Genomic DNA, 121,896 nt, shown 5'->3' with positions numbered 1-121,896 from the left:
CTTCACTTTACACTATATAGTATAATGTCCCATAGCGTCCACATTGACTTCATACATTTTGTTTTTAATGGCTGCACAATAGCCCATTGTTTTGACTCACATCTTATTGAACCATTAGCTATTATTTATTTCTTCTAATAACTTCACTATTACAGATAATGCTGCACTGAATATCTTTATATACATCACTTTCCACTTTCTGTATTATTTCCTTAGGTTATATTTTTGAGTATGGAATTACTGATTCAAGGGATAGAAATATCTTTATAACTCTAAATACAATTTGTCCCCTTATTTTCCCCAAAGAATTACTCCAATTTATAAGGTTATTAGCAGTAGGTAGCTATAGTAATTTCTTTGCAGTCATGATAGCATTGTGAGTTCCTTTTTTAATAAAAAAAAATTGTTGTATGGAAAAGAACAGAAGGGGAACCAGAATTATGATTACCAATGTCATTGCTGTGTGTAAGTAAACAGAAAAATGGGAAATCATTTACAAACATTCTCATTTCAGCTACAAGCCAGACTAAAATTCCAAACCATTCTGTTTCTATTTTGCATACACTTGGGCTTTGGCAATAAGCCTTTGTAAATAACTTAGGAAGATAATGCATATTAATGACATAATATGTGAACTGGCATATACTTTTTATTTAAGTCTAATAAATCTGTAATTCACAAATAAAACCAAAACAGGTTTACAAAACTAGAGGAAAGATATGAAGAGAGAAAGGAGATCCAACTGAAAATATGCTTAAAATCACACTGAACATGTTTCTAAGTTACATTTAAATCTTATCATGAGTAATCTCCAAACAGAGTGGCTGCATCACTAAACTTAATGATCATTTTTTTCCCCAGGTGATAGTGCTGAGGAACAGTGGGAAGGAACTCTTAACATTGTAATTATTTTGCTGAGCACTGAAGGGACATCATCTCATTTGAGCACAAGTAACCCTGGAAGGCACATATTTCTAATCAGTAGAAGAGTAAATTGGGATTCTCTAGACGTGAAATGATTTGCCTAAGGTCACATAGTTGATAACTAGCAGAGTGGTGACTCAAACGTATGTCTTTGCTTCTTAAGCCTGTGAACTTTTCAATACGTTTAAGGATTACTTTCAACAACTGTTAATTAAAATCTTGATCTACCACAGAGTTCTTTATTAGAAAATACTAATGAAAATGATCACATTGAAGATCAAAAAAATTTTCCATAGAACTAAGCCAAGAGATTTATTATTACATGATCTAAACTGGCATAAAGTTCAGGCGATTCCATCACTTAAAGTGTTATAGAAACTCAGTAAAAACCTCTATCCTTAGGGTATATTTTTGAGTGTGGAATTACTGATTCAAAGGGTAGAGTAACAATGTCATTCATATTCAGGAGCCCTCTGGGTCATCTAAATACACTAAAACTCCTATTTTTGACATTTAAAAAGCAATACTATGAATTTATTTCATTGTAGAGGATGGAAACTATAAATTAGATTTAATTAAGCAAATTGCCTATTTGTCTTCCCCTAAAACCACATCCACATCTCAAGTCTTAACTCATAACAAATGTTAACTAATCTATTATTAGAACTGGAAATATTTTCAGCAGGTAAATCTCAGGGTAAATACCTATAAGTTGTCTTTTGAAAGTCTTTCATGCCCACAGATAATCTCTTAATTTATATCATCCTACTGTGTTAGAAAATAGTACACTTACACTTTCAGTCCTTCTCAATCATATATTATAAAACAAATCTGAATTTGAATAAAGGAAGATATGTAAGTATGTACTCAGCCATAAAAAAGAAAACAATGCCATTTGCTGCAACATGGATGGACCTGGAGATCATCATTCTAAGTGAAGTAAGCCGGGAAGAGAAACAAAAATACCTTCTGATATCATTCATATGTGGACTCTAAAAAAAAAGGAAGAAAAAGAAGCAAATGAGCTTATCTATAAAACAGAAACAGACTCACAGACATAGAAAATAAACTTCTGGTTACCGGGGGTACAACGGGTGGGTAGGGATAAATTGAGAACTGTAGATTTGCAAATACTAACTACTATATATAAAATAGGTAAACAACAAATTTCTTTTGTATAGCACAGGGGACTATATTCAGTATCGTGTAGTAACCTATAATGAAAAAGAATATGAAAATGAATATATGTATTTAATGTCTGATTGAAACACTATGCTGTACACCAGAAATGGACACAACATTGTAAACTGACTATACTTCAATTTAAAAAAAGATATATAAGTATGGATCATATCAGTCATAATTTTATCTTCCTCCAGGAAATTCATATTAATAATTTTTTAAAAACCTCATATCTAAGGTAAATCTGGTCCAAAACATGAGGTATTTTATAGAAATCTGAGGTGATGCTTACCAGTATTTAGAACCAGATAAGTCTGCCCACTCCTTGCTCCTGCTGTCTGACGTTTTAGTCCCACATGTCAGGGTAGCAAAATAGGTCCTTCCTTGTTTTTTTATGCTATCAGCTGACAGCTGTAAGCAATCAATTTGATTCAACCAGCCAAAACCAGATTTCTCCACCAGCCAACACCCCTGCCTCTAAAGTTTGTGTCTTGGAACAAAACGATGTGTTTATGTGGGGGGAAAAAAGAGTGATCTTTTATTTAATCTCCAGGAGGTGTTTGGTTACCAGACCCGAAATCTACGCAGAGCCCTCTGCCTCCTAACCTCTGTGCTGACGTGTGGAGCCCTTCTGCTGGTGTTCTACTGGAAGCCCCAGTGGAGGGTGTGGGCCTCCTGCATCCCGTGCCCCTTGCAAGAAGCAGACACTGTTTTGCTAAGGACAACGGTGCGTACCCTTCTGTGTCACATCTGTGCCACACCTTGTGACTGGCCAGCATTCCAGAGTGGATCTCCCTCTATTTGAGAGTTTCCTGGGGGGAAGGTATAGCTCAGTGGTAGAGGATGTGCTTAGCATGCATCAAGTCCTGGGTTCAATCCCCAGTACCTCCATTAAAAAATAAATATTAAAATAAATATTTAAATAAACCTAATTATCCTCCCCTCCAAAAAAAAAAAAAAAAAAAAAGAAAAAGAGTTTCCCTGTCTCCAAATAAACATGGGAAAACCATCTCTGCTATCTATTTCCCATCTCTTACTTCGACCCAGGAACGAAGGACAGTTCCTCCACGTCAGCCTGGAGAAATTTTTACCCTGACAGGCTAATTGTGAGCGCTCTTCGCCATTACCCGAGCAGGGGTGTCAGTGTTATAGCTCTTAAAGACACAACACGGGAATGTTTGTTCAAATTTTCCAAAAATATGTATTTTGAGGGAAATTACATATTTTAAACATCTAGGTGTCATTTTAAGATAGCCAGAAACTCTTCTGGTTTCAAACTTTCTCGCAAAGTGTATCTTTCTCCTTATTCCCTAGTACAGGGGTTCTCAAATTTTAGTGCAAATCAGAATTACCTGGCGGGCTCCTTAAAACACAGACTGCTGGCCCCACCCCAGAATGTGTGATTCAGTAGGTTTAGGGTGAGGCTGAGAATCTGCATTTCCAGAAAGTTCCGAGAGAATGTTGACGCTGCTTTCTTGTAGCCCAAACTTCGGGAACCACTGGTCTAGCACTTGGTAGGTACTTGGTTGACTGAGGGCTTTATTGAATAACACTGGAGAATATCATGGGCTGGACTGTCTTCTCTAGGATGAATTTCAAAGATATACAAGGAAGAAGGTAATCTGCCTCTACTTATCCATGCTGAAGTTCCCTATAAGCAAGAACCCAGAGGAACCCGTGGTGGCTGACTGCCACTCTGTCATAAACCAAGCCGTATTAAAGCCAGAATTAAAAGTAAGTGATTTTAAGAGTGCAATGTTATGGCATGTCTTTGCTAAAAATAATAATAATAATAATATTTATTAAATGGAAGTTCTGAAAATCTGGGAATTACAGCCTTGTCTCAAGGAAAGTGAGAGCCACGTGGGGACCTGGATTAAACAACCCTCACCTACCCTGATGGGCTTTACTCTGTGAGTGACATCTGTTCTATTGCATTTGTAATTGCAGCTGCGTTGTATCCAAGTGCAGAAAATCAGGTATGTTTGGGACAACTTGGAGAAGAGGTTTCAGAAAGTTGGGTAAGTCCAAGTTTTTTCTCAGTGCTCATCGGGATATAAGGGAAGAACAGCGATTGGTTGAGTAGCATGAACTGAAGTGCGGTTCCTGTCCTGACCACATCCTAGGTTGCTCGAAGATAGCAACTCCTGCCATGACATCCATCATACGTTTGGGCTGGGTCTGACTAGTGAAGAACAAGAGGTCAGGTAGGTTTTTGTGGTACCCCCCGAGAAAACTCCGCCAGCAGAACTGAAATTTCAAATAGCTTATGATCAGTGAATTGTTGACATAATGCTTCATCAACTTCAATAACCCCAGTTCATTTACCAGCGTCAGAGAGATAGTCTTAAATTATTCTCATCTTAGACAAGCTTATTAAAAAGAAAAGAGTAAAAAAATGCAATCAAATTACATTGGATATTTTCTCTCAGGACTGTAGAGCAGTATTCTCTGTGTTGTCTTTTTTCTTTCCTTAAAAAGATCTTGAGTCATTTCATAAACAGCAGCATCTTAATTCTCTAAATCCTTGGAGAGACAGAAAGACAATATAATGGCTGCATCTTACTACGGAGAACCAGCCCTGGAGATGAGAATTTTGTCTGTTCAGTTAATTGTGTTATTCACCACTGTATTTACAGCACCTAGAACAGTGCCCAATTCATGGTAGAAACTCAATAGATATTTGTGGAAGGAATGAATAAATAAATGCACTCATTGATCTGTTAACTAAACTCCTCAAATATTCCAGGCATTTTGCAAGGCGGTAGGGAGCTAAGGATAAATAAGACTTAGTCATCATCCCAGAGACATTGACTGGCTAGTGGGAAAGACAGACAAGGGTAAGTGGTACAGTTGTGAGAACTGTAGATGCACACAGATTAGGGAGTAATAGTGAAATAGTAGCACTGGAAATAGACTACTCATTAACTCACGTGATCTAGAGTCCCTGCTTCTGTCATCTATAAGTTTGAAATGATAAATCCTAGTGAGTCTGCCAAGTCAACCATCGCAAGACTTCCCAAGAATCTTATTAATCACCTTCATCTCTTGCCCAATTTTAGGACAAGAAGAAGGATCTGCCTGACCTTCTTCACAGTTAGTGAAAAATACAAATTCTCAAGCTAAGAAGCAATCTGGTACTTAAAAGACAGGCTCTTGGGTCCTATTCCATAATTCTGATTTAGTGGGTAGAAACTAGGGGGAGTGGTGAGAGAAGAAATTCTGCATTTTTAGCAAACACCCCCGTGATCTGTATTCACACCAAGCCTGAGAGTTACTGATCTGTTATTGTTTTCAAGTTTTCCCTCTGAACAGTATGAAAAATGAACCAGGCATCTAGACGATGACAGTATTACAAAATGCCTTAGAAATGGTATCATTATATAAGATTTCGGATGCAATGCTTAATACATTGAAACAGAAAAAGTTTTCAAAGTCATTAAAAACATATTGGTTTAATAACATTAAGCACAAGACATTGAAAGGATTGATTGATTTAGGAAATAGAGTTGATAAATGTATCAGAGTAGGTATACTCTGCCTAGGAAACCATTTCCACAGGAAAGATTTCCCATCAGTGTAGCCACCTCATGTTTGTTCTTATATCTCAAGTGCCAAGCTTTAATAAGCATCATACATAATTAAATTTAGATCCAGTCCACACAATAAAGAACTTGACAATCTAATAGGCAAGACAAAGGGTATAGTTTCCCAAATATGAAGAATAGAGGGGATAATCTACTTAGAAACATAAAGTCATGTTTTATTTTCTGAGTTTTTCTATTTGGAGAGTAAAGAGAGTAAGTAGAATGTGGAACATCTGCCCCCTGCACCCAGTCTTCCTCCTTGTTTTTTAGTGGAAGACTGAAGACTTTTTTCAAAAACTTAATGTGATTGATTAGTTGGTTGAGTAATATCTTACCAATTTCCTCAATGAATTTAAGCTTGCTGGCATGAAAAGCAAGGACCCAATATAAGAAATAAAGAAAGGGAAATACATAAAAAAACCTCTAATTATGAAAAGCCACAAGAGTCTAAATATATCCTCTTTTAGGCTTCCTAGCAGCCGAAGAGAAAATGCACAGACGTATGTAATTCTCATTTTTCTGTTGCAAAAAGCAAATTAAGGCATCAAGAGTGATAACTTGTCCCTTAAATCACCAGAGGGCATCAGGAAGAAAGCAGGCAAATTATTCCAGAGGTTCCCTGCCACATAATATTTGTCTTTCTCTTTCTGGCTTACTTCACTTAAAATGACAATATCCAGGATCATCCATTTCGCTGCAAATGGCATTATTTCATTCTTTTTTATGGCTGAATAGTATTCCATTGTGTGTATATGTGTGTGTGTGTGTGTGTGTATCACAACTTCTTTATCCAGTGATTTGCTGATGAACATTTAGGTTGCTTCCATGTCTGGCTACTGTATATAGTGCTACCAAGAATATTGGGGTGCATGTGTCTTTTTGAATTAGAGTTCCCTCCAGATATATGCTAAGAAGTGGGATTGCTGGATCATAAGGTAATTTTAAGTTTTTTAAGGAACCTTCATACTGTTTTCCATAATGGCTGCACTAAACTATTTTCCTACCAACATTGTAGGAGAGTTCTCTTTTCTCTACACCCTCTCCAGCATATATCATTTGTGGACTTCTGAATGATGGCCATTCTCACTGGTGTGAGGTGATACCTCAGTGTATTAGGACAGTTTTGGGATGACTCTTCATCTTCTTTCCACTCAGCCCACCCTGCTCCTGCCTCTTTTGTTTAGCTTCCTGAAAAGAGAAGGGGAACTTTCTGGCAGTACAAGTCCAGGTACCTCCTGACTGGGGGTAGGTTCCAGACCAGCCACCTTGCTGGTAACCCAGAACTCGGGAAGGAAAAAAGTGTTGATGGATATGGTTTTCCAATTTCTATGATGGGAATGATCCAACTATGGCTGATTTCAATGTGACGTCACTGACCATGGAGCTGTGAAGAGGTGCTCACAATTAGCTCAGTGATTCCACAGGACCAAACTTAATTCTCAACGCTTGTCACACCATGGGGCAAAAGTCATGTCTGTTGTTACGAGAAGACAGAAATCATCTGGGGGACAAACAGCAGAGGAGGGTGGATTTTCCATCAGTGCTAAGCTCCAAGCTGGTGGAGGCTGTTCCAGAAGAAGAGAAAAAAAGAAGTAAGAGGAAGGCAGTGTCAACTAAAATAAATGCAAAGCCTAAAAGTTAAGAGTCATGTTTTATTTGGCAGGAGGACTCGAGCCAGGATGACAGCCTCTCAGATCGCTCTGAGGGATGGCTCCCAAGAGGTAGGGGAGGAGCTAGGATATATAGGAGCTTTACAACAAAGTCCAGGTAGTTGGAACAATAAAAGATTACTTGTTATCTAAAGAAAACCAGGCATCTCAAGTTAAAGAATTTAGTGCTTTTCTTTGTATGGGAGGAAGCAAACATTTGGGCTCACTGAATTCATTCCTTTTACAAGCACTTAGCTATCTAGTACCAGTATCTTATCCTTTCTTCTTTTGAGTCCCCTCAGAGGGCACCACTGTGAGTGGCTGCAGAGGCCAGGCTGCAGGCTTGTCTTCCCTGGGGTGTGGCGGCGGCTGATGACTTGATGGCTTCAGCATTCTTTGTTTACTTATACGGTTTGCAGTATTTTTCCATTCACAGCAGGAAAGAGAGAAAGAGATTCGGACTTCTGTGAAACCCTCTTCTCTTTCTCCTCACGTCTTGTGGGGAGCAGAAGTCAGAAAAGAAGTCATGGCTATGTACTGTGACACTTATCCCCTTGGAAAGCTGCAGCCCTAGAAAATAGCCCAAATGTAGACGCTCGCCCATCAGATCAATTCTTTGGAAAAGAGTTAGGAAGGGTGGGTTGAAGTAGAGGAGTCTGGCCTCACTAATTTTTCTGGAAACCAATAAGTTTGTCTCAAATCTTAGCATTTGGTTAGAAGTCAGTAACTTACTTTAAAATATAACCCTTGGTTCTATGGCTCTGGGGCCACTGAAAGTATAAAGTCATTTAACTCCAATGCCTTGTTTCGGAGCAAAACCTTATGGCAGCACAAGTTAGCCTGAGTCCTGGGTCTCCCTGGTGAGATGCTGCCTGGGGTTTCTCCCCCTCCCCCCACCCCCACCCAGAAACCCTCCTGCTCCTCTACTTTCTGCATCCTCCTGTCTGGGAATACTCTGGGCACTTCCCCCAAAAAGATGACCAGAAGTGCCTCACTTAGCTCACATGTACAACATGAAATTCTACAAGAGTTTGATTTTCTTTGAGGCTATCTGAAAATGTGCTTTAGGGAGTGAAAGAAATGGACAGGTCACAGGTGAGGACTGATATGAAAACCTAAAATGACTTTGTCATTTGTAAATCGAGCCTTCTCTATATAAATGTTTCATCAAAGTATAGAAGCAGCTTCAAGCACTGTTAAAATAGGGATTTTTCTCCCAGAAAGCGATTTCTCAAAACATGAGAACTTTGTTATTATTATTTAATGTGAGGGCTCTAAGACCAGCATACCTGTTACATTCTGCAAACCCCAGCAACTGGATGCCATTTCCAGGCATCTGAAAATTTCTTAGGTCTCCCTTCCTTTATAAAGTGGGTGCATTAGGGGAGTGAAAGACTAACTAGCAGAATCACCTGGGGACTTTTTTCAAACTCTAATAAACCTGCTCCCTAAAAATTCCAAAATTCATGGAAGTGGGTCATGCCAGAACCCCCTGGCTTAGCATTAACTGTTTGGAAAACTATAAATCATTTTCTCTGCCAAGGACTCAATTGGTAGCTTATAAAGAATTGAAGTAGACAGAGACATACAAAACAAACTATGATTACCAAAGGGGAAAGAGGAGTTTGGGATTAACATATACACACTACTACATACAAAAGGGATAAAAAACAAGGACCTACTGTATAGCACAGGGAACTCTATTCAATATCTGGCAATAACCTATAATAGAAAAGAATCTGAAAAAGGATATATATATAATTGAATCACTTTGCTGTATACCTGAAACTAACACAACATTATGAATCAACTGTACTTCAATTTAAAAAAAAAATGGAAGCAGAGTGGTCACATGCAATTTGAAAAAGCTTATCAGTGATTCTGACATGATCCTCCTGCCTATAGTCTTCACCATCTGGAGCCTAAACGGCCTAGCATACAATATACTCTCAACAATTATTTGGTGAATAAATTGATGAATGAATGAATGAATGAATGAACAAATAATCAAATTGAAAAGAGATACAGACCATCCCCAAAGAAAACATTCCCAGTCATCCATGCCTGGTTTTTCAGGAATAAATACCTTCCAGCAGATTTACCAATATCTCATGGTTGCAAGAAACCTCAGTGCTCCTTCAAGTCTAGCTCACGGCCAGTGCAGAAATGCCCCCATAACCTTCCTGTCAAGAAATTCTTCGATCTCTTCTGGAGAGGGACCTTCTACCTCCATAGCAATGATTCCCTTAATGAATAGTTCTGATTATGAGGTAAGTCTACCTAATCTCATTCAGACTATTTAGTTTTGGAGACCACCTGGAATAATTTCAGGATCTCGTTTCTCTGCCAGCTCGTCAAATTTTTAAAGTCAGAGCATGTCCTGTCCTTCATTCCTTGAACTTTGCTCACGTGACCCAGCTTCAAGCCTCATATTCCAGTGGTTGCTCAGCCATTGGTCAATGTCCCGGACAGTCTGCTTGGCTTGCACTGAATTTGAGATGAGTACATGATCCCTCAACACACAGTACTTTTTGGCAAGACATAGTGGAAAAGATGAAGCAGCCAGGGCATGCCAGTCTGTGGTCAAACATGACCCTAAAGAGGATCATAGACAGGGAAGTATGAATCCGCGGCATCTCAGTCCTCGTGAGACCTGAGCCTCTCTCCCTTAACAATAACATCAGAAACCATCTCACCAGACAAGGAAAGGCAAAGAGCATAGGGCACTTGACTTGCTCCTTTCTTTTTTTTTGTTTTGTTTTGTTTTGTTTTTAATTTTTATTTTTTTTTTTGAAGTCTAGTTGATTTACAATGCTTCAGGTGTACAGCAAAGTGACTCAGTTATATATATATATATATATATATATATATATATATATAAATGTGTATATATATACTTTTTTTGTAAATATGCAGTCTTTTTTAGACTCTTTTCCATTATAGGTTATTACCAGAAGTTAAATATCATTTCCCATGCTTTACAGTAGGTCCTGTTGTTTATCTGTTTTACATATAGCAGTGTATATCTGTTAATCTCAAATTCCAACTCCATTCCTCCCCTCCCCCCTTTCCCCTGTGGTAACCATAAGTTTGTTTTCTGTGTCTGTGAGTCTGTTTCATGTCTGTAAATAAATTCATTTGTATTATTTTTTTAGATTCCACATATAGGTGATATCATATATTTGTCTTTCTCTGTCTAATTTACTTCACTTAGTATGGTATTCTCAAGGTTCATCCATGTTGCTGCAAATGGCATTATTTCATTCTTATGGCTCAGCAGTAGTCCATCATATATATACACCACATCTTCTTTATCCATTTGTCTGTCAATGGACATTTAGGTTGCTTCCATGTCTTGGCTATTGTAAATAGTGCTGCTGTGAACTCTGAGGTCCATGTCTCTTTGAATTAGTATTTTCTTTGGGCATATGACCAGGAGTGAGATTGCTGGATCATAGAGTAACTCTATTTTTAGTTTTTTAAGGAACCTCCAAACTGTTATTCATAGTGACTGTACCAATTTACATTCCCACCAACAGTGTAGGAGGGTTTCCTTTCCTCCACACCCTCTCCAGCATTTATTATTTGTAGATTTTTTATGATGGCATTCTGTCTAGTGTGAGGTGATACCTCATGGTGGATTTTATTTGCATTTCCATAATAATTAGCAATGTTAAACATCTTTTCATGTGCCTGTTGGCCTTTCTAAATTGCCTTTCACAGCCTGTGTGCTCCTGTAGTTCTGTACACAGGGTTTCAGCCTTGTTAGGGGAAAGGGCATTCTAGTCATGGGTCACAAAGGTCCTCATTAATTATTTCCATTATTTAGGGAACATTCTCTGTGTCAAATACTGTGCCCTTAGATGCCAGAAAAAAACAAAAGTTGAGAAAGCTCCATCTCTGCCATTAAAGAGGGTCTAGGAAATTTGAGGGGAGGGACATATGTTACAATTCAAAGAGGTACATGCTGTTATTAAGAAATGAAGGTTTTGTCCATCAATGGATGATTGAATAAAGAAGATGTGGTATATTTATATGATGGAATACTATTCAGCCATAAAACCCGACAATATAACACCATTTGCAGCAACATGGATGTTCCTGGAGAATGTCAGTCTAAGTGAAGTAAGCCAGAAAGAGAAAGAAAAGTACTATATGAGATCGCTCATATGTGGAATCTAAAAAAAAAACAAAAAAAAAACCATAAATACAAAACAGAAACAGACTCACAGACATAGAATACAAACTTGTGGCTGCCAAGGGGGCGGGGGGTGGGAAGGGATAGACTGGGACTTCAAAATGTAGAATAGATAAACAAGATTATACTGTATAGTACAGGGAAATATATACAAGATCTTGTGGTAGCTCACAGAGAAAAAATGTGACAATGAATATATATATGTTCATGTGTAACTGAAAAATTGTGCTCTTCACTGAAATGTGACACAACATTGTAAAATGAGTATAAATCAATAAAAAATGTTAAAAAAAAAAGAAATGAAGGGTTGTTGGAGGCAAGAAAAATATTTGATCGTGCCTGTGGGGATAAGCAGGACTTCAACTACAGTTGCCATTTATTAAGAACTTGTCATGTTCTAGGCACTTGTGCTAAATGCTTTACATATTTATACCATATGCTACTGATAGCAATTTCATAAAGCATGTACTGTGAGGTATTCCATTTTATAGCTAAGGGAATGGGAGCTCACACCTCATTCATCCATTCATTCATTCAACAAAAAGTTTCTCAAGTGCATTTTGTGTATTAGACCCTGTTTCAGGCATTCAGGATGTACCAGTGCCCTCTAGAAGCTTATATTATAGCGGAGGATCCACTCTATTGTTTGCATGCTTGTTAACGTGTAAATAATAAGGTGTAACTTCAGATTATCAAACACCCTATAAAGAAAAATGATATCGGTTAAGGAGCGAAAGAGAATCTGAGTTGGGTGGTCAGGGTAGCTATTTTAGATAGAATTGTTCAGGAAGCCTCCATTAAGATGTTACCTGAACAGAGGCCTGAATGAAGAGTGGAAGTAGTCATGGAAACATGTGGGGGAAGCTGGCTCCAGGCAGAGGGAGGAGGAAGTACAAAGGATTAGCTGAACTCAGAACTCGAATTTGGATGTGTTGGATCTTGAATTTCTCAACCACTAGGATCTATTATCAGAAGTGGTTCTCAGCGGCTAAGTAGGCATTAGCAAAGTGAAGGACCTGGGGAGGGGATGCCAAGGAGAGAGACTGGGGGAGAGAGAGGGAGAGAGAGATTGAACCAAGTACAGGATTCTGAGGAGTTCTGAGACTTGACAAAAATAGGTTATTTCCGCAGATTCTGGAAAAAAAATCCTACCCACCAAAGTGGGGTTTGAGTTATGACCCCTTCCTGGTGTGAGGTTTAGGGATTTCTGAAGTCCCTAACACAGCAGCACATGCTGTTTGACCTCACTGCTTCTCAACATCTTTGAGCCACAGTGATTTCACGCATGGAGTCAGAAGACCTTGATTTGAGTCCTCGCTGACCTTCAAACAATAAATGCATTTGGAATAGCATGGCAGAGAAGTCAGACAAACTTGAGCTCAGCTCCCTGTCATACCCTGGACCAAAGATCCGTCCTGCAGCTTTTCACCGTTGGTCCTTACTGAGGCAGAGTGTGAACTGGAGTCATAGAGACCATGGTGGGAAGCCTGGCTCTGCCTCTTCCTAGCTCTGAAACTCTGAGAAAGTTACTTAGTTTGTCTGAACTGCAGTTTTCTTTATAATAAAGATGATAATATAAATCTCCTAAGGATAATGTGATAAGTAAAGGAGAAAGTGCATATAAATGGTTAAATGTGGGTTCTGACATTGTCATCTCTGCTTAAAAGTTATATTGTGATTAATATTAGATATATGCACCTTTGTCAAAACACCCACACTGACAATAGTTCTTCCCATTGGCAAAGTGGGGATATCAGTTCTTTCCTCTGGACTATGATCAAATGACAGAATCTTTTGTAAGAACTTTATAAATTATAAACTGCTATGCAAACATGAGGGCTTCTTACTGTAATGTACATATGTGTAGATTTACAAGGTGTTAGCCATAAAGACCATATACCATCTTCCAGTTCATTGGCTCATTCCTTCAAATATTCATTGAGTTCATACACTAACAACCTGTCCTGGGTGCTGGAGATACCAAGGTAAGATAGATACAATCTCCAACCTCAAGAGCAATCCAGAATGCTTGAGAATTCTGGGAACATCTTTGTATCTGTGTCTTTTTAGCTGTTCTTAGAGTATAATCAAATGATTTTAAGAAACTCAGATGCCTTTCTAACTTCATTTTGATCCTTGGTTGTATTGTACTTAAGATATTGTTTAACCAGAAAAACAACATTGTCCATCATGTACTTTCATTTAAAAATATGTTAGTATTTTAAGAATGGCACATTAATTTTTGACTGAAGGTACAAAGTCCCTAAAGTGTAGAGAAGGGACTTCTGCTTAGCGTACCTTGTACTCGCTTATTGACAAGCTTGTAGGTGTGACACTAATAGATGATCAATCTCCTGCAGAAGGTTAGTGTGCGGGCCCAATGCCATTGAGGTGGACATACAACCCATATGGAAGCTGCTTGTTAAACAGGTAACTGTTTTTATTTTTGCAAAAAAAACCAAAAAACAAAAAAACAACTTCTGTTTTTTACTTTTTACTTCCTAGTATTCAGGGAAATCTTAAACACATGAATACTTTGAAGAGGAAAAAAATCTGTATTTCATGCAACTTTATTATTTGGCAACAGTTTTCCCATTTTTAGTTTATTCTTTTCTTGCCTGCTGAGGTTTTAAAAATATTACTTCTTATATATATATTTATTCCAGGATTTCTAACTGGTCCTTTTTCATAGCCACTTGTCTCAAATTCAAATTCACTTTACAAATCTCTTCCCAGTATGAGGGACGATTCCCATTTTATAATCTCCTGTTTGTTTTGTTTTCTTCAATTTTTGGTGGTAGGTGTAGCGGGCGGGACTTGGGGAGTATTGTTACTCACGACCTCTGAGGATTTAAGAAGTAATATTTTGGTCTTTTTCATGTTGCTCTATTATATCCATTTTCTTGAAGGTGACTTTTTCCTCTGTTAGTGGGGTTTTTAATTTATTTGTTTGTCTTTTATTTTCTTGTGAGCTTTGAAGCTATTATTCTTGCTAACCTCGCCGTGGGTGGGACTTTCCCTTCCTCCATTTTTTTCTTTCTCTCTGTGCTCATGCCCCCTCCTTGGCGACTCTGCGTTTGCCTCTTAGTGGTCCCCATGGGTCCCCAGTTCAGAACTGGGGCCAGTATTGGAGGTTTGAGCTCTGTCCCTAAGGATGCAGACCCTGAGCCAACTTGAGGCTTGGCCGAGGTCACAGCTGCACCACAAACTTGTCTCTCCTATGCCGCCCTCTGCTGGTGAACCCTGGCTGGTTGTTACTTTCCTCAGCCTCTGGGACAGGGGAAACCCATCGTTACTGCTGTTTCCTTCAGCAAGCCTGCTTTTTGTCCCCTGCCACTGATGGGACTTTAATTCCCCTTAGCATTGAGCTCCTAACCATTGCCCTCCAGTCCTTGTGTGAAACCGAGCAGACGGATCAATCAGTGCTGCACATTTCTAGTCTATTTCCACCCACAAAGATGGCCATTTTGGTTTTTAGCATGGTCATTTTTTAAAAATGCATTTTTATTAGACTTTTTTTTTTTTTAAGAGCAGTTTTAGGTTCACAGCAAAATTGACTGGAAGGTTCTGAGATGCCCCATATACTCCATGCGTCCATGTATGCACGATCTCTCCTACCATTACAAAGCAGGCCGCTTTTTAAACTCCTTCCCTCAAGTACATTTTCAAATTACCAAAGACTCTCTCAAGTGCCAGTCTGGTCTACTTTTAAAGAAGTGCTCATATTTTCCGGCACTTATTTATTAGGCCTTTAGTAGAAAAAAACAAAAAACAAGTAAAACTACTTCTTCACATTTGATTTCAAAAGAATCTTGAACAAGGGAACTAAATTAATTAGGATAGGTTTGTTTCTCCTACAAGAAGTATTTAACCAATTTTCTACTGCATTTATACAAACTCAAAATCATATTATCATAAACGTATTATCTACAGTTAAAGCAGTTTATGCCAAGTAGAGAGAAGAGCTATAATTTGTAAGAGAAGTGTGTTGCAATGGAAATAATAAAAACATTAAGGAACATGAGCTTTTTTTTTAACATATAAAATACATCCAAGGATTTAGGAATATTTTAAGATATGTCCTATTAGCTTATTAACTGGATGTCAGTTCATTTTTAGGACGAAGATAGAAATGTATTTAATATATTAGAGAATGACAAGAAGTAGAGGTAGGAAAGAGTGGCACTGACTTTAGGTACTGCTTCATCTAGTTCATAATAATTATACAGAGCCCTTCACCAAGAAAAGCATCCTTGCTTTGTTCAGGTGGACTCTTTAATCCATGCTACGTGGGTAAGTCACGGAACCATCTCTAGCTCCCTCAGGTTTGCCCTCTCTGTTATTATTAAGTCAGTGGGACCAAAATAGAGACCTTGAGGGAATTTTAAAAAGTTGAATAAATTATTTAGAGATCAAAAATACCTGCAAGGGTGACCAGCTTTGGGGCTGGTGATACATTCTGCCCATACTCTCCCTGCAGCTTTGGGCGAGACTTTTCTCTTCCCTGGATAAGACTAGCCCTCCTCACTCAAGGGGAGGCCCATGTTGGCTTGACTGACTCTCAGAGGGTCTTGGTTAAACCTGAGACATGAGAGTATGTTATTTTTAAACGAATGACCTGGATAAAAGCGGAATCTTGAATTTTTAGTGTACAACCTGACTACGTTTGCAGTATGTGATTACATGAAGAAGAAACCTGCAATAAAATTCCAAAACTGAAGTTTATTTTAAAAAGAGTCTGAATCCTGTTTCCCCTCCATTATGGGTAAATCTGCTTAAAAAGGTAAATTGTTAGAAATTTGTTATTGGTAAAATATTTTTGAAAATTCAAAATAAATAAGAATGATCAATTTATTGGCATGACTCTGAGTGATTAAGATACATTTGCTTCTGCTATGTCACATTCTGTGTGCTTGACATTGTCTTCACTGAAATTAATGGAGTTCTAAGTGAATTCAATTGTTGTATGTTGGAAAAATTGGAAAAAAAATCTATCAAGAAATGACGTCATCTTGACTGCCATTAAGGTCCATGTAAGTGACCCACACACTGTTTTTGCACCTACAGGTTTTAAATCCATTCTATGTGTTTCAAGCCTTTACCCTAACTTTGTGGCTGTCTCAAGGTTACATCGAATACTCTGTGGCCATCATCATCTTGTCTGTTATCTCCATTGTCTTAAGTGTGTATGATTTGCGACAGGTAAGAGCAGAAATCTTAGTTGGACTCTGTATTAGCTTCTGGCTGTACAAGAAGCAAAACCTATGGAATTTCCGCTGAGAGCAAAGAGTTGCTTTGCTAGACATAAGTCATAACAAAGGAAAAAGTAAAGGCTTACTAAACATCTCAGAAGGAGGGCTTCAGGAATACCAGGTAGATTTAATCGTCTTTGCAAACTGATTATCAGCTGAAAACATTGAATGATATTGAATACTATGTTTAGAAGGACTCTAATTCTGCGTCTGAGTGGTGTAGGAAAGACAACTGTGACGGATTAATGATGACAGCCTAGTATCTTTCCATCTCTCTTGCCATCATTGTTTAGAGCCATTTAAAATTTTCCTTTCAAAGAAAACTAGTCTTCGAAATGATACAGCAACACATTCTGAGTTGGAATCTCACTGAATATCACTTGTATCTCCAAAGCTTCTCTAAGTCTCAGTTCTCCACAGCATCTTTCTGGAAAATGTTCTGCTACGTTGCTTAAGATTCACCAGGCTAAGTTATGAAGCAACCTGTAAAGTCTGTCTCACTGTATCTGTTGTGTATTTTTGAAAACTTGACTCCGGAATTAGATTTTTAGTCATGGGGAGCAATAGTATTTGTGTCAAGCCATCAATTCTACTGAAGTAGTCTAGTCTCAAACTTGCTCCTTCATCTAGAGAAGAGGAAACTAAGATACAGGGAGCTTGTTCAGGTCACAAAGTGGGTTTGTGACAAAGTCAGGGTTTCTGGCTCCTCATAAGTGAAATTCTACTGTGTGTGCAGTATTTCCTTAGCAGAAAGCCCTTTTCAAAGTAGCATATAGCTGGGGAAGACAGTCAAACCAACGTGTGAGAGGAGCGATGCATTCTAGCTGTTAGTAGAGTCAGTAAAGTTCTGGATGTATGTCAGTAAGGCAGACGTGGAGGCTTTTAAACAAACCCCACTGAAAAAGCCCTTTTATTACTCATCTGTTTCAGTCACTCAGCAAATATCAGGTCTAAGATTGGCTTTTTTATCTGGTTGTAGATCCTACAGATTTTGAGTTATGAAGTGTTGGATGACAAATCAAAGAAAGGCGATATATATCTAAAGGGTTAGAAAACAGGACCTCAAAATGAAAAGTTAAATGAATGGAGACACTTTGAGCGAGAGAGTGAGGATGAGAAGGGCTTTGTTACATTTGTTTTCTTGCTTTTTTATATTGAGTTCCTGAGTGTGTTTCTTCACCGACTAATTTAAATCCCAGAAATATTAACAGTGACCAGTAACCTGCCTTTGATGGTAGCAATTTCTTTCTGTCTAGCTGACGAGTCAGGTGAAGAATGATTGTCCTTCTGGTGAACTCTGAGCATTTGAACAAAAACGGGAAAGTAGACACCAGGACGATAAAAGATCTGCCACATTCTGCTCAGCCACAGGAGGAAACAAATGACAGTGTCCCAAACATTTACCTTTGTCATTTGATAGACGTATGTAATATGAGGCCCCCAAATCAAATTTCTAGTTGCTGGGTTTTGAGAAATCTTTGCTTTAATAGAATATGTAATTTGATGCCAGCAAGCCTCTCGTGCTTCCCGGCTTATGTCAAACATGAGGGAATACAGTCCTTCTTTTATGTGCTTCATGCTGTTGGGAAGACATATGCACACAATCACCTGAGTGTATCATCACAGACCATCTCTGGGTTCTGCGGAAAGATACAGAACGTTCTGAGGACTTTGGGCAGAAGGTCTTATCTAGTCAAGTCACATTTTCCTTCTCGCTACTCCTACTTGCGTTCCCTGACACTGTTTGTTACTTGACACTTTAACAGTCAGCTTCCTTATCTGTGAGATGTGTGTGTGTGTTCAATGTTATTGCTGCGAGAATTAAATGAAACCATGCATTTGAAGTACTTGTGTTCCTGGTACATATTAGGCACTCATCAGATTTGCTGTTTGTTGCCACTGATATGGCTGTTGCTGCTTTAATTATTCTTCCTGTAGTGGGGGATATAGGCGGTGGATGGGAGGGGGCACAGAGACTGAAGGGAGGAGCTCTGACTTGAACGAGGAAGTAGCATGGGAACATCGCAGGACAGGGCTTCTAGAGACCACTGACTCATTCACTGTGTGACTCTAGGCACTCCTTTCTCCTCCCCGAACTCACTTTCCTCAGCTGCAAATGGCGGGGGGTGGGGGTTAAAATCTGTTTCTTTAGGTCCTACCTTTTTAGAATTCTATCATTTTGCCAGGGCCACCAATAAAGCATGAAAAATACATTAAAACACTAATAAGAAACTTTCTGGGCACTGGAAATGTGGGAGCATGTGTTGCAGACTGGAGTCAATCCTATAGATGCGAACTCTATTAATGTTGGACTGACTGGCCAGATAAACTACTCAGTCAGGCTGTGTACAAAGATAATAGAAACCTGTTTAGGCTGCCTTAATCACAAAAGGGATATATATTAGAAATATTCACCAGTAGCTCATGGAACCCAAGAACACAAAGAACAGAGGGACTTTACCAGGGGCTGGATCCAGGAACTTGGGTTACTCTTCCCAGCCTCTTCCTAGTCTCTGACAGGTATGGAATGAAGTTCACCTGTCTGGGGGCAAGTACTCCACTCCCACTCCTCTTCTCTGAGAACTGGGTGAGCTCAGAGCTCTGGCAGCCCACAGTTGGTTTGTTGCATGTGGCTTTCTCCCTTCACTGGCACAGCTACTTACAACAGAAGGCACCACACCCATTGGAAGCCAATCCATCAACAGGGGTGATAGCAACGTATCTTTTTGCCTGGGATCCTGGAATAAAGGCTTGAAGCTGCTAGTCATGCGCTATTAGGAAGGAGATCTGAGAAGTGATGTGTAGGTAGGAACAGGGTGACCACCCTTGATTCCTGTGGATGGACAAGCGGAGGAAAAAACTTCCGCAGAGAAAGAGAGGGAAAGAGTGAACCAAATACACAGTGAGACACAGAGGTGAGCAATGCATAGTCCAGCAGAGACAGTCACCTGTTCCTGACAGCATTTCCTGTTCCCATTCAGAGCCCTAGGGAGACCTGCCTGCACTTCCCATCTTAGGTTCATAAGACGTCCCTGCATCCTCATAAGTTCTCATCTTCTGCTTCAACCAGCTTAACAAGATTCTGTTACTGGTGATCAACTTGTCTCAAGGAAATGCGGTGCTATGATTTGATCGAACATGCCCCGTAGGATGTTTCCACTTATTTCCCCCAACTTAAATATTGTCTTTGTCCTGCACTTTTTCCATTTGTACCTTTATGACAAATTTCAGTCTCTCTTTTAAAATTCCTTTATGATGGCCATTTCTTCACTTGGAATTCAGGTGTACCTTTCTTTAAGGAGACCCAAAATAAATTTAGAAATTTCTGTGTAGGAATAGGGAGAAGGGTTGTAGAAAACATTAGGTTTGACTCCAGAATCCAAAGGGAAATATTTCAGTAAGAGAATTACTTGAGATTCCTGAGCTCTTGACCTATTAAATCAAAATATCCAGGGTAATAACAGGAATTTGCACTTTTTTAAACAGTTTCATAACAGGTGATTGCTATACATTCTAAAGGCTTAATTAACAGCTATTACTACAGAGGAATCCACCAAAGGACAAATTCAAGCACCAAGATCTCGAACACAGCTATCTCTTTATTTATTAATGTCATCACCAGCCAAACATACTTTTTCACTCTTTTTACTCTATAAGATGCACAGAAATAGAAGTTTATACAGAGGTTTAATTATGTATTTATTCTTTTGTTTTATCAAAACAGAATTGTTCTATTTACATTAATCTAGAAATTATATTTTTCATCTTACAATGTATATATAATGGCCATCCACCATTATAAACAAATAATTCTAAATCATACTTAAAAACAGTGGTGTGATATTCCATGATATACCATAATTTATTCAAATGTTCTCTTATTTATGGAAAATAGGAGTTTCTTCTCCAATTTTTGCCACCATAAATATATTAATTCAATTCAAGTTTAATTACAATATAGGACATCCTTACATATTAGTGTTTGCATTTCTTTTTTTCAGCAAAGCAACCAAAAGCTAGGTTGCTGAATCAAAAGATATGTTTGTTTTGAAAAGATACTGTAATATTTTTTTCCCCAAATGAAATAATTCATTCTCCTATTAGCAACATATGAGACTAACCATTTTCTCAAATCGTCACCAGCAATAGGTGTTATATTTACATTAATTTACATTATAAAATTTTCAATCCATTTTTTAAAATTGCATCTCATTGATGTTTTAATTTCTATTTCCCTGATTACTAGTGAGATTAGACACATTTTCCTTCGTCTAAAAGAGATTTGCATTTTTCTTCTCTACTTGCTACCTCTTTATATCTAGCATGCATTTAAACAGTTTTATTTTTTAAATCTTTTCTTCTTTTGACCTTGACTTCTGCTAGATGAAAAAAAAAAATGTCTAGTTAAATATGTTTCTTTCTTCTTTATGGTTTCTGGGTTTCTTGTTTTGCTTATAAAAGTTTCCTCTTCCACAATTAGGTATGCTCTTTTTTTCTATTTCTTATTTTCTTAATATTTATTTTAAAATTCTTAATGGGATTTAAACATTCAAAATCTACACCTTAAATAATCTCTGACTGCCTTTATTCAAAACAGTGACTGGCATGGGAATTTCAGACTCGATGGCAGTATTGCAAAGACTTCTTTGAAATGAAGATATGAAGCATTTGTTAATACAAACTTATCTGACTTAACCTGTAAGGCATCTCGTAACACTCTACAAAACGGACCAGTTTCCTGAAACTGTACCTTTGCAGTTTAAATCACAATCAATATCTGCTTAGCACTTTACAGTTTGCGGTGGGCTCTGACATTTATAATGAATGTGCTTGTGTGAGACTTGGCAACCTGTGAAATGATACACATATGATACATCCTCCCACCACCTGAAAGGGAGAGACAGTGGCACTCAGAGAGGGAAAGCGACTTGCTCACGTCACCCAGGAAGAGCAGCTCTACACCTTAGTCCCAGGGTTTCTTGACTCAAAGTCAAGTCACTGTCCCATTAAGCAAAATCACAAAGTAACCTGTGAGCTTCCTGTGGCAGTAAATGATTGTTTAATAATTTTATAACAAAAAGCAGATTAGGGGAGGAAGGCTGGGAGGAAAAGAAGGAGCATCTACTGCCATCTCCAAATCGTGCTAAACAGATATAGGCTTTTGAAAATTACAAGAGGGGAATAAGTTGGCAGAAGAGGCATAAGGTACCTTCCTGCATCTGCTCTCGCCCCACATCATGCCGCACAGAGAGAGGTTACCTTGCCTGAGCCAAGAAACTCCCCGCTGCCGTCCCGGTCTAACACGCTTGGTGCAGGTATGAGTCCAAATCTTGGCACTCCACTGTATTTCCACTGAACTGTGCTGCACACTCCATTGCTGGCTCCACGGGTGGCTGCGAGCAATAGCACAGAGGGTACCTGGCCCAGAGTGCTTTGCCTCATTCAGGACTGAGCTGGGCTCCAGAGACACCTGAGTTAATGCCCTCATTACTCATTGCTGGAGGAAACCCAGCTACAGCAAACACAAGGACACACAGCAACAGAGGCCAGATAATAACAATATGCAAATTAGTCTTGGAAACTGATCCTGGTCCCACTGAACAGGGACTGGAGAAACCAAAGGGGGTCTAATGAAAATCAGGCAGCGAGTTTCAAAATCATGGCATGCATCACAGTGTTGGCTTTCTCCTAGTTGGTTGGTTGTCATGGAAACCTGTGTTTGTAGAGTTTCTGAGCACATTAGCTCAAAGAGGATGCTTACATTATCCTACTGCAGCGTTGTTGGGAGAAGTGGAATAATTCAGGTCAATTAAATAAGTATTTCTGAAGTCCTACTATGTGATCCATCACTGGGGATCCATAGATGAATACACAGTCCCATCTTTGAACCTCTGTCCTGCAGGGGAGACCTGACAAGAAAACAGTTGTAGTGGGATGTGATCTATACACTAATACAGGTGGAAACCTAGCGAGCTGAACAATTAATTCTTCCTGGGGGTGTTAGGGACTTAGGGAGCAGAGATGACATTTGAGCAAGGCTTTATGGGAAGGATTAGGAAGAGTTGGCTAGTAGAAACCTGGGGTGAACATTCTAGGGACTAGTTTGAGCAAAGGCATGGAAGTGTGGCAGATTATGCAGAATGCTATGTCTGATAAAAAAATCCAGTTTTATGCCAGAATGTTTTGAGAATTATAGTCAAGCATTATTAACTCTTACTTCACCACTTCCAAATGTGTTATCTTCCTCTTCAGCGAAGCTGAAGTTACATGACATTGACTAAGAGAGTTTGCTCAGCAAGAAAATAACTTAAAGAAATTTGTAAGGAAGAATGTTTATCTTCTTAAAAGACAAAAGCTGTTTTCAAGTACTTTCAGAGGACATATTCATCAACAGAAAAGGCTTCAGAGTCAGATATACCTGGGTTTTATTGTTAATTTTAGTACTTAGTAAGCAAATGATTGTAGGAAAGTTACTTTAACATTTTTAAACTCCTCAGTTTTTTTTAATTGCTTTTGCTTTTTGTACATCAGCGATAATAACATTTTCATCACAGGATTATTTCGAGGATTAAAAAAGTCAAGCCATATATTCCAAGTGCCTAAAATAGCACCTGGTACATGGTGGCTGAATAAAGTTCTAAATTGTTTAAAAATAATCATTTGAGTCATTTGTTGTACTCTGGGTATTTCTCCTAGGAACCCTTGGGGTTTTTTGAATAAAGCTCTGATATGTAGAATAAACTAGTATCATGCCATTTTAGAGGCTGAAAGGAATTTGGAAATGGTCCAATTCAACATTGTCTGTTTACAGAGACAACAGCTAATTTATAAGGTGAAATGTCTTACATACAGCTACTTGGCTGGTTAATGGGTAAGCTTGACCCACCACTCAGGAATCTTGACTGAGTCCGGGGTTCTTGCTGCCAAATCACTTTCTCATTGTTACCCACCATTAAAATGAATGCCCCAACAGACAAGCCTCAGGAAGTCAAGTTAGAGCAATAAATATGTGCCCAACAGTAATATCGCTTCTTCCACTCGGTCCAAATGACTGAAGTTTAGCTTTTCATGCAAAACTGAAGGAAAGAATAAATTGCCCTATATAAATATTAACGCTGAACTCATTATGTTCTCTCAAGAGGAAAGGTGCATAATTGTGTGCAGTGTTTGTTTAAGCCTGGTGACATTTGTAGCACTAAAAATCACCAACAAAACAGATAAAAATAATTTCCTCTAACACCTAAAAGAAAAAGGTTTATATTTGAATTACATTAAGCTGTGTTTATCTACTGTTGACTGAATTCAGACCTCTTCTACTTGGAAATGTGCGAGCAGCTTACATGCCTACAGAGAGGGACAGCGCCTTCTAGGGAAGCCCCGGCTGGTCCAGCATCTTGCTGCCTCTGACTGATGGTGCCCTTGACAGTCAGTATAGAGACTGTGTGGACCACACTCCCCCTCACCTCTGTCTTCCTGTCCCCTGAGTCATCCTAGGGGATGCTGCCTCCTCTTCTCCAGGCACCTTTTAATTCCTCTGCTTTGTGCAAGGTATATCTCAGTGAATTCCACCTCAAGTGAATCTTTCCAGCTGATGGACTCAGATATTTTTTTTAAACAGCAACTTTCTTATTTATCTTCAACACTCATTGAGCTCTTACCATCATAATGAGTACCATCCAAAGGGGATAACTAAAATAAGATAAGCATTAACTAACTTAAAACAACTGCATAAAATAGATACTGTTATTATGTCCACCCTCGGAAGAGGAATAGGAACTAAATAACTCATAAGTGGTAGCACCGGGATTCTAAACAGAGCAACGTGACTCCAGTCTGCAGAATCATCCAATATGAAAATCCACCAGTTCATAAAGGAGGCGATGGCTGTTCTACATCCAATCAAAATGCAACCTCTTACAATGGAAAGTCACTTACAGATCAAATTCAGCTTTGTTGTTTGACAGACAGGGCAGCAGAGGCACAGAGAAGGAGAGTAACCTATTTGCGGTCTCTTTGCTCTTCCCACTTCTAATTGTGTGTCCTTAGGCAGTGAAGCCTTGGTTCCTTAGCTTAAGTCCTTGGGGGCAGTGGTTGTGCATTATTTTCCCCAGGATTGAAACAGCATTAAATGAATGAGTATATTTGCCGCTGCAAGTAGGGAGTTGGGGGTGAGGTAGGGGTTGGGGCAGGGACGCAGGAGCATGGAAAGTAGAACTTGAGTGTTTTCCCAGAGTCAGTTTGGCTGTGACAGCCGGAGCAGGCTCAGCACTTACTGTATTGAGATCAGGTGGTTTTCGCAACCCACACAATGTAATGTTTAAATATTGACTTTAAATTTGTAGCAATCAGTTAAGCTGCACAACCTTGTGGAGGATCACAACAAAGTCCAGGTTACAGTCATTGTAAAAGGCAAAGGTAAGTGATATGTTCTGCCGACTTCAGCATCCTAATATTCCGAGTGGAGACAGTCACATTTGTTTTGATTATTAGTCAAGGAGAAAAAAATTTCTCTGATGAAACTGAGAACTGGGGCCAAGGTGAGGCAAACAAGGCAACACAGATGCAAAATTTAAGGAGGCAAGGTCATGAGAATGCTGGTCTGCACCTGCGGGATCCTGAGAGTGAGCCCCTCATTGAATTCTGTGCCGTAGGTAGCTGGCATGCTTCACCATGGTCCCAGCCCTGAGTGAACCATTTCTGTCCAGTATGTGGTTTACTTCAAATTCTCTCTGTCCTCCACATCTTGCTTATTGGAATGTTACTGGGTAAACCTTCTCAAGGCTTTTGGATTTCCCCAACTAACCATCCCAGACTCTGCATCCTACATTTCAATCTGTTATCTAGAACCCAGGCCTGAGTGAAGCTTATAGCTGGCTGGCTGGACACTTGGCATTTGCTGAGTTAGCCTGGGGTGGGGTGGCCATGGCTGTCAGCAAGGAGTGAGGAACTGCACTCCAGGACAGCAGACGATGTCTGGAGTGTTCACCCAGGCCCCACTACAAGGACAGGGTATGCTACAGAGAGTCGGGAACACAGCCAAAGAGAGCAAGCAGCAGCAAAGGGGCACTCCTCCATTGACCAATGACCTTGAGAGTCTTCTGTGGGCAGAGCTCCGTCCCAGGTACTAGGATCAAGATGGGATCTTGTTGCTGAGCAAATGTTTTGCTGTGGCCCAGGCATCAATTCCCTAATCCCGGTTTTCGGCAGTTGAGGAGAAAGGGACTGGGGCAGGGGTGCATGCGTGGTAGTTCTTGGCCAACAGGTTGATAAGAGTTCTCCATTGCTTTTATTCTTAAGTAAAAACAGGAAAAGTTCAGCTAGTCATGAAAACTTTGCTGTTGTATAGGTTTGCAGGAGCTGGAATCCCGTCTCTTGGTTCCAGGAGATCTTCTTATCCTTCCAGGAAAAGTTTCATTGCCATGCGATGCTGTTCTGATTGATGGAAATTGTGTGGTGAATGAAGGCATGCTCACAGGTGGGCGGTTGTCATGGAGCTTCCTATTTCCATCCAAATTCCAGGCCAAATTAGCAAAGCAGATCAGGACACACTTAACCTGCTTTATACCAACGCTAAGACACTGAGAGATAGTTGGGGGAAACACACCCAGCCTATACATATGAGTGGAAACTCAATATATGCAAATAAGAAATGTTTAAGAACAGAAGAACCAAGCCACAATACATACGAAACTAGAAGAAAAGTCTAACACAACAGCAGAACAATTAATTGCTCTATGAGTGGGATGAATAGGGCACTTTGAGTTCAGAGGAGGCTGAGAGCACTATCTTATATGATGCACAATCTCTTCATGAATGTGAGAGTGGTTCAGACACCTGTCCAAACAAAACACAGCCTGAAACCATCGCCTCAGCACTGGCAGGGCATAGAGATTTTATCCGGCTCTGTACTCTGTAGGCAGAAAACTGAGCCCCAGCTGTCACTGGGAAGGAGACTAAGTTGAACCTTCCAGAAAGGCAGTAGAACAATTCTGTTCCTTAGAATCATGTGTCCAGTTGATCTCACCAGCAGAAAATCAGTGTCTAGTTATGATTTGAACTGTCCTTGTCCTCATTTGGACTTGGTAAATTCCACTTGAATTTGTGCAATTAGTAAAGCACTATTTATAAAATATTCTTTAGGCCAAAAAAAAAATAAATAAATACACAGAACATCATAATGAGAGAAGAAGAGACTAAATGGCAGCAGAAATACAGAAATTAGTTGTCTTTCATGCTTACAGATTGTTGCATTTTTCTGTTTCCAAATGGTGTAAAGACAGGAAAAAACACACAGACACAAAATTTTTAATGTCACCTAAACGTAAAGAGAGTCATTATCTATTCCTCAATTGCTCAACATTAGCAGATTTCACATTAAAAATGGGTCTGCTTAATTTAAAATTGAGACAAGAAGATGTCGTAAATATAAATATGTTCAGGAGAATCATAAAATACCCATTTTATGTGTTAAACTCTAACTGCCTTATGATGGTAGTGACGAGGATTTGCATACTGATCATACCTTTCCTCCGGAGTGTTGCCATAGTGCACCGCTGCCAACCGCAGACCCGAGCAAACTGTTCTCTTCACTTGGAGACAGCGACCATCACACATTCCCAGCAGCCTGCCAGCCAAGAATGGCTTCTCTCCAGGGACCGAACGCACAGCAGTAGGAAGACCGCCCAGCAGGGTTTACTCCACTGGGTCTCCTGACCTGGAGGACAGTTCTTATCCTGATTCTCAGGGAAATTCAGAGAGTCTCAGAGAAGGAGAAATGGCAAAAATCCTGCCTTTTAACAAATGTGCAAAGTTGACCTAAAAATGACCTTACATGGTCAGTGGCTTTTCTGAGGGTCTGTTTCAGGAAAATTTAAGTCACCAGCATTAATATCTATATAACCTAAGTACTGATAAAGTCAATTTTAGAAATAGGCATATAAAACAGAAATACATTTCTGTCTCATTAATTTCTTGAAATAGATCTAAGTGCCAGCCTGCTCTGAATACTTCATTACACAGCCTATACAGGTCCTCCCACTCACGCATGTATTTGTGGAAAGGACCTGATTGGACAATTGAATTAGGGTTAGGTTCCTGAAACTGCAAATGTATTTCTGGAGCATTTGTCCACAAATGTGACTCATGTAATTTTTCTCATGGGCAAAAATAGGACTTTGCATATATAGACGTCTTTATTTATGTAAGAAGAAAAATAGCAAATACTTTTAAATAGCCATAGCAATTTGTTTTTATTTATTTGTTTGTTTATTGTTTTGGGGTTTCTTTGGTGGGGAAGGTCATTAGGTCTATTTATTTATTTATTATTAGTTTTTCTTTTTTAATGGATATACTAGGGATTAAACCCAGAATCTCACACACGCTAAGCATGTGCTCTACCACTTGAATTATACCCTCGCCCCAATTTATATTTTCATAAACAACTTTTATATCTCACTCCATTGTGGCATGAAACAAATTAGACTGGGAGCCATTATAATACCCACTTTACAGATGAGGAAACCGAGGTGAAAAGAGATCAGGGATGCTCAGCTCGTGAATGAAACAGTCAGAGTTGGAGTTGGCATTTGCTTCCAGGCATCAGGGACCCTAAGAGTGAGGATGAAGATTTGAAGGTGGTTAAAGTCCCCCCTTCCGTGTTTTTACCTCATTGTCTTTCCTCTCTGCTGGTTACCCCCATTCATAGCACATGCCCACTGTAGGATTTTCCTCTCATCATCTTACCTTCATCCTATTGTCATAAGCTCAACTATGCAAGAAGCTTAACTGTATTTTATAACTACACTTAATTTTTATTTTGGGTCCAAATTTGGCCGTACTTGAAAGTATGCTGCATGAAGTGTCTGATATAAGTCAGTCATCCCCATCAGTTAGCAGGACCTCCCTACAGAAGCTGTGCTAGGCCCTGGAGAGGAGTATCTGGTCTGGGGCAGCTTTTCCTTCTGTTCCTTCATGCCGCTAGGGGCTTAGGAACCATCCCAGACCTATCTATCTGGGAAAGACAGCAGACCCAGGTGACATTTGCTCCCACTTTCCATAAACTTCTAGAATGTTTCCATGTCCTATTTTGGTTCAAGTCCTTTCTCCCAGAGACACAATATCGAAGTTTCCTTTAGATTTTTCTTTCAACTCCCAGTCCAGGGGTTTTTATTTGGCTAATAAGTAGCACAGGAAAGGCATGGAGCAGAAGAGTTTTGTTCCTGCAAGTGGTCTCTAAAAACCGTGACCAACTTTGTGAATGACTTTTGAAATACAAAAGCCAGTTATCATCACCTCTGCCTTTTTTTTTCTGCTTCCTGATATACTGATCCTCTTCAAGATTCAGCTCCACACGAAGGGGTCAGGAGGCAAAATGGTATACCACGGGAAATGCTATTTTGACATTTTCTCTTGGCAACAATAACTAGTTTTCCTTAGTTCTTATAGGTATTAGACATGGTGCTAGCCTGTACTTATGTTATATCATTCAATCCACAACTCTGTAGAGTGGGAGAATCTGAGGTCCAGAGATGGTAAGTAATTTATTTGCCTAAAAGTGGTGGAGTTGAGATTTGAATTCATTTGTTTATCTGTTCATTCATTCATCCCACAAATGTTTATTAGCCCTACTATGGCACAAACACTCTACTTGGTACTGGGGATACAGCAGTGAAAAAGGCAGATTTCTGCCCCCCTGGAGCTGGCACTCTAGTGGGAAGACAGAAAAGCAGAAAGTAGGCAAATGCCATCGATTTCCAACAGCTGTAAGTTCTATGAAGGAAAGAAAACCCAGGCATTTTGTCCCTAGTGCCTGTGCTTGCAACTACTGCTCCTCATTCTCTTAGGAATAATTATAGGGGAGGCAGGTAGCATTCACTCTGCCGTACTCCCATCCCTCGTCCTCCACTCACTAGAATTACTGACTGATTTGGATCATATGTGCAGGAAGTAGGCAGTGATCTGAGTTGGACATACAGGAATTTCCCTAAGTGGTTATTTCACATTTATATCCTCTCAGACAAGCTGATAATCAGTGGGTAGGTCAGATCTTTTCCTCTCTTCCTTTTTCCCTTTGTTCTCTCTCTCCTGTCTTTCTTTCATTTATTCACTCATTCAGTCATTTATTCAATAAAGTTTCAGAAATGCCTGCTATTTGCCAGCATTGGGTCGCCAAGCTGGAGTCACTGGAGTCACCAAGATGGATGAGAAATGGTCCTTGCTCTCAAGTAGTTTACAGTCTGATGGTCCCAGAAAAATAAATAAGTAAGCACATAGACTTTCGAAGATTGTCACCATGTAGAGACATTTGGCTCATTGGAGACAAAGAAAAAAAATCTCTATTTTCACGGCACCCGGGATCTCCAGGTTCCGTAAGCCAAAAGAACTGTTGATGGATGTACTTCCGCCTGAAGCCCTCTCCAGTCTGCTTAGATCTCCAAAATTGTGTAGGCGAATCCATCCTTTTCTAGGATCCCAAGAAAGGCCAAGAACACAATTCCTTATTAATATTTGAATAGTATAAACAAAAAAAAAGACTTGTAAATCATCTCTGTGTAAAAATCCTCTGAGTTGACTGTCATCTCTGCAACATGATCTCCAAAGGATGCTTTGATTGATCGAATGCCTGCCCCCATACCCTCAGTTATGTGGGTGAAACTATTCACTAACATTAGTCTAAGCACATGTTGTGGTTTAGTAGTCTGTGATCCAAAGGCAGAAAAACATTTGAAATTATCTATAAGTATCTGCCTTTTACAAAGGCTGATTTCAAAGCAGTGTGGCACAATGATTTGGAGATTTTGTCAAAAGGTTCGATCCCTTTTACAAAGCCATTTAGAATGCAACTGACAAATCCATGCAATGGATGGATATCATAATTGTTTTAAAGAAAATGATTTAGCGACAGTGCTTGGCTAGAGGAATTTCCTGAAGCATGTTCATGACCACTAATAAAAATATTATAGTTTCTTTCACCTGAAGAGATAAAAACTGCACCCTCGTAGAAGACTAGCTTTGAAAAACCAAACAGAACAACCTGGGTAATTGTTTTTATTTAATTCATCCATGCATCCAGCAAAAAAGACGTATTTTGAACCTATTAGATACCAGTAAGGAAAATGATTAATCTAAAATGTAATACGTGTCAAAGTCCTTGCCTTCAGTTACCACCTAGAAGGAGAGAGAAAACCTAAATTACTATAATCAATTTAATTAATATTTTCAAATAGGAAATATGAATGTTATCTTGCTAATTGAATGATGTCGGCAAAGAATGGGCATCGTAGTAGCATATGCCAGTGGCCCAGGTGAGCTGGAGTCTGCGAACAGCAATTAGCCATGGATGCTCAGATTGTGGTGGCTCCGATCATCTAGCAAGAGAGACCGAGTCTTTTTAGTAATGGCAATGGGGAAGCTAAAGGACTTTTGAGAAAAGAATGAGATAATATAAGCGGGCTTTGATAGGATTCATTTACTTTCCTCTCCTTCCACCCTCCACATGAAGAATATTTTATAGATCTCATGAAGGCATCATTTCTCATCCATCTCTGTACCTCCAGGACTCCTTTCCCAAACATCCTCAACTATATTTAATGCCCAGAGCACACCACACTCTTTCTCTCAGACCTTCTAAGAACACTTTCCCCTCCTCTTGAACTGGCTGGGCCGAGTCTCCTTTCAAGTTGTCATTTATTAAATGTACAAGAAATCTTTCCTGATCCTCCATTTGGATTAGATCTTCAGATAACCAGGTACTGCTTCCAAAATATTTACTGTATCATATGTTTTTCCATATTGTATTTTAAATAGTTAATTATTTGCTGCTATGTACTAGCCTGGTTCCCTGAGCTTTATGAGGTTAGGATTTCCGTCTGTCGTCTTCATTATTACAGTCCCATCACCTAGAGCAGTGCCTGGTATGGAATAAGCACATAAAAATATTTGCTGAATCAACGGATGAAAGGGCTGATTAATAAGTGACTAAAAGGCAAAAAATAATAACTCTACACATGCTTTGTAGCTCCTTCATTGCCTAGAATAATGCTGGGCTTAAAGAACACCTGGGGGAAGTGATTAAGTTATAACTCTCTTTCCTGAAGTGGGCTGCTTTTTAAATAAAAACAACAAACCATACTGGGCGTGTGTGGAAAACATAAACAAATCTTAAATAAACATTGGAAATATAATCATGTACCACTGTTTGAATCACCAGCATCCCTCAGAAGAGTCATCTGACTCATCAGATAGGAATTAGCAACCAGATTAGCTGCGGTTTGTATCCTTTCTTAAAACTGCCAAGTACCAGCTCTAAATGACGCCTGAAGTTCATACAGAATCAACAAAATACAATCTTCTGTAGGAGAAAGTATACCTGTTACAAAGACACCATTGCCCCCCACGGAGAACAGCACTGCCTGGAAATCCCACAGCTTGGAGGACTATCGGAAACACGTGCTTTTCTGCGGAACAGAAGTCATCCAGGTCAAGCCCTCTGGGCAGGGGCCAGTAAGAGCAGTTGTTTTGCAGACAGGTTAGTAGATTCCACTTTTGTAAGTTTGGTTCAAGATTAGAGGTGGGGGAGCTGGACTAGGAAAACCTTGTTTCAGATTATGGAGTTTGTCACATTCTGGTTTATCAGACCCTTATTGTTCTAAATTGCCACCGTTTCCAACTTAAGGGTTCATTGTTAATACCCTTGTCTATGATGAAGGGTATGAAGGATGAAGTACACTTCCTCAAAGCCAAAACGATGTTCACGGAGGCTTTCTGGTGTGCGTCCATCAGCTTCTTTTCTTTTCCCTCTGCACCCTGTCTAAGTGATTACCAAGAAAAGTTTCAGTCACTGTTACTTGAGGACTTTTTCCTTTCAAAGAGGTGTTTACTGGACTGTTATTTCAAGGTTTTTGCTGGATGCCTGCTGGATGCCTGCATGTCCTACAGATGCTTCAAAGTCAAGACATCTAAAAGGGAGCTCGCCTTCCTCTGTTGCTGCTCTCTGTTGACAGCATCACCATCTTGCTAGCCTCTTCATATCATCTTTAACTCCTCGCTTCCTCCCATACCAAATAGGGGACCACATCCTGGAGATTCTGCAGATACCTTCTCCCTCTCTTTCATCCCCATGGTTGGTGTTTTATCCAGGCCGTCATCATTGGTGCCCAAACTATTACAACACAGATATTCGTTTGACTGTTTCCCTTCACCTCAAATATGTTTCACCATTACTATGTTTTTAACCTTTCTCTAACCTATCCCCAATCAATCATCAAATCACACTTCTAAAACATAGTTTGGAGCAATTCATAAACACCATGATCAAAAACTTTTCAAGACTACCAATTTTAGTCCCACTCTTTCACATGACAATACATGATTAACACCTTCTGTGGTCTGGGCCCCGCTCTCTGTATTCACCCTTGACCTGTGCTTCTGCCACACCACATATTCACTGATGCAAAACACATCATTTGATATCTCTATGTTTTAGTTTAGTGTATTATTCAGTTGATCTACCTGGTTTTTTAAAATTAAATATATCAAGGGTTTTGTTTTTTTTAATGCTCAAAAAGTGGGCATGAGAACATCCCTCAAACTGCTGCCTAAGCAGAAGCTAAAGGGTAGAGAGCATGGGAACCCCTGACCTGAGCAGGTAAAATGCTAGGGCAACAGGTTAGAGGAAACTCCCCTCCTTTTCTCCAAAGCCTGCAAAGCCATGTTGTGGAGACCAGATGTTCACCAAGCAGTGGGATTAAGGCATATTTTATACTTACAGTACTGACTCTTATCTGGAATATATGGTAGTGAATCTTTTTTGCCAATATTTTAGACATCATTGATTACCCACTAAGTGTTATGCACAGAGAGCTAAAGAAAAAAAATTTGTGAGATACCTCACCCTTAAAGAAGATTATGGTCTGGCGCAAGAGACAGATGGATTTATAGCTAACGAAAACACGGGGCAGTGAGAGACGTCATGTGACCAAGTGTTACAGGGACTCCAGAGAGTGGAAGCAATTATTTTGGGTATGAAGTATGGGAGCAAAATTCTGGAAACACTTATTTAAAGAGTTGGCATTTTGAGCCAAGCCCGATAGAATGGAAAGGATTTAGCCAATCCTATCAGAAAGCTGGAAAGATATGCTAACTTGTGTCTGCAAAACACAAAGGGAAGAATCCCTGGTGGTCTTCTGGGACCAGTCAGCAGTTAAGAGATAGGTCTAGAGAGGCAAGAGTACATCAAATAGAAAGGGACCCCAAATGCCATGCCTAGAAATTTGAACTTGGTTCTAAAACGTGTGGGATCTGGAAGCTTTTGAGCATTAGGATGCTATGATCAGAGGCATGTAAGATTACTTGCCTTGTGCTTTATTTTTCTCTTAATTTTCTGTTATTTTCAACACATATTTGTGCTCTAAAGTCTTCTTCTCTCAGCAACTCGTCTTTTCTGGTCATTACCTTTGTCAGCCCCCTTAGCCTTCTCTTCCTTAACCCCATGTGTGAATGGGGAGCTGTACTTACATAGGAGCCGCTGGACCACTGACTCCCAAAGCAAGAGAAATCGAGCAGGGCCAAGTGAACACAATTTATTGTTCCTAGCAACCTGTAAGAACAATAAACATAAATACACTGTTAGGTAACAGCAATGCTGTTTCTGAATTCCATATTCAAGTGATCCTATTAACGAATTCTTAATTCAATGCAAACCTTTTTTTTTTTTTTTTTTGGTTTTAAGGGAAACTGTATTGAAGGACCTTACTCTACGTATGATTATGTTCATGTAGGTTACAATACAGCCAAAGGGGACTTGGTGAGATCCATCCTCTACCCCCGGCCTCTGAACTTCAAATTATACAGTGATGCCTTCAAGTTCATAGTGTTCCTGGCCTGCCTTGGAGTCATGGGTTTTTTCTATGCCCTTGGTGTATACGTGTACCATGGAGTAAGTACTAGGGGTAAGGCTTTTAATAGCATAGCTTTCTTTCACCACTTGGGTAGTCGTGAGAGTTTACTGCATTTGTGGCATTTGTGAGATCCTAGTCCAACCAGCCTCAGAGGAAACACACATGTCTCAAGCCTGATTTGATGGGGAGGATTTAGTCAGTTGTATCAGAGAGCAGGAAGGATATACTAATTTGAATGAGCAAAATGCAAAGGAAGAAAAGCATTACAGAGGTATTCTGGAACCAGAAAGCAATTAAGAGATGAGTCTAGCAAAGTAGGAGTAGACCAGATTGAAGGGGACCTTGAATGCCTTGCCTAGAAGTCTGGACTATTGGAGAGTGTTGAAGTATTTGAGTGTGTACATTGTCCATGGCTTACCTTTGGACACACCATGCAGTCAGTGAGTTTCCCTGTGTTCTTGTTAGCTTCTGAGATGAAATTAAATGTCTACTTTTACAGAGCTGTGTACTGTATGAATCCCCACTTCCCTTTTTAAATTTCAGGCTTTCCGGTTTTATTTGGATATCTCTCTTAAGAGTTGTGATAGCTGTAGAGGAAAGGGTGGTCACCAATGACCTCTGAGGTCCTTTCTGGCCCTGAGAGTCTGATTCTGTTATGAATTGTGTAGTCTCTTCCACAAAACATGCTGGGATCTTAGCAGTGTGGGCTTATCGGGAGGAATAAAACATTATAAATAAAAAGATCTAAACACAGGTATGAAACTGGGGCTGAGTGACCTATTTTCAATGCCCAACTTAATGACATCAGAGATGGTATGTGTGCTGAGGAAAGGAGGCAAAAACACAGTCATAAGAATTTCTAGGTAATGTTCATGCTCAAACTTGAGCTCTGGGTAGTCATTTCAACCTGAAATAAGCCCTCAGGGAGCATTTTTAAAGGCAAGAAGGGCAGAGGAGGCCAGGGCACACTGGTGATGGTAGAATGGAGCCTGGACAGAGCGAGGCAGAATGTCAAAGCCAGTGGGGCTGGAATTTGAGGCCAATTTCATCTGGGAAGCAGGAACACTGAGCAGGCTAACCTGCACATCCCTCCCCTCCCTAGGTCTCTCAAAGAGATACTGCAGCCATGGCCCTGCTCCTTCTGACCGTGACTGTCCCTGCTGTGTTGCCCGCTGCCCTGACCACAGGCATCGTGTACGCACAAAAGAGGATGAGAAAAAAGAAAATCTTCTGTATCTCCCCGCAGAGAATCAACATGTGTGGACAAATCAACCTCGTGTGCTTTGACAAAGTATGAGCTCAACTTTCCAGGTTGGAGGTCACCAACTTTCAAGACACAACCGAGTTGGGAAGGGCCTCAGAAACTGTCCAGTCCAGCACCCCCATTTTACAGATGGGAACACTGAGGCCAGAGAAGGTCACCAAGTGAGCTAGTAGGAGATCATGTTCTAGATCACGCTTCCACTTACCCAAGTCCTAAGGAAGTAGTTTAGCCATCACGTCATGAATTTCTTCTCCGTGAAATTTAATATTTTTGTGCCTGTTTCAGGTTTCAAAACCATCTCATAATGTCATAACTTTTATGACTAACTGGCTTTTTCTGGCAAAAAATATGAGGAACACTTCTGTTCCCTGAAACACTTTGTCCAGAGCTTAAGTGAGCATCTTCCTTTCTCCTCTGCTGCTTCTTTTAAGGAAAAGGAGGGAGTGGACCAGGATGCATGTTTACACACTCTGGATCCTCTTTCCTCTTTTGCTTCCCAGGGTATTAGGATTCAGGACTAGGGCAGGTTGTCTGTGCTTAGGGCCTTGGAAAGGTGGCAGAGGAGAAATGTGTTTGGGGGGTGGGGGGTGGGGGACAGCTGCTGCAGAACAGTCCCGAGACCTCTCCCTGTGGCTTTCCTGTTGGGGACCTGGAGGGGATATACAGTGTCTGTCAGCCATCTCAGCTTCCATCCCGCCCTCACCTCAGGCACCCAGTTTACTGGCTCTAATGCAGTGGACCCGACCTGGTTTCTCCGTGTCTTCAGTTCATTTGCATGCAAATAATTGATAAAGGCTTTGCCACTTTTTGGTTAACCCACCTCGGCAGAGAGCCCCATTCACGAGACATTCCTAGCTTTTGAGAAGCTCATGGTCTAGCTGAAGAAGCAGCCAGAAGGGAAGTGTAGACAAAGAAAACGCAGAGAGATGCGTACTGAAAGAGATGAGCCAAATGTTGGGTGCAGTTACCTGCCACAGGTGGGATGTCCCCTTTGAGCTGTGGCTTTGATTGTCAGACAGAATGGGCCCAGCCTCAGCGGCGAGCAGCTCAGAAAACAGGGAAGTGAGGGCTGCAGCATGTGGTGACTGGGACCATGGATAGTGAGAATGCAGCTGCTTGGAAGGGATGCAGCTGTTTGGGAGGAGTCAACTGCTGCGGGTCTGATGTGCCAAGCTAAGGGGTGGAGAATGGGAGCCCTTTTGATTTTTTAAGATCAGTGGCATCTCTCTTGGTTTGTTTTATTTATTCCATTTGCGAAACTTGTGAGAAGGGATGAGAGAGAGCTAGGACTAATGCTGCCAGAAAATGGGTTCTTGCCTCGTACAAGAAAGAATTCAAGAACAAAGCATAGTAAAGAAAAGTCAGGGAGATAAGTACTCCATAGACAGAGTGTGGGCCATCTCAGAAGGCAAGAGAGAGAGCAACCGCCAGGTATGGGGTTGTTAGTTTTTATGGGCTTGCTAATTTCATATGCTAATGAGTAGGAGAATTATTCCAACAATTTGGGGGGGGGGATTTCCAGGAATTGGGCCCCCACCCACTTTTGGACCTTTTATGGTCAGCCAAGGAACTGTCATGGCGTCTGTGAGTGTGCCATGAGGCTCAAGGTCTACTGGAAGCCAAATCTTCCACCATCTTGGTTCTAACCAGTTTGTCCTCAATCACTGTGCCATTCCTTCAGTGGTTGTGCCCTGGCCCCTTCCCTCCTGTCTCACTAAGTCAGGAGGCCACCTGGGGACAACAGAAGAAATGGCTCATTTTCCTACACAAGGAGGGCAGGGATGGAGAGCCCAGGACATGCTGGAGAGACACCATGAGCAGACATGACATGTCTTGGTCCCCAGGTGGAAGGGGCATAGCTCTACATCACTTCAGTTCTTGTTCAGTTTCCTTTGGCAAAGAAACCATCAGAGTTAACTTAAAAGTAGCCTCCTTTTAGATGCAGGGCCAGAGATCAGCCCCTAATAGGGATTCCCATCACTTACCCAGCAGCCTCACCAGTGTCTAGGATACCAGAGGGAGATTTATAAAATATGTTCATTACATATGCATCTGTTTCTAAAACTAATTTTTCTGGAAGTGTTCATCTTACTTCCTGTATAAAGCTTTCTCTCCACATCCTCATGTGCTCCTTTGTTCGACTGTGTCAGGGACTGCACATCAGCAGGCTTGGCCGAATGCTATAAAGCCTGATGGCATATTATTGTGCAAAGAACATTTTTTTAAATTGAAGTATAGTCAAATTAAAATATTGTGTTAGTCTCTGGTGTACATCATAGTGATTCAGTTATACACAGACATATATATATATATATACACTCTTTTTCATTATAGGTTACTACAAGATATTGAACATAGTTCCTTGTGCTGTACAGTAGGACCTTGTTGTTTCTCTGTTTTCTGTATAGTAGTTAATATCTTCAAATCCCAAGCTTCCAATTTATCTCCCTCCCTTTTCCTCTGGGTAACCGTAAGTTTGTTTTCTATGTCTGTGAGTCTATTTCTGTTTTGTAAATATGTTCATTTGTGTCATTTTTTAAGATTTCACATATAAGTGATATCATATGGTATTTTTCTTTCTCTTTCTGGCTTACTTCACTTAGTATGATAATCTCTAGGTCCATCCATGTTGCTGTAAATGGCATTTTTCATTCTTTTTTATGGCCGAGTAATATTCCATTGTACGTGTATACCACAACTTCTTTATCCAGTCATCTGTTGATAGACATTTAGATTGCTTCCATGTCTTGGCTATTGTAAATAGTGCTGCTATGAACCTTAGGGTGCATGTATCTTTTTGAATTAGAGCTCCATCCAGATTATTATCCACCTAGGAGTGGGATTGCTGGGTCATATGGTAAGACCATTTTTAATTTTTCAAGGAATCTCTATACTGTTTTCCATAGTGGCTGCACCAAATTACATTCTCACAAACAGTGTAGAAGGGTCCCATTTTCTCCACACAGTCTCCAGCATTTATCATTTGCAGACTTTTTAATGATGACCATTCTGACTGATGTGAGGTGAGACCTCATTGTAGTTTTGATTGTGCAAAGATCTCTTGATTGGGAATCAGGAAAATGAGACATCTAATCCTGAATTTGACACTAAGTTTCTGTGTGACTTTTGAAGCTAAGAAGGTTGAACTACAATCACCTCTAAGTTTTTTTTCTGTCTTTCATATTATAAAACTACCAATACAATGTTGGAATCAAGCACTCTACAACTAATTGAATTTCCATCTAGTATTATTTCAATTTAGAAGATACTCACCACAGACTTTTTGAATACATTTGTTCCCATCTATTTCTAGTTTACATTGGTTTGTTATAAGTTCACTAAAACAAGTTTTCTCTTTCTTTTTTATTCAGTTCAGCCCAAGACTGGGCTAGTATGTATGCTAAGAAGTGTTCTTTTTCTGTCTTATTCCATTTAGAACAGCAACTATAATTTAGGGGTTTTTTTTCTCCCATTATGGCTAGTTTTACTATATCAGGGTCATTTTCATGTAAAGAAATAACATGGTCCTATATCTGTTTTGCTGCAGTATCATCTCTGTTTTCATGTTCAAGATACTGATGTTTAAAAGTGTAATCTGATCATCAGGAAAACATTCCAGTTTGGATTAAGTTGCTAACTGTTTTTGAAGTGGAACAATTCAAGAGCATTTAGAATCTAAACACACAGATGAGGGCCCTTATAAAATACAGAAGGGAAATGAAGCAGATAGTCTTTTTTGTTTGTTGTTTGTTTGGTTTTTTTTTCCTGTTGTTATTCTTCAAGGAATAACTCACACAAAGCATGTTAGCTCCCCATGAAGGCCGAATGAATTAAGAAAGCAAGATTCCTTACTTCCTTAATCCAGAAGCCCACTGGGGGCTTTGTCTTTCAATATGCTTTGCAGAATTTATATAACATTTGCCATCTGGAGGACAGCTCCAGACAGGCTGGATTCTGGTTCTTCCTCTCCAACCTGCAGGCCCCTGGACCCCAAGGACTCTCATTTCACCTCTAATCTGAGGATATCTCTATCCTAATTACTCAGCTGTAAGAGCGAGAGCGTTGTGAGCACTTCACCGCAAGCATTATGCTAATGTGATGTGCTGTCATGGTAGGAGATACCATTTGATAGAAAACTGGAAATTTCAGTGTCTTACACAGAGATGACTTTAAAGAAAAATAGTGTCACAGACCTGGATGTCAGTGTTAAAAGGATGTTCCCTCGTGCATGGAGATGCTCTGCTCTGCCTTGATGGTGCTGGGGCAGCTGGGCTACCTCCTTACTCTGGAGCTGGGTGTTAAGCAGGCCTAATGCTATTAGCCTACTGCCTACAGACACCGGGGTCTGTAATTAGTGATCGACTGTGAGGCAATGAGCAGACGGAAGGTGCTAGGTTAGTCCTCAATTCCATTTTGCTTTCTCTGTTACACTATCTGACAAATACTTGCCCATAATACAGCAAATCAGATCTCCCAACCATTTTCCTCTTGATCTAACAGTAAACTCACCCATGGGCGTTAATTAATAGTTATGTTAGCACTTCATTTCTCTCTAGAGTCTCAAAGCCCTTTATCAACATTTTGTTTTTGTTATCAATCTGGACAGTCACCATGTCACCCATATTTGTAGGAAATAGGTGTGAACCAGCTGGCAGACTGTGAATGAAATAGTCTTGAAAAGAAAGACAAAGAAATTTCCAGCTCGGCTTTAGACAGACAGCAGGTGCCAACTGAAAAGTCAAACTCGAGCTGGTTCTTGTTGGCTTTCTATTCACTGAAACTTTCTCATTTAGCAACAGCAACAGTCACAACAATAAAAAAAATAAAAAAAAAAAAACCCTACATTTTGTAATAATTGAGAGCTTGACTCACCTGATTTTCAACATGGTCCTTTGGGAATCATTTGTCACCTCCTCAATCTCTCTTTCAGGCTCTCTTCTCTGATTCAAAATTAGACGCTTACAAATATTTAATAAGTTAATATTTTATCTACAAAGGGAGCATTACCTCTAAAAATGCTGAATCATTATATTGTGCACCTGTAATTTCATGATATTGTATATTAATTATGCTTCAATAAAAATAAAATAGAAAAAATAAAATAAACATTTGATGTAAAAAAAATAAGGGTTTGGGACAATTAGATGTACTTTAATTTGTTGGGAGCTGGGGTTTTGTGTAAATCATCATATAATTAAAAGCTCTGAATCTTATGCTAAAACCAATGTTAATTTTTTCCAGACTGGTACTCTTACGGAAGATGGACTGGACCTCTGGGGGACTGTCCCTACTGCTAACAACTGGTAGGCACTTCAGTGAAGATGGAAATGTGTGATTGGTGGGGCTATTTTGGTGACATTCTAACCCACCCTTCCAGTGTTGAGGGATGAATCTCACATAAAATATATATAATAATTGGCTGGTACCAGCTCCCCATTAGTCTAACTTGTGAAATTAAATGAGTTCTAAGTTCAGAATCAAACAGGGAAAGTAGGTCTTCAAACTTCACATGAAAAATGGAATTGAATACAGTGGATGATTAGGGAGTTGAATGAATAAAACAGAGAAGCAAAGAGTGAAATCAAGACTGTGCTTAATTCAAAACTGCACAGACTTCCTGGGTGTCTTGTGAGGTGGGAGATCCAGAGAGGAAGAAGTCCATCTCCCCCCTCGTGGGGTTCACAGTCTAGTGGGATTGGAGGTGCAGATGCACTCACCTTCAACGTACAGAGGAAAAGTTTGCAGTTATGGCATGGAAATCAGAATAGAGGAGAAGACATTATAATGATCGCTTCATCTAAAACAAGTCCTGAGTTTGATATGAAAAGTCCTATGTGATAGAAAACGCAGTCCTGATTTTTATAACATAGTGGATAAAAGGTAGAGACTAATTTTGAAAATGAATGGATCCAGGAAAACCAATCTGAAGGAGAGAGCACTTGAGAGGTTCTGAAGGGGATAAGGCTAGAATTTTTACTAATTTGGTTTAAAAGTTGGCACTAGGGAGGGGAGAGGGCAATCACATAGGTGCTCCCCCAGAACAGAGCTAGAGACGGGAGGGAGGGCTTGTCTGCAGAGAGGACCCCTGAACTCTCTTCTCTGCGGGGCCGGGACCTGTCTTCTCAGTCCAAGTGGAGAAGCCTCTGCTCTTAAGTTCTGGGTAGCCCGCCTGGGCTCCAGACAGTGGCCGAGGCTGCTGTCATTGAAGGGGTCATGCAGGGGCCTCCCAGGATGGTGACGGGGCCGGGTGCAGCACTGGCACAAGGGAACAGCAGTCAGGCAGTGAGACGGAGCAGAAGACACCTGGGCCGGGGGTCGATACACTGCCTGGGCTCTAGCCCTGTCCATGTGCCACTGCTCCAGGCTGCTCCAATGCCCAGCTCAGGCCTTTGTCCAGGGCGGCCAGTGGCCAGAGCATTGAAAGGGGAAAGAGAGGTTTGCAATTTCCACCCCTTCTCTCCCTCCCTTGCCCCTAGTACTCTGAAAGTTTGGGGGAAGTAGAAACAGCTAGACATAGTTATTATTCAGCTTTAAGATGGGAGGATAGAAGTCAAGCCAAGCCAGTCTACAGTCAAAGAGAGCAGTGAGTTTTAGTTGCTGGATATCCATGCTGGGAGTTTCAGGCAATAGGCACAAAGGCCAAAGGGCCGAGTAGTGAGAACCATTTCAGAGTCCACGCGTGCTCTGCTTGAAGGAGAAAGGAACCAGCAAGTAGGCTTCCTTCCCATCCTGGTTACCCCATTCACCTGGAGACACTTGGCCTGGGTTGTGTGGCTTTCTAGAAGCAGCTCTGCAGTTTGCAGGTGTCAGCTGTGAGCCTTCCCACAATGCGCCTTCCCTCACGACTGCCACCCCCGGGCTGACTGCCGGTAACCTGGCAAAAGTCCCTGTGACTGTACCCAAGTACTCAGACTTTATCATACAGGGCATGGGGAACGGTGAAAGGTTTTGAGCACAGCGGTTAGGTTAAGCTTGTGTCAGTAAGATTTAAGGGGAAAGGTGTGCAAAATGAGTTTGTTGAAGATCTTAACTTACTGATTACCTTCCCTACCAGTTTCCAGGAAGTCCACAGCTTTACCTCGGGCAGGGCTTTGCCGTGGGGCCCTCTGTGTGCAGCCATGGCCAGCTGCCACTCCCTGATCCTCCTGGACGGGACCATCCAGGGAGACCCACTGGACCTCAAGATGTTTGAGGGCACTGCCTGGGTAAGGTGACAGTTTCTCAGTTCAACTGAATGAGGAAAACTTAAAGAAATACTGAGAGTTTATTTCCTAACTTCGGTTGACACTCAGATTCACAGCAATATACAAATGAAGGTCTGGTCCTACCTGAATTTCCCAACCTCTGCACCAAGACTTTGTTAATGAGACCAACATGAAATAAGTTTCCATGGTCAAATAAATTTGGGAACCACTGTTTAAACAAGGTTAAGTTGATTTCTTGACTATGGGGATTTCGTTAATCTACTGCGGTGCATTGTGAACATTCACCAGGGGCTATGATACGCAGCATTTGCTAAACCTGTTTCACCACAAAAACCTTGACAGGCCAAAACATGGTACAAAACACTCTCAGAGACATCCTGGTCTAAAGCAGTACTGATCAATACAGTAGCCACTAGCCACGTGTGGCTACAGAACACATGAAATGTGGGTATGCAACTGAGGAACTGAATTTTAGATGTTATTATTTAATTAATTGTAATTTAAATTTAAATAGCCACAAGTGGCTCGTAGCGGCTGTGATAGACAGGAAAGGTCTCGACACCGAAATGGAGGTCCCTCAATCCAGCAGGTTCAGTGTCCTGAGCTGAGTGTGAATGATGTTTGAAGGGTATAAGCCCATTTTGGTGGCTGTCGTGACGCAGTGGGAAAACCTCTCGACTCCACTACTCTCCAGCTGCGTGACTCCAAATCCAGAATGAAGACTCTGAGTCATTACCTCATCTGTGCATTTTGCTAATAACGCCTCATTTATGGAGCATTGAGAGTGTGAACCGAAGAGGCTGCGTGCATTGGAAAGTGCCCAAACAATGGAGGGTATTCATTCATTCATTAGTTAGTTAATTAATTACATTGTTCTGTCCTCAAAAAAAAAAAATAAACACGCTCTAAAGCTACTTACAATGACACTTCAAGTATAGGACAGCATTTCAACAAAGTTGTAGAGGAATGAAAACAAATGATTGTAGGGATGTGAAGAACACAAAAAGGCTAATTGAAAGATTTATTGTACAAAAACTGTAGCTTTCTAGAGGCTAAGGTAATAATAGGAGAAACCTGGTAAATGGGGAAATTTCTGATATCAGTAAGTTAAAATTAAAGACTTTGCTGTGGAGAAGTGTTTGATATAAAGACAAAACAGAAATTACTTTCTTGGATCGTAGTGGAGAGGCATCAGTGTAATGATTATAAGCAACGTCCTCACCAGCATCATTGGTGCTGACGCCGTGGTGAGCTGCACATGGTCATTACTGCTGTATGTGACTTTGATCCTGGTTCCAACAGTGCCCCCTTCTCCATTGGAGGAGGCTTGATCTATCTGTACAAATGGCGTACAGGTTGGGGTCTCATGCATAATACTATAATATCGATAGTATTAGCTCTGTGAGAACAGTTGTATCCACTCCAAACAAAGCATAAAAGTGTGAGATTGTTCACTGACTTTAAAGCTGGATGAGAAAGTCTCCAGTTAAATATCTTTGGTAGTTAGGAGCTTTTCACTAAACATAAAGGGGAGGAAAAATGTCCTTATAGACTCTAAGAATGTTTACTAGCAGGGAGGTCAGAATATTTTTCAGAAGAAAGCGAGATCTCGAGAAATGATACGATGTCCCCAAGGCTGGACAAGTAAAATGATTGAGCAGAGACCAGATGTTGTCTCCTATTTTCTGACTTCTACTGTTTACATATCTGACTGCTTTTCCCATATTTTAGCTTAATATTGGTTTCTCAGGTGGTATAACTTATACTGTTGTAACATCCAAAGAATACAAACTATTGTCAAATACGCTTTCTAATCGGCTAACAGCTAACTTGTAACTCTCTAGTTAGCCAATTAGGCTAGGAGCATAGACAGAGCATAAGAAATAGTTCTGTGCTCATCTCAAGACTCAGTTCTCAGTCATCTGAGAGCTCATGCCCTCAGGTACACTGGAGGGTAGATTCCACTTCAACCCTCGTCCATTTACTAGACATGCCTTTTAGGAAGAGCCAGTGGGCTGTCATTAGCATTTCTTTCAGCAATTACTACTTAAAATGTGGTCACAATAATTCTGGCTTCTTGACATTTTACAATAAGGTCCGTAATATGAACCAACACAACAGAAATTGGACAAGGATGGTATTAAGATAATTGGCCTAGAAGAGAAAATATGTGAAAAGGGCTCTGAAAAGATTAAAGTGTCATGCCAATCAGAGGTAGTTCTTTCTTAGTATTTTTCTCGAAGTGATGCTATGAATGTTTTCCTTTTAAAACAGGTAATGGAAGATTGCAATGTGGACTACTGCGAATTTGGGACGTCAGATACAAACATAATAATAAAACCAGGACCAAAAGCCAGTCGGGTATGATTTGCTTCTTCAAATTATATAAATATTTCCCCTTAAAACGGGTGAAATGCCCCTGACTTTTATGTATTTTTATATTCCTGCTATTTTGGCTTATCCTAATGGTGTCCATAGTTGGTTTGCTCATTCCTTGATTCCTGGATTTATCCATTAATTGACTCAACAAACATTCACAGGGTACTTGTGTATGCTCGAGCACTGTGCTAGGTGCTCAGGGATAAAGTGATTTCAAAACGAGACACGTTGGGCTCTGTTGGAGGAAAACGTGGGCTGATGGAAAAATTAGTAGAGGTGCAAGTAAATGCAATACGACGTGCCAAGTGCTATAACAAAGGCTGAAGAAAGAACAGCAGGAGTCCAGAGGTGGGAGTGAACTCTGTTTCTGGGAGAGAAGTACCAGAGGAGGTGCCCTGTGAGCTTGGTCTGGAAGATGATTGGGGTTTCTCCAGACAGCCAAGGGGAAGGGTCTTTCAGACCAGACAGCTTGATGAGGGAATCGCCTTAAACACAGCCAGAAAAATATCAATGCTGTGACAATATACCACTTCATGGTGTCCCTGGGCTCAGTGCAGAGTCAAGCTTATTTGTTGTGTGCATCTGCTGAATCCTACTTAACAGCATCTTAAGCTCCCCTGTCTCGGTGTACTCACAGGGCCCCGTGGAAGCCATCACCGTCTTGCGTCAGTTTCCATTTTCCTCCAGCCTGCAGAGGATGTCTGTGGTCGCTCAGCTGGCAGGGGACAGTCACTTCCATGTCTACATGAAAGGTGCCCCCGAGATGTTGGCCAGGTTCTGCAGACCCGAAACAGGTACTAACGGCCACTTGTCTCTTTCAGGATTTTAAAAGCTCAAACACACAGAGCTAACAAACCTAAATCAAATGAATGTGGAGGTGGTTGTTTTCTCAGGAGGTGGGAGGTAGGCCCAGTAGATCTGCAAAGGCAGAGGTGATCATTTCAAAGCAGAGAAGCAGAGAGTACATTCCAGGCTATGGTCCAGCCAGAAAAGCCCAACCACAGTGGGGCATCAGGAGCCAGAACAGGAAACAACACAGGGATCAGAGAACCAGGGAGGGTGAGAATGAGGAGCATTCAGAGGGAACCAAAGAGACAGGTCTGGACACTGGGATAATTCTGCAGACAGGGGTGCTCCTTCACCCCCTGCGAGGCTCATACCACTTTGGGAGCCTCAGACAGATCAATGGGAGGAGAATATAAAAAAGATAATTCTTTTAGGGGAAAAAAAGTGATTAGAGTAAATTAGATGCCGTTAGAGCAAGGTAATTGATCATTTTCACAGCAATTTCATCTTTCTGGGCCAGATTTTGAGTTGATTTGTATTATTTCTTAGTCTTATAAACATATGCAATCTCGAAGCTGCAGCTCAGATTTATAAGAATATTGTTGCATTCAAATGAGTTCATTTGGATAAAATTGGCCTTTTTCCTCCTGATTTTCATCTATATTCTCCTTACAATTGCTGATAGCCATCAACTTGTGCACAGAATTCTAGATTTGGCAAATGATTGCTTTAACTTCTCTCTCTACTTGGAATCTTTTTTTAACTTCAGAAGTACCCCTCTTTTCCTGACTTTGATCTTCCTCGGAGCTCCCATTAACTTCATCCAGATTGATGGTCTACACTTGGCTGCAATTTTTTTCTTTTCAGTCTGTCATTTTCCACCTCTTATTCTTCTGGTAGCCTTTCCAGCTCTTCTTCTTGTCCTAACTTCTGATCTTTGACATATGTTAATATCATTTTCAGCGATTTCTTTTTTTCCTGTATTTAAGAACTAGGGAGCCAAGAGCTTCCTTGAAATTAGATCCCCACCCCTAAAATTATTTAGAATTTCAAAAAGTCTGAACTGAAGGGGGACATAGAGAAACTCACAACCTCCTCCTATTATGGATGGGTAAATTGAGGCACAGAAGAGAGACATAACATGCCCAAGGTCAGGGAGCTGGTTGGCAGTAGAGGCTAGAACTCAGGTGGTTTGCTAGCTAAGCCACTACACTTCTCATTATACTGTGCTCCTTTCTAACACTTTTGTAGGCATACATAAACTGTAAAGATTTTATAGATATATTAACATTACTTATGATCACCGTGCCAAAAGATACAAATGTTGGCATTGTGTCATCCAGTATATAAAGCCCAGATGGCAAACTTTTATGCAAAGAGCCAGGTAGTAAATATTTCAGGCTTTGAAGGCTACACCATCTCTGTCTCAACTGCTCAACCTTGCCACTGGAGCCTGAAAGCAGCCCTCAGTAGTAAACAAATAGGTATGACTGTGTTCCAGTACAACTTTATTTACCAAAACAAGTAATGGGCTAGATTTGGTCTGTAGTTTGCTGACTCCTGATCTAGAGGATCAATAGTTTCCATCATTTCATCTGGGTAGGCAGTCCTGAGGTCTGTCTTTACTGAACCCAGGCAGTGCATAGGGCACCCAGCTGCTGAATGACACATCTTTGGCATTCATTTCTGATAGAGTAATGATACCTCACTGATGAAGTTGCTGGTGGCCTTTAACTGAAGCTGTAGCTTTTCTATTAAAATATTTTTATAGACTGAAAGTTAAAACAAGGTAGAGTGACTGCAACTCGGTCTTTTTGTTTGTTTGTTTGTTTGGGAGGGGGGTTAGGGGGGTGGAGGGAGGCAATTAAGTTTGTTTGTTTGTTTGTTTGTTTGTTTGTTTGTTTATTATTTTTAATGGAGGTACTGGGGATTGAACCCAGGACCTTGTGCATGCTAAGCACGCTGTCTACCACTGGTCTATACCCTCCCCACTAGAGGTGGCTTTTGGAAAGCGGATTGGGGGTAGTGAGATAAGCATTAGAAAGGGAGATGGAGTCAGCTGGAGGCAGAGCATGGAGTGGACGGAAAGGACCAAGGAGAGGGAAACAGGAAGTCTTAGGCTCTGGCACTTTTCAAGGCTGCAGCCAGCCAGGGTCCACGGCTCTCAACATAGATGTAACCCAACGTCAGTGAGAGAACCGGGCTTTGCCTACAGATTTCTGAATATAATGGCTAGAGCGATGAGAGGTGATGTGGGCTGGGCCAAGTATAGTAAAGCCATATTTTCAGCCCAAGAAACTGTACAGCATGGTTGAATCTGGGAGGCAATCACACATCTATTTAGTAAGCAATATAATTAATAGTTTGTATGGTCTGGTTATTTTTGAAACTATTGGCATTTTAAAAAGTTGGTTTTTTACTTACGTCACCAGCTACTTCCAAGTAGAATTCCAGTGTCTTCGTATATTTGGTCCTTGGGGTGATGCATCATTTTGGCCAACAGATAATAGTAACCCTTCCTTTTATTCAGTCATGTAGTACTTTCGAGCTTGAAGTGTGCTTTCAGAGACACTCTCATTCTGGATCAGTTCGGCAGATGTTTGCCTACCCCTATCATCCCCTACATACTATGTTAGAGATTGGGTAGACAGACACGGAAAAGACTTGGTCCTGCCCTCAAGGATCTCACAGTCTAACTGCAGACCTATTAGGAAGACAAGGGAATTTCATTCCCACAATAGAGATGAGGAAACTGGAGCTGAAAGATGCTAAAGGATGCATGGTCAGTCAACAGAAAGACAAATATTAGGATCAAGAGCCAGCTCCTAATCCAGTGCCTTTTTTTTTTTTTTTTCTTTTCTGTTTTCCCTGTAGACCACAGTGCTATATCTACTTCCCTCCACCTCTTCTCTCCTGGACTGTCTCTGGACTGCATCCTAGTCTTGCTTAGAAGTTGAGTCACCTTCGATGTGACCTTCATTTACCTCTCCCTTCTCTCCTGGCAGTGCCCAAGAATTTCTCACAGGAGCTGAGGAATTACACAATGCAAGGCTTCCGTGTCATTGCCCTTGCCCACAAAAACTTGAAGATGCAGAAGCTTTCAGAAGTGGAGAGTTTAGCAAGGTAAGGAGCTCAGAAATTGGCACCAGCACAGGTTCTGTGTGCACGAGGTGAATGAGTTCTGGAAGTGCATGATGGACAGCTCAAACCCCATGAAGTCTCTTGGAGATGAAAAATCACTCATCGAGCCCCCTGTTTGGAGATGGGCCACACTGGGGAGGACTTGCTCAGGTCACAGTGCTGGTTGTTGGAGGAACAAGGGTGGCAGTTGAGATCTCCTGACTCCCAGACACCTGTGAGTCATCTCTCCATCATCCCATGAAAAACAACCGTCCCTCCTTCAACCTGGGACTGTCACGTGGCTGACTGATCGGGGGTCCCCGTATAAAGAGATTGAGAGGATACAGCTGGCACTTTGAATGACCTCCAAATCCTTCAGACTTGGCTTCTTTCAGGAATCACTAGTACACCTCCCTCAGATCTGGAGAAGCAGTGAGTGCAAACTGCATTCCTTATATGGAATGGCATTCAGTATTCTTAACTACATTCAGGGATAAACTGCCCACAGTAGTGGATAATCTATAGCTTAGTTTTTCTTTCTTTCTGTCTCAGTTATTAGAGGTTGTTTTTGAGTTGTTTATGACAAAGGAGTAGAGAAATACTGTGGAAAATTGAATAACAAATCTTATGCGTTCTTTACTTTCATTTTGTGTTGCTGTTAGAGAGATCCTCACTTACATGCAGTTACTAGCCCCTGTGTATATGATGTGGATATCCTTGGCTCCACATTGCTATTTACAACCTAAGTCCCTCTACTCTAATCGAATCAGTAATCACCATCCCTTTCTTACAGTGTATCTATTTCCCCCATCTATCAAATGTGGGATTGGATGATTTTGAAGGAGCCTTTCAGCCATGACATTTTAATCTTCCAAATAGAATCACAAAGCTCATTTTGAAATATATGAATGACACTCCCGGGTTTAACATTCATGGTGTTAGCTATACTTGAGCAACCGTAACACACAGGATTTTGTAATTTTTCAAGATACAGATTTTAATAATGGAAGTTAAGGTCATGTGTGAAGAAAAGATTTATGTTGCTAGACATGGAGTGTGGCCACTGTGCAGCTGCCACATATACAGGCAGCTGTGATGTTCTCATTTAAAAGCCACTAGTGAGATGGACATTATTATAAATATAACAAAATAAGAAAATGAAGATAAATGTGCTAGATTTTCAAACAACTCAGGTTTTCCCAGAGAATATCAGGATTGATTATGTTTCTTAGAATATAGTTATTAGTTTCAAACAGGGTGAAAGAATAGAGTTTTGATTTTTTTAGGAATCAAATTATATTTAACAAAGTTTTCCAATGAGAAAAATCAATAACTTCCAAAAGACTGGGGTCAGAAAGGGGAAGTAGAAGAGTTTCTTGAGAGGGCTTAGGGAAAAATCACTTAAAAATTAAAAACAGAAGAAATACCTGATCAAGATTTACCCTTTCATGAGCTTAGCAAATTTCTATTGAGCTTGACTATGTGTTAGATGTTCATCAAGGCACTGAGGATTCAGAAGTGAATAAAATAAAATCCTTGTCCTCGCAAAGCTTACATCCTAATGGAGGGAAACGGGTAACAAAATTAATCTATAAAATATTCTCAGGTAGTGATAAATGTCCTGAAGGAAAGAAATAAAGTAGGTTAAGGGGATTTTTAAATGACAGAAAGTGCCATTTTCCCCAGGGAGATCAGAGAAGTCCTCCAAGGAGGCAAGGTTTGCACAGAGGTCAGAGTAAAGTGAGGGAGCAAGGCATGCAGATATCCAGGGGAGGACCATGGCAGGCAGTCATAGTCCGTGGGTGCAAAGGCCTTGACACAGGATTTTGCTAGAAAGTTGCAGCGTCCCAAGAGACCCAAGTGCCTGATGCAGTGAACAAGAGGAGAGTCATAAAACAGAGACCAAAACCAGAATAAACTGGTGAGAAGATTTTTGGATATTTCTTTTAGTTTTAGTTAATGAGAAAACATTAATCCAATTTATAATAGAAAGTCATTAATGTAAATGACGGGAATTTAATGAATTCTGTATGAAGGTGGATTTTATAACATTCTCTCAGATCCTTAAGGCAGGATTTATATCTGATTATCTGAATAATCACCAAAGTGCCTAATATAAGATCTAAAAGTCATGATTTAATGACTGGACTTTTGAACAAAGGATGTAGCCACTTGCACTCTCCTCCAGAGAGAGGCTGCTTCATTTTAGTTCTATCCCAGTTGGAATTATTTCTCATCGAGAAATCCAACTCTGATCTTTCTCTTAAAGAAAGTTAACTGATCACCTGAGTATTTCCCTCCCAAGCCCTCCTAATGTGATAGGAAAAAAAAAAAAAAAAACCAACAGTATGAAAGAAAACTAGAAAAGCAGTAAGTTCAGATGAAAGATTTCTACATATTTGTGTACGATGCAAAGTAGGTGGGGAAGAATGGCAGCTGAGTCAGCAGGACAGAAGAAGCTGTAGCCTACACCATGCCAGAGAGACAGAAAGGTACTGCAGGAGGAAAGTCGGTTTACCTTGCAGCCCCAGAGAGGGTGAGACTCTGACATGTCCTGTACTATGGCAGGTGAAGGTGAGACTCAGGGCACTGAACAGGGGGGATTAGCTGATAGCAGGTATAAAAGTTAGTTCCCGAGGTCTCCCCCTCCTCCCTCTTCCTCTCCCTGCAATCTTAACTCCACCCTGGACAGAAAAAAGGAACAATGAGGGATCAAGAAAGAGCTCTTGGCCCCCAAATTTACTTTTTAAGAAACACCTGAGATTTATTTTATTCCAGAGGAGAAGTCCCACATAACTAATATAACCCGGTTAGACTCCAAGCCTCCGATTTCAAATTATGAAAACTCTTCCTTGGATGATGTCATGTATTTACTGAAGGTTACAGATGGAGGCTGAAGTTAAGTGATTCCACATTCAGCTGTTACTAGAGTATCCTACGTGTAGTCTGTACTTAATAAATTTCTAATAAGCTGAAATGCTTACAGGCTCAAAAAATGAAAAAGTATATATGACTAACAAAAAATTTAAAAAACCAACAGAAGAGTTGAAAGATAAACACATTTTTTTTTAAATAGAATTGAAAACTGGAAAAAGCAGCCAAAAGATATAAAAGTGGTTGCCTCTGGGAAGCAGGAGGGGTGAGGTGTGGTGGAGACAATGACTATTAGTTTTCATTACTATAAGCTTTGGGATTCTTTTTAGTTTTTCAAACCTGTACATATATTACATTGATAAAACTTGGACATTTTCAAAAGAAGAAATAGATCCAGCCATTGAGACTGTATGGATACACTTTAATGTTGTCTTTCTCCCCGAATCCAAAGAGAGAAGGTGGAGTCAGAGTTAACATTTCTGGGACTTCTCATAATGGAGAATCGCTTGAAAAAGGAAACCAAACCCGTCTTGAAGGAACTGAGGGAGGCCCGCATCAGGACCGTGATGATCACCGGTATGGGTGGCTGAAGGCCTGACAGGTTGCCTGTATCCCAGGCATAAGAAAAAGAGCGTGTGAGCTGAGTTTATGTGACTGAGACAGAAAGAAAAATGCTTTGCTGTCAAGTTTGTTACCCTGTGTTCCAGTTAGCTGGGAACATGTGCCACTCCCCACAGCACGACCGTGAGCTTCAGAGGCAGGACTGGGTCTCACTCTCTTTGTCTGATGCCCACTGCTCCTACCCAGGATCTGTGCAGGGCTAGTGGGCTCACAGCAAATGTTGAAAGATGAGATTGGGTTCTGATCAAGAAGCCCAGTGAGACCTCTGTGTAAAGGGTGTGAGTCTCTGCGGGACTGTCCTCCAGGTCAGTGGGGTAGGCACGGCATGTGATGACCCAACCCAACACGGGCAGCCCTAAGTGCTTTGTGCTCTACTTAACTGGAATCCAGACCCCAAGAATGGGTTTATGGTATCAGGCCGGGCCCATGTGACCATCACCACTTGAAGCTGTTAGTCTCCTGAGGATTCGTCATAAAGCACTTAAATATTTATCTATTCATTTGTGCGTGTTTTAGAAATACGCCACGTTCACAACACGATGCTCTATGGGAGGGAGATGCAGACAGTGCTGGACTACTGTCTAGGCTTGATCAATGGTTATGGGAAAAGGCAGAAAGCACTGAATGCCCCCCAACAATATGGTCAAGGGCACCAACCATATGGTATGAACACTCAGAGGAGGGCGAGCTCAGTTCTGGATGCAGAGAGGTTTATACACAAAGCAAGCCCACTGAATTTCTTTGTCATCTAGGGGACAACCTTCAAACAGCCATTACTGTTGCAAAGAATTCTGAAATGATTCCTCGAGGGAGTCAAGTGATCCTTGTTGAAGCCAATGAACCAGAAGAGTCTGTCCCTGCCTCCGTGACATGGCAGCTGGTGGAGAACCAAGAAAGGGGACCTGGAAAGAATGTGAGTGAATAATCGAAGGCCCCTTTGTGGCCCTGGGTGGATGGAAAATAGCCCTGACCCTGAGCAGCCCTCTCTCGGTATTAGAAGTCACCATGGTAAAAGTCCCTCACATCTGGCCAGAGTTTTACAGATTACAAAGATCTAAGCATTTCTACCAGCAGGTCTCAGTCTTGGCTTCACATAGAAATCACCCGGAGAAGAGTTTTTAAGTGTCCAAAACCAAGACTCTACAGATTCAATCAGAATCTCCAGGCTGGGAGCCAGCGTCACTCCCTCCCCCAGTGATTCCAGTGGGCAGACGTGACTGAGAGCCGCTCACTAACATCCATTTCACCCCTCTGATCCTCGGTTACCCTACACAGTTCAGCAAACTATTCATTTTACGAATGAGAACACTGAGGCCTAGAGAGGTAAGCTTGCCCAAGACACACGCTGGTGAGCTGCAGAGCAGGACATTAAATTCGAATCCACACCCTCCCCCCGCCATGCCCAGTCCATGGGCATTTGGACCGTACTGTACCCGTGACATGATGTGAACAGATGCTGGGATCGCTAGGTAGCAAGCTTCCCGGGCACTGACAACAGGACAGCCCTTTCATGTGACGAGAATGAGCTGCAGCCTGACAGTTCATTACTAAATGTAGCTCCTCTACCTTTGTATGAATTCAAAGAGATGGTCCTCCAGGTGATAAATTACAGAAATGCTCCCTCCCTCCAGGCTGCCCAGCCCTTCAGATTGTTCAGTGTAGAAGAGGCCTTTGTGCAGCACACAAACTGCACAGCTGTACAGAGCAGCCCTGCCCCTACCCTGTGAAGAGGTGCCTTTACTTGGCTCAAATCCATTGTGTGGGCTGTGAAAGGTAACAGCCAGCGCTCCGCTTTCAGTGGATTCCAGGTTCTGATTTCCTTGCAAACCCACCTGCCTCGGCATCAATGCAAGTTGCCTCAACTTCAGTGCATGATGAAACTCAGATCCCCGCTAATTTTTAAGAGTCTACTCACACTACCCACTTAGGAGTTTAACGCCTCTACTAAAGGTTTGTCGTTGCCGGGAGAAGTCACATCAGTCTCAGGCTTTCTCCTCCTCTCTGGTTCCCTCTCACTGTACTTTTTCTCCTCAATTTCCAAGAAAAACATCCAGTCCTTGCCTCAAGGGAACACTTAACAGCACATCTTCTGTTGGCTGTTTTACAATGGAAGTTGGAAGGGGATGGGTGTATCACCTAGCCTCCCAATTTAACACATCAAAGCATTTTTTTTGTTTCAAATAAGATGCTTTCTTTAATGAATTCTTCCAATGAAGAAAATGTTCTCATCTTTTCTACTATCTGAATTTAGACTCCAACACAAATGTAAGGCCCTCTGAGAATCGTTCCGTGAAAAACCATCACCAGCTATTGACATGATGAGTGCATAGCCAGTCATCAGATGCTTTCTCTTGGAGCGGAGCCAGCTGGGGCTAGAACCCAGTGATGGGGCTACACTGACAGGTTAAAGGCAGGAGAGAGAGGGTTTCAGAAAAGGACTAGTGCTGCTGCAGGGGAACACAGGATGTGGAAGAGGATCTGGGCAAGATGAGGGAGAGGATAACTGTGAGGTGCAGAGAAGTCAGGTTAGGCTCTCGAGAAAGAGTCTACCTCTTTTACAGGGAGGAAACTGGGCATGGTTTCGAATGAATGAATGGTAAGAGATCTTAGGAAATAAAAGGATGCATGAGGAGAAGGAAGAGGATGGAAGAATGTTTCCTGTTCTTCCTCGGATTCACTCATGGGGCCCTTGGGATGATTTCCTCAGTAGACTGACATCACCCGTGTTAGCTCCCAGGATAGGATCCAGAGAATCATGCTGCCGAGGCATTCTATGTGCATATCATGATGTGTGTGTGTTGGGGGGGGGGGGGTCCGGTGCGTGGTACATTTTGAGTGTCTTCCTCATATAAGACCAAGTTCACTGGGCAAATTACAGATGTATTTGCTGGCCCTCACACTGTTATGTAACATGAATACCATTCCTTCCATAAAATGTAGGAAAATGGAGACATTCCTTAAGAGCCAACGTAGAAATAATGCCCTTTTAATTTTAGGACACTTACATCAGCATTGGAAACAGTTCAGTGTCTGATGGAGAGAGAGGGAGCTGCTACCATTTTGCTATGAGTGGGAAATCATACCAAGTGCTATTTCAGCATTTTAACAGCTTGCTTCCAAAGGTAAGTACTGGAGAAATGAAGTGTTTTGCTCCCCAAATTACTGAAGCAAAAAAGGATAAGAGAACAATGCAGGTGACGATCAGCGAGGATCAGCGAGGTTGTCTCCAAGTTGGAGAATAAACACCCGCGAAGAGGCACTGCTGCTTCCGGACTTTCCGGGGACTGCCCACTCTGCACATGCGCGTGGCCTCCTGCTCAGGGTGGGCGCCCTGGTCCTGCCCCTCGCCCCGCACCCGTAGCCAGTCCACTCCGTCCCCAGCAGAGGGAGCCTCCAGGTCAGGTCGTTCCAAACCTGCCTCCTGTTCTGGGGGTCAGCTTCTCTCTGAAAGTCACCAACTCATGTCAGGCTGAGCCCTAGTCCCTTTCCTGTCTGGATTCTTAAATTACAAGCCGGAGGAAACAAAGGCTTCGTGGTTTGTTCTCAAAATCGTTTGTTATCTTGTCGCTGTGTGTCTATTTTAAAATAGCGCCCTGTAGGGTTGTGCTGTCAGTGGGAAGAAGATAAGTAGAGCGCAAGCCCAGGGCAGCAACAATCAGTTAGCAGTGTGTTGGAAGTTCTGTTGCCTTACCAGTCAAGGACCGTAGAATCTAGACCCCCTCAAGGCTTGTAGCAAGCTGTTAGTGCAATTCCTCATTGGAGAGATGGGAAAGCGGGAACTCAGACAGGTTGTCACTCCTCTAAGGTTTGCACGGTTTGGGACGGAGCTGGGAATAGAATCGTGAGTCTCACCTCTCAGTTTATTGCTCTTTCTTCTGCTTAGTCTGCACTTATGGAGACAGTGTTTAGTCACAAGAACTGTGTTTCCTTAAGCATCTTAATCCCATATGCTCTGTTGCTTTTTAGTTACTGTTATTAATTAGAGCTTACCTCATCTTGGACAAACGACCTGGAAAAAAGTAATAGACTTGAGATGGAGAACTGAGAGTGAACGTTAAATATTAAAGCGCTAAATCCCCCCTTTTCCCTTTTTTGACATTTGGTCTAATGACACACCACCCAATGCTATATTAACACAGTGGCCAGGAGTAATTTTTCAGGGCTGTTCTTTTATTTTAAAAGTGTTCTTCTTTCTAATCTTATTGCAATAGTTGTTTTTCTCTCCAGATTCTGGTGAATGGAACTATTTTTGCAAGAATGTCTCCTGGGCAGAAATCTAGCCTTGTTGAAGAATTTCAGAAATTAAAGTAGGTGTTATTGCATGAAAGGAGAGTGTATTCCTTATCTATTGCTATGTAACAAATTACCCCCCAACATAGTGGCTTCCTGTAACACTGCTTATTATTTTACATTGCTGTGGCTCAGGAATCCAGGTGTGTTTAGCTGAGTCTTCTGGCTAAGTGAGTCTGTCACAGGGTGTAATCAGTTGTCGGCCAGGACCACAGTCATCTGAGCACTTGGATCTGCCACCAGCCTCACTCATGTTGTTGGCAGGATTCAGTTCTCTGTGGGTGGATAGACTAAAAGTTTCAGTTTTTCATTGGCTGTTGGGCAGAAGCTGACCTCAGTTCCTTGCCACCAGGGTCATTTCTTGAGGAAGCTCGCAGTGTGTCAGCTAGCTTCCAGGAGAGTGAATAAGCAAGAAGAGTCCGAGAGAGAGGTGTCACCACTTACATATCTTCATCTCAGAAGTGACATCCCATCCCATCACTTTAGTCTCTTCATTAGAAGCAAGTTACAAGGTCTTGTCCACACTCAAGGGAGGGCATTATACGTCATGAATACCAGGAGGGCCATTTTAGAAGTCATTTATCCCAGAGAACATTCCTTCTGTGACCTAAGTTAGAGGAAGATCCCCTGCTCGATGTAGAGAAAAGAAACAACAGGGGTTTGTACAGCTCAGAATAGGGAAAATGGGGAAGCATGTGTTATCATCTGCAATTATTTGAGATTGGTCCATTAGAAGATATGTGAATAATTTCTGGCCCTCTAGGAAAGAGATGTAATGGCATTTTTACTGTTTTAGCTATAGAGGCCGAAGTAAAAACAAAGACAAAGTACTTTCCTATCTCCTTCAAAATACAGATGACCAAGTCACATCAGAGTGAAACGGGTCTTCTTGAGACCAGATCTACCTATTATTTGCTGGGAATATTACAATTTCTGGACCACAGGTTTCCAGAAAGTGAAAAGGAATGGACAGTTGTGAAACTTTAGATAATTGCTGACAAGTAGTAGGTAAAATCTAGAGACTGCCTTTGACTGTTATTTTTTCTTGCCTAAGCGTTCTTGGGGAAGTTTCAAAAACTAACTATTAACTCCCACAATGCCTTGAGGCTGGGTTAGTAACCAGTGTCTAAAATAACTATTTTACTTACGTAGTTATTATATGATATTGGCTGAAGAGAGTAATTTTACCCTTCTCAAATGCCTGAGAAATATTGCCAACTTAAATGCTTACTTTGGAAAAGCTATATTCCCCGAAAGAAAAATCAGTCCAGGGAGATATATGCTGTCTCAGGATAGGCTGTCCTTTCAATTTCTCAATCTTCCTTTTCATACCTTTATCATTCAGAACTGATTCTGAATCCAGGCAATACTAGAAGATGTAAATTCTTCTCCGCATGTTATAAAGACTAAATATAGGCCTTATGCCTGAAGAGAGGAAGCCGCTTTCAGCAAATGTGCATAGTCCTGATATGTGCATGATCACAAGCAAATGCTTACAGGGTGATTTTCATACATACTAGGTGAAGATCAGGTTGAACCATATGAATTTCTTTATGTTTGACCATTTTTGACCTGTAAAGATGGGTATTTCTTATGTGTCTACTGATAATAAGGAAATTATCCGAGCATTTCGTATTTCCCTGTGTTGACTGTGTTATTTCATGTGTTTTTGGCAAATTACCCCTGAGCCTTTAATAGTATTGCCATTCATCACTACCTACAATGTATTACTTACTAAGAAGACAGAGTGCATCTTGCATCAGAAATTCCTATTCTTTAAGAACAGCTTTAAAACTTATTCTTCTATTTATACCGTTGTGTTTGCACATCAAACTGGTATAGATGGGGAGCATATTAGCTCATTTTCACTCCAAGATGCATCTAGGATATGTGAATATGCCTCTGATTATATCTGTTCAGCCATTTCCCAAATGCTTCTCATCCTACTGCCCACACTCTAAGCTTTCAGTGGCAGCCAGCAACCAAAACACAGATGGACTAGGTTATGGTCCGTGCGTTAGGTTGTGTGGGAAGCACTACGATTGTGACTGCACACACTTCAGCATGGCCCTGGTAGATATAACCCAACAGGAGTTCTTTTGAAGTGTGTGATCATCTTCCTGGACGTCCTTGTCGGTATCACCATCATTTCCATGTGATTGATTGAAACGATTTAAATATACAAGGACTTTCTTCCTCTGGGAATATTTCTCTCCAAGTCATTTTCCTTCAGCCTGATTCCACATGTGTTCAGGACACAAACACATCACGTATGAGCTACTTATGATGGGAATTAATCACGGCGTTAAACTGTTAATTTTCCTTTTCCTTCCCCTGCAGCTATTATGTAGGCATGTGTGGAGACGGAGCTAATGACTGTGGGGTGAGTAGAAATTATACTTCTAATTTAGGGGGTTCACTCATATCTCTCTTGAGTACCCTGTATCCCCTGGGGTCTGACTCTTCACCCTTCCACCAGCAATCGCATCACGTGATCATTTTGATCTTTATACTCACGTCCACTGGCGTGCGGGTTGGAAGTGGTGTGGGGTAAAGGGAGATGGGTGACTTCGGCTGTTTTCTGGCAACTCCTAGAATAATAAAGATGAGGAAAGGCTGCATAGGCTCCCATACTTCAGACGCTAAAGGGACTTTACAAGACTAGCTGGTTTAAATCTCTCCAGTTATAAAAGGGAGATGAGTCTCAGAGGGGCGAATTCTTTTTTTGCCTGAAGTCACACGGCTGGTAAAGGCTTAGTGAAGGAAATATTTGAAACCGATGGCAAATGTTTGAATTATGTATTAACTATATTTATTTCTGCCAGACCTCTACACCGGGGTTAGTTTTTATAAGTTGGCTTTACCCCAGAACTCTTATGCTCAGTGAAATTATAGACAAAATTATTTGATTATTACATACTACAGCAAACCTAAGTTAAAAGATTCTCTGTAGATTACTTGTCAAGTGCAGTAGAAAGCGGTACATACTTTGTAATCTGAGTTTCAAAGATATGGTTGAAATAGTAGCTTACCTTGAAGACTTAGGTACAGAACAAAATATTTTAGAAGCTAATTTGTGAGACAAGAAGTGAAGAGAAATGCTTTGTGTCTGCAAAGCTTGTTAGATACTTAAGATCTGGGTATTTGTTTTACTTCCTTCTTAAATAATTTTTCCAAAGTTCTGTGAAAAACTATGTTCGTACTCAGAGATCTGTTATGAATATTTCTGCCTCATGCTTTATGAGAAGAAGCTAGTTGTCGCTCTTCAAAATCTAGAGTTAGTATCCATTCTCATGAATAATGTGGCATCTAGAACAAAACAAATAAGTCAGGTGTTAAAAGGATTTAGTCTTTGCCTCCACAGAGTTCATTATCTGGCAGGAATAAAAATCATGCATAAAACTAACCCGAACATAAAGTAGACGGTCCTAAATTACATAATGAAGCACAAAATGCTGAGGGAGAAAGGAGAAAGAAGGAGAGATTCTAATATCCACTGAACATGAATTGAGTGTATAGTGGCCATGTTAACCAGGTGCTTTGCTCATTCCACAGAGCTGCCGAAATACACACTCTCATACAGTTCTCGTAGGATCAGGGGCTTAGTGACCTGTTTGCTGGCCAATGTGTGTGCACTCGTGGACAGTTTTCAGTCTTGGTGAGAAATTAACTAGCCCTGATTTCAGTGAGGCAACGTGTAGCCTGGAATGATTCTCTGCTGAGTGTGATCTGGTCCCTGTCTCCAGTGAAGATGCTGTACGCCTGATACTGCATCCCAGCAGTTAGCTGATTGGTTGGATCAGGCGGCCTAGGAAAAGATGGAGATTAGATAGTTTCTCCTATAGTTCATGAAGATGGCCTCTTAAGTAAGAACCACGATGGTAAAGGCTCCCATAAAGGTCCATCTAGTGCTGCCATCTTTTTAATAGACTTCCCAAACGAGTGCTTTCACTTTCTTATCATCTCTACACCCCCTCAACCAATACCTACACAGCCCTCATTCTTCTACCTCTGGGTCGTTGTTCAGTTGGTGCCTCTTTAATTGGTGACTTCGTGTATTCCAAGTGGAGGGACAGCATAAACACAGACCTGGGGGTGGCAGGGTGAGATATTATCAACACTGTAATAAGAAGAATGGCCTCACTGTGTTTGAGCATTTAGAGGCTGGCCTGAGGAGTCGCGGGTGCAACATGAGTTTATCATTCCAGGCTTTGAAAATGGCTCACGCGGGCATTTCGCTGTCAGAACAGGAGGCGTCTGTGGCATCCCCTTTCACCTCGAAGATAGGCAATATTGAGTGCGTGCCTCAGCTCATCAAGTAAGCCACCTCTCCCTTTCCACCCCCTGACTGAGGGGCCCACAGTCTGGCTCCGGACAGAATTCAGCTATAATTTAAAAGTGACAAATGTCACAGCAGAGGCACGGGAGAAGTGCCATTGAGCACCAAGTAAGGGGGCCATGAGTACTGCTTGAGAAGGCTAGTAAAAGCAACAAAAAAGTGGCTTTTGTTGAGCTTTAAAGGATAAGTGGCTGTGTTAGGTGGATGGTCAAAAGCTAAAGTTGATCTTTAAAAACCGATTATCTATCTCATGTCTCATTTATTTTGTATGTTGGCTGCTCACTGGAACCTTTCTCTCAGGGGTTGGGGAAGGGGGAGGAAGCAGAAAAGGAGCACTCCATCAGATAGCTTCCCCAAAGTGTTCTGTCTCCAAAATCCAAATTTGTGAATATCCAAGATGATTGCACCAAAGACTTTTCCCGTTGATTGGCAATGATCAGGGAAAGGGAAGGAATTAAAAACTCTTTATTTTCCTGGTACAGCTCCTTCGCATCCACTCCACTCTTATTTCTGATCTTGTCTCTACTCATATTTTAAATGCAGTTAAAAATAAAACATCAGGTTTTACATTTTGTTTATAAATCGTATTCCTTTATTGTCTCCTATAACACTGTGGAGTAATCTCAGCCTATCTTCACAGCCAGTGGTCTGGAAGTCATCACTAAATCTTGAGGTTTATACAAAAAAAGACAACCATGATGTTCTCAGCATGTCCCTTAGGGCAGCTGAATTGGCACCTACTGGTAGGAGTTACTCACCCAAAGGTGTTAGCTTCTGTCTGGCTGCAAATCAGCAAGACAGCTTGACTTCTTTCTCTGAGTCCTGGGTGCTTGCACCTGTGTCCTCCGTGCCTGCAAACATCATCACCTCCCCTGCCTTCAGAGCAGCTTCCCTTCCTCACTCCCATGTTTCCTGGTCCCGAGGACCACTGGGTCCTTAGAGTCCCTCTCTGAGGCTCAGAACCTCGATGTGCTTTTAACTCTTTCCTTTTTTTCATCTCTAGTGAACAAAGCATCGTGTTTTAGTGATTCGTCTTTTGGAGAGTGTCTCCAAGCCCTACCCTTACTATCGCTAGTGCCCTAACTTGATTTGCATCATGGTGACTACAAAACAAGACCATTCAAGACCCTCACCAGAGTTCATGCTTCCAGCCATCAACACAATCCATGGAGCTCTTTCTAAATATTGAGCTTAAAAATGTGATGGATTAAGAATGAGACAGAGCTTTGCCCTGAGGGCTTACATTCCAGTAAAGGGTATATATAGATAGATGTACAGAGATAAAATCGTGTAACACAGAATTTTCTACCTGGTAGGTGAAAGGTGCTCAATAAATGAGCTTTAAATAAGTTAGCGTCCAAATAATGCAGTAATATTTCAGTGCCGGGAGAGGTGATTTCAGAGGAGGGTTGTAATTTGAAGGATGAATAGGTTGTATGTAAACACAAAGGAGGCGGGGGGTGGAATTCCAGGTGGAGTTAGATGGAAAGCCATGCTTAGAAGTGGGGTTCTAATTGGAGACTGGGGTGAGAGGCCAGGTAGCCCAGTTGGGCTGGAAGTCTTCTCACATGGGAGCTGTGGAAGTTAAGCTGGAGTGTCAGGTGTGGAGGAGGTTTGAACTCCAGGATGGTTGCACAGAGCGCCTACTGGATTCACCCAAAAAGCAGTGTCATGGAATTTCAGATGCTCTTTCTCATGCAAGCAGCTCAATGCATTTGTGAATGCAATATACTGTTTTAAAATATCAGTCGGAATGTAAAATTTTTCTCGTGGCAGATGGTTTAGTGAGACTTTGGGGTAGAAACCCTTTGCTTTTATATTTCACAGTTTCATAAACATTAGATATGGTTCAGCTCTTTTAGGCTGCTTTTACCCTGGCTATTCTTGGGAAAGCATCCTCTTGAGGATCGATGAAGTGTGGCTTTAGGTGCATGGATCCAGAACACAGGTTTTCATTGTTATCTTTTGAAACATGATTGACTTGTTATAGTTCAAGTGCTTTAGGGCAAGGACGATGTCTTACTCATTTCTGTGTCACTGTGCCTGCCACAGTACCTCAGAGCGTTCCATGAACATTTGTGAATGCATTAAATAAACAACTGGGTTGCTTAAAATTCACAACTATTAGGAACAGCAGTAATTTTGGAGGCCTGTGCAAAACATTCTTTATGCTGTACCATTCTGGTTTTTTGCACTCTAAAAAAAAAGTCTAGGTGTCAGTTTTCTTGGAAATGTATGCAACTGCAGAAGGAAAGATGCAATCACAAAGTTCATGTCAGAAAACAATCCAGGCTTCCCATGCTTGCCCCTTCTCCGCTGGTTTCTTCCACCCTCTGTGTTGAAAACAAAGGGCCGTGCCTCATAGCCTGGTGGAAAGCATCCACCCAGAGCATCCTGGCTCACTTCTCTCGAGAACCTTCTCATCTTGCCTGAAGCAAAGTGGTTATTGGTTTGGCTTTTTAGGTCTTATTTCAAGTGTCCCTGTTCTGTTGACAAAGTCTTTGAGCACCGCAGGTGCCGTGTCACTGGGAACTGGAAACCAAGAGGATGCGGGCTTCCTCTCATCCCCAAGCTTCCACCTTGACAAGAGGAAGCTGCAGGAGGGCTTGTTTGCCGGATTCCCCACCCCCCACCCCCACCCTGTGCTGCTACCTCACGTTGTCTTCTTTGGTCTGTCGTAATCTATCACCAACTAGACCCAGTTACAGGAATAACAGCTCGAACAGAATTTTTTATGGGGGTAATATTTGTTTATTTTCTTTTTTAAATTGAAGTATAGTTGACATACAACATTATATTAGTTTCAGATGTACAACATAGTGATTCGACGTTTATATGCATTATGAATTGATCACCATGGTAAGTCTAGTCACAGTCCATCACCATACAAAGTTATTGCAATATTATTGACTAGGGACTGTTTACTTTTTAAGCTGCCATTTTTACCATTGTCTATTTCTTTTGATTCCCATACTAGCTCCGATTATTACCCTGGGTTCTTCCTGGTGTACTGAAGCCAACAAAACCCATTTCATCTTAAATATTGGTGTCACGTCTACACTCCCTATAATGTGAGAGCACCTGTCCCTTAGCTCGATATCTCTAAGGGACTTTAAAACATACACAGGGAGCAAGTGTTGTTAGAATGGAATGAGTCTCAGGAGAGCCAATGCTTGACATTTTGCACCTTGTCACAATGTATTGCGTTTATAATGTACATGGTAATCTTTTTAATTCACTGAAAGCTTGTTGAAAATGAGGACTGTGCTTGATTCATTTGTATCCTCCATGACTCTGAGCGAAACGCTGGTACTCAGAAGCCCTAAAAAAAAGTGAGCCTGTGAATCAATGAGTGAGGTTAGGATTGAAGGAGAGAATGAGCAAATGGGTGGTTAAATGAATAATTGAGATAATGAATCAGTGATTAAGTGATTGTATAACAACAGGCTATTAAAATGAGCTCCTTTTGAAATAGAAAAGAGACTGAGAGATGTGTATCATACATAACCAATTTTTTTTTTTCTTCAACAGAGAAGGCCGAGCTGCTTTGGTTTCATCCTTTGGGGTATTTAAGTACTTGACCATGTATGGCATCATCCAGTTTATTGGTACATCGCTGCTCTATTGGGTATGAACCAAAATAATTTCTTCCCAGTTCTAATTGCATTTACATCCCTTGTGTATTTCCAGGGGTGGGGAGGGGTGCAGCTCCTACCCAGGATTTAATGTTTTATAAATAAATGACATTTCTCAAAATAGATGTCTGCAAATTTGCAAACTTGGTAGAACTGTGCAGGAAACATGGCACTAGAAATAAGTGCACATGAATTGGTTTCTATGAGTGTTGTTTTTCTCCAGATAACCTGAGACTCTTGACCTCCCCAAGGCTCGATTTCTTCACTTAGAATGTGAAGAGAGCTTCAGAGCCGCCTAAATATAACACTGCAGGAAACGGATCAGTCTCCAATTGTGGAATATTTTGGGCCCACTAAAAGGAGATAAAAAGAAAGAGAAGTTGTTGAGTTTGACTTTGAAGGATTCAAAAACTGGAAAAACTCCCATACTGGAGCTTTCCTTCTGAACCTGCCCAGAACTTTCACATGTCATTAGTAAAAGATTAGCAACTCTGTAAAAAAAAAAAAAAAAAAAATTAAGATTTTTTGAAATGAAATGATAAAAATAATCATCTAAGAATTCATTAGCTGTATGGAAGAAGTATGTGTAGGTTGAAAGTAATCTGTATCGGTCCAGGTTTAACTTGCTCTGCAGGAAAATGACAGCAAGCTCAGGGCATGCTGCAAGGAGGGGATTATTTTACTGCTTTCCTGGTGAAGGAGAGACGCACAGGGCTCCAGCCTCTGGTAGACTACCAACTGCAAGAAGCACACACCAAGGCTAAGGGACAACCAGGTGGATAGAAACAAGACCTGAACTGCAAGTCAGGAAGCCTGGATTCACGTTCTGTCTCTGTCACTAAGAGTAAAAGCGATCGTGCTCTTGGCCAAGCCTTTATCCACCTCCAGGTAGTCAGGCTGGCTGATTGCCAAAGCCTTCCATCGTTCTATGAAAGCTGCTCCCAGAATAAAAAGAAAAGCCGCCTTTGAAAATTTCTCCCTCTTCCATCTCACCCTGCATATGTATCACTTTACCAATCTGAGGGGAAAAGTAGGGGAAAGGACATGAGAAGGAAATGTAAAGAAGGCAGGGGAAGAATTGGAGGATGAGAGGGATGCTGAGGAATCATTTGCATCCTCTGAAAAATACAAAAGCAGATTTTCAGTCCCACTGTCCCCCTGGATAGAGTTGGAACCAGAGTTTACTCTGAAAAGTTACCCCATTCACTCTGAAGGTCTAACCCTAAGTAAGAGTGTACCCCGAGGACCTTCACCTGGAAGCTTCTTGGCGTTGAGTTCTCCCTCTAGTTCTGGTTTACCCAGAAGTATTTTTAATTTGCATGAGTCTGGTCTGTAAAATGTGTAGAACCAGATTATGATTGAGTGCTCAGTCAATAGCTAGGAAGCCAATAAACAGACCTGGCTGCGAAAGATAGTGCAGGGCAAGTTCCTGGAGAATAACCAGCTGACTTTTATATTGAAATTCTTCAATTCCATTAATGTGAACAGAAAAGAAGTTCTGTGTCTACATACAACTTAGAAAGGCAGGTGTACTGGAATGAAGTCTGTGATGGGCTTACTTGACCTCAATCTGTGAATAGGATGGAGGGGAAAATGTGTGGAATGATTTGAGACCCTGACTTAAAAGACCCAGACTTAAGTTTGAAGTTCCCAGTAAGACTTTCAGGCTTAAATATCTCATGTTGAGGGTTCAACCGTCCAGGCTGAGACTACAGCAGCCAGAATTACTGTGGCCAATAGGAGGATATTTCCCAACTGACTGACTTTCATTGCTAATTTGGAATTAAATTAAACACTGGGAAAAGAGTGATCTAAAATTTTTTAATTTAATTTAATTTTACCCCCTTAACGAAGGCACTAGAGATTGAACCCAGGACCCTGTGCATACCAAGCATGCATTCTACCACTGACCCATACCCTCCACCCCCTAGTAATGATTTAGTTCTGTTCTATCTAACGAGATGCTAAAGATTTTAGGTAAATGACTCTCTTCCTAAGGTGCGAGAAAAGTAACAATTGCTTCCTGACTGCTTTCAAGAAGAGTGTTGGGAATGATGATGAAGTTATGATGAGCTTCACTTATGTTTACTTTCCTTTCCTTTTCAGCAACTACAGCTTTTTGGGAATTATCAGTATCTTATGCAAGATGTAGCCATTACCTTGATGGTCTGTTTAACAAGTAAGCTCTTTGGCAAAGTAAACCATATTGTTTGTATTTATCCATGAAATACCAGAAATACTCATATAAATAAGAGCTTTGGAGAACAACACACTTCAACTACCAAAACCTCATTACCTATGAATTTTTTCAAAGTGGTCTTTACAGTAAGTTGAGGGTTGATGTCCTCAGACTTGGCCTTAAAATATCCTGATAGCGAATAGGTCTTAGCCTCAGAAAATTGTCAATGTATTCTGAGTTCTTTGTAGATTTGTGTCTTGTACATAGAAAAATGTACAAGAAATCCAGGAAGGGAAATCTTTAAAACCCAAAGGTCATTTTCCATTATGCAGCTATGCTTCACATTGACGTGAAACCAGATTTTTGCTAGGTCTTTGACGTTTGAGGACAAATGCTAGCGTTTTATTCTAGTGGAATTCTCTCAAAAGCAAGGTGTGGCTTACAGTGGCTATCGCTCATTTCCTTCCTTTGAGATGACACTGATAAAGTATTTCCTGTCAAAGAACTCAGGGCTTGATACTAACTCTTAATAAGTAAGAAAGGTGACTCCTTCAACAGAGAGCAAAGAAAAAGAATGACATACACATCTCTTTTTCCTTGTTCAACAATGGAAGTGTTATGAAAAATAACAGATAAAACTTCAAGCAATGCAGAATATTAATGACCTTCCATGTAGCATCTTAAAGCATGAAACTGATATCAAAGTCATTTATCTTATCAGCCCAATGACAACATTTACTAGTATCAGAGATGTAAGTACTGTCAATTTTGATTCTTAAGGTTGAAATATTCATAGCCCATTAAAATATTTTCTGTGTTTTATGAATATTCACATGGCTGGATAATTTTGAATCAGTGATATTGCTTCTACTGTGTTGGATATTCTTTAAGCAATTTACATGATTTACTTGTGAACATGGACAAGGATGCTAAAAAGAAACAAAGAATACCAGGAGGTTCCAAGAGCTAAGCTAGCAGGCAGTAGCATCAAAGTGAAGGCCATGGGCATCCTCCCTGTCTCTGTGACCTTTGGCACGTATTCACTAAGTAAATAATTGACTCATAGAAGCGTCCTTGTGGGACTCTGAGGATCCAATAACACGATGCATGTAAAGTGTATAGCCCAGTACATCGCATCTTGCAAGTACTCATTACAAGATATTGTGCTCCACGCACCCTCTTCGTCTTCTTTTGAGAAGACTGACTAACTTGGTGAGTCCAAGAAAAGACTTAGACTGTGTACAAGTAGACTATTTGATTAGAAACTCCAAAACATGGGTGGTAGCCTTGCCTCAGAATTGCCAGACGACCTTGAGCAAGTTGCTTTGAGCTTTTGCGCACTTAATTCCATGATATTGGTTATGAATCTGACTCCCATGGTGATGGGTGTACTTTACTCTTTCCCACGGCAATAGCCTGGTGACCTTCCTGCCATTTGGTCACCCTGTGAAACTTAGCCTCTCATCTCAGAGCTGGCTCGGCGGGAGAGTTGAGATGACTAAGGGCAGGACCACTGTTACCAATGGGAGACAAAAGCCTCAGAAGGGTGCTAGATCAGAAGCATAGTGTTCTACTGGAAAGATGGCACTTCATCCAATTATTAGTCAACAAATGTGTAGCTGGCTCAGTAAATGGGCTGGACTCGGGGTAGATTGGTGAAGGGAGTAATAGAGTGAGGAAACAGCTATTTTTTGTTTATTTTCACCCGCTACCTTCAAACACTATTGCTTTCCCATCCTTGCAAGCTCAGTCATGCTACAGGCAGATCATTTCCTGGTCCATTCCAGGTATTAAAATAATCTCACCTTTAGCTGTGAAAAGGCCAAGTATTAGAAATTAACATTTCATGTTTTTATCCAATTTAAAATTTTCTTCCCCAAATCAAGCATGACCTGTGGCTTGGAGCAGGCAGTGGGAGAGAAGGCCAGGATGTCTATTTTCCCTGTGTTGGCTACTCTCAGCCCTGCTTTGGCAACCATGAGTAGCAGCAGCCCAGGACTTTCTCCTTAAGTGGGGCTATTGTAGTTCTGTCCTGTCACGTGCCCTCCAGCAGGGTAGGCGTCTAAACTCAGGCACTTCGCCTGCGGCTCACTTGTGAGTCCTTGAGTTCTTCAGAGTCCCTGAGGAGCGGTCTGCACCAGACCACTCCCTGACATCGGTGCTGTTCTCTCCTCTGACCCCCTAGGATTCCTTTCAGCCACTGCTTTTTCTAGTGCTATGTGCTACAAAGCCGTTTTCTTCTGCTGGCCCTCTAGCCCCAGCAGACTGCCCCGCTGAGAAGATTCCTTCCAAGATAGCTCTAGTCTGGTTAATTTCCATAGCTTTTACTTGACCTACCAGCTAATAGATGCATAGCTTGTTCTCAATGCTGCCCCCTCTCTCTTCCCTCTGCTATTACAAGCAGGGGAATGAGAAATTCAGTCTCCTCCTCGCCACTTCAGGTCTCTCCTAGGGTGATTCTTAGGACTTCCTCTCATTTGTATTGGGGTGCTGCTGGAAAGAAAACCACAGCTCTTGCTGTTCTTAACAATTCCCTTTAAAGAATCTCTTGATCATCTCCATGGTTTTCTCTTATATATGGTCTGTACCTGGGTAACTGGGGAAGAGGGGATGGAATGCTTACAGTTGAAGGACCAGGATACAGCTTTCTTACTAGGTACTATGAAGATACGATAGTCATCTCTCTTTACATTAAATTGGCACTTGCCTTTCATTGTCCTCAAACATGAGGCTCAGCAAAATTCCCCAGCCAAGAGGGACATCCCCATTCAACCTCCTCTTAGAAAAGTGTTCATCTCCCATTATGTGTTAGGCACATAAGTACCAGGGGCATTATAAGGCTTCTCACTGATGTTTCAAGTTTAGCGATGGATTCACATACATGAATGGATGAAATGCAAGTCAGAAGTACTGAGTACCAGAAACCAACAGATGCTTTGGGAGTTCATAAAAAGGAGATTGTTTCTAATGATGGGAAGAGATAACAATGGAGAAAAGAGAGATACCGGGGTGGCTTCATGGAAGAAGTAGCATTGGCACCAAAATACAGGGTGAATAGATTTTAAATATCTTTAAAAAAAAAAAAAAAGAAGGGCATTTCAAGTAGAAGGAAGCAGAAGGAGCAAGAGAGAGCTGCTAAGTATAGGGCGAGAGTTTTTCAATTTGACCACACTGCAGGGTATGTGGAAAGAAACAGCAGGAGATAAAATCTGAAAAAGTAGGTTGGGTCAGATCACAGAATCTTGACTGCCAGGCTGAGAACTGTGGACATTTATCTGCAGCTGTTCGGAGTCATTGATGATTGTACGATTAACGTAAAATCACTCGCACCAAGGCATCTACACTTCCCAGGTTCCCAGACTAAAGCCTTTGACCTTAAGCCTGAATTAGTATGGGGAAAAGACAATGCCATCACATGATTGATTGATTGGTTGGCTGATTGATTTGCTTGTCCATACACAGTCCCTGAGACAAAGGCTAGTCACTTTCTTTATTACACACCCTATCTGTGTCTTCCACTGGACTTCAAGCTCTTTGAAAACAGATGAGATATCCGTCTCATCTCTGCATACCTCATGGCCACTAGCCCAGCACCCTCCCGGGAAACACTGGTTAAACTGCTAGAGGTAAAGATTCAGGCAGGCAGAGAGATTCAGGGTGAGTGAGTTGGAAGAGCCTCTGGGGACCGTTTAGACATTCCAACATAGTCGTTTTATACTTGAGAAAATGAAGGACCAAAGAGTTTATGCGATCACCCCAGAACACACACTGAGCAAACTAAAGACCCACTTTAGAGTTTTATTATCCCAAACTGGACACACTCCTCGCTGCCTTGCCCCTACATGCATGAACACAAAGCTAAGGAGACATACCCTACTTTCTTACAACAAAGAAAGCAGTCATCAGCTGTGGGAAGGAAAGAGATGACAGATGGGAAGAATTGAAACATCCTGACCTCCCCATGCTTCTTTCTTGCTCTGCCCTGAGAAGTAAAATACATTCCATTTTCATCAGTTTGTTAGAATAAAAGGCTTCTAAGATGGATGTAGTGATCTTTTTTTTTTTTTTTTTTTTTGGCAGTTCTGTTTAATCTCTGACCCTTGCCAACCCCTCAGATGTTAAAAAAAAAAAAAATCCCAGGGCCAAAATATATTTTTAATACTCTCATCCAGAAGCAAGATTTTTTAAAGTTATTTTTCCTAAGTCTAATGTGCCCTAGCAGTCCTCCACTTACACACTTATCCAGGAGGAAGCAGGACACACCTCTAGCATCTACCCTGGTACACTGAAGTGCTCAGAGAATGTTGGTTGAATGAATAATAGAGTGAGTGTTTTTTAAAAAATACTTCCCAGTATATGAAGATTAGTCTAGCTAGATGCATCCTTACTCTCTTCATCTTAACTCTGCTTTCCCGTCAGCATTGAGAGATAATAGTGCTGTTATCCTTACGGAAGGGCATCTTCCTCTTTTACGTATCATTCCTGGTCAGTCTGGTTGTGGAGAAAATATTTGCACTATTCAATATGGTAAATGCATTAATTATTGGACTTTTAAACCCACTACTTTTTCTTTCTGAGGGTGAAACCAAAGCATGGAAGAGGCAAAGGCTGGTAGCATTAGATGTGCAGTTAACTAAGCAATGAGCTTTCCAAGGTGTAAACCCTTAATTCATGTTTGCTGAACTTGAACCCTAACACAACACTCAGGATAATATGCATCTCAGTCTTTTATTCTCAATAATGAAATTGTAACAGGGGAAAAAATGGATTTGTCTTTCAGTGAGCTCAACTCATGCCTACCCAAAGCTGGCTCCGTACCGACCAGCAGGACAGCTCCTTTCTCCTCCTTTGCTGCTCTCAGTCTTTCTGAATACCTGTTTCACCTGCATTGTGCAGGTCTGTGCATTTCTCTACGTGAAGCAGCAGCCCTGGTATTGTGAGGTCTACAGATACAGGTAAAGTTTCGTTTCTTACTTTTCCTTTCTGAAGTTGGTACAATGAATACCCAATGACTTTGTACGACTTGGTTTGAACACATACTCTAAAATTTTAATTAACAAAAGTTATCTCCATTTTGCAAAACCCCAGTGATGGGACAGAACACAGAACACAGTCAGTAGGTGGCGTGCTGGGGTGATCTAGCAGCAAGTTCTAGGGTGGGAAGACCTAACAGTGGGTTGACTGAATGTATTCATTCTCTGGTGATTTGGATATCATATAGACCAGAGGTCAGCAAACATTTCTTGTAGAGGGCCAAGAAGTAAATATTTTGGCCTTTGTGGGCTCTGTGGTCTTTGTTGCAACTACTCAGTGCTGCTGTTAATAGTGAAAAAACAGCCGTGGACACCATGTAAACAAGTCAGTGTGACTGTGTTCCAATAAAACTTTATTGACAAAACCAGCTGGTGAGTCGGATTTGGCCTATGGGCTATCGCCAACTGACCCCTGATATACAAGAGAGATTTGCTTAATTTAAATGAATGTTAAACGAATGTTAAATTTCAAAGGAATGCTAATTTCAAATGAATGTTAAAATGTTAGTTGATGCTATCATTACTATGATTTGAATTGAACACTAGACTCAGGGCAAATCTCTTCACCTCCCAAGGCTTATTTCCTTAAATATAAATTAAGAGTAAGATGAAGTGAACTGCACCTTAGATGTTCAAACTAATTTTTTCTGACAAAGGCTGCCTGACCTCCAAAGGGAAAGACAGGAAGAGAGAGCTTCTCTTTTTGAAGTAGGGTTTGTACAAACTCCTGCTCACATCACTGTGATATTGAAAGTATCAGAGCCCCAGGAAATCCGTGAAGGACAGATTGAAAACTACCCAATGATGTATTAGATTATGACGTAGACCCCAAATTCAGCAACTCGGGTATTCCTTGCAATATAGAAATTCATCTTTGTTTCAAAACCAAATTTTTCCCCAAATTGGAGTGTGTGTATTCAGAGAAGCAGGGTTCTGATTGAATCTGGGAGACAACGTGGTGTAGCCAAAAGGATGATAGGTGGCCAGTCCTGCTTCTATCATTAACTAGCCATGCCAGCCTAGTCCTGAACTTTCTTATCTGCAATGCAAGCATACTGCATTAGATACATTTTGGTATTAAGCTCTGTAATTCAGGCCTTTTAGTCTCTCTGTCCCCTTTGTACAAGGAAACTTTGTGACTACTGACTGTTTCATTAATGTATTGTGCAGACAGTAACTGAACATCTACTCTACGCAAAGCACATTCCTGGAGTCTAGGGAACCAAGGATAATAAGACTTAAGTCTTACATTTGAATTCACAATGGAAAAATGAATTTTATGTATAAACAGTTATAAAAGTAGTAACAAGTTTCAAGCGGAACGAGAAAGCTGATGGGAACTAGTTTGTCGGTTTGATTGTTGGAAAAAAAATGAATATTGCAAATACATCAGTCAGGATTGAGAAAGCCCGTATCTTAAATGTTTTTCTGAGCAAATATTGAATGGCATGTCTGTGCTCAGTGCTGAGCATTTGTTGTAAATCTGAGTAAAACAAACAAAAAAAACAAAACCAAAGGAGAAATTCCACATTCAGGAAATTCTCATCTCAGGGGTAGAAAATAATGGCAAAACAATGAGCTAAATGCAGCAGTAGAGGGAAGGATGGGGGCAGTAGTCACGATGGCTACCAAATATAAGGACGTTTTGGTTAGAGTTACATTAGAGGGAATAGGATGTGTGGACCCAGAGCTGTGCAAGTTGGGGAACAGGGAATCTCTCTCTATGTTTGGAGTATAAGGAACATAGGAGGACTGGCAAAAGATAAGGCTGGAAGAATTGCTTGAGACCAGAGTATGAAGTCTTCTGGGCCTGCCTGAGAAGTCTGAACTTAATTCATTAGCAAAATAGAAATATAGACACTCTTAAGCAGGAGAATGTCATGTTTGGATCTTGAAGAGAGGCTTTGGTTTTGGGAGGAGCATGGGTTAGAGCAGGCAGATTCAAACTCAGGATCCAAGTTAGGAGGCTCACATTAGTCCATGAAAGAAAAGACACCCCCAAACCACCACAACTGCTCTCCCCTCCCCCACCACCACACACAGTTCATAGACTCTGAGTTGAAAGTAATTCCATAGGAAATTGTCATCCAAGCCCTTTCAAGAGCGATCATTTGTTCTAAATGGAATTCTGGTCGAAGAACAATCTTGACTTCCTCTGAATTTTGTTTCTGCTTTGTCATCGCAAGAGGTGAACAGAATATGTTCTGGTAGTTACTGGCTGGAACAACCTGAAAGGTGAGGTCCCTTGGTAATAATTAACTAATTCTTTTCCACCAGCTGGATTAACATAGAATAAAAAGTCCCATAAATGCTGGTGATTTCTTTTGTAGTGAGTGCTTTCTGAACGACCAGAGTCATTTCTCAACAAATGTGAGTTTGGAAAGAAACTGGACTGGAAATGCAACTCTGATTCCTGGTTCAGTTTTAAGTTTTGAGAGTACCACCCTGTGGCCCATCACCACCATCAACTGTATCACAGTAGCATTTATCTTTTCCAAGGGAAAGCCATTTCGAAAACCCATCTACACAAACTGTAAGTATGATGTTTGGTTTTTTTTTTCAAATATCTTTTTCCTACTCTTCCACCATCCCCAGAGTTGCAACTCACTGGTGAAGCAATTGACTGAGAAGCAAAAAAAAATCACATTACTGTAAAACTGAGCACTGAACGGTACTTGCCATAGGTAGGAGAGCCCACGGGCAGAAAGCTCACGTGCAGATAAACGTGTGCAATAGTGAATGGTCACGAGAGTCCTGTCCTAATTTGAGTCATCAAGAATTATTTTAAGCACATCCATATATGTCAAGATATTTTGTAAGAGGTTTTCTAATCAATTCAAATACAACTTGACCTTTTAGTAGCTTTGTATCTTTGGGAGAGCCACTTTAATCATGCTGTGAATTTCTTTGATCCCCGGTAAAAATGACTGCATTTTCATATTGTTAGCCTTTCTTCTTCTCTGAATTTTCTATTTACATTTTCATCCGTTTTTTTTTTTTTTTTTCTATTGGGCTGCTGTTATATTTCTTATTTATTTGTATGAGCTGTTTATTCCTTTGTGATTTTCTTCCATTGCTTTTATGCACAGTTTTTTCTCATTACAAAATCAGATAGATCATCACTCATTTAGTTTTTTTAATTTATTTTTACGCTTTTTTAAATCTAATGTTAATTTTGGCGTATAGTTTGAAGTAAAGGTCAAACTAGTTTATCCATCTAGTCAGTAGTTTTCCCAGCAGATTCCATCATTTAATGTTCTTTTTGGTCATTTATTCAACTGAATATAATGCCACCTCTATCATACCTATATACATGTATACTTATGGTTTCCTGATATATATATATATATATATGTGTGTGTGTGTGTGTGTGTGTAAACTTGTATGTTTCTATATTATATTTATGTTATATACTTACATATTAATTTATATATAATTAACTTGTTTCTAGACTATGTTCTCTGTTTCGTTAATATGCCAACCTCTTCTTGATCTATCACTATACTTAAAAAACTATAGTTTTCTAACGAGTTTTAATACATAGTAAGATTGGTGTATCATCATATTACTCTTCAATTTTTTCTTACTTTCTTACTTTTCTTTCTTGTTCATTCTTCTGAATATACTATAGAATAAATTGCCAGGCTTCTAAAAAAAAAAAAATCACCTTTGGGATTTTGATACTAGGGGAAACATTTATTTGTTTACACAATCTGGTATTCACATTTAAGAACATGTCATGTCTCTCCATTTATTCGTGCTTTCTTTTATGTCTCTCAGTAAATATTCAGTTTTCTCCATTATAGATCCTGTACCTCTATCTAAACAACTCGTCCTATGCCATCTGTATTTCTGCTTATATTGTGATTGACTTTTTCCTGTTATAGTTTCTAACTGGTAATCACAAATACTCGTGAAAGGTACAGTGTTGTTTATCGTATTTATTTCCTATTCAGAAGTCTTTCTGAACTTTGCTATTACTGTTTGATTTTTGAGTGTTCTAGAAAGATAATTATGATCATCTGCAATTAATAATGTTCCTTCTTCCTTTCCAATAGCTAAAATGCTTATTTATATTTTCTGTTTCCGCGTACAATCCAGAATTTCGAGGACAATATTAAGTAATAACGGAAATAGCAGAGTTCTACTTTGTAAAAATATATCTTATAGTTTTCACTTGCAAATGTGATTTTGAATACTAAGTCAAGTAGGTCACATCATGTAAAGAAAATGCCCTTCTATTTCTAGTAAATCAAGAGTATATTTTAAAATCAAGAATGAGAGATGTATTTCATCAAATGACTTCCCATCACCTACTGAGATGATTATACTCATTTGCTCTTTGATCTTTGCTGGAATGTGTTCCATTAATAAATTTATTATTAAATCATCTTCATATTTTTCAGGAAACTCTACTTATTTGTGGTAGATTACACTTTTACTGAATTGAATTTTATTGTTTTTAAATATCTGCATTTTATGTTGGGTTGATCTGTAGGTTTCTGTGTAGTGTTTTGTTAGGTTTGGGTGTTAGATTTGGAAACTCTTGGACTTTTCCTTTCCTTTGAAAAATGTATTTTATAGATAGAAATAGTCTATTCCTTGACCACTTGCAAGAACCCAGTAAAATCATCTGGTTCCAAATTCTTTCTTTTGAAAAAAATCACTTTTTTCAGAATTGATTTAGGTTATCCTCTTTTTAAATTGTTTCTTAAAATAAAAAAAAAAAAAGATTGCCCAGGTAATTCCTTTTCCTTGAGATTATTATGTCTTAGCATAGGATATTCGGTGGTATTTTCCTATAATTTTTAATGCCTTCTACAACTCTTTTAATATCTTCTCATCTTAATTATGTTTATGTGTGTTATTTCCATTTATTTTTACCAGAAATGTGTTTTTACTGGTTTTCTTTAAATAACAAGCTCTCAGATATAATAATTCTGTACACTTTCTAGTTTCCAATTTGTTAATTTTTGCTTTTCCCATTTTTCCCCCCTCTTCTTACCTCCTTTGAAAATTTTTTAAATGTTTGACTTGATTTTATAATCCATGTATTTTCTTTTATTCTTGTGAAATTGGAAAAGCATTCAAGGTCAATAATTGTAATTTGGGTTACATTCTTTACATTTTCTTATGTCTCTAATTATGACCCACTAGTTTCAAGAACAGTGATTTTTAATTTTCAAGTGGGAAGGGATTTTGTTCTCATTCTTCTACGGCTCTTCTTCTCAACAGCTTACAAGTGGACTAAGTTTCCTTACTGACCAAACAAATTTTTAGAATTTTGTTTTTAATTTGTATGTGGGAGGGATTTTTAATTTAAATTTGGTTCATAATTTCTAATTTTATTGTCATGATCAGAGAAAATCTAGCCTGTAATATTTCTGCTTTGGAAAATTTACTCCAGTTTTATACATCATCCGGAATACCCTCTAACTTCTGATTTTCTAAAAAAGTCATAAGTATTAGAGACATCCATTCTTATTCCTAAATTAGAAACATAATTTACCACATAAATTAGTTTTAGCAATTATATGATTCATATGTATCAGTTTTCATCCCCTCCTCCACCTTTTTCGTATAGGTGTTTTGTCAAAGATTTTGGGGGCATGCTAAGATCTTCTTTTAATTATAGTTTTTTTAAATAAATTTCTTCCCAAATTTCTTATATTTTTATTAAATTTTGATATAGTATTTGATAATTCCCCAGCTTCTCTCACAACAAACCATGATTCCATTTTATGTTTTCAATTCAGAGTCATCTATTTTATTGTAAACGTGCTTTACAAGGAGGCTATATTATGTTGGCCAGCACTTTCATTTGATTAGTAGCCGCAGAGTCCTTCTACATAAATTGAGTTAATTACAGTTGGATTTGTTACACCATAGCGACTTAAAGCTTATGGGTAAATTCAAATCCCGATGTCAAACATAACTGATAATTTTAGGTGGAAAACAGTTTTTATAAATACATTCTAACAAACACAATCTTACAATAAATCATATACTCTCAAGTTTACAAATCAAAAGTCCTTGGAACTACTGTTAAAATACACAAGCAGTTTTACTTTGATGTAACAGAAAAGTCCTGACCCTTCTGAACAGCCTTTGACAGAAGGTCAACTTTATGATGATGAGATAGATAAAAAGTACAGATTTAATTTTTATGCAAACAGGAGGGAATATTTACTAACCCTTCTCTTATCTGAGAATAATCTGTAATGGCTGGCCCAGGACTTGTCTCCAAATCACCTGTGCAGACAGAACCCCATCCTTTCGAGTTTCTGCATCAATAGCAACTAACCAGGAAGGGCAACGTTCACTTCAGGTCATCTTGTGTTTTCCAATCAAAGCTGAATTGAAGAAGGGAGCCTTATTCTGTTTCCACACTGCTCCCTTGTGCACCAGCCTGGCCTGCTCTTCAGATCACTGGTCTGAGGATGGTATGATGTGCAGAGCACCCAGCCCAGTTCTAGTGAGTACCAGGCCTTCATCAGGATGGACATTGGCGGCATCATCTTCATCCCCACATCTGGGTCCTTGGGACTTGGAAACAATACAGTACATGAAAACTCTACACAGCCATCTCCTAGGGTCTTCTTTTCACCAAGCTGCTCAGATTGCTTTATTTTAAGAGATGCATCTCCCTTTTTTCTTCTCTCTGCCTCACTCCCCTCTCAAGTAAGCTTGAGTATTCCTCCGGGAGGTGATGCATCTAGTTGTATATGTAAAATGAGGCATGGGTGAAGATGAGGGTGCATGTAGGTGAAATTACAGCTCTAATGGCCTCAAAAAATAGGGCCTACTGTAGAGGGACATCGCTTCTGACTTCTAGTTGGTATAGAACTATGTAGAGTTGGGGGCCGGTAGACTATCAACACTGGAATAAATGAGGTAGAGAGAAAATAAATCAGAGAAAACCTAGTTTGCTTGTTCATAAATCTGACGGTTGTAAGAATCATTTATAGCACAGCAACACTGATTAAATGCTGTTGTTGGGGCCTGAAGGTGCTAATCCCATCAAAGAACATCTACAAGGCGCTGTCTACAAAGTGCTTGAAAGCTCTGATGGACACCGAAGTGGACAGGGTGGGGGAGATAAGAACAGGGATGTCGGCACAACGCATTCTGAGTTTAGCTCCCCAAAGTAAAGCGATTGGGGCAGGTTAGAGAGAAAGAATCCAGCAGATGTGCGTGCTACTTTCGCAATTCCTCTTTCAATTCAGAGTCCCAGAGAAGCAGATACAAAGTCCCTTTCAGGTGATTACAGTCTAGTGGATACATAAATGGAGATCATGCCAAGCAGAGTGTGATACACACCATATGAAATAAAACTTTGTAAGGGAGGACTGGGGAGACTTTAAAAGAAAGTGGTATTGGAACCAAGCTTTTTTTAATACATATTTTTACTGAAGTATAGTCAGGTTACAAACTGAGCTTTTTAAGAAAAACTGGAACTTGCCAGGACTGAAGAACAGCATCTACACAGGGTATTCTGTGAATAAAGGCACTGAAGCTGGAAGGTGATGGGCCTCTGTGGAAGCAGCAGGTTTGTGGTTGAACTTTCTTGGCACATAGGAAGAGCAATCAGAGATCAGTTTAGAAAGGCTGATTGGAACCAGACTCTGGAAGGCCTGGCATGTCAATCATTGGAGATCTTGGACCTTATTCTCCAGGCAACAAGGAAGAGTCAGGTGCCACCAAGAGGACTGACTATGTCACGGAGTTCAAGCTCACACTGCTCTCTGTGTGACAGGGAGATCAACAGATGAGATCAACATTCCTTGTCCCATCAACGTTGGGACAAGGAATGAGAATTTAATTCAGAAAGTCAGCAGATCAAGAAGATAGTAAACTAGGGTCCCAAAGAACCATCTTATTCGAGTTGGAATTCAGGCTTCTTTTATACTAAAAGGGGAGGGAGGGACTGTGGCTGGTTGTTGCAAACTTCTTGGTGCCAGAATCCTTTGTTCTTGCAGCTGTCAGTATAGGTCTGGTCACAGTGCTCCCGTAAACCTCCAACAAGACAAATGTTGTTCTCTGTTCTGCAACTTTTTATCTATGAATGGAAATGTGTTATACCTTTAAAGGTCAAACCCAGGAGACAGAGCCTTGAGAATAGGCTATCATGTATATTTCAAACTATAGGCAACATCCTTTTACAAATGTGCAGAGTCAGCATGACTAAGCACAGGCTACAGAGCACAAAGATTAGAGCTCAAGAAAAGATCCAATATGGAGTCAGGTTTGTTCCTCTGTTACATTTATGTATTTGTGCACAGCTCACTAGACCCGCCATGACAAAGCATCAAGACCTCCCTGGTTACCATTTATTTGCATGGGCTGGTCACTGCAGGGTGTCCCAGCCCAAGGACTCCTCGGTGGAGGTAACTCCTTTATAGAGTTTACTAGTATCTGTTTAATTAACAGCCTTCTACACCCAGCTCTTTAAGGAAAGATTATAAGATATCACCTTTGTCTTGCAAGCATTAGAACATATTTTAAAACATATGAGGATATATCAAAACATCTGAAGATGTATCCAGTATTTGCACAACAGAGTTAATTGATTCTGCAACATGTGTGCCAAATTATAGGAAACATTCCTTTAGCATCTAAAAATAATGTTTGCTGTTTCTTCAGATATATTCTCCTTTCTGCTGATGTCTGCCTTGGGCCTCACAATTTTCATTCTGTTTTCTGATTTTCAAGATATATACCATGGAATGGAGGTACGTGGTATCCGTGACTCCCATGTGCAGGGGGACTATGTTGTAATTTGCATGTCAATCACTCTTATATTCTCTCTGGCCGCTGAATAGAGTGGCCCATTTACTAGAAGAGCAAATAACACATCTCAATCCCACAGAGGCTGGCCTCTGAGTGTTTTCGTATTGTTAGTACTATTAGTTGGGTCCATTTGTCCTGTTCATGCCTGAGATACCATGTTTGGATACTTTATTCTTCCATGTTATACTAATACAATGAAATTAATACATTAATACAATAATAAATTCTTTAATTTTTTTAATCATATAGTAGAAAGCCTTTATAATGTAGTTGTGAAGAGTAAGAAAAAGTTGGTTTATAGGCCAATCATGTTCCACCTGTCAGATGTTGATTATAGGGAGTTTTAGTTGCTTTTTGAGGGTTAGGCAATGGGGGGGGTAATTTAATTAATTGTTTTTAAGTGGAAGTACTGAACCCAGGATCATGTGCATGCTAAGCATGCACTCTACACTGAGCTACACACCCTCCCCATTTAGGGAGTTTTAGTTCAGTGAGCATCATTGGATCCAGGGTGCACTGAGATAAGATTAAATTTATTAAATTATTTAATAACTTTATAAATAGTTATTGAATCCATTTTTGGACCCAGCACTGTGGGAGAAATAAAGATAAAGATTGACCCTTGACCTCCAATCTATAGTTTTGTTTCAAAGATGAACCAGACCCAAGGGAAATGATGGCATCGCCACCTGAGGTCATCATAATTGCAAAGAGTGTCAAATAGAAGCGGGAAGAATATAGGAAGGAGCAGCCTCACTGGGGCCTGTGGCTGCCATGAGAGGCTTCATGCAGGGGATACAACTTGATCTGGGTCCGGAAGGATGGGCTAGATTTTGCAAAGTAGGAGGCAAGGGTATTCCCAACCAGGAGAACAGCCTAAGCACAAGCAGAAGGCTAAGCAAATCTCTTTTGTCTCAGAAATGCAAAAGAATGTAGGGTGGCCGAGCTAAAACTCCAAAGCAAGGCTTGTTTCAAAGAAGCCCTGGAAGGTTAGCTAAGACCCATGCAGTAGAATATGAGGAAGGCACAGATGGATGAAGGCAGCCAGTGATGTTTGGACTCTGTGCTGAAAGCAACGAGAGTCACTGAAGATATCTGAGCAGGTTTTCAGCAGGGCACTTAAGACAGATTAATTAGATGGCGGAAGGAAGGCTGTGTATGACAGCAGAGAGGCTGTGGGAGAGAAGCAGTAAGGAAATGAAAACCTAGACCGTTCAGTCATTTTCAAAACACTATGAAGCTCCAGAGTGTGCTTGGCATCGGGGTTACAAAGGTGGGTAAGATGTGGTCACCACTCTCAAGTAGCTCAGGTGCTGAGAGGGAAGAGCATCACACAAGCAGATGATCCCAAGGCAGTGTGGCCAGTGCCTTCCAGGCCAAGGGCTGGAGAGGAGACCTCCCAGATGAGGGTGGTGGCAGCAGTGAGGGGAAGGGCCAGGTTCCCCATTATGATCTGACCCACGGCCGTATCCTACAGACTTCTCCAAACAACCCTTGCACCCAGGGTACCTATTTCACAACCCTGAGAAAGGCTGTCTCCACTTAGGGAAAAAAAAAAAAACCAAACATAGTGTTACTTTGAAATAACCCACATCAGAATAGGGATGAGAATCAAAGGTGAGCATTTAGACACTGGCGGGGGTCTGTGGTTTTAGTCCCAAAGGCAGCTCCTCCCTTACAGAGTCATCCTACACATTCTCTACCCTTTAGGGTCAAAAAGGGGGCTGCACAACTATTCTTCTGCTGTGGATGCGGCCATGGGAACTTGTAGCTCTTATGTCTATTAAATAAGTGTATCTGGTGGTCAAGGCATAGCCTTTAATCCTTACAAAGAGGTTGGTTGGGTGGGTTCAACTCTCATCAAGTCATTAGATTTAGGGCTGGGAACATAGGTTCAAAATTTTTTCACTGAGTTTCTATCAAAATAAACTTGAGCCTCTGGCCCCCTTTTGTTTCTTTTACTCATGTGTCAATTTTACTGAAAGAATGAACTCTAAGTAGATTTTGCTTTAGGAAAATTAGGATTAATAATATTATTAGCTGAATGATTTAATCTTTTTCTATTTGAAAAGGTAAAAATGAAGAGAGAGACACAGAGGCCCCAGAGCAGTCCTGTCTCATGGCTGTGACCCAGGGTGCATTTGCTCCACGTCTGTCATCAGGCCGGGGAGGGGCACAGGCCAAGAGGCAGTCAGTTCTCCACCGAATCCTGGCTCTGCCATTTACTTATTGGCATTTATTTATTGAGTCCTTAGGCAAGGTACTGGCCTTCTCATCTGTCAAGTGGAAAAAAATCATGCCTATTCGCCATGCCCAGAGAGTTGTTACAAATATATCAATTAGATAAGATCATTAATATGTGAGTTTTTTCAAGTTTAAAGTATGCAAATTATAAAAGTGGTATTTCTCTCTCTGCAGCTCATCCCAACCATCACATCATGGAGGGTTTCGATTTTGGTGGCAGCCCTCACCCTGTTCTGTGTGGCCTTCTTTGTAGAGGTAAAGTAACTTCCGTATGCTTCTTACAATTTTCTGGGGAGATAAATAAAGGGGCTCATTCTCAACAGGTGAACATTTTTTAGAACAACCATGTTTGTCCCCCCAAAATTATAGTTATTAAGGGTTTGTAAAAGCTGTACACATTCTCTTTGGGGGAAATGAGAATGATTTAAAATTCTTTAAAGGCTGCATTGAAATGCTCTCAGGATCTGTGGCGTAGAAAGCAAAACATCAAATTAACTCTAATTGCGACTCATATGAAAGAGCCATGTGTTGTATCTCCCTAGTATTCTCAATAATCTGGCAGAGGCTAGACCAGGTGACCTTCCAGCTCTAAAATTCAACGAGACCTTTTAGAGTGAAGGACTGTCTTCAGGAGAGCTTCCTTAATTAAGAGAGAAGGGAAGTCATTGCTCATTCTAGTCAATTCTCACCCTTGAAGGTCTTCCCCTATAGCATTTTTCTTTTACTCAGTGTCACTAAATGGCTTTTCCTACTCAGCGAAAGGCTGAGGTATCATTTTTTAAAGGATAGTTTTAAAAAAAGATTCATGTACTGAAGTTCCTTGGGAAAAGAAATCAAATTAAGAAAAAAATATGTATATATACAAATATCTCATGTATCCAGTGTACATAAAACTTCTCCTACTTTTTAACTGAAAATTTCCATTTCTGAGACTATATTTTTAAAAATAACCCAAAAGGAGAGAAAAAAAATTTACATGGATGAAAGTATTCATCACATAGGGATGAGCAGAGTCAACAATGGTAAAATATTACACTCAACTTAAGTGATCAAAAGTTGAGATGCTGTTTAAATAGTTCTACAATAATTTGAAGAAATGTTATAGTCATTAAAAGTGATTACGGAGAAGACAGTAGCTACAAATTTTATATGACAGAAAGTCTAGTATAAACAAAAGTGGAATGCAAGATTTGATTGATTCTATTATAAATGCATAAAATTGTATGTGCTTGTGAACACAGGAAAAAAGAGAATCCCCAAGATGGAATGCAAAACCCACTTGATTTTTAGAGTTCATTTATTCATTCAACAAACCATTATTTGACACCCTCTCTGTGGCATATAGCAGGTAGCAGTGATTTTTTTTTCTTTTATTGATTTTTGAATACATTATTTAGTTATCATTTCAATCTGGCAGTGAAATAATTCCGAGTGAATCACCAGCCAGGATTTAACTAGGAAATCTGTGGAAATGAAAGGTTGTAAGCTTCCAGCAGATCTCTGTGAACACAAGCACACTCTCAAGGGGAAGAACCCAGAGCCCAGGGAGTTGCTAGGCTTCATGGGGACTGCAGGGAGGACGGTGGCCACAGGGCGGCAGTAATGGGGACACCTCAGAGGAAGGCCTGGGGGAACAGGGTGGCAGTGAGCAACCTGGCTGCAGTGGGAAGTAGAGGATGATTTAATTTTTTTTTTTTCCCCATCTGATTTTCCAGGATGCCGTCCTTCAAAATCAAGAGCTCTGGCTATTGATCAAGAAAGAATTTGGAATCTATTCTAAGAGTCAATATAGGAAGTGGCAAAGGAAACTGGCCGAAGATGCGACCTGGCCTCCCACAAACAGGACAGATTACTCAGGTGACAGCGAAAGTGGATTCTACATCAACCAAGGCTACGAAAGCGCTGAACAGATTCCAAAAGGGAAGCTCGACCTGGGATGCCAAACCACAGAACAGCATTTCGAGACCAGATTGTAATCAGAATCGTTGTACATTCATAACAGCACCAGCCCCCCTTTTCCAAGAAACTAAAGCATTGTAGGGAGTTGAGGAGAGTCTGCCCTTATCTTTTTGTTTTCCATCTGAAGATTCAAAGAGCATTTCTCAGTGTATTGAGCCTTGCAACAAAAGACCTTAAATATGCTTATTTTGACTGTATTATCCAATGGTAGAAAAAAATGCATTTCCTAGAATATCTTTTTTTTAACAAACTTTATTCACAATGCATAGCACTGTCCTGGTTAAAGTGCACAATTTTTCATGGTAGTGAAATTAATAGTATGAACATTGATAGAAGAAAGAAAAATTGAAGAAGACTTTGAAAATTTCACCAATGTAATTTTTATTTTCATCTACAGAAATAAAGGAATTTGGGGGAAAAATTCCTTCTCTCAATAAACTGTCACAATTTTATATTTGCTTGCAAAGAATATTTATGTATATACCTTGGCCCAAGGTCATAAAATTCCTCTTTTTGTTCCTTTTGTATGGTTTTAATAGAGAAACAAGAATAGAAAATTACTTCAGAAAATTCAGTTCTAACTGTAGCAAATGTGGAAGGGGAGAGTGATGGCAGTTTCTGTTTATTGCCTGTAATCTTGGCTTGAGTATAGCGAACGTCTAAGCAAACTCCACCAAAGAATGCATCTCCCAAATATTGTTTTGTGGCCAGTGAGCTAGAAAGTCCAGAATAGATCAAAAGGTAATGAAATAAACTATTAAAATGTGCTTTTCACTCAAAGAAGCATGACAGGTGAAAACCTCTAAAAGTTGGCCTATATTCAGCATTGCTCATCTTAAAAAAGAACTACTAGGGAAGGGGCCCAGAATGTTGTGTATCTACCACATGACAATTCTCAGGATGCCAAACAACCTAATGTTCCGTTTCATCTTTTAAAAACCTAACTCAATTATTAGATGAACATTAATGACCACAAGAAAGGGTACATCCTTTACAAATATATTCTGCACATTATTACCTTTAACATATATCCACCTCACTGTGACTTTGAGAGGATATTTATTCCTAGTGAACATTTAAATTACCTACTAGGCTTTCCTTGTAACCATAAATCTAATTTTGCTAATTAAACAGATCTTTAATGGGTCATAGGCAATTAGTTAACCAGTCCCATTCCATGAGTGCCAATTACGTGCCTAATAATGTGATGTATGGATTCAACAATGTCCTTACAATTCTGACATCTTTAGGATTGAAAAAATGTTTGCAATGTTTCAGCAATTCGTTGCTGTAAATAACCCTATACACTTTGTTACACAAACCAGCAGCATAAATGCAAATTCCTATGAAAACAAATATTTAATATTTACATTTTATTCACCTTTTCTTGGAGGCACAGCTCTTGGAAAGTGATCATTTTAAAATATGTCTAATATAGTGGGTACCAATGAAAGGTCAAAAGATCAAAAAGATTTTTACCTTATGATTAAGAAATGTGTGTCAACCTAAAACACACGGAAGCTCAGTTTTCCTTGAGCTGACGTGTCTGAATTTAGTAATTTGACCTTTAGAATGAGAAGACTCAATTGATAACACTATGACATTTAAATAGCATGAAAAGATTTTTTTAAAAATCTTTATTCAATCAATGTACAGCCTCCCCGATGCAGTTTTTTTCAATAACCTACTAAGGATCTGATGGGTGATGATCTTTATTTCACACATCTTTTTTGGAAGGTGGAGGCAGGACATAATCAAGTTGAATTCTACACTAGACTTTGCTAAAAATACTCAGAGAAAGGCTTGCTAGTCTCAGAAAAAAATGTTTGATAAAAGCACAAGAAACATGGCCACATATCAAATGATCACCTATAGGAGAAACCAACTGGACAGCCTTCAGCTGCCCGTCACCAAGGGTGGCCATTTTGGGGAAAAATTGATGGCTCACTTTGTGAGCTCTAAGGCTGAAAACCACTAGGACCTTGAACACTACGTGTGTGAAAAGTGAATTTAATGTATAAGTGCGTGTGTGACCGTTATCCAGTATTGCCAGGACCGTCTTCTGGAGTGGAGATGTCCAGAGTTTGACTGGAGGATCCTCAGGATGTCCTCCGGGTCGTCAATTCTGTTCCCTCTCCCAGCAGCCAGTGTGGTAATTCTGCCACACCCAAGTCTCCTGTTTAGGGTGAAGATTTGCCCTCTGCAGTCATCTTTATTAAAAAGCAAGCACACCTTAGGAGACGTAACACGTCAAGCTGTTTCCAACCCCACCCTGATTTGACAATACTGGAAAAGAGCTTTTTTTTTTTTTTTAAACTATTGCTGAGAGTAGGACATAAAAGGAACTGAAACTAGAAACTGAATTTAGAATAAAAATGAAAGGGTAATCTGGGATCATGCTACCAAGTAGGAGGCGTTCACATCTCCCAGAGGAACAGTGGAGGAAGAGAGAGTTCAGGGGTTATATGGAAACAGAATTGGTGTCATAAGAAAGGGAAAGGGTTAAAATGTGACAATGAATATATATATGTTCATGTATAACTGAAAAATTGTGCTCTACACTGGAATTTGACACAACATTATAAAATGATTATAAATCAATAAAAAATGTTTAAAAAAAAAAAGGGAAGGGTTAATTAGGGAACAGGAAGAGACGGGGTCTCTACTGGCCCTGATTGTAGCACATGACCCCTTCTGTTATGATTATTCTTAACCCTGCAATTAGATTGTAAAGTATTTCTGGCCCTGGAGTAAAAGCTAACTCAGTTCAATAAATGCAAGACTTGCACTGAGTCCTCTATTTAGTGACTTTATCCACCATATTCCTAGTTCCCTCATTGCACCCCCATCCCCTGTTACTTACTTGAACTTTTCCTTTATTCAATGCCATGCTTTTAATGACAGCACAAGAAGGATGTCATTGGCTGGAAGAGTGGTTTTCAGCAGAACGTTATTAATGTCTGATTTAATTCCGGAGTACAGAGACCTGCATCCACTTTTCCCCACCTGCTGCCAACAAGAATTCCACTGGACAGGTATGAAAAAGTAGTTTGTTTCATTCAACACGTAATCAACAAAATGCAAGAATAAAATCCTGACACTCCTTGACTTAGAGTAAAAGCCTTCAAAAGTAACACGGGATGTTGTTTTCTAAATACGGCACCTCAAACCTACATTGAATGATCTCCTGCTAAGGTTAAAAGGGTCAAACTTGAAATACTTCAAAATCCAGAGGGAACAAAGGCGTCTGCAGAAGCCACAGCCCACTCTTACTTGTCACATCCTCCGGACAGATGAGCGGCTTCCAGGGAAATCACTGGATCTGAAACACTGGAGCAAGCCCCCTTTCTCCCATTCACGCCCGCCACCAGCTACACAGGAGCCAGGAGGTGGGCGTGCACCCTCAGATGGCTTATGGATCAATGTTCCTCAAGCTGCCTGATGAAATGCTGAACTTCCCAGTTTCTTTTCTCACCAGAAAAGGACTATGAATTTTGATATCAACCCAAACAATTTGAGGTTCTTAAACTTTCTTTCAAAATCACATATAAAAGGTTCTTCATCCCTCCAGCAAATATAAAATAGTCACCCTCAGGGGAAAGGACAACAGTATTTACAGAAGATAAACTATGATGTGACTTTAAGATCCTCTGCTGGCTCACTCCAGCGGCTCCTGCTTCTTGGTTCAGCCGCCACAGCAGATCTATGTTAAGAGGGAGAAAAATGTCCGTGGCTCAGAGATGAGATAATACCAGTAAGCAATTTATTAAAGAGCCTGCCATCCATCACTGGAATTTGAAACAATAATGATGCATTGAAAATAAGTATTCATCCCAGGTTTGTTTTTTTTTTTCCCTCGCAAATTCCTTCGGCTCCAATATCTCTTCAGTAAATTAATAGTATTTTGCTCTTAGTTTTTTTGGAAACAAGCCCAGGAATGAGAAGGCACCAGCAGCAGCCGTCACAAACCCAATGATACTTATTGCTCGGTTGGCCTATAGGGAAACAGGAAACAAACAAAAACCACATCTTACTCTAAAGGCATCTGAGTGTCCTAAACCCCAGCTTTTGCTTGTTTCCTAAACCAAAGACCCATTTTAATGTATAATAGATGAATTTAAGCTCAATGCAAAATTAAAATTCCTGGGAGGATGAAATGAATTTATAATTATTATGATTATGACAAAGATAAAAATACACATAAGTATATATTCTTCGTATCTTTATAGCCCCTGACAGTTTATAAATTCATTAAGCCACAATTCCTACTAATCATCATAGTCCATTGGGAGGTAGCATTACTCCTGTTTTGTACAACTGAGAAGTTAAGAGTGATTTGCCCGAGGGAGGTTGTATTACCAAGATGTTTAGGTATAGTTTAGTTTTGAACCATGTTCTCCTCCTACACAACTTCTATCCTCTAAACACACATTGGTTTGGTTCAGTCTATACCAGGGTGAATATCTTGTGTGTGCGTGTGTGGGTGGGTGTGTGTGTGCACACATGTGCACGCATGTGTGTGTTCCCTGACTTAATGTCTATTAGAAAAATAATCAGGGGTGTGATCTGAGCTAAATACCTATAGACTCTTATTTGGTAGATACACTTTTTATTCTGATAAACTTCAAGAGAAGTCAATACTGGTGTTAACTATTGTATCAAAATTAATTTGTCATATAGACAGACTAAAATAAACCCCTCGCAAGCTCAACTGTTCATAAAGGAGTTCAGGCATTTACAGCTTTAAGGATATTAATCATCATCATGATGAGGGATCTGATGAATATTCATGATTTCATGGCACTCAACTCATATTGCCTTCCATCTGCATGGGTCTGAGTGCAATTTTATGACCCCAAGGTCACATTCTGATACTTCAGAGTCATCAGGTATTCTGAAAACAACAGTTGCTCTCTGGGATTTCAGAATCAGGCTTTCAAATAAAGCAAAACAGTTTTCCTAAATGACTCTGGGGACCAGCCCAAATGCTGGGAAGCCTGACCCAGCCCACACTGGAGCACACCCTCCCTCTAACCCTCAGCCCTCCACCACTGAGCCTGCTGCCCCCACATGCCACATAGTGCTCCCTCCCCAACTGCAGCTTCCCCGTGGGGAACAGCAAAAATGACAGAAGCACCATGGCAGGAGTATTCCTTTCATTACACATCCTGCTGTCTGTAGGAACAAGGTCTGTAATTGTTACCCCCCACTCTGCCACCACCCCTGTTGCCAGGGAGGATGATGCTGGCAAACAACTGAAAAATCCTACCTTAGGTTACAATTCCGATTTCCCTTATTTGGTTGGTTGATTATTCCTTTTATTGTAATTTTTAATTAGTTGCACCCTAAACTGTTTTCCAGGAGAGAGTCAGAATTCACTACAGCACAGAGTTACCCCCAGATCACAGGGGGAGCAAAAAGAGACTGGGAGATAAAAAGATACTGGATAAAATTCCAAAGCGGGACGGAATCAATAATCAGGGATCAAGAATTAGAGACCAAGCCCAACCCTCATGCAATCCCAGGAGGATGCTGAGGTCCCAGGTGGTCTGATACAGGAAAACGTGGCAGGCGATGAAAAAAACAGAAATGTGTGACTCGTATCTTTAAACAGAGGTGTCACATGGCAGCAGGGGACAGCCCTGGGAAAGGCAGGATCCTGTGGGTGGGGTGGCCCCAGTTAGATGCAGACTTAGCCCCCTGGGTATCTTTCAGCCACTAGAAACGTAACACGTGAGATAAATCCCATAAATCTAAGAGGACAGACAACTTGATTCTAAATCAGAATTCCCTGAGATAGTACAGGCCAGATGCAATTATAATAAAGCCATTTCCAGCATGCAGTTTCCCAAATCTTCAGCATTTTTTTTATATCAAGTTGTATTCTAAAGGGAAAAAAAAATCCCATGCAATTTGGACAGTTCCTTAGAGTTATGTGTAAGGGATCTGACCTGCAAGATTATAACATCCCAGGACGTTTGTGGTGAACCGGTCTGCATGAGATCTTTTACTTCATGGCTTACATAAGATTATAAGATCACCAAATCCTATTCTGCACGTTTCTTCCTCTACAGGGCTTTCTGTGTGTGGGCTGTAATACAGACCTCATTCTGAGGATCCATACATGCCCAGTGAAAACGTTAGTTAACTGAAGCAGCCGGGTCCAGGTATCAGTGCAGCTGGTCAAAGATGACTATAGGGTTTATCAAAATGCCTTGGCCCCCAACACTCTAAGGCTGCAGTCCTATGCAATGAAAGACAGTCAGCTTTGTCCAGGCCCACTCGAGGGTGCTGCCAACTTCCACAAAGATACACACATTTTAATAACCTGTTAAGACTTTAACAGTGAGAAACGCTGACTTGAGAAATTTTTTATAATACAGAAAAGACAAGCCACAGGCTGGGAGAATACATTTGCAGAAGACATATTTGATAAAAGACTGTTATCCAAAACATGTGAAGAACTCTTAAAACTCAACAACATGAAAACAGGCGAGCAATACAATTAAAATTGGGCAAAAGATCTCAAGAGACACATCACTGCATATAATATGCAGCCAGCAAATGAAAAGATGTTCAACATGATACATATTTAAGGAACTGCAAATTACAACAATGGAATACCACTATGTACCTATCAGAATGGCTAACCTCCAAAACACCAAATCCTGCAGAAGATGCGGAGCAACAGGAACTCTCATTCATTGTTGGTGAGGATGTGAAATGGTACAATTACTTACAAGACAATTTAGCAGTTTCTTACAAAACTAAACATACTCTTATCATATGATCCAGCAATCATACTCTGTGGTATTTATCCAAATGAGTCAAAAACTTACATCCACAAAAAAGCCTACACACAAATGTTTCCAGCAGCTTTATTCATAATTAACCAAAACTTGGAAGCAACTAAGATGTCCTTCAGTAGATGAGTAAATAAATAAACTATGGCGCATCCAAGACAATGGAATATTATTCATTGATAAAAAGAAATGAGCTATCAAACCATGAAAAGACATGGAGGAATTTGAAGTGCATATTGCTGAGTATGATGTCAACTATATGACATTCTTGGAAAGGTAAACTACAGGGCAGTAAAAAAAAAAAAATCAGTGTTTGCCAGATGTTTAGGGGAAGGGAGAAATGATAGGCAAAATATAGAGGACTTTTAGGGCCAGGAAATTATTCTGTACGATACTGTAATGATGGATACATGTCATTATGTATTTGTCAAAACGCACAGAATGTACAACACAAAAAGTGAATCCTAATGTTAACTATTTTAGAGGAGGAAATTTTTTTCTTTACCCATCTAAGTTCTAGGCTGAAGCTCTACAATATGAAACATTAACAAGAGGAAAATAAACAGAAGTTTATTACCATGTACATCTATATACACATGGGAGAAATTTAGGGAAGAGTAACTCAAAGAGGTGGCTTAGAATTCAGGCTTACATAGCATCTTCAACAAAAAGCAATAAATTTGTAGAGAAATGACAGGACAAAGGAAAGTGGTTCACCTTCCAAGGGCTGCAAACTGTGGGAAGGTAAACAGACAGGCAACGAGTGGTGGACAGAGGCTAGTTAGTGTTTTGTCGTGTGGATTCCTCTGGTGCCCTCTCTAGGCTGATACAGGTCTTACATTAACGACTGATTGTCCCTGATGGTTCACTTCTGTCCTTTCTGGTAGTGAGAGGAGGAGGGACATCTTTGAAAACTTATGTCCTGATTTTAGGCAACTAGGGGGAGGGCAAGGAGCTTTTTTTTGTATCTGCTTCTTTTCAATTGCCTCTCAATTGCTCAAAATAATCCTTATGCCAAAGTGACGAATTTGGGGGTGGCATATTCTAAAAAATAAAATCTACTCATTTCTTTAAAAATACAGAAAAGTACAAAGAAGAAAAAGATGGAGCCATAATACTTCCACCTTTCTAACTTTCCCATGCATTTATAGTTTTTTAAGTTGGGGAAATACATAGCCATTCTCCAAGGAAACTGTTCCATGCTCAAGACCCCTAAGACTTTAAAGGCATCCAAAAAATGAATCTAATACTAGCTATTATTAGTACTAACACTATCAATTATTGATAGTAATAAAAATAATAATTCAAAGGCTAAGTTTCTGTTAGATCACCAGCGATTCTCAACAAAGATCTATAAAATTGCTAGATACTGAAATTAAACATAGTATCTTTGAAAGCACACCTTTTGCCGGCATGGAGAATATGTAATACAGTATGCTAAGAGACTTTTAAAATCTCCTGCAAGCTACAAAACCACCTCGGTTTATAGATTAGGAAACTGATAAACAACGTGCCCACAATGTGCCCAAAGTCATCCCCCTAAGGAGTGGTGACGATGGAATTCTAGCTCAGATTAGCAAATTCCAAAGCTTAGGTGTGCTCTTAAGTTTGTCACTGTACCATCTTCATCAGACACTGCTGGACACAGTTCTACTATTTGTTGAAAAGTGGTTAATTTCTCCTTGCTCTTGATCTGGATATGAAAGGTGAAAAGATGATAGATTACAAGTGAGAGTCAAAGCAAAAAGATGGCTCTAATTCTTTTTAATTTAGCTACATTTTAAAAATTGCTGATTGAGTGTGGTGGACAACTTTATCAGTAACAAAGGAGAGGGACACAGTCTATTTCCCAGCTACACCACTAGTTTTCAATGCAAAGGTGAGCAGAAATTTGTGTGTATGTCCTCTTTATTTTGGCTTAGAAGCAAGTTATGGTGAATAGAATGTGAACAGAACATTCATTATGGTAATGTATTTCCTAATAAAAATGAATTTCCAATTAAATTATTTCTTAATAAAAACAAATGTGTCCTTTCACTATGTTCCGTCTCCCATTTCCCCAAGCTTTCGTGAGAAGAATTGTAACTTCATTCCTTAGCATAGACATTTATATAACAGATCCACCAGTTCGCGATACTGGAAGCCTTCATATATTCGTTGTCTTATACCACTTTAATAAATCCTTAGGTGAAACCATCAATGATGGAATTGGATTGGTGGGAAGATAGGGAAAGGACAACTGAATCCAGCTGCTTTCAGTGAGGAATCTGCCATGCTACAAATAGTGATGGTAAATAACAAAACTGTAAGTTACTTTACAAATAAAGTCAACTAATCCACTAAAAATCATCCAAAAGCTCTATAACGAATCAAAGGATCTGTTTAAAAGCACAACATTTCTTTGAAACCAGCATGGCAGGGAAACAGAAGACATCTACAAACCCACCAAAATATGGCATCATTATCTCGGCTTCTATCAGCTAATGGAAAAGAATCTCAGTAATACCATCTAATTCTCGGCACGTGAACTCCCAATCAAAACAGTCAGTATTCTTTTCCAGCATATTCTTTTCAGTTTATGGAGTTACTGATTTGATTGCTGTATGGTGGAGTGACAGGAAAACAATGGAAGGACAGGGAGCAATAAGATGGAGAGAAAGCGATGGTCTGGATTCTGCTTCAGGTCCCTTCTAGCCCCAAATTCATGCTATGAATGTTCTAATCTCAGTTGGGTCATTAACTTGCTGAATGCCCTTGGAGCCCCCTCGATTCCCTTCTTTGTCCTTCAGTGTTCTCATATTTTCTTATTCTTTTCAATTTGTTTGAGACCTAAGAACTTTATCATAGTCAGCAGTTTTTTTTTTCCCCAATGTAAGAAACTTCTATTTCTCCCAAAGAAAACTCACCTGCTCTGAAACGCCTTCTCCGTAGCGGAGCAGAGTCACAAAATGCTCACAGTTGTTGACAAACACGTCATACTCCACCTCCTGTCCAATAACAAACTCTGACCTCTGCATGACCTCTTCCATGGGGAGAGGGGAGTACGTCTCATCGTATTTATTGTTTATTCTGTATGTGTCATTTCCCACAACATCCTTCAAAAGCTGCATCTTCACCAGGGCCTTTCTGCTGAACACAGACTTGGCGCTTGTGAACGATGCGGGGACGCCATCCTCTGTAAGGAGAATTCTGGTTAGCAAGATGAAGCAACCCGGCCCAGGGGACCGCGATGCCTTCCTAACCCATCCTCAAACCAGAACCCACTTTATCTTACTAACCTTAAACACTCGTGCTCTAATTTATCAATCACACTTGTACAATTCTGTATGAGTGAGAACAGAAGAAAACTTTTTGAAAATGTGTATCACTGGGTGTGAAAACTCTACCCATTCTTGAGGAGTAAGCTCTCTCTCAATTGGTATCATTATTAGGGATCTTGGCGTATGTTTCTAACATAACATGGATAAGATCATTGCCTCCTTTTCTATAAGGCAGCTGCTTTTTCAGCATTTGAATCCTTTCCAAACTAATACCATTGGGCTTTAGCACTCATCTTGCATCTAAGCCACACTCTTTACCCCCATCTCTGCATTTACACATGTTCTTTCAACAAGGCTTCAGTTTGAAACTTGCACATGACCCCAGTCTTCTAAGGGGTCAGCTAGGGTCAGCCTGGGGCCCTGCCTTTGTCTTGCTAGTTCTTTGAGCCAAGAAGCTAAGTCCTAACATTAAACCTAATGCAGTAGACACTGTCCACTGTATGTGGCCCCTTCCAGTGCCCTACCTACCTGTTACAACACCCCATACCCTACCATTCCATCTGTATCCTGGCCTGCCGGGGTCGGCATCTGATGCTGGACAAATGATTCCTCAGCGTTCAGCTTTAACGCCAGGCCCCAGGCCCTCTCCATCCGCTCAAGAATGCTATTCTTGGCCACCGTCCACGTAAAGCATGAGATGAAGGGTCTCTGTATAACCAGCGTTTAAACACGTTTTCTTTCCACTCCTCTTTTTTTTCTATCCTCCAAACTCCTTTTCACTGGAGCGGCATTTCCAGGTAATACCTAACACATTGAAAGTTCTTCCATATTACAAGTTCATAGGACACATATATTCTAGTTAGAATCACTAAGCTTCTTTTTTTGACTAGTTTGACGCAATCAATAGACAGATGAGAAAATTGAAGCTTGGGGAGATAAAGTGGTCTACAGAATATCTTATGAGTAATTAACAGAAGTGCAATTTTAATTTCAGTCTACAAGATCAAAGCTCAGTGCTAGAACCACATTAATGTGCAGCTAGACGTGAAAATAAGGAAACAGGACAGAAACCTCATATAATTTTCCAAATGTGAAAACTGCAGAGATAATGTAAAGAACTGCTTCTTGCTAATCACTAGACTCTGCAGAATGAGCGGTTCTGTATCATAAATGTTGTTTTAGTCACAATTTCCATTTCCAGAATTGTAGAATAAGAGGCAGATATCTCAAGATATTGCAAAAATCATTTCATTAAAAATTCTCAGCTCTCAAGATAGTAAGACTTAGGCTTATAAACACATTTTTAAAAAGCATCTCAAGGAAAAATATGCTCTAGTCTATTTGTTATTTGCATACATTTTTTTCTTAATTTGTGCTCATTTCTAAACATCTAGAAAATACAGAAAAATACAGCATAAACACATAAATATGAATCACCCATTATCCTGCCACCCAGAAATAATTACAATTATTATTTTGATGTACTTCTATTGTCTTTTAGTATCACATGTATGTGTGCGTGTATGTGTGTATTCACATGTAGGTGTAGATATATATGATTTCTTTGCAAACCGGGTATCATATTACAGAATGCCTTTTTAGTCTGGAATTTTCAAATAACTATCACACAAGACCATCTTGCATGCAATTAAAAATGTCTAGAAATGATTTTTAGCTCTTAAAGGAGCTACTGTTTTTGTCTACCTAGCACCTATCTTAATACCACTTCTTTCTTTCTGGAAAAGACTTTGTCTAGGCCACTCAGACTATCCCATTCTCATGGGTACAGTGATGGTTCAGTGAGGGACATGGGACCCACACTGGACAATTACAGAGTCATTCTCCGTGATTTTTCTAACTGCAACAGGCAAGAATTCGCTCTCTCCTGTTGAGACTATAAGTATGAGAGCCGAAGGATGCTTATGGTCAACAATTCGGCTTCTTAGAGCGACGTAGCCTGGAATAATGAAGACAAGATATAGAAAAGAATGCAGACGTGGGGTGAAGAGCTGTGACAGTGTTCAAACTCCTGGATCCAGGCATCTCTACCCTTTCTGTAGTTTCCTTCGGTGAGGCAATGAATCTGCCTCTTTGTTTAAGCTAATTTGAATTTGATTTATGTTACTTGCAACTAAAATATTCTGCCAGACACAGATACCTAATATTCTGTGGCTAAATCATAATTCATTTCACCATTTCCTCACTGAACATTAATCCATTGTCTATTTTTGTAACCATTATAAATGAGATAGAAGGGAACACTCCCATACGCAAATGTTAAAGAAACATCTCTAAAAATATTTCCCAAGAATAGATTAGTAGAAATAAAAGTACAAGGTCAGAGCATATGAATTTCTTTAAGACTCAATACATATTATTAAATCGTTATTGTGAACGATTTTATCAAGTTATATTTCTATCAACAATATCCTTGTGTTCACTTCATTGTACCTTTATCAACACTGATTGTTAACCAAATTGTTGAACTTTGCTAACATGAGAGGCACAAAACCTGTCATTTTATTTTATAATTCTTAAATGACTAAAAAGTTGAAACCTTTTAAAATGGGTTTGGGTGTTTGCTTTTCACGTTTTAAAGACTGTTCACAATTTTTAACCCATTCGTTTGTTGGGATTCGGGTGTTTGCTGTCCCCTCAGCCTAAGAAACTCTTTCCTCAAACAGCACGTCCTGGGTTTCCTTGCCTCTTTCAAGCTGTTTCTCCAATGTTATTTTCCCATGAGATTTTCCTGCCCAGCTCATTTAAAACTACAGCACTCCACAACCCCCCAGCATGTCCTATCCTGCTCCTATGACTTATTTTCTCCACATCACTTATCTCTAATCTAACATTGCTTTCCGTATTTGGTTTATGGTCTCTCTCTCTCTCCTTCCACTAGAATGTAAGCCCCTCTGTGCAGGGAGACTTACGTATCCCCCGCATCTAGAACAGCATTCGGCACATACTGGGAAATTCAAAAACAGATGTTGATGAATTGAAATAATCTACTTGTATGATGTAGAAAGACACTGACTCTTGTCATGTTTGTGGCAAATATTTCCCCCAGCTGATTATTTACTTTTTAATTGTGGGTTTTTTTTTTTTTAATACAAAGTGTTTAAAATGTCAACTGTAATTGGCTTTTGGGATTTCTTCAATGCCACTTTCGTCTTAGAATGTCCTTCCGTAACCCTAGATCAGCTGGATTTACCGACTTTTTACATTTTATCTCTAGTTTGTTTTACTTTATGATTTTTTTCACGATGCCTTCTTATGACAAGAAAACGAAAAAGCTCTCATGGGCTTCTGGAAACAAACCTTACCTAGAGGAGCGATGTTGATAACATACCCATCACCCAAGTACAGCGCCCAGTGCTGATAGCCAGGACGGAACACTTCAATCAAGTCCCCTGGCTGAGGGTTGCCAGGATAGCTCAAACTAAAGCAATCATTAAACGCCATCTGCAATGACAGATACAAAGAAGATCTAGCTGATATGACTCGTCAAAAGAAAATCAGTTTAAGATTTCCATAGAAACATAAGAATAGAGAATTTACTGGGATTGCGTTCCTTATTAAGACTTAGATTCACACCACCGTCCTTTTCTTTGAATGATTCCAACACTGAATTTTGTGTGCACATGTGGACAAGTAAAGAATTTGTCTGTTGCTTAATTTTCTACAGCAATGCTTCTCATACTGATTAACCCCAGGATGCCTTTATTATAATAAGCATTTATAATTCTTTCTTTAAATCCAGAAGTTCATGGATAATATAATTTACCTATACACTAAATTTCAAATGTTAATATGATGTCCTATTTGGAATAGAAAGAGGAAGCCAATTTATAAAAATACTTGTTTTACTATGTAAATGCTCAGTCTATGACTACACAAAAAATATAATAAAGCACACTGCATGAAAAGGTCAGGATTCAGAAGTAAATCAGAAGTTTTTCAGCCTTTCATATAGCAGCATAGTAAAATCAAAGAGCAGAGGTATGAATAGACACTAATATTCTGCGCAAAAAAAAAAAAAAAAACTTTGTATTGCAAAACTTACTCTGTTCTTTAATTTAAGCACATATAAGTTCCAGGCTCAGATGAGTGGCCAGCCAAGTATCCAAGCATACTGTAGGACACAGGACCTTTCTTCCTTGCGCCAAACTGTGCTGTGCAGCTACAGGGACCCTGACCTCCCCCTGAAACCGTATACAAGCCTGTGTCCCTGTCCTTTGTAGTAAAAGGCTTTTGCTTTAGTCTCCCAGCCCTCCCCTGAGTCTCAAAAGGCTGAGCCAAGAGTTAACGATTAGGAAATGTGAAGAGGTGGAAACAAAGGATAGCTGTTGGGAAATAGGTAACAATTTAGACTATAAATCAGACACCTAGCAGAGTCACCTAACTCCTAGTTCCCTGAAAGATATAAATGTCTGACACACATTGCAAAGTTGTTTTTACAGGAAGCAGACCCCCATCAGTAAAAACTGCTGACCTGGAGCACGGAAACCCCAGACCAACTGAAACCAAATTAATGATGTTCAAGACTTCACTTTGATGCCAACCAATCTGAGAATTGAGCACAGGCTGATCACATACCCTGTGGTCCCCTCCCTCACATTGCCCTTAAAAACCCTTCTCTGAAAGCCATGGAGGATGCTGGGTCTTTTGAGAATAAGCTGCCCACTCTCCTTGCTTGGTGCCTGCAATAAATACTGTATTTTCCTTCACCACAACCCGGTGTCAGTAGATGGCTTTGCTGCGCACCCAAATCCAGGTTGGGTGACATGCCTATTAAACACCAGTAAATGCCCTTTGTCATTGTGACATCACAAACACCCCACAGATTTCCACCACTCCCTAACTGCCCCGCTTAATGTCTGATCTCATTTGTGATTCCTGAAACAGTGCAAGGTGGTTGATGCAGACGGGGGATGAACATAACAACTTGGAAGGTTGGGGAGTTCACCATATTGATGAATTTGTCTGAAAATTCTCAGTTTGGTGAAATTTTTCCCTTTTAAATCAATCCTTTTTAGAAAGAACACATAAGTCCCTGATGGAACATTACATTTTCTATGCGTAGCATCAAAGTAGAATGACTCAGCAAGAGGAAGTTGTGTCCATTCACTGATAATCAAAAGGAGATGTCGTGCTATGTCCATGTTGAATATCTAATTGACAACAGAGTGTTTCCCAGCATCTCTCACTCTAATGTAGATACGTTCACTCATTTACAAAATAAATCCCAGTGCCAGAAAAGGAAACTTCCAAATCATCTAAATTCTAATTATAATAGCATAGGCTAAGGGCTTGGGAATACAGATTATCGTTTTCCTGGCATGCTAAAAGTCTTTTTTACAACAATTAATATAGGGAGGGTGTTTTCCCAAGTTATTCGTATGCCATCTGTTGAAAACTTCAATCATCATACTGTCACAGAAATGAGGCCAAAATGTAAGCTGTCCATCTGTCGAAAAATAACTACTAAAACAACTTTATGGAAACCATTAAGTCTAACCACCCTCTCAAATATGTTTGAGTCTTATTAATATAGCAGTTCACAATTTGGCCACATGGGCACTAAAAGGAAAAATAGATACTATACTATGATATAAACAAACACAATTCCCATGAATAGGAATCAGCAAGTACACACAGCTGCTGGCTAGCATTCAGAAACCTAGCCAAGCTTACAATAATAACCACCACGTGGGGGAAGGTACGGCTCAAGTGGCAGAGCGCATGCACGAGGTCCTGGGTTCAATCCCCAGTATCTCTCCTAAGCATAAACAAATAAACCCAATGCCCCCCCCCACAAAAAACAACAATAACCACCACGTAACAGAGAGCGTTTTTGCAGTATAACTTTTTTTTCTCAGATGCACTATCTCAATTAACCCTAATTCATTCTTTAAAAGCCTACCATGATTTGAGTTTAGTATGTTATTATCCCATTTTACAGATAAGAAGTGATAGTAGCAAATGCCAACTTTTGGAAAATATCCACAGAAACCCTTATATTATAAAATACAGAAGAAAGAATAACTGGGCTACGTGTGAAAGATATGAGCTCTAATCTCAGGTCTTCCCCTGCCTACTTCTGTCACTCTGAGAAAGGCAAAATGCCTGAGTCTCAGTTTATATTCCTAAGAATATAGGACAATGTGAAGTAAGTCAGAAAGAGAAAGACAAATATGATATCACTTACATGTGGAATCTAAAAAAAAAAAATGACACAAATAAACTTATTTACAAAACAGACTCACAGACACAGAAAACAAATGTATGGTTACCAAATGGGAAGGTGTACAGGGAGGGATCAATTAGGAGCTTGGGCCTGCAGATACAAACTACTATATATAAAATAGATAAACGAAAGGACCTACTGTATAGCACAGGGAACTATATTTAAATATCTTGTGATAATTTATAATGAAAAAGAATATATGTGTGTATATATATATAAATGTGTATCTGAATCACTATGGTGTACACCAGAAACTAACTCAACATTGTAAATCAACTATACCTCAATAAAAAAATAATAATATTGAACTGAACTGTTTATCTCGAAAAGCTGTTGTTAAGTAACCTTTCATGAACTGGCTAGAAGCTGATGCAGTGCTTTGTGAGCTGGCCAGAGCAGGGAGATGGTGGATGGCAGGGAGAGGTGGCTGTTTGTAAAGGCTGAGCGATGGGTTCATGGCTTACATGTGGCTTTAGTTCCTTATCCTCACTTTCAACCACAACAATTCTGTGGAATAGATGATTCCACTGGAAATTTTTAATATATAAAACACATTTAAAATTCTGACATATCGTTTGCAAATCAACTTATGAAATGTAAGTGAGTTGATTTCATGAAACCCATTATACTTATAAAGAGGAATGGCTGAGTCACAAGGAAAACTTCTCAAATGCATAACCTCTCAAGAAATTAAGGGAGAAGCATGAAGGCTAATGTGGAAGGGAAGAAGCTGATCTCTGACACCAAACACTTAGAATCACAGCAATTTACTGCAAAAAGGGACTTCAGATATTACCTAATCCACTGACCTCCACACTCATTTTTAGCAGTGGGGTCCTGTATCAAACCAGATATTAGATGGACCCACAAAAAAATATAAAAACTATAAAACAGCCCAGTCCTGGACAGCGTCAGGGAAGGGCGTGAGAGCCCCATCTGCTCCTCACTGCTGCTGCCTGAGGGCCCAGGACTTCTAGGCCTGGAGATTGAATAACACCCATCTAGTCCTGGTCCAACCCTCCCATTCTTGAAACAAAGGGAACAGAGCCAGGCAGGTGATTTGAGTTGCCCAAGGTCACAGGCTATTTTTAAAAAGATTTTCAACAAATGGTGATGGAACAGTTAGAATTACAGTGGGTTGGCGGGGGAATAACCTCAACCCATGTCTCACACCTCCTTAATCAAAAAGTAATTCAAAATAGATCATGGACTTAAATATAAAATGTAAAACTATAAAACACAAAGGAGAAAAACACATAGGGTCCTCAGGATCCAGGGTGAATAAAGGGTTCGTAGACTTGATACAAAAAGTACTATCCATGAAAGAAAAAAACCAACAATTCGACATCCTCAAAATTTAAAACTTTTGCAGCACGAAAGACCCTGTTAGAAGGACAAAAAGACAAGCTACAGAGTGGGAGAAAATATTTGAAAATGACATATCCAAGAAAGGACCAGTATCGAGAACACAGAAAGAACTCTCAAAACTCAGCAATTAAAAGCAAGGAATATAATTAGAACTTGAGGAAAAGACACAAAGACACATTTTATCAAACAGGAGTCACAGATATCAGTAAGCCAGGTTAAACATTGTTAGCTTTTAGGACAATGCAGATTAAAACCACGACAGCACTGCACATCTATCATAATAGGTAAAATAAAACTCGGGGACCACAGAAAATGCTGGCAAGGCTGTGGAGCTAGTGATAATATAAAATGCTTCAGCCACTCGGGAAGCAGTCTGGGAATTTCTTTAAACACTTAACTTGTAACTACCATGTGATCCAGCAATTGTGGTCCTAGGCTTTTATCCCGGAGACTGAAGACAATGAAGACTTATTCACACAAAACCTGTCCACAGATTTTGCAGCATAATAACCCCAAAGTGGAAACTACTCAGATGACCTTCAGTGGGTGAACATCAAACTGGGGTACAGCCATACCATGGAATGCTAAGTAACAAACTACTGATAAATCCAACAACGCAACCAGGGGGATTCTCCAGAGGATTATGCAGAGTGAAAAGAGCCAATGACGTGCCATGTTATGCATAGGATCCCGTTTATACAGCATTCTGACCTGACCAAATGGTAGAAATGGAGAATAAATAGTGGCTGTCAGGGATCAAGGAAGTAGTAAGAAGGAAGTGGGTGTGACTATAAAAAGACAGCATATGAGAGATTCTAGATGTGGTGGAAATGTTCTGTCTCCCCGTGGAGTCCATGTCAGTAACCTGTTTGTGATATCATTGTGTGGTTTTGTAAGATGTTACCATTGCGGGAAACTGGGTAAAGGTACAAGGGATCTCTCTGTATTATTTCTTATGAGTGCATGTGAATCTAAAATTACCTTTTAATTAAAATAAAAATTTTCATTAAAAAATAAAGATCGATATATATTTTTTTCTACAGAGCACAGAAGAGGATCAACACATGGAAGTTACATTGAGGCAGCTTTTAGCTGTCTATGAGGAAAATTTTTTCTTTTATTGAAGGTGATCCAACAACGGAATGGAGGCCCTGGTACAGATAGCAGTCTCCGTCAGGGTTGATGAAAGTAAGACTCCCATGGCGCTGGGTGGGGGCGCTGTAAGCGAGAGGAGGCCTTCTAAGGTCCCTTTCACCTCCCGGGTTCTCTCACTTTGTATCTCAGGACCTGTACCAGGTGTGATCCTTGAACCAACACCACAAAGTAATACAATTATTTCTCCCATCTTAAAGATGAGGAACCTGACGTTCACAGTGGTTCAGGGATCACCCAAAGTCACACAGTGGGAAAGGGCAGAATCTACTTCTGGACTCAGGTTGCCCTACCTCCAAAGGCAGGCTCCTCGTCCTAACTGCTTGTCTCCTAGAGCACTATACCACCTCCCTTGCTGACATTTCTACAGCCCTGCTTGCACGCTGTTAGACTGTGTAACAACTGTGAGCTGATTATTATGATCACCATTTTACAGATGAGGAGACTGAGGCTCAGATGAATTGTGTCAGAGCTAAAGTCACAGAGGTGGTACGTGACAGAACTAGAATTCAATTCCAAGTCTGTCTTCTTACTCCAGACTGTACGCTCCTTCTTGACACCACTGATTAACATGTTTAACCAAAGGAATCACTACTAAACAATATTTCATCTTTTCCCTCTTCTCAAATATTCATTAGACGGGGAAGCTGCAAAAGCATCCTAAATGTACATTTCATAAGCCAATACAGGAAGTTTTTAAACATTTATATGTAGGACTAGGGAGTAACAGGAAGTGGAGTGTTGGGGGAAACACTTCCTCTTCTCCTGCAGGGAAGGGGTGGAGATGGGGCCAGAAGTATTTAGACGGTTCCCAGACTCATACCTTAGGAAAATGGCTAAAACCTGTCTGCTTGGGTGATTTGATTTACATGGATATCTACTCATTTCATTCAAGCACAAGTATGTCATGTAGGGCTTCATAAACAAGATAGCACAGAGCCAATTAAAGATACATTTGTAAGTCCTCTGCAGAAATCTCTCTGTGTCACCTTTAAGGTAGAAACACTTCATTTTAGTTCATCTTCACAGAAATGTTTGACTAGTTTAAAACAAAGAGTGACATGAAGGTAAGTCTGTAATCTGTGTACAAGAAATTTCTCATTTCAGACGCCAAAACAAGCTGCCTGGTTTATGGTTCCCTGTTGGTCCCTGGGGATGCATCAAAAGAAATAACTGTAACCTGTACAGATAGGGACAGGCTGATTAACTGCTGCTCGGGTCCACGTGTTACAAGAATACTAAGAGCACTTTTTCACAAACTACTCCCAAGGATGCTATTGGCAGTCTGAAACACGATCACTGGCTATCCCTATAGTCCAACAGTCTCCCAATTCAATTTGGACTCTTTCCCACTCCAGCTGCATTTGTCATCCATAGCCCTGGCCACACTGAGATGGCTCTATGAACCCCTGTGCTCCCAGATCGGCTAATTCACAGACCCTCAGAGCTGCAAGGATCCTTGGTCCAACATCCTTTCCCTACAGCGGAGGGATCCAGCTCCCAGCCAGGTGAACCATCCTCAGCCACTGCACTGTCGTTCCCAGCTTGAAACCCCTCCCAGGCTCCCACTCCTGACTCCCCATCTCTCCCCCTCTGTAATCCTGGCCTCCCTATTCATCCCCACATTCTAGGCAAACCAAGCTATTATTCTTCAGTCTCACCTGCAGCTGTGTTGCTAATACTATACCGAACCTTCTACCTGGAATGCGCCACCCATTTCCAAATGCCCCCAAATGACCCGCTCTTAAAGATCTAGATCAGATATCACCAAGGTCTTCCTCCAGTCAGCCAGCAGTGACACAGAAGTGAGTCACCAGTGCTCCATTATCTTTCTAATGCCCATGGCGTTTCCTACACCTGTGTCAGCTACTGGTGTCTGGGGGTTTTCTCTTTTGCTCCATATGGAGGGCTGGTGCTTGTTTATCTCTACACCTTCCGTTTGCTGCAGAGTACCTGGCACAAATAACCACAGAGCTAATGTTTAATGAATTAAGTAATGAGGATCCAAGCCCAGGAGGACAGAGTGGCTGGGTTTTTCCAGCACAGAAATCATACTAATAGTTCTGAACGCCAAAGTGATATCACCATTCATAGTTCCAAAATCTAATATCTTATAATGATAAATAGTTGTATTATGATTATTCATATTCATTTCAATAAGGAGAGTGGATAAAAAGCCTTGATAAGAAAGGCCCGGTACCCCAGTCCAGTTCTGCCACTGGATAGCTGTGTGACTTAGGAAAGTCTCTCCCTATGGACTTGGTTCCCTTATTTGTAAAAAGAGGGATATGAGTCAAATTAGATGCTCTCCACTGGTCCTCGGGGCTCTCTCATTGGACAGTCGGCTCAGCAAGGCTGTCTGGGAGCCTAGAGTCCTCCCTCCCCATCCCCTGCACACCTCACTCTGAAGCCTGGCTTGTCCTCCCCCGCCGGTGGCAGCGGCGGGGGTCCCGGGTGGCGCCGGCCTCCCAGCTGCAGACCCTCCCGCTAGCGCTAGCGGCCGCGGGCCGACTCCATCTGCTCCCGGAGGAGGGCCAGGCGGCGGCGGCCGACTACTGGTTACCCAGGGCCGCCCTGCAGCGCCAACGCCCGTCCCGCCGCGCGGAGACACCCCGGCGCCCTAATGCTGCTGCGCACGCGCGCGGCTCCTGCCGCCCCGGCCGGGGTACGCGCCACCGCCGGGGATCCTCCGCCTGCCTGCCCCCATTCCGCACACACCTCCGTCCCGTGTGCATCTCGAGGAGCACCCACAGGACACCTGCCCTCCACCGGTACTGACACAGCACACAAACCCAACCGCCCAAGCGCAGCCCCAGCGCAGTAACTAACCAAGGACACCCCTCCCTGCCACTGGGACGTTCGCCGCGCTGGTGCACTTAACTCGTCTTGCTGAGCTCAGAAATGTTCCTGAACATGCATACAGACTGCATCCACTAGAAGTGCTCTCCCTTCCAGGTCCACACAAATTCCTTTAAGGCGGCAGAAAGGATCTTGGTCCCTGTGTCCCCAAGAAAGCCTCTCAGTCTTAGCTGAGGTAGGAGGAAGGACTGGCCTTAAAAACACTCCCGGCTTCCCACCACCACACACCTACAAAATGTGTGCTCGTGAGCCCGATCCAGTTCCCAGGTCTGTAGGGACACACGTGGAACCCCGCTCCCTTTGGACTCCTCCTTTTCACCACCCTCAAGTCTAAGATCAACTTCAGAAGTGGGAAGGGCTGGGGCGGGGAAAGGAGGAAGGAATGGAGCCAGAGCGTCGGCCTCTAGATCTCCAGGTACCCGCTTCTCCCACTGGGAAATTTACCTGGCTCCTGATGAGGCCTTCGTTAAAGACAAGACTCCTTCAGGCAGCCCATTCTCCCCACCTCCCCTGCCCTGCCCCTGAAAAAGATCTGGTTCTAGCTAGAGGAGGAGAGCAAGTCCCTTATTCAGCGTGACCTGGGTGCACGTGACAGAGCAAAGCCTAACTCACTTCCTTTCAGGCCCCGGGCCAGCAGAGGCCTCCAGGAATACAGCCATGTGAGTTTAAAAATACACCTGGGCATGAAGAGTATCCATTTTCTCCTTGCTAAAAACGGGATGCCAGGAATACTAACTGACCAAGTAAGGAAGTCCTGGCGGACTGCTCAGTGAACTTTTTGGAGCGCAGCACAGGACCTTCCTTCAAACAAGTCATAACCTAGATTTTTACTCTGATATAAATGGACTGTCAGCTAAAAGGAAGGATTTTTCCCCCCTACTGATTCAAAGACTGAAATAGCTTTCTAATTGTTTGTTGTTTTTTGCCACAATGGGATAAGAACTACCTAAAGATGCAGCTGCCTTTATAAAGAATTTGGGTTCAGTGTGTGAAGGTTAAGGGTGAATCTGCATGGTTTGAAACTGGGGTCTGGCTTTGGTATCTCTGGAAACAGAGTAGCAGACATTAAAAACATATATTTGTTGGTAAAGTGGAAACTGGAACACTTGAGAGGTTGTGGCTGTGTCTTTTATGAGTCAATATTTTTCTTGCCTGTTCCCTATATAATATATTTTTAGAGTTATAAACTGAATCAGGTACACCTTTCAGTATCTTTTTAATGTCTCAAGGAAGAAAGCTATAAACATGCATTTGCTTTATGTTCCCCAACTATTTCAATTGAGTCATCACTGAAGGCAGTGGTTCATGATTTTATACAGGAGAGTTATTGTGAGCATTTATAAAGCCATCCTGCTTATGAGTTAAATTTATTGTGTTTGCCAGGTTAATCTGTTTTCACTAATCAGACACTTAATCATCCGTTCTCCTCCCTGCATTATGGATTCATGAATGTGAACGAAGGAGGGTTGCTCAGTCAGGGCAAAATGATAAATTACCTTTTCATTTTGGGGGTATTTGTGATTAAATGCATCATGATAGAATTAAAATGAAATAAATCTTGTAATTTTACTTCTAGATCCCTGCCAGGTACAGATAAAATGTTAAGAGTAAATTCAATTCGATGCCTGAATGGAATTTGTAGGAGAAAACAGAGAAAGCTTTGTGGCGCAGGGGAACTCTGAGTTTTCCCTTCACTCCTGCGATTGGAGAGGTGGTTAATCACTCAGCAATACTCTACGGATGAACAGCACAGAATTAAAATTTCCATCCAGAAAGAATGAGGAATTAGCCTCAGGCAGTAATAGGCAAAGTTTGTCTGAATCTAGAGTTGTAGTCCTGGGATCTCAAGGGCTGCACATGGCATGTGATAGGAGCGGATGTTAGATTACAACCAAATAACCAGTTCCCATTATTTTGGCTATTATATTAAGGGAAGCACCACGTGGATGGCACCCTCAGTTGCTGCCTAGTGGGGTTGAAAGGGTTGAAACATATTGAAATAACCATAATGGAGCTACTTCAGTCATGTTTGTTGTAAAATAAAGTCCACATACCAGCAAAAGCCCTGGGTTAACAGGAGTCATTATTTGCCTTTTCAACACATGGAGACTGAAACCAATTGGCATTATGTAATGTTATCCTCAAAAGAACCCTGTTTTTTAATGCGTATTTTACAACTAGCAAAGTGTTTTCATACCCTTTGTCTCATTTGAGCCTCACAACAAACCCGTGGTTACTCAGGTCTTGGTCAGAGCCATGGAAGTCCTCACTCAGGATCTCCTGGGGAAAGACCCAGATTAGGTCTCTTAGTCAAGAGTTTTTCCTCTAGCCAAACTCCCTCTTTATATAGACAGTAAAAACAAAGTCTTCCTTTCGGATGAAAATTCACAAAAACAAAAGTCTGCACAAATACGAGGTAAATGAGACTTAGGGCAAAAATGATCTTGTAAAGATATCCTGGCCTTAACAGAAATTTTGCTGAGATGATACAGGTTTTGGCTACAGTAGCATAATAAGTGAGAGTTGAGACAGTCAATCATGTAGTTGCAACCTTGCCCCCCAAAATCCATGCTGTAAAAATGAAAGCTTTTTTCTTGACTTGAATATTGACAAGCGATAGGTCTGTTCAGATTGGATTTTGGGACAAATTGCTCGAACCTCTCATTCAGTGTGCTTTGTACATTCTTGGTCAATGTGGTTGGAGCTAGAAATCTGTTCCTCTACAGAATCCTCACGGAGTGCACATCCAGGCTATGTCGTATCTCTGTGACTGCTGCTTCCCCCATAGTTATGTGCATTTGAAACTACCATGCTTGGTAAGTCAGCCTGAGCCAAGGGTCTAGGGCAGTTAAGGGGACTGCCTGGTGGAGAAAAGAATGATTTAATGGAGCTCAGGTCAGAGGCACAGAAACCTACCAGCATGTGGCAAGGAAGATAGGACATGGGTAGGACTTTTATAGAAGAAGTTATCTGCATTCTGCCCAGGAAAAAAGGGCAATGGAAAAGACTTGGGCAATGAATCAGGTATCTTGGGTTCTAATCCCAGTTCTGTCATTTGCCAGCTGTGTGACATGAGACATGTCCTTTAAGCCTGATCCTCAGTTATACACGTATGAAATGGGAAAAGTAATAACATAGCCTGCCATTTTTCACAAATTAGCAATAAGGTCTCTTGATTATATAAAGATTTGGATTATACAATTAACATTATACAAAAAAAATATACAAAAACATAAGGAAGAATACAGTCAAACTATGATTGGTCAATAGATGTAACACAAGGGTATCCTTGAAAATGACACATTTCACTATATTCAGGAAGAGAAATGGCTACATACATACATAATATTCCCATCCTTGCTCTTCCCTTTTGCCTCTTTCCTTTTAAGTTTAGAGCAAACTGTCTTATTTATTCATTGTAACATTTACATAGTATAAATATCTGTCACGTAAAAGTGATACTGACAATGTAGTTAAGCTTTTATTGTCTTTTATTAGTCTGCTAAATAAAAGTCCATCATTAAAAAGAGGCCACAAATATAAATGATTTTTAGGGACTTTGCCCTAAGGGGAAATCATACAATGCACTTGGGAGAAGGTAATTCTGACTTGGTCCTCCATAAAATGCTAAATTTCTGCACAAAATCTTAAAGCACAAGTGTTTACAGGACTCTTGGTGACAAGAAAAACGATAGTAATGTGCCTCAGCACTAAAATTCCCGTATCCATGGAAACCTGTGAAGTTCTGAAAGCACAGGCACGCAGCCTACGTATTTATGGAAGGTCTGAGGCAGTGATGGGTGGGTTACTATGCTGTGAAAAGCCGACAGATTCCTGGGAGCTGCTCACAGGCATGGATGATTCCCCCCTTGCTAAATGCAATCAGAGAGAAATTCAGAAATCTCAGACGTTACCAAAAAAAAAAAAAAAATCCCACATTTATATATTTACATTTACTTATATCTGTCATAATAGAGTAAGTTAAATCAGATTTTAATTCAGAAAAGGCTTGAGAAACCATCAGAGTTTCCCTCTCCCCACCACATTTGTAGCTATGTTAAAAAACTCTCCAGATTTTCCATGTGTGCAGATCGAGGTGTTTCTTGAATGTTGGAAAAGAATGTCACCGTTTTTAATCAAACTGATTATTCCTGAGAAATTTAAATGTGTTCCTGGTCAGTGTTTCCTAAGGTATAATGGCTTTGAAGCCAAAGAACATAATAATATTAGAGGAAAAGGATCATCTACAGATTTCTGAAGTGTTTATAGAACCAAGGAGCAATATGCCAATAAAATAAGGAAGTAATTCATAAGTAGTCATAAGGCATATTCATATAGTGCTCCATTTTTTTAAAACATATATATCATCTCATTTAGCACCTATATCACTTTTAATGGATATCATTATCCTCATTTTTCCTTGCATTGCCAAGTACTGGATTTTTTCTCAAATTTTGTTCTATTCTAATTTGAAAAGATATTGTTGTTCTAAGTAAAGTAAGCCAGAAAGAGAAAGAAAAATACCATATGATATCACTCATATGTGGAATCTAAAAAAAAAAAAAAAAAAAAGACACAAATGAACTTATTTACAAAATAGAAACAGACTCACATAGAAAAAAATTTATAACTACTGGGTAGAAGGTCTATGGGACAGGATAAATTGGGAGTTTGAGATCTGCAGATACTAACTACTATGTATAAAATGGATAAACAACAAATTTCTACTATATAGCACAGGGAACTATATTCACTATCTTGTAGTAATTTATAATGAAAAAGAATATGAAAATGATTATAAGTATATATATGTATGACTGAAACATTATGCTGTACACCAGAAATTGACACAACATTGTAAACTGTATTTCAATTTAAAAAAATATTGTTCTAGATATTAATGATTTATAAATGGTCTGTGTTTGGTTGGGATACATTAAAACAGATAAAATTATTAGTGAGTTTTTAAAAATACTTTGTATTTTATCCCTACAGAAGTTTTCTCTTTAAAAATGTTTTTGTGTGTTTGGTTCTCTAAAGTTGTGTTGTTCAATATGGTAGCCATTAGCCACATGTGACCACTGAGTGCTTGGAATGTGTTTTGTGTCACATGTTGAAATGATAATATTTAAGTGTATTTGGTTAAATAAAATATGACCTTAATTTCACTTGTTTCTTTTTATTTTTTTAATATGCTTATTAAATTTTTAAAAATTGTATAAGAGGGTAGCATTAAATTTCTATTGGACAGCACTGCTCTAATAAAACTGTCCAGAGCCTTCAAAAGGTGTCTCTTTTTTGATCATTTCCTGTACACCAGACTCTGTCTTGGAATTGACCTGCCATACTTTTCACCACAATACGATTAGCAGCACTGCTTTTGTGTAAAGTTCTTTTAACTATTCTTCTCTTTCTGAGCCAGGTTTCTTTCTTTTTCACCCATACAATGCTCTAAGGCAAAATCCCAGTAAGCAAATGGACCATCTTCTCCTTTGTCTTTGCTTCCAGAGAGGCAATTGGGCCCAGCACCTGCCCCCGTGAGACCCAGTAAGCCCAGCCAAGACCCATAGTTTGCCAGCATCTAGCACCCTGGATGCTAGACCATGCACCTGGGAAGAGAGTGCTGCCCTGTATCGAAACTGGCTCAGTCACTTCCAATTGTAAGAGCTAAAGCTATTTTGCATTATTATCTTGTATTGTTATTGTAATCTGAACTCAGGTTACAACCTGAGTTGTAATCCAATATTCATTAACTGACTGTGTGACTTTTGTCAAATCATTTAAGCTCCCTGGGCCCCAGTTTTCTTTTATTCTATTCTATTTTTTTAATGGAATTTAATAATTAGGTACATTTTATAGATAAACTCTTGTGATTTCAGATTCTAATGACTCAGTTTGAATTTGTAAAGCTGGGATGAAAAGAACATATGAAGAAATAATAGTTTTGCTTCCAGCTGTATCAGGAATGCTTTCAGCTGCAAGTAAGAGAACCTCACACTAACGGTGCCTTAAACAAGAGGAGTTTATTTTTCTCACATGTTCAGAAGTCAGAAGATAGACCCTGTTAGAATGATATCCTGCATCAGACCCGTCAGTAGATGCTGGTAGTTTGATCTTCATGATGTAACCAGAATCTAACCTTTCTCTCTGCCTCCACAACCTACACCTGTGGCCAGCCACCCACAGCTCTCGCAGTATTTTCCTGTCTCCCTGTTCCTTCCCTTGCCTTCTTACATTGTCTATATACAACAGCCAGCACATTTTTTTAACTACCAGAAAGGTAAAATTTAAGTCCTTTGTTGGTTTCCTGCTCAAAATCCTCCATGATTTCTTATACCCTTAAAAAATGAAATTTAGAATCCTTATGACAACTTTCAAGCCTCTAAACAACCTGGACACCTGCAATCTCTCTTATCTCATTCCCTTCATTCTCCCTGTTGCTCACTCAGTCTAGCCTCTCTGGTCTGCCTGCTGCTCCTTGAGTGGCTGAGCATGTTTTCCCTGAGGGCCTTTGCATATGCTGTTCCCTCATCCCAGAGCACTCCTTTCCACTCCCCAAATATCTGCATGACTTGCTCCTTCACTTCCTTTAGTTCTCTCAAATGTCACTTTATCAGATAGATCTCCCTTTATCCACTATGTAAAATATCACCCCATCAGTCTTCAAATCCCTTGTCCTTCTTAAGTTTTTACCATAGCTGTTAATTCTAGCTGACATATTATATATTTCTTATTGGCTGTTTGTTCTCCTACTAAAATGTAAGCTCCCTGTAAGCAGGCATTGCTTATTTTGTATATAGGAATGCCCACCACTAGTACCGTGCCTGGTGCATAATAAGCATTCAATGAATAGTTGTTGAGTGAATATTTTTGCAACTGAATGATATCAAGTCCCTCTGTCAGTGTCTCTTAGTCTTCTCCTTGCTGCAAGGGGGCTGCAGCAGCTCCCACCATCATGTCCTCACACAATCACCTTGAGAAATAGGAGACGGTGAAGAAAGAGCCTTTTCCTCCTGCACTGCTCTCTTAATAGGGAGAAAGACACCTCTCCTAGACTCTTCCAGCAGATTCCCCTTCATATTTTATTGACCAGAACTGGGCCAGGAGCTACCCTTATCTGCAACAGAGGCTGAGAAAGGAAGTTTTTGGCTTCTCTAGGCTTTAGAGAAGGAATTAGATAAGGGAAAATAGTATGATTAATCAAATCACCTTGCCGATAATAGGCTGTGCTGAGTACACCCCAGTTATGTCACATGGCTGATTAGCGATTTGGAAAACCATGAGACCCAGAAGCACTCAATAGAGTGCTTTCACCCTGTAATGCCCCTGTTTTTCCCCTCTTGAAAATGTAGCCATTTATATGACTTATCTTTCCAATTTAATTAGTTTCATTAAATGAAAACATTTTCAAATAATCACATGGGGAAAAAATTACATAGGTAATTTTATTAGAGAAGGTTGAAGGAAGGGTATCACGAGGGGAGAACTGGGTTGCCAGAGGAAGGAAGATGGCCAGAGGCACACAGACCTAGGATGGGACAAGAGGAGAGGAGGTGAGTGAAGTCTGCTGGAAGATGGATGTGGCCTTGTTGGTGAGAGGGTTGGGCAATAAGGACAGGAGCCAGAGGCCATACTTTCCTACTTGATTTCACAGCCTTACTCATGATCTGCAAAAGAACCAAGACCAGATTTTTATGTAACATTTGTAAATCAGGTACTTGGAATGTTGCATCAGAATTTATTTTTCCTTTTAAATAATTGACCAAAGCTTGGTTCTTGGCAGATTGATGCCGTAGCCCAGGGCAGTGTCCTCCAGGTTCTAAGGGAGTCGAGAAAAGGATTTGGGTGTCCAGGTAACTCCTCTCTTCACATCTTTCATGAGCGATCAATGGCTTAATATTTCCACAGAGTGAAGATATAGTTCAGGTCTGAAATGTGGGGCAGTAGATGAGAAAGCAAACCATACAGGACACCAAGTTGGGAGGGAAAGAGAAAGCAAGGGGAGCCTCCTCACCTTTTCACCCCAAGCACTGTGTTCCAGGCTTCCAGCTCTCTGGCACACGCACACACACACACACACACACACACACACACACACGACAATCACAGAGCCCGAGTGTCAGGTCTGAAAGTATGGATCTTCAGATCCAGCTGCCGGCACTCCCAGACTTTCAAGTAAGCCCTGTATGATGCGATTGTAAGACACTGTGACCACCCACCGTTATCTCCTGTAGCCATTTAAAGAGTAAGGTGGACTTTTCACGTTTTGTAATGACATTTAGGATGATGTGTGAGGCAGGCATTTGGAAATAAATGATATTCAAATGCTTAGCCACTCAGATCTCTTTTTCAACAAAGCATGAATGAGCAACAGGCCAAATAGAATTAATAAAAATCTCCACTGGCTGTGAAATCTTTTGTCAAATATGACCTCTGGGATAAGGACACAGGCCTGTTGCCCCCAGCTCATACATAGTACGTCTTATCAAATCGGCACATTTTCCTGACTATTAAAAAATGGCTTTCAAGTCTTCCTGTGGAATGACCAAGAAAGACAATAAGAAGAGATTAGACATTAGAGGTGAACACACTGCCCTTGAGATAATTTGATTCTGCACCAAATTCTAGTGCTTGCTGGGGATGAGCCCTTGGCCAGACTCTGCTCTAAGAGGTAAGGAGGATAGATTGCCTGGTGGCATGCTCCATCTCTGCCATGCATAGCAGTTTAATTGTGCAGATTATTTAATCTCTCTGTTCCCCCATTTTTCCTTCTTTTATGAAGACCCATCTTTTTAGGTTAATGTGAGAATTAAACAAATTAATAAATAATAAATACTTAGAATAATACCTGGCAAATGCTATGTAAATGTTAGCAATAATTGTCATTGTTGCTACCCAGAGTAGATATGTGCTCAGTAAGTGGACACTCGGAGCGATATGGTAAAAACGGATCTTTGACTAAGTGGATTTAAGGGTATAAAGAAAACATAAATATTTTATTTGTGAGTGAAAAAGAATTGCAAAAGAAATTGGAGCATAATATTTCTTTCCAAAGATACAAAAGGCATTGCCTTGTGTAAAATGGATCACAGATGCCCCTATCTCTCTGGCTGGGATTATACATAAAACTTGACTGCCTGGAAAATTAAGCATATACATATGTACATGTAAAATTAGACATAAAACAGTGACTTCTAGTCACTGAACTGACTGGAAAATTTAGCCAGAAATGAATCATTCAATCCAAGAAACTAAATCTTTGAAACCAAGTTTTTGGCTCAAGTGACCTTATTTTTCTCTCTGTCTGCACTGACTGATTCCATTAGGACCATAGAACAAGTTGAACAGGTATCTTCTTGGCTGCCTGGAAACGCCTCCCTGGCTTTTTCTTTTCTTTAGCAGAGAACTAATCTTCACTCTTCCCAAGGCTGCTGGATGCTGAGCTGCTTAATGTTAGACTTTGAATAGTGATTCTCTGTGGCTTATTGCTGGAAGGAATGTCAAGATTCCTTGGGCTCCTGATTCTCCGTACCTGTCTTCTCCAGCAAATGCTGTCATCCTAGAGGCCAGAGCCTGGGATTTTGCATATAAAGTACAGCAAGTTTATCTGCAGAAAATTGGCCCCCGATCCGCGGAGAAACACAGACGTACTTGAAAGTGCCAAGGTTCTGTGGCAGGGTTGCTGCCAAGTAGTGCCCCCAAATTTGCATGAAGGTCTCTGCAATGTGAGCCCCAGCACTCTTTAAACTCCTGTTTAATGACTCGTGTTTAATGGTATTATGGTGTGTCATGAATATCCAGGTTGATCATTGGAGGTAACTCTTGAGCTAGTTGGAAATAGCATTAATATCTCCAGAACTCCTGTCAACTACTGGGAAAAATACATACACAAAAGAGTAGAAGCAAATTTAAGGGAAAAACAATGCAAAAAGAGCTCTGCTACCGAAGAAGCATCCACCGGTTTGCTGAGTTACTTTTTCCTGCCCACCCCTTAATACTTATCCCAGTTTAACCACCACAGGGCCACCAGAATTGTTTCTAAGGCAGATCTGATCATGTCAGTCCCCTGATTAAACCCTTCTCTACCACCTGCAAGATGAAGTATAAATCCCTCAGCCCTTCACTTTGGCCTTAATATCAGATTCCATTATACCTCTGCCAACTGGAAAAACAAAACAAAACAAAACAAAAATACACACACAGCCTAAAAGTTGAGAGTTACATTTTATTCAGCAAACATTTCTGAGGACTTAAGCCCAGGAGGCTGCCTCTCAGATCGCTCTAAGAGACAGCTCCCAAGAGGCAGGGGAGGAGCCAGGATATATAGGAGTTTTGCAACCAAGACCAGATAGGTGGAACATCAAAAGATTACTATTTATTAAAGAAAACCAGATATCTCAAGTTAAGCCATTTAGTGCTGCTCTTTTTTTTAAATATATTTTTATTGAAGTATAGTCAGTTTACAGTATTGTGTCAATTTCTGGTGTACAGCACAATGCTTCCGTCATATAGGAACATACATATATTCGTTTTCTATGTATGAGAAAATACAGAAGTCTGGGCTCACTGAAATCATTCCTTTGATATGCGTCTAGCTATCCAGGGCCAGTATCCTGTTCTTCCCCATCCTGAGTTCCCTCAGGGGGCACCACTGGGGGTGGCTGCAGAGGCCGGGCTGCCTGCTCGTCTGTATCCTGATTTCCCTCCGGCTCACTGTTGGGGGCCGCATTAGTGGCTGATGACTTGATGGCAGCAGCATCCTTTGTTTACTGTTATGGCAGGCAGTAGTCTTCATTCCCACCTTTCAGACTTCATCTCCCACCTCTACCTCCCTCTCCCACCTTACCACCCCCCAGTCCCTACACCATATGTTCTAACTACTATGAACTACTTAAAATTCCTTGACCGTGACAGATGTCATCTTGTCTCTGTGTCCATTATGCCCTTATGCCTCCTGTTTCACTGGTAAAACTCCTTATGTTTCAAGGGCCAGTTCAGATGTTACTACTTCAAAAACAAAGCAACGTTTCCCTTTTCTTTCATTGTACTTACTCATAACTTTCTAAAACAGTGCTTGTTAGATGTGCTTTTCTCTCTTTCCCAGTAGACTGTGAGCTTCTTGGTATGGTTTTGTAGTCTTTTATTCACATTTGTGTCCCTAATACCTAACCCAGGACTGCAGGTGTACGATGGTTGATCTTAGAAGAATGAAAATACGAATGAGCTTCTCTTTGTTTTATTTTCTGTCTCCCTACTATCATCTGGCACTTCTCACCAGGGATTCATTTTGCTAATCACAAGTGCCAGTTCTCACTGCTCTGATACGCATCCCTGCAAGACCTCTGATACCAATGAAAGTAAGGTGGAATCTCACCAACTCCTCGAGGGTAAATGAAGGATGTTCTGTGGAAGCAGCTAACACAAAATTATAACCTGATAGAAACAGCTGCCGTGTCTCATCTGCTGTCATCACTAGTGTTCCAGAAACCGCCTGCAAATTCCACTTTCTGACAACTTAGAAGCTGTTCAGCCGCCTCCCCGCTGATTTGCTTTCTGGTGGAGCTCAAAAGGTACCAGCTTGTAGTTAGAGGGCCTGAATTCTGGTCTTGGCTTTGCAGCGTGAAATCCATCCGAATGACTTCATGTTAGAAACTTAGAGCTGAGTCTCCGTTCCTTCATGTGCAAAACAAGGAAGATGGTCCTTTCCCCAGCCCTACTGACCTTGCTGGGTTCCTCTGAAGTTCAGAGGATGTAAAGAATTAGAAATCACCTTACAAGTCAGAAAATTCATCAGGGGATGGAGGTCAGGAATACAGTATTAGTTATACTTTAGTCTTAGCAGTCTGAGGTTTTCCACCATGGTTGTCTTCAGAAAAATCAAATCAAATACAATGTCTAGAATTCAGGAATTTCTACAGGAAGATCAAACTAAATACAATAGCTAAGACATATTCTATCATCCAGGTAAAATTTCAACCTCTATCACTAGGAACCCAGGATCTTTGCTAGGTAGCCCCCATTCAAAGTTCATTAACCAGTTGTCACCATCGGTACCGTTTATATGTGAGACCACATGTCCAGACTCAGTTTAGCCACATGAGACCAGAAACCAAAGAAAAGCAATGTCCTAGAAGTATCTGTGCACCTCTCAGGGAGGTGACTAGCTAACCTGTATGGACATCTCTGATTATATCCCTTGAGCAATGTGGTTCTGTCATTAGACATAGAATAGGACGTAAAGTCTTATTCTGCTTAGAATAGGACTATAAATCTATTTTGATTGGAGTCATTAGAAGTTGTGAGGGATAAATGACAAGGAAAGCTACTGTAGAGAACAGTAATATCAGCTGACACTGATGGTCACTGTGCACCATATATTCTCCTAACCCACAATCTTTTGATGCAGATTCCCCCGATAGCCCCATTTCTAGAGTTGGGGAAAATTAAGTCATACACTTCCAGAGTGTAGAGCGAGGATTCAAAACCCTTCTTTCCCTGACTCTACAGCCCGGATGTTTAACACTCAGTCAGGTCCTGGCCCTCGTGAGGTCCACTAGCAGCTAGAATTTCCCTGAGGATTACTGAGAGTTATTTGGGTAAAATGTCAGGTGTACATTTACTCTGTATGGTTTCTTTGTACAGTCAACTTCAATAAATTGAGGTGAGAGGATGCACCTGGATGATTATTTATTCTTTAGATTGCTGTCCAGGAGCTAGTTGCTTATCCAAAAACCTTTCTCTGCCTTTTGCTCGATAAAGAACCCCACTTTGATTTCAACTGGCAATATGCCCATCTAAAACTTATAATTTCTAGGCTCCTGCGTGGTTATGTAACTATGTTCTAAGCAATGTGATCATAATGGAAGCAGTACTATGAAATCTTGTGGTGTTTCCAGAAAAGGGAGTTAACACAGCTGGGCGGTACATCGTTCTTTTATTCTGCTTCTTCTTTCTGTTACAGGAGCTCCAGAAGTTGTGCTGGTCCATGGATGACTTGAGGATGAAAGCCAGAGGCAGGGAGAGAGAAAGAGCCTGAACTTCCAGTTATTTTTGGAGCATTCATGTCAATAGTGGACAACCTATTCTACCTTCTTTCTATCAGAAGAATAAATCTTGAGAGTTTTAGTAGATGTTATTTTGGTTTTCCTTTCATATGCAACCAGACCTAACCCTAATTGATAAAAATTATCGGAAATTTTCCGGGTTTGTCTCTGTTTTATAGACATTGCACTCTAGATGATTACTCCAACTACAAAGAAATTGTATAATTTCCACTCACTTTGCCTGGTTTTTAATACAACTCAGACAAGGAAATTTTAGGTAGAAAAATAAGCTGAATTTATTGATTAAAATGAAATCTAGAGGTTCAATTCTTTTCCTAATTCTAATTAAAATAAACTAGCCAAAAGCTGTTGGATTTGAATCCAACAAAGAGGAAGGGAGACAACCATTTTTCTTCTTCAGTGCTCCCTAATTCAGGCACATGGTAGGAGCTTTGTTATCCCCTAGACTGCACAACAAATATATTTTCTATACTATTATGATAAATCTCCTGAATCTCCCACATTGAACCTAGTTGTGTAAATTGATTATTTCAGGCCAAAAAAATCCAACTGGAATTTGTTAGAGTCTGGGATAAATCATGAAATTTATAAAATTCAGTGCATTTCAGAACACTGTGAAATGTACCCATTGAAAGTGCTCTGAAGAGATTGACTTCCAGCATGGAAGACCCACTCCCCAGTGAAACTTGTGAAAAATACTTTTTAAAAAAATCAAAATTTCTAGAAATGGACCTAAGGGCAAACAGCAAATGAAGAAACATCTATTCAAGAATATCTATAAAAATTTGATAAGAGAAGTAAGAGTGTGTGGTATCAGCTAGGCAGAATGTTTCTTCCCACAAATTCCAATTCTGCTTTTAAATTCCTAAATTATATTCACCTTTGGCCTATTACATTTCCCGCCTTGACTCGGATGCAAGAATCTTAGAGCTTAACGAATGTTAACGTTCAAAAGTAGCAGGCCCCTCAACAAGTAAAATGCCCAGCATTGCGAGTAGCCGCAGTGGGTACCCAAAACCCAAGGGCTCCCAGCCTCACCAGGACCACCACCATTATCACCTCCGTCACCTCCTGGGGTGCTTGACTTCTCATTTGTGCCCCTCTTCTGCCTGGTTCCTTTTGTACTTTAATCTGAATTTATCTTTAGTTGTTCCATGGTGTGTGTGTGTGTGTGTGCACATTCATGTGCATGTATGCCTGCGTCTTTATCTAGGTGTTTGTGTGGGAATTAAAAACTTCCTAAATCTGTTAAAGAAGTAGCTATGTTATAATTAAATAAATAATCTCATTGAGGAATGCCAGAGAGGCCTGTGATTAACTATGATAACTTTGCTAAGAAACTCAAATGCATTCTCACCCCTTCTAGCTGTCAAGTGCAATAGCTGTGCACGTCCACTTTTCTGCTCCTTTTATTCCCAGATGATTGTGTCCAGTGTCTCTGTTAAGCCTTGGAGTGACTTTCAGCTTCCTGTTAGAAGGAGAAAGGTGGAGGTGGAGAATATGTTTTGTCTCCTTATTAGATATATGATATTTAAGTAAGTTATGATTGTCCATTTTGGAATATGGCACCAATGAGATTAGTCATGGACTATTAAAATATCAAATAGCATATATATATAAATATATATTTATATTTAAACCACTAGTTAAAGAAGGCCCAGAATTTCTTAGGACAAAGGATAAAGGTTAAAACTGTTTTATTCTGTCTCACCTGATAATATTCCCTCTTTCCCTCT

The 121,896-nt window shown here is 40.4% G+C and overlaps 2 protein-coding genes across 3 annotated transcripts; one reads left to right on the top strand and one right to left on the bottom strand.

Moving 5' to 3' along the window:
• The first annotated feature begins 2,362 nt into the window (after positions 1-2,362).
• ATP13A5 (ATPase 13A5) lies at positions 2,363-85,813 on the top strand. The gene is made up of 30 exons (XM_064476965.1): positions 2,363-2,367; positions 2,590-2,833; positions 3,694-3,840; positions 4,057-4,127; positions 4,233-4,313; positions 13,901-13,970; positions 16,608-16,742; positions 25,135-25,207; positions 26,139-26,267; positions 32,148-32,318; positions 34,570-34,727; positions 35,792-35,980; positions 41,195-41,256; positions 43,008-43,158; positions 45,433-45,519; positions 46,175-46,331; positions 49,329-49,446; positions 52,769-52,893; positions 53,691-53,851; positions 55,935-56,060; positions 57,166-57,245; positions 59,569-59,611; positions 61,437-61,546; positions 65,099-65,195; positions 67,309-67,381; positions 72,162-72,336; positions 74,745-74,947; positions 81,058-81,146; positions 83,623-83,703; positions 85,164-85,813. The coding sequence occupies exons 1-30, from the start codon at positions 2,363-2,365 to the stop codon at positions 85,422-85,424; spliced, it is 3,672 nt and encodes a 1,223-aa protein (XP_064333035.1). The 3' UTR covers positions 85,425-85,813.
• A 3,335-nt stretch (positions 85,814-89,148) lies between these two features.
• Positions 89,149-107,659, bottom strand: PLAAT1 (phospholipase A and acyltransferase 1). 2 transcript variants are annotated; one of them, XM_031453382.2, is made up of 4 exons: positions 107,541-107,659; positions 98,794-98,932; positions 95,117-95,385; positions 89,149-89,402 (listed from the first exon to the last, which is right to left on the bottom strand). In XM_031453382.2, exons 2-4 carry the CDS (start codon positions 98,930-98,932, stop codon positions 89,301-89,303), a joined length of 510 nt encoding a protein of 169 aa, XP_031309242.1. In that variant the 5' UTR covers positions 107,541-107,659; the 3' UTR covers positions 89,149-89,300. The 2 variants fall into 2 exon arrangements, with proteins under 2 accessions (XP_031309242.1, XP_031309278.1); XM_031453418.2 differs by lacking the exon at positions 107,541-107,659 and adding an exon at positions 106,636-106,692.
• Between the last annotated feature and the right edge of the window lie 14,237 nt (positions 107,660-121,896).

The sequence above is a fragment of the Camelus dromedarius genome, chromosome 2 (genome assembly GCF_036321535.1).
Source record: "Camelus dromedarius isolate mCamDro1 chromosome 2, mCamDro1.pat, whole genome shotgun sequence".
NCBI classification, from domain to species: domain Eukaryota; kingdom Metazoa; phylum Chordata; class Mammalia; order Artiodactyla; family Camelidae; genus Camelus; species Camelus dromedarius.
This window is presented reverse-complemented; position numbering and strand designations above follow the sequence as displayed.

Excerpts from the sequence above, each read along its gene's own strand:
- ATP13A5 (XM_064476965.1), top strand. Across the intron at positions 4,314-13,900 it reads AGTGAAGAACAAGAGGTCAG|AAGGTTAGTGTGCGGGCCCA; the intron begins GTAGGTTTTTGT and ends AATCTCCTGCAG. Across the intron at positions 81,147-83,622 it reads ATATATACCATGGAATGGAG|CTCATCCCAACCATCACATC; the intron begins GTACGTGGTATC and ends CTCTCTCTGCAG.
- PLAAT1 (XM_031453382.2), bottom strand. The coding sequence starts at position 98,932 with ATGGCGTTTAATGATTGCTTTAGTTTGAGCTATCCTGGCAACCCTCAG. Across the intron at positions 95,386-98,793 it reads TATCAACATCGCTCCTCTAG|AGGATGGCGTCCCCGCATCG; the intron begins GTAAGGTTTGTT and ends TTCTCCTTACAG. Across the intron at positions 89,403-95,116 it reads GAGAAGGCGTTTCAGAGCAG|GCCAACCGAGCAATAAGTAT; the intron begins GTGAGTTTTCTT and ends GTTTCCCTATAG.